At 43.9% G+C, this 144,179-nt stretch overlaps 2 protein-coding genes across 4 annotated transcripts; one reads left to right on the top strand and one right to left on the bottom strand.

Moving 5' to 3' along the window:
- Nucleotides 1-17,805: 17,805 nt before the first annotated feature.
- On the bottom strand, nucleotides 17,806-33,913 carry tmem129 (transmembrane protein 129, E3 ubiquitin protein ligase). Of its 2 annotated transcripts, none has more exons than XM_078223082.1 (4): nucleotides 33,627-33,867; nucleotides 32,115-32,586; nucleotides 31,587-31,746; nucleotides 17,806-21,313 (listed from the first exon to the last, which is right to left on the bottom strand). In XM_078223082.1, exons 1-4 carry the CDS (start codon nucleotides 33,829-33,831, stop codon nucleotides 21,155-21,157), a joined length of 996 nt encoding a protein of 331 aa, XP_078079208.1. In that variant the 5' UTR covers nucleotides 33,832-33,867; the 3' UTR covers nucleotides 17,806-21,154. The 2 variants fall into 2 exon arrangements, with proteins under 2 accessions (XP_078079208.1, XP_078079199.1); XM_078223073.1 differs by lacking the exon at nucleotides 17,806-21,313 and adding an exon at nucleotides 23,332-26,018 and having other exon boundaries at nucleotides 33,627-33,913.
- Nucleotides 33,914-55,416: 21,503 nt separating this feature from the next.
- On the top strand, nucleotides 55,417-125,286 carry LOC144500325 (transforming acidic coiled-coil-containing protein 3-like). 2 transcript variants are annotated; one of them, XM_078223060.1, is made up of 17 exons: nucleotides 55,417-55,499; nucleotides 62,920-63,088; nucleotides 63,912-64,060; nucleotides 66,025-66,086; nucleotides 71,874-73,068; nucleotides 88,834-88,888; nucleotides 90,743-90,953; nucleotides 92,097-92,155; nucleotides 92,935-93,053; nucleotides 93,506-93,563; nucleotides 94,749-94,901; nucleotides 114,327-114,403; nucleotides 114,509-114,552; nucleotides 114,736-114,896; nucleotides 118,206-118,312; nucleotides 120,097-120,217; nucleotides 123,798-125,286. In XM_078223060.1, exons 2-17 carry the CDS (start codon nucleotides 62,921-62,923, stop codon nucleotides 123,861-123,863), a joined length of 2,805 nt encoding a protein of 934 aa, XP_078079186.1. In that variant the 5' UTR covers nucleotides 55,417-55,499; nucleotide 62,920; the 3' UTR covers nucleotides 123,864-125,286. The 2 variants fall into 2 exon arrangements, with proteins under 2 accessions (XP_078079186.1, XP_078079176.1); XM_078223050.1 differs by having other exon boundaries at nucleotides 55,422-55,467.
- Nucleotides 125,287-144,179: the final 18,893 nt, after the last annotated feature.

Below are 144,179 nucleotides of genomic sequence, written 5' to 3'. Positions count from 1 at the left end.
GGGATGGTGCAGGAGGGAGGGATTCAGATACCTGGACAATTGGGGCTCATTCTGGGGTAGGTGGGACCTCTACAAACGGGATGGTCTACACGGGGCGGCACGGTAGCACAGTGGTTAGCACTGCTGCTTCACAGCTCCAGGGACCTGGGTTCGATTCCCGGCTTGGGTCACTGTCTGTGTGGAGTTTGCACATTCTCCTCGTGTCTGCGTGGGTTTCCTCCGGGTGCTCCGGTTTCCTCCCACAGTCCAAAGATGTGCGGGTTAGGTTGATTGGCCAGGTTAAAAATTGCCCCTTATAGAGTCCTGAGATGCGTAGGTTAGAGGGTTAGCGGGTAAATATGTGGGGGTAGGGCCTGGGTGGAATTGTGGTCGGTGCAGACTCGATGGGCCGAATGGCCTCCTTCTGCACTGTAGGGTTTCTATGGTTTCTACCTGAACCAGAGGGGTACCAATATCCTGTGGGGGAAATTTGCTAATGCACTTTGGGAGGGTTTAAACTAATTCAGCAGGGGGATGGGAACCTGAATTGTAGCTCCAGTGTACAGGAGGGTGAGAGTAGTGAGGTCATGGATAAGGTTTCAAGGTCACAGGAGTGTACCAGCAGGCAGGAAGGTGGTTTGAAGTGTGTCTACTTCAACGCCAGAAGCATCCGGAATACGGTGGTGAACTTGCAGCATGTGTTGGTATCTGGGACTTCGATGTTGTGGCCATTTCGGAGACATGGATAGAGCAGGGACAGGAATGGTTGTTGCAGGTTCCGGGGTTTAGATGTTTCAGTAAGATCAGGGAAGGTGGTAAAAGAGGGGGAGGTGTGGCATTGTTAGTCAAGGACAGTATTACGGTGGAAGAAAGGACGTTTGATGAGGACTTGTCTACTGAGGTTGTATGGGCTGAGGTTAGAAACAGGAAAGGAGAGGTCACCCTGTTGGGAGTTTTCTATAGGCCTCCGAAAAGTTCCAGAGATGTAGAGGAAAGGATTGCAAAGATGATTCTGGATAGGAGTGAAAGTAACAGGGTAGTTGTTATGGGGGACTTTAACTTTGCAAATATTGACTGGAAAAGCTATAGTTCGAGTACTTTAGAGGGGTCAGTTTTTGTCCAATGTGTGCAGGAGAGTTTCCTGACACAGTATGTAGAAAGGCCAACAAGAGGCGAGGCCACGTTGGATTTGATACTGGGTAATGAACCAGGCCAGGTGTTAGATTTGGAGGTAGGTGAGCACTTTGGTGATAGTGACCACAATTCGGTTACGTTTACTTTAGCGATGGAAAGGGATAGGTATATACTGAAGGGCAAGAGTTATAGCTGGGGGAAAGGAAATTATGATGCGATTAGGTGTGATTTAGGATGCATAAGTTGGGAAAGGAAACTGCAGGGGATGGGCACAATTGAAATGTGGAGCTTGTTCAAGGAAGAGCTACTGCGTGTCCTTGGTAAGTATGTACCTGTCAGGCAGGGAGGAAGTGGTCGAGCGAGGGAACCGTGGTTTACAAAAGACGTTGAATCTCTTGTGAAGAGGAAGAAGGAGACTTATGTAAAGATGAGACGTGAAGGCTCAGTTAGGGCGCTTGAGAGTTACTAGTTAGCCAGGAAGGACCTAAAGAGAGAGTTAAGAGGAGCCAGGAGGGGACATGAGAAGTCTTTGGCAGGTAGGATCAAGGAAAACCCTAAAGCTTTCTATAGGTATGTCAGGAATAAAAGAATGACTAGGGTAAGATTAGGGCCAGTCAAGGACAGTAGTGGGAAGTTGTGCATGGAGCCTGAAGAGATAGGAGAGGCGCTAAATGAATATTTTTCGTCAGTATTCACGCAGAAAAAAGGCAATGTTAGAACATAGAACATAACAGCGCAGTACAGGCCCTTCGGCCCTTGATGTTGCGCCGACCAGTGAAACCAATCTAAAGCCCCTCTAATCTACACTATTCCAATATCATCCATATGTTTACCCAATCACCATTTGAATGCTCTTAACGTTGACGAGTCCACTACTGCTGCAGGCAGGGCATTCCACGCCCTTACTACTCTCTGAGTAAAGAACCTACCTTTAACATCTGTCCTATATCTCTCACCCTTCAATTTAAAGCTATGTCCCCTCGTGTTAGCCATCACCATCCGAGGAAAAAGGCTCTCACTATCCACCCTATCTAATCCTCTGATCATCTTGTATGCCTCTATTAAGTCACCTCTTAACCTTCTTCTCTCTGACGAAAACAACCTCAAGCCCCTCAGCCTTTCCTCATACGATTTTCCCACCATACCAGGCAACATCCTAGTAAATCTCCTCTGCACCCTTTCCAACACTTCCACATCTTTCCTATAATACGGCGACCAGACCTGTACGCAATACTCCAAATGCGGCCGCACCAGAGTTTTGTACAGTTGCAGCATGACCTCCTGGCTCCGAAACTCAATCCCTCTACCAATAAAAGCTAACACACCGTATGCCTTCTTAACAACCCTATCAACCTGGGTGCCAACTTTCAGGGACCTATGCACATGGACACCCAGATCCCTCTGTTCATCCACACTACCAAGTATCTTACCATAAGCCCAGTACTCTGTATCCCTGTTACTCCTTCCAAAGTGAATCACCTCACACTTTTCCGCATTAAACTCCATTTGCCACCTCTCAGCCCAGCTCTGCAGCTTATCTATAAGACCATAAGACCATAAGACATAGGAGCGGAAGTAAGGCCATTCGGCCCATCGAGTCCACTCCACCATTCAATCATGGTTGATTTCAACTCCATTTACCCGCTCTCTCCCCATAGCCCTTAATTCCTCGAGAAATCAAGAATTTATCAATTTCTGTCTTGAAGACGCTCAACGTCTCGGCCTCCACAGCCCTCTGTGGCAATGAATTCCACAGACCCACCACTCTCTGGCTGAAGAAATTTCTCCTCATCTCTGTTCTAAAGTGACTCCCTTTTATTCTAAGGCTGTGCCCCCGCGTCCTAGTCTCCCCTGTTAATGGAAACAACTTCCCTACGTCCATCCTATCTAAGCCGTTCATTATCTTGTAAGTTTCTATCAGATCTCCCCTCAACCTCCTAAACTCCAATGAATATAATCCCACGATCCTCAGACGTTCATCGTATGTCAGGCCTACCATTCCTGGGATCATCCGTGTGAATCTCCGCTGGACCCGCTCCAGTGCCAGTATGTCCTTCCTGAGGTGTGGGGCCCAAAATTGCTCACAGTACTCCAAATGGGGCCTAACCAGTGCTTTATAAAGCCTCAGAAGTACATCCCTGCTTTTGTATTCCAAGCCTCTTGAGATCTATGTCCCTCTGTAACCTGCCACTTCCCTCCGCACTGTCTACAACTCCACCGACTTTAGTGTCTACCGCAAATTTACTAATCCATCCTTCTATGCCCTCATTTAGGTCATTTATAAAAATGACAAACAGCACTGGCCCCAAAACAGATCCTTGTGGTACACCACCCTCTGTTTTCTTACAGCTAGCCAATTCAGCGGTTTGGATCAGGAATTGGCTAGCTGTAAGAAGACAGAGGGTGGAGGTTGATGGGAAATGTTCATCCTGGAGTTCAGTTACTAGTGGTGTACCGCAAGGATCTGTTTTGGGGTGACTGCTGTTTGTCATTTTTATAAATGACCTGGATGAGGGCATAGAAGGATGGGTTAGTAAATTTGCGGATGACACTAAAGTCGGTGGAGTTGTGGACAGTGCGGAAGGTTGTTGCAGGTTACAGAGGGACATAGATAAGCTGCAGTGCTGGGCTGAGAGGTGGCAAATGGAGTTCAATGCGGAAAAGTGTGAGGTGATTCACTTTGGAAGGAGTAACAGGATTACAGAGTACTGGGCTAATGGTAAGATACTTGGTAGTGTGGATGAACAGAGAGATCTCGGTGTCCATGTGCATAGATCCCTGAAAGTTGGCACCCAGGTTGATAGGGTTGTTAAGAAGGCGTATGGAGTGCTAGCTTTTATTGGTAGAGGGATTGAGTTTCGGAGCCAGGAGGTCATGTTGCAGTTGTACAAAACTCTGGTGCGGCCGCACTTGGAGTATTGTGTACAGTTCTGGTCACCGCATTATAGGAAGGATGTGGAAGTGTTGGAAAGGGTGCAGAGGAGATTTACTAGGATGTTGCCTGGTATGGTGGGAAGGTCTTATGAGGAAAGGCTGAGGGACTTGAGGTTGTTTTTGTTAGAGAGAAGAAGGTTAAGAGGTGACTTAATAGAGGCATACAAGATGATCAGAGGATTAGATAGGGTGGATAGTGAGAGCCTTTTTCCTCGGATGGTGATAGCTAGCACGAGGGGACATAGCTTTAAATTGAGGGGTGATAGATATAGGACAGATGTCAGAGGTAGGTTCTTCACTCAGAGAGTAGTAAGGGCGTGGAATGCCCTGCCTGCAGCAGTAGTGGACTCGCCAACATTAAGGGCATTTAAATGGTCATTGGATAAACATATGGATGATATTGGAATAGTGTAGGTTAGATGGGCTTTAGATTGGTTTCACTGGTCGGCGCAGCATCGAGGGCTGAAGAACCTGTACTGCGCTGTAATGTTCTATGTTCTATGCAGAGCTCAGGTAGCAGTCAGACTAGTTTGCACCAAGGCATCATCATAATGGTACTTAGTGAGTTGTCATCACCCTCCTGCCTGCCAAAAAACTCGCTAACACTGAGCACCCAGGCCCACCACTCTGGTGTGACAATGTTGTAGGAGATGGAAGGACATTGGGGGAGGGGTGATGGAACCCACAGACACAAGCCCCTAGCGACTGAACCACCTGATGATCAGGGCCTCGCTTGCCTCATTTGAGCTGCCAGCCCTCCAGTGCCTGGGTGGTGTTCCTTGGCGTGCTCTTCCTCTTCCTCCTCCCACTGGTCATCCTCTCCAGCGATGCCCGGCTGGTCAGCCTCCATGTCCTCCTCCTCCTCCTCTTCCAATCAGTCACCTCTCTGCAGAGTTAGATTGTGCAAGGCACAGCATCTGACCACTATGCAGAAAGAAATCACAGGGCTGTATTGGAGGGTCCCTCCAATACAGACTTGATTAGCTGTAAGTATTCGCATTCCAACCATTATTCTGTAAATTGAGTTTGTGTCTTTATGTGCCCTGTTTGTGAACAGAATTCCCACTCACCTGAGGAAGGGGCTTAAGGCTCCGAAAGCTTGTGTGGCTTTTGCTACCAAATAAACCTGTTGGACTTTAACCTGGTGTTGTTAGACTTCTTATTGGAGGGACCCGCCAGAGTCCACGCACCGGAATCTCATTTTATGAGCCCAATGCACCTCTCCACTATCGCGCAGGTGGCTACATGAGCCTCATTATAGTGGGTCTCTGCCTCAGACACAAGCCTCCGTGCAGGCGTCATCAGCCATGTCCGAAGCGGGTAACATATGTCACCCACGAGCCACCCCCGCAGCCTGGGCTCCTCCTCAAATGCCTCCGGGATGTCAGAGCTCCTGACAATGAAGTTGTCGTGCACGGTCCCTGGATGTCTTGCGTAGATGTGCATAATATACATATTATGTCACACACCAGTTGCGCATTCAGGGAGTGGAACCCCTTTCTGTTGATGAATCTTCATGGATTCTGTAGGGGGGCCTTGAGGGCAAAATGTGTGCAGTCGATGGCTCCCTGTACATTAAGTATCCCTGCAATGGCTGCGAACCCTGCAGCCTGGGCTTCCTGATGGGCCTAGTCCAGGTTAAATTTGATGTACTGCCCAGTCCGGGCATACAGGGCTTCTGTGACCTGCTTGACACAGGTGTGCACACCTGACTGGGAAATGCCACAAACATCTCCGCTGGGGGTCTGGAAGGACCAGTCGCATAAAAGTTCAGAGCGGCCATCAATTTGACAGCCATCGAGAGTGGATGCCCCCCTCCCCTCCCACCCCTAGGTGTCAGGTCCTGCAACAGGTTGCACAGGTGTTGCACTGTCTCCTTTCGGAGGCAGAGATGTTGGCGGCACATGGTGTCCGACATCTGTTCAAATGACACTCGTGCACAGAACTGCCGGGGTCTCTGGTCCCTCCTTCTCCTGTGCACCCCTCCCCCCCCCCCCCCCCTGCCCCTGGGTGAATGGTGGCCACCGCCTGCCTCTGGTGGTTGTCTCCCTCTACTCCTGCAAGTGGTAAGGACTGGGCCTCCTGTGCCTGCCATTTTTCCTCCTACTCCTCCTCCTCCTCAGCTCCAGCAGCAACCAAAAGAACAGCGATCAATTGGTTGCATCGCAAAAGCCATCTCATCAATCTGAAGGTTTGAGGGGGTAGGGGGGGTGGGTGGGGAGGGGCAGGTGTTGGTGATGGAGAGGAACATATGTAAAGGTTAAGGAATGCTGCTTGCCCCTAGCCCATCAACAGTCACTGTCCATACTGCCCAATTCCCCCAGTCACATACTCCCCAAAATCAGAGCCACGCCCCAATTCCCCCAGCCGCATGCTCCCCACAATCACAGCCCCCCCCCAATTCCCCAGCCACATGCGCCCCAAAATCACAGCTCCTTAAAAAGTTGAGAGACTGCAGCAGGACAATTTGCAAGGGCTTTGTGCACATCCTTCAGCTGGAAGAGCACTGAGTGCATTAGGACCCAGCAGCATCCACAAGACCCGTGATCAGTGCTGAGACCTGGGTCCGTGCAGCAAATCGGACATCAGAAACCCTGTTGAGCAACAGCCCCCCACCCCCCACACACTCGCAGAGCCCCCACTGACCCGAGAAAGAAAATGGCCACAACGAAAGGACACCTGTAAGCAGCAGGGAGCTGTCGAATTCTATACACTTACCTCCTCACTAACCCTCACTGATGGAGAGCCCGAATCGGACTTTTATGGAGCATGTCTGTTTCGTGTTGATTCTGGATGGGCGAACGCGGTGATAAAGGGAGAAGTGCCGGTAAAGTTGGGCGTGCAGCCAATTAAGTCAATTGAAATGCATGCAAATGCATTTGAATGGCCATCGCGGCCGTTTCAGGCGCACTCCTGATCGCATCCATTTTTGGGCCTTGGTAAAGGGGGAACGGGTGCGGAGGCAGGCTTGGATCGCGCTACTCGCCTCACGCCCAACTTTACCAAGTTTTCGCACCCAAAAACAGGCGCAACTTGATAGTAAAATCGGGCTCATAGAATAGAACCATAGCATCCCTACAGTGCAGAAGCAGGCCATTCGGCCCACTGAGTCTGCACCGACTCTCCGACAGAGCATCCCATCCAGACCTGATCTCCATATTTAACCCACTAATCCTCCACTACACATCTTGGGACACCAAGGGGCAATTTAGCATAGCCAATCCACCTAACCTGTACATCTTTGGACCATGGGAGGAAACCGGAGCACCCAGAGGAAACCCACGCAGACATGGGGAGAATGTGCAAATTCCACAGTCATCCAAGGCCAGAGTTGAACCCAGGTCCCTAGCGCTGTCAGGCAGCAGCGCTAACCACTGTGGCACCGTGCCACCCCTCTTGTTGCATTTAGTGTCAGCCTTTGCTCAAGGGTAGCAATTTCCTTTGAGTCTGAATATTGTGCATTCAAATTCAGTTCAGAGACTTCAGGACATAATCTATATCAGTACTGTTATCCCTCTTTGTCTTTCTTAGCCATCACATTCCAGCCCTTCACTTCTCCACTGGTATCCAACTGTAAAGCACTGCTGTTCCACCCCCCTCCACCTATAGGAACACATCCAGGCATCTCCAGCAACCTTCTCTTCTCTCTGAGGCCCCAAAGGATGATAATCTTCCTTTTATCATCTACAGGATGCCTCTGAATATCATACACAGTACAGGATCAGCTTTCACATAAATGCTGATGGCACTCAATTCGACCTCATTAATATCATTGACTCCATCACCACCTTCGACGAGCTTAGATTGCTCGTCTAACATCAGTTCATAATCAACCACAAACATCCTCCAGCTCAAAGCAAATGCCCCCGTGCTACTTTGAATGAGACTGAAGAACAGTGAGTGGGTGGGGATGTGAGAATGAATGGGTGGGGTGTGGGTGTGAGGGATGGGGGTGTGGGAGTGAGTGAGTGACTGGGGTATGGGTGGAAGTGAGTGGGTGGGGGTGTGGGAGCGAGTGGGTGGGGTATGGATGGGAGCGAGCGGGTGGGATATGGGTGGGAGTGAGCGGGTGGGATATGGTTGGGAGTGAGTGACTGGGATTTGGTTGGGAGTGAGTGGGGTATGAGTGGGAGTGGGTGGGTGGGGATGTGGGTGGGTGTGGTATGGGTGGGAGTGAGTGGGTGAGTAGGGTATGGGTGGGAGTGAATGGGGGGTATGGGTGGGAGTGAATGGGGGGGTATGGGTGGGAATGAGTGAGTGGGTGGGGTGTGGGTGGGAGTGAGTGGGTGGGATATGGGTGGGAGTGAGTGGGTGGGGTATGAGTGGAGTGTGAGTGGGAGTGAGTGGGTGAGGTATGGCTGGAAGTGAGTGGGTGGGTGGGGTATGGGTGGGAGTGGGTGGGTGGGGTATGGGTGGGAGTGGGTGGGTGGGGTATGGATGGGAGTGAGTGGGTGGGTGGGGTACGGGTGGGAGTGAGTGGGTGGCTGGGGTATGGGTGGGAGTGAGTGAGTGGGTGTGATGTGAGTGGGAGTGAGTGAGTGGGTGGGGGTATGGGTGGGAGTGAATGGGTGGGGTATGGGTGGGAGTGAGTGAGTGGGTGGGGGTATGGGTGGGAGTGAATGGGTGGGGTATGGGTGGGAGTGAGTGAGTGGGTGGGGGTGTGGATGGGAGTGAGTGAGTAGGTGTGATGTGAGTGGGAGTGAGTGAGTGGGTGGGGGTATGGGTGGGAGTGAATGGGTGGGGTATGGGTGGGAGTGAGTGAGTGGGTGGGGGTGTGGATGGGAGTGAGTGAGTGGGTGGGGTATGGGTGGGAGTGAGCGGGTGGGGGTGGGAGTGAGTGAGAGTGAGTGAGTGAGTTGGGGTGTGGGTGGGAGTGAGTGGGTGGGATATACAAGGGAGTGAGTTGGGGTGTGGGTGGGAGTGAGTGAGTGAGTGGGAGTATGGGTGGGAGTGAGTGGGTGGGGTATGGGTGGGAGTGAGTGAGTGGGTGGGGGTGTGGGTGAGAGTGAGTGGGTGGGGGTGTGGATGGGAGTGAGTGAGTGGGTGGGGGTGTGGATGGAAGTGAGTGAGTGGGTGGTAGTATGGGTGGGAGTGAGTGAGTGGGTGGGGGTGTGGATGGGAGTGAGTGAGTGGGTGGGGTATGGCTGGGAGTGTGTGAGTGGGGGTATGGGTGGGAGTGAGTGGGTGGGATGTGGGTGGGAGTGAGTGAGTTGGGGTGTGGGTGGGAGTGAGTGAGTTGGGGTGTGGGTGGGAGTGAGTGAGTTGGGGTGTGGGTGGGAGTGAGTGAGTGGGTGGGAGTATGGGTGAGAATGGGTGAGTGGGTGGGGGTGTGGATGGGAGTGAGTGAGTGGGTGGGGGTGTGGATGGAAGTGAGTGAGTGACTGGGGTTTGGTTGGGAGTGAGTGGGGTATGAGTGGGAGTGGGTGGGTGGGGTATGGGTCGGAGTAAGTGAGTGGGTGGAATGTGGGTGGTAGTGGGTGAGTGACTGGGGTTTGGTTGGGAGTGAGTGGGGTATGAGTGGGAGGGGTATGGGTCGGAGTAAGTGAGTGGGTGGAATGCGGGTGGGAGTGGGTGAGTCGGGGTCTGGGTGGGAGTGAGTCTGTCTTACATGCCGTTTTCTCACTCACATTCACCACTGCACACCAGCACACACACAATAATGCACCCACATTCGCTGACCCTCCAATATTCTGGTAACTTTTATTGTTTACTCTTTTATAACTCAACAATTTATCGTTACAATATTGTGTTATGTTGATTCAGAAATTTTCTTTCCTTAAAATCCCAACTTTCTCTGAAATTAAGTTTATTGTTTTGCCAAGCCTTAACTTTCTGAAATTTGCCCATCGGCCCTTGAGTGAGAGAAATATGCAAATGTGACCCCTTGTATGACAAAGTTCAACAAATGTGCTGTGGGTGGTAGTGGTTGTGGGTTTGGAAGGAGCTGCCTTGGTGAGTTGCTGCAGTGCAGCTTGCAGATGGTATAAAGATTTAAAGATTATTTATTGGTGTCACAAGTAGGCTAACATACACTGCTGCCTCTGTTCATCAGTGGTGGGGGGAGTGAATGTGGAAGAAGTGCCAATCAACCAGACTGCTAATTTTGTTGCTTTTGAATGAAAGTGAAAAACATTGGTTAAATGAATTGTACAGGCACATTCTGAAGGACTTACTATGCCTTCTTCAGGTATCCTGCTGTGTTTTGAAACCTCACAACACCAGGTTAAAGTCCAACCAACAGGTTTATTTGGTAGCACGAGCTTTCGGTAGCTTGCCTGTTGAACTTTAACCTGGTGTTGTGAGACTACTTACTGTGCTTACCCCAATCCAACGCCGGCAATTCCACATTGTGTTTTGAAAGTAAGTTCCACCCTTGAGTATTCTTGTAAAGGCTTGTCTGTAGATCCCAGAAAATTGAACTTCAGATTTATCCTATTTATGGCAGCGGTAGTAGGGCCCATTGGCTCCAATGTAATTGTGCACACACTGTGTGGTTACAGAACAATCAGCTGATCTCTTTGAATAGCAGAGAGGGCTCAACGGGCCGAATGGCTTACTTCCGTTACTATCTCGCTAATTTACTGATAGCAGCATTTTATTTCCACGCTTCCGTATTTTACCAAATTGCTATTGTGAGATTCGAACTCTTTTGTTGTGTTAGTTCAAGGTTTTTTGGATTACTGGTCTAGTGACATGAATACTACAATACCTTATCCCTGAACAGGCAGTTTTAATACTTAGTTATTAATATGGTTTGGATCTTAATAGCATTGCTCTTGTAAAAAAGCAGTCTAAATGGGTAAATCCAGGTAATTACATCTGCTTGTAAATGTCTGAAATCAAAGGGAATTACGGTTACCTGTAAATTTATGGATCCAGGTGAGAAGAATTCATCATGTAATGACAGTTTTCTTTTGCAGGGTTGTAATGGTTCCACATTCTAGGTAGGTGCCTAAGGCAATAGTTATGAACCTTGATTCTTTTACTTACTGGCAGAAATTACACCCATTCTAGAGTCTCCTTTGATTGTATTAAGCTCCCCACTCTACTTTAGTTAAGAGTGTGTGAGGACTGCTGCAGATCCTATCAGTTTAGTAAATGCTGCCTTTTGTCCTGTGTGACATTTTAGAGCAAAATTACTGGAAACCTCATAGCCTTCAGTTGTGTAGCCACACTAAGAAAAACCTAATTGTGGTTGGATGAATCATAACTGCAAGGCAGAACCAAACATAATGCGTTTCTTCAACATTTACCACATAGCCAAAAGTTTGAGAAGTGATAACTGACCCTAAGATCAAGCGTCATATCAAGCCCAAGATGGGGTGCGGTACCTTATCTTGTTAGCTTGGATCTTGTTCGTCTCCCTAGTGGGGACCATGAATTGGATTCAATTGGAATTTTAATTTGTTTTTTGGAGCAAACAAGGAATGGATTCAGATCCACTCTGAGCATTGGCTTTGTAACTTTAAGAATGGAGTAAAAAATCAAAATTCCAATAACCCTATCCTCTTTACGAGGCTAAATTATTCTGTATGCTTCTCTATTAAAATACATTGATGTCACGTTGTAAGGCTTGTTTTAATGTAACTAAAGGGATGGACAGTATGGCACAATGTCTGATAATATTTCCAAATTTAAATGGAACAAAGAAGGTATTGTAACTCAAAAGCAAATTACTGCGAATGCTGGAATCTGCAACAAAAAGAGAAAATGCTGGAAAATCTCAGCAGGTCTGACAGCATCTGTGGGGAGAGAATGGAGCCAACGTTTTGGGGCCAGGATGATCCTTCGTCAGAGCTAAAAGCAAAGAGAATCAGCAGAGATTTATACTATGAGGGTGGGGTGGTGAGGGGGTGGGGGAGGGGGGGGGGCAAAGGGAATTGGACAAAGGGAATGTAAATGAGGATACAGAAGGCTGAGAAGGTGCTAGAAGTATCCATTAGGTAATCTCTGGACCTGGAAAAATTTATCAATTTTGCTTTTAATTTCCACTGCTCTATCGCCTTCACATGGTTCATCTCTGACACTTCTCTTCCCTTTCTTGACCTCTCTGTCTCCATTTCTGGTGATAAACTATCCGCCAGTATCCATTACAAGCATACTGACTCCCACAACTACCTTGACTACAGCTCTTCACACCCCACTCCCATTCTCTCAGTTCCTTTGCCTCCGCAGCATTTGTTCTGATGATGCCACTTTCCAAAATAGCGCTGCCAATACGTCTTCCTTCTTCCTCAATCGTGGTTTCCCACCCACTGTGGTTGATGGGGCTCTCAACTGCGTCCAACCCGTTCCCCGGGCCACTGCTCACCCCCACCCCTCCCTCCCAGAACCAGGATAGGGTCCTCCTAGTCCTCACTTTTCACCCCACCAGCCTTCGCATTCAAAGGATCATCCTCTGCTATTTCCACCAACTCCAGCATGATGCCACTACTCAACACATCTTCCCTTCCATCAGTATTGTACAGGGACTGTTCCCTCCGGGACACCCTGGTCCACTCCTCCATCATACCCAACACCTCACCCGCTGCCCACGGCACCTTCCCATGCAATTGCAGAAGGTGCAACACCTGCCCCTTTACCTCCTCCCTGCTCACTGTCCCGGGTCCTAAACACCCTTTTCCGGTGAAGCAGCCCTTTGCATGTAACTCCTTCAATCTGTCCTATTGCATTCACTGCTCCCAATGTGGTCTACTCTACATTGGAGAGACCAAACACAGACTGGTTGATTGCTTTGCCGAACACCTTCGGTCCACCCGCAAGCAGGACCTAGACATTCCTGTCGCTTGCCACTTCAACACACCACCCTGCTGTCCTGTCCACATATCCGTCTTTGGCCTTTTGCAATGTTCTAGCGAACCCCAACGCAAACTGTAGGAACAGTACCTCATCTTCTGATTGGGCACTTTACAGCCTTCTGGATTGAACATTGAGTTCAACAACTTCAGAGCATGGACTCTCCCCTCCACCTTCACCCCATTTATATTTATTTTATTTCATTTTGCTTCATCTCATTCATCCGCTTTATCGTCATTCTCATTTCCATTTTTCCACTTCTCCATTCCAGCTCTCCTTCTTACCACCTCTTCAGGGCAAGTGCCATAATCCCCAGTCCCTTAACCATCTGTACATCTGTATCTCTGTTCTGCCATTCACACATTTTGATCACTTAATGGACACTTTTAGCCTCCCCCCCTCCACCCCCCTCACAGTATAAATCTCCACTGATTCTCTTTTTGCTCTCAGCTCTGACGAAGGGTCATCCAGACTCGAAATGTTGGCTCTATTCTCTCCCCACAGATACTGTCAAACCTGCTGAGATTTTCCAGCATTTCCTGTGAAGTTATTGTAACTTGCTTGTTTTAGTCTAATCCTGTCAATTATTCTGCTGAAGGGTTAAAACATTTAAGCAATATGGAATTTGTTCAGACACTCCTTGTTCTACTATGTTTTTATATCTCCAGGATTTACAATTTTCCCTTTAATACCACCTGTAATAGTCTCCACAAACACCAGTGATTTAAATAAGTATAAAGTGAGAAACCACAATGCATGCTTTATAACACATTTCAGCGACAGTTCATTCAATTTCTAATCAACGCAGACAGGAGACAAAGGGGGTGGGGGGGAGGGGTGTTGCTTCGTGTTGCGGTTGTACAGTAGAAATATCAGTAGACTAGTAGTTCAGAGGCCCACCCTGGGACATAGGTTCAAATCTCACCATGGCAGCTGGTAGAATCTGAATTCAATTCGTAAAATCTGGAATATGAAGCCAGTCATTGTGATCGTGACACTATATTCATTGTTGTAAAAATCCATCTGGCTCACTAGTGTCCTTTAGAGAAGGAAAGCTGCCATTGGTCTGGTCTGGTCTGTCCTACATGCGACTCCAGATCTACATGTGACTCCTGACTGAAATAACTCCTGAGAGGCGGGTGTGCCTTCAACAAACTTAGATTTATTTACATAGTCAGCAACACTCCTGTGGTGGACCTCAGTTGTGCCTTTGTCCTATATGGACCACCGTTGTGTGTGTTTGTCATACCTGGACACATCCCCTTCCAGTTTGGTTCCTCCCCTCGGCACCTAGTATAAAGGTGGCTGTCTCCTCCCCCTTGTTCAGTCCAGGTCGGTTATTTGTTGGGATCTGCTCCTGATTCTGTTGTGAATAAAAGCCTACACTTGTATTGGCACACCGGTAGTCTTTCACCTTATTGATAGCGCATCAACTCCAAAACATGCTTCCTTATACACAGTGTAAACCAAGAGTGCCAGTAATCCTGACACTCCACGTTATTTACACAGGCAGGGCACCCTGATTGGCCGACCCATTATTGCTTTAAACAGAGAGCTCATATTCTAAAGATCCACCTCATGGGCCTTGTTAAAATCATTAAACAGACCCACAGCAACATGGCTGACTTTTAACTGCTGTCTGAAATGGCCCAGCAAGCCACTCTGTTCAAGGGCAATTAGAGATGGGCAACAATGCTGGCGCTGCCAGCGACACCCACATCTTATGAAATAATAGAGATCTAATTGTAATTTCAACCCCACATTCCTGCCTAAGTCTGATAACTTTTAACTCCGTGTTAATCAAGAATCTGTCTAGCTCGGCCTTACAAATATTCAAAGACTCTGCTTTCACTGCCTATGGAGGAAGAGAGTTCTAAGGATTCACGACTCTCAGGGAGGAAAGGTTTCTCCTCATCTCTGGTTAACTGAGTGAACCATTAGTTTTAAAAAGTGACACCTACTTTTAGATTATCTGACAAGACAAAAAATTCTCTCCACATCCACTTTGTCAATATCCCTCAGGATCTTAAAGGTTTCAATTAAGTCACCTCTGATTCTTCTACATAAAAACTAAGAGCAGGAGTAGGCAATTCAGCCCCTCGAGACTGATCCGTCATTCAATATGATCATGGCTGATCTCGTCTTGGCCTCATCATCACTTTCCTGCCCGTTCTCCATAACCCTTCAGATCCATTACTAATTAAAAATCTATCTTTCTCCTTCTTAAATTTACTTGTGTCCCAGCATCCACAGATTCATGACTCTTTGAGAGAAGTAGTTTCTCCTCATTTCTGTTTTAAATCTGCTACCCCTTATTCCAAAACGATGACACTTTGTTCTAACTTGCCCCACAAGAGGAACCATTCGCTCCCCGTCTACTTTGTCTATACCTTCATCCAGGTCATTTATGTAAATTGTAAATGTTGAAGCCCCAGCACCGCTCCCTGTGGCACACCACTCGTCACATCCTGCCAAGTAGAAAAAGACCCATTAATGCCAACTTTGTTTCCTATTAGCTAACCAATCTTCAATCCATGCCAATATGCTACCACATACCATAAGCTTTTAGTTTATGCAGTAACCTATGATGTGACACCTTATCAAATGCCTTCTGGAAATCTAAATCCAGTACATCCTCCAGTTCTCCTTTATTCACATCACTATTGCCTCCTTCAAAGGATTCTAATAAGCATGATTTCCCTTTCACAAAACCATATTGCCTCTGCTTGATTGCTTTGACTCTCAAGTTCCCTGCTGTAACATATTTAATAATGGCTTCTAACATTTTCCCTCTGACAGATGTTAGGCTAACTGGCCTATAGTTTCCTGTTTCTATCTCCCTCCCTTTTTGAAATCATAGAAACCCAACAATACAGAAAGAGGCCATTCGGCCCATCTGGTCTGCACCGACCACAATCCCACCTAGGCCCTACCCCCATATCCCTACATATTTACCCACTAATCCCACTAACCTATGCATCTCAGGACACTAAGGGCAATTTTTAGCATGGCCAATCAACCTAACCCGCACATCTTTGGACTGTGGGAGGAAACCGGAGCACCCGGAGGAAACCCATGCAGACACGAGGAGAATGTGCAAACTCCACACAGACAGTGACCCAAGCCGAGAATCGAACCCAGGTCCCTGGAGCTGTGAAGCAGCAGTGCTAACCACTGTGCTAAAGGAGTTACACTTAAGGGAGTTGCACTTGCTACCTTCCCTGAATCGAGGAAATTCGGGAAAGTTAAAACCAATACATCTCATTGGTCACTTCTTTCAAGACCTTTGGGTGAGATCCATCTGGCGCAGAGGATCAGTTAGTGCGCTGTTCCAACAATTGGCACAATACCACTTCCCTGGTGATTGTAATTTTCCTGAATTCCTCCCTCTGTTCCATTTCCTGATTTACGGCTATTTCTGAAATATTATTTGTGTCCTTTACAGTGAAGGTTGATGCAAAATACTTGTTTAATTCATCTGCCATTGCCCACTACCAATTCCTCAGATGCACTTTCTGTAGGACCATTACTAACTTTGTTAACTCTTTTCTTATTTAAATATCTACAGAATCTCTTATTGTCCACCTTTATATTACCAGCTAGCTCTCTCGTGTACTATAGTTTTTCCCTCTTTATCAATCTGATATGAGTTGAACTTACCGGTGTCCCCTGCAATCTCTCTGGTGCCCCCTCAGCAAATCAACCATAGAGGGTGATGGCTGCCTGAACACCCACCCCAATAAGCCCCTTGCAGGTGAGGCCACCAGGTTCATGTCTCTATCATGTAGTTGTAAATGGCACTGCTGTTACTTCAAACTAGCGTCCGCTGAATATTCAGTGAAGGGTAAAGTCCTGGAGTGAGTGCTCACTGATGTATTAAAATGAGGTTGCTGGGCTCCCGCGGTGTTTATTACTCTGCTGGTGAAGAGGGTTGAAAATCAGAAATCGTGATCTTGCCAGTGAGACTTGCATTTTCCAATTCTCTGTGGATTTTGCGCCAATCCTATGCATGGCCAGCATGGGCTAAAAATTGCCCTCATTGTTAGCGGGGTAAACTAAAATGCAGGGGTTGTGGGGGGGGCTGGCACAGTCTCAGGAAAGGTGGGGTTGAAGTGGGTTGTTTACAAACCTGTTATTCTTGACTGCTGGTAATGGGTTAGAGTCATAGAGGTTTACAGCATGGAAACAGGCCCTTTGGCCCAACTTGTCCATGCCGCCCTTTCTTTTTTAAAACCCCTAAACTAATCCCAATTGCCCGCATTTGGCCCATATCCCTCTTTACCCATCGTACCCACGAAACTATCTAAATGCTTTTTAAAAGATGAAATTGTACTCGCCTCTACTACTACCTCTGGCAACTTGTTTCAGACACTCACCAGCCTCTGTGTGAAACAATTGCCCCTCTGGACACTTTTGTATCTCTCCCCTCTCACCTTAAACCTATGCCCTCTAGTTTTAGACTCCCCTACCTTTGGGAAAAGATATTGACTATCTACCTTGTCTATGCCCCTCATTATTTTATAGACCTCTATAAGGTCACCCCTCAGCCTCCTATGCTCCAGAGAAAAAAGTCCCAGTCTATTCAGCCTCTCCTTATAACTCAATCCATCAAGTCCCAGTAGCATCCTAGTAAATCTTTTCTGCACTCTTTCTAGTTTAATAATATCCTTTCTATAATAGGGTGACCAGAATTGCACACAGTATTCCAAGTATGGCCTTACCAATGTCTTGTACAACTTCGACAAGACATCCCAACTCCTGTATTCAATGTTCTGACCAATGAAACCAAGCATGCCGAATGCCTTCTTCACCATTCTGTCCACCTGTGACTCCACTTTCAAGGAGCGATGAACATGTACCCCTAGATCTCTTTGTTCTGTAACTCTCCCCAGCGCCCTACCATTAACTGAGTAAGTCCTGCCCTGGTTCAATCTACCAAAATGCAATATTTCACCTGTACTTCACCTGCATCATTTTAATGTTTTTAATTAGTCTGGTCATTCTTTGAGGAAACAAATTACTACTACAAATCTATCAGTGAAGAAAATTACCAGAATATGTTTGGTAACTACCTATCTACTTTCCATTACCACCAAGTAAGTGCTAAGACAGTGACTTCAAAGAATGGAAGATATCTTTTGTACTTCTAAATGCGTCAAAATGTGTGTGTTTGTGTGCATATGTATGGGCGTATGTATATTTTGCTCTCCCCACTCCTCTGTGGTCACCCTTGATAGTGCATTTGGAAAGTACTGTGAAACTACCATGACTAGTTCACTGCACGTAATCTTCTGCGACTATAAGTCTCTGTGCACTCAAGACTATTAGATTAAACTGACAAAATGAACATGTACAAAATGTACATGACTGAATTATGCAAAGAGCAAATGTTGGAGACTTGATCTTGGCAAACAAAGCAAAATACAGCAGAGATTGAGGAACTGAAACAAAATTTTAAAAAAGCTGGGAACACTCACCTGGGCAGGCAGCATCAGCTGAGCGCGGTGAAACGTTTCCAGCACTTCTTGCTTTTAGTGATGATTTGGGTTGGCACAAATGTCACTTTTTTTTAGTAAACCATTGGTTCCAATCATGTAGCTGCATTATCTTCACGTACAACATAGAACATTGTATCGCTGTGCTACTTCACAGAGATAAGGCTCCTGCATGGGAACAGCTGCTGACCCGAGTAGGCTTGTGTCAACAGGCAGGCACCAGGACAGTTTATCCTCCACCACTGTGGATCTCTAATCATAAATCAGCTTGGTTTTATTTATTAGTCACAAGTGGGCTTACATTAACACTGTAATGAAGTTACTGTGAAAATCTCGTGGTCGCCACACTCTGGCGCCTGTTGGGGCCAATCCACCTAACCAGCACGTCTTTCAGGCTGTGGGAGGAAACCGGAGCACCCGGAGGAAACCCACGCAGGCACGGGGAGAACGTGCAGACTCCGCACAGACAGTGACCCAAGCCGGGAATCGAACCCGGGTCCCTGGAGCTGTGAGGCAGCAGTGCTAACCACTGTGCTACCGTGCCGCCCATAGTCAATAGTTGTTGAAGCTTTTGGAGCCAGATCTGTCTGCCTTGTAAACTAAGAATAAATATGTGACTTGGGAAAATGGAAAGAGAGATGTAGAGAAATATAATGAGAAGTTCAATGATCATACTCAAGAGTATGCCACACAACAGTACCATTTGTTGGTACCCATTATAATATTGATCACTCAAGAATTGTATTCAGTTTTAAAAGGCACAGGGATGGAGCATTGAGTTAACACGGAGATTTGCAGAGCATGATGCCATGATGCGACAGTGTGGAGGATCTGTAGGTGAACAATTGATCTTTAATATCAAAAGAGAAAATGCTGGAAAATCTCAGCAGCTCTGGCAGCACCTGTAAGGAGAGAAAAGAGCTGATGTTTTGAGTCCAGATAACTCTATGTAAAAGCTAAAAGGCATAGAAAGTGGGAGATCAAGGGTCGTCTGGACTCAAAACGTCAGCTCTTTTCTCTCCTTACAGATGCTGCCAGACCTGCTGAGATTTGCCACCATTTTCTCTTTTGGTTTCAGATTCCAGCATCCACAGTAATTTGCTTTTATTAAATTGATCTTTAATCCTTCAGCTATATTACAATGGTAACCAATTTACACTAGTGCCTCGGTTCACCCATGCCCACTAAGCACATATAGTCTCTTACTCTGCTTCACCCACCCACTACAACTAGGTATATCCCCAGACTAGAGAGCTGTGGTTGAGGGAGCCTGCTGCCTTCCACACCTTGCTGCCTGAGATTACCTTGGCAGGCAACCCTGATGGGACTGGACCTTGAGGGCCAGGGCCTACTTTTGGGCTGCATGGGTATTGCAGTGCTGCCCGCCTTTGGGGCCCTGTTCTTCTCCAAGGGTTAAAGGAGCAGCTGGAGTGAGATCCAGAAGCCCCGCTGTCCTCTGGTGCTGACACTGAACCATAGAACTCATGCCCTCAACTACAGAGGTCATGAGCTGAGCCATGGTGTGGACATCCTCATCATTGGACTGCAGCTCCTGCACAAAGGTCTCCATTGTGGATGCCACCCTCACAGTGTTGCGCTCATTGTGTACGAGTAAAATCACCATCTCATTGAATTGAAGGTAATGGGACTCCTCCAGACAGCAGTCCGAGGAGGGATGCTGTCATCCCTTGCTGATGTTCACGACTCTGCCATTGCAGTTCCAGCAGCTTTGGGATGACCGGACTCAGGGGCATGTCGTCGGCCAGGGGCTCAGCAGAGCCCTGGGCTCTGGCATCTCTCCAAATGCCAGATCCTTGGGACATCCCAGTGTCCGCCTGCTGTGGATCTTGCATTGTGAAGTGCTCACCAATAAGTGATTCAGAAGCTGCCGACTTAGTGATTCCACTGAGGTGTGAGTATCTGCACTGGTTGGAGCTGCAGGTGACAACCTTGATGCCTTGAAAAGTTCCTGACTCCATAGCAGGCCTCAGCTAAGATTCACAAATTGACTTACCTGCCATAGCGCTCTCAACTTTCAGGAACCTAACCTGCTTAATGAAAATATGATGCCAAGGAAAATGGCATTTGCAGCAGGCATTTAAATGGCGACCCATTGCCACTTGACCTGAACATACAAACATTTGAATTAGGAGCAGTCATAGGGGTGTGGATCACAACCTGCATGTTTCCTGCTTTGGGGAAAATTTTACCCATTGGGAATATAAGAAGTTTAAAATTACAGCATGTACAACTCCAGTTTGGTCAGCTTGACCCAGGCTCACTCAGCATCAGGAGGGGACAATTGATACGACCAGTCCCTAGCAGCGCCCCAGATTCATTACCTTCCATTCCCTCTCTGGAAATTATCTGGGAACAAGCTCCAATCTGTTAAATTCCGGATGGGATATCCCCAAATTGTTATGCCCCAGAGGAGGGGGGGGAACTGGATTCCTTTCTTTATTAGACGCAACAAGATTACTTCAAAAGGATCCCTTCTGTTGTGGATACCTTTTCAGTCTAAATGTATTTATGTCTTAAAAGGAGCCAATTTAACCAGGCTTTCTTGAATTAAAGAGAGAGTTTTTTAACTACTAAACGCGAGAAAAATAATAAACACATGCACATACATTCAAACAGATTAGAAATGGGAAGCCAGCCCAAAAAGAATGTACGAATCAGTCTTTGACTCGTCCATCAGTAGATGATTCCAGTAGCGCTGACTTCGGCAGTTGAATAGTTGGCTTTGCGATTCCAGCATCCTGCAGTTTAGCTGAGAAGATGTCCTTCTTCCTTTTCAGCTGTGGCTTTGCTGACTTTCAGCAATGAGAGAGAGAGAGACGATTATTTTTACCTGCCAGAGTGGGGGTGACTGCTGCTGTCTTCCCTTGCTTTTCTGTACCACACTCGACACACCCAGCACTAGTCCACACACCAGGTTTTGCAGTTGGCTTTTTATTCCATATCCATGCATAATCCTGGGAGGGGAAAACCCACAATACAGGTCAGGTGCATAATTTACAGGATATAATTCCTGCTGAGATAATAATCCACTTCCATCACTGCCACCAGAGATTGGCAGTTCACATTTGTATGACTTCTTCCTTTGAAATGTCTCCCTGAGAAAGGATGTGATATTCTATTGTCTCTTAGGTTTTGGTATAATCCACACCGGAGTAGCTCAGATAGTGATCAAATTTACATTCTCAAAATTTACATCTTCAGCTACCTTTGGCTTGTACATCTATTTTTTTTTAAACTCATAAATTCACTATGTAGGTACATAGTTCCTACATGGGTTTTGCCCCATCATCATGACACAATAGCCCTAAGTCTGCAAGTATGAACTGGCCAGGTTTACCTTTTAAAAAGTTAAAATGAAAGACTTTGATATATTTGTTGGGATTAGTCATAAATACAAACATTAGGATGTGGAACTGGACTATGCCTTTTAGCTCCTTGAGTCTGTTCCACCATTCAAAGACATTATGCCTGATTCATGAACTAATCCTATATAGAACATAGAAAAGCTACAGCACAAACAGGCCCTTCGGCCCACAAGTTGCGCCGAACATGTCCCTACCGACTAGGCTTACCTATAACCCTCTAACCCTATATACCTGACTTTGTTCCATATCCTTTATTACTTTTGTCTTACAAAAATCTATTAATTTCAGTTTTAAAATGAATGTTTGAGCTGGCATAAATTGCCATTTGAGTTCGATCTTTCTATCACGAGGATAGAAGTAGTATTTCCAGAAAGGTCTGCTCTAATTTTTAAACCCCTGAACTAGCTGAAACAGTTTCTCCCAATCAAAACTGCCTGTTTCCCTGAACATCCCTAAACGTATGCGATTATGGGCCTGGGTGGGATTGTGGTAGGTGCAGACTCGATGGGCCGAATGGCCTCCTTCTGCATTGTATGATACTATTGCTAGAACGCTGTCAGGGCCTTTGCAGTATTGAGTTAGTAATTGGCCACAACTATTCAGGTCTGGATGGGGCAGGACAGCAGAGCTCAGATCTGATCCATTGGTTGTGGGATCAATTATCATTGTCTCTCGCATGCTACTTTCACTATGTTGTAGCTTCACTAGGTTGAACCTCATTTTTAGATGTGCTGGCCTCTTTTTAGGTACAATTCTGCTGCTGATGATGGCCAGTGTCTCACACATGCCCAGTTTTGAGTTGGTAGATCTGTCTGAAAGCTATCCCATTTAGCACAGTGGTGGGTATCATCAATGTGAAGACAGGATTTTGTCTCCATAAGGACTATGCAGTGGTCACTCCTACTGATACTGTCATGGGCATGAGAGATAAATATTGGCCAGGACAACAGGGATAGCTCCCCTGTTCTTCTTTGAAATCATACTTTGAGATCTTTCCTAACCCCAAGCAGACAGAGGGAGTCTTGGATAAGGTCTCAGCTGAAAGATAGCGGTCAGAGTTCTGAGTCTGATCACGTCCCATTGCAAGTGAGGGGGGAAAATTTGGCGCTTCGCCAAATCTCTGTTCACTGCAGTGGGACCAGAGAATCACACCAGTGTGAATGACTGGAAAATTCCAACCAGCACTGTACTGCACTTCAATATCAGCCTTGATTTTTCTGCTTAATCCCTGGAATGGGACTTAAACCCAGGACCTAATGATACAGAAGCAAGAATGCTATACACTGAGAAACAGTTTACACCATTCAGTAATAATGTCTGAAGGTATTCAAACATTAAAACTTTAAGCTGTCCACGACATCCGAAAAACCCAGGTCCAATGATAATTTGAATTCGCTGATCAGGAATGTGTAAACTACCCTTCGGTTTATCAATGACAAATTGAATTGAATGCAAACATCAACACATTGGTAGAATTCAAAGATGCCTGTACTTCAAAAACTTGCTTATCAGAGCCACCTGGTGGCAAACCTAAATGTAAATGATGACATTGTGGTTGCTGAATATTTTTTAAATGGCCAGAAATCATTTTGGGTGCAGTCAGTCTGCATGGTATGAATCTCCAGGATAGAATACTTTATTATACATCAATAAATACTATTACAGAAAAAAAACACAGCTTAGAGCTTCAAAATAATTCAATTTTTAAAGTTACCTTCAAAAAGGCAAGGACTATTTTTACTTTCTCCAAATGTTGTTTCCTCCTGAAACACAGATGCTGTTCTAAAGGTGTTTGCAGTCTTCTGCATATCTTTCAGGTGCAAGCACAACAAATGTTGGACCAAAGAGGAAGGGAGCGTGTCAATCAGTGTATTCATAGCTTGGCTCATAGATCATCCTTGTTCAAGAGTCACTGCATTATGACCATCTTTTCTCTTTCTTCTCCCCCACCCTCCCTCCTTCCCAATTCCAAGGATTCTGAGCCAATTTTAACACTGCCACCTTAAATGAGATAACATAAATGAGGAATGAAGAGTCAATTTAAGCTATTGGAGAAAACTACAAAAGGATCATTAACTTTCCAAATTAGGGTTTGGTTTAATTTTAAAAAGGAGCATGTGCTGCTTAAAATAGTCAAATGGAATTGGTGATATGGGCTTTACGGCAGAATATTTTAATACCACACTTTTGCTACATTTGAGGAACATGGAAACATGAAAAGGGCATTTAACCACCTGAGCCTGTTCTATCAGTGAGATCACGGTGCGCTACAGCACAACTCCACCTACCCACCTTCACCAAATTTCACTTTATTGATGAAAAAGAAAAAAACAAACAATTTCACATTTAAAATTAACGCAGGATTTAAGAGCAGGATAGGCCAATTGGCCCTTTGAAACTGCTCTGCAACTCAACATCAACGTTGACCTGATGTGGTCTTAACTCCACTTTCCTGTGTGCCCCCATCACCTTTGGCTCCCTTGTCTATCAAAACTCTGCCCTGAAAAAATGGTCTTATATCTAAACTGTGTCCCCTAGTTTGTCTCCCCCAACAAGTGGAAACATCCTCCCAATATATATCCTATCAAATCCTCTTAGTGTTGTGTAGTTTTCAATAAGATCATCTTTCTTCTAAACGCCCCCGAATACAGGCCCAACCTGTTCAACCGTTCTTAAATATGCCCTGCATGCCAGGAATGAATCGAGTGACACTTCTCTATCTAGCACCAATTGTTATTTGTGGAAAGAGTTTCCAACTGTTGTCATCCTTTGAAACACTTCCTATTTTCACTCCTGAAAGGCCTGGCTAACTTTTAAACCATATCCCTAATCTGAGATTCCGCTTTGTGCGGAACAGGACAATGTGATATCTTTCTTCAGAATTAATCCAAAAGAGTTTGCACTGTACCACTTCTGGCCTCTTTTTCTTTAAAAAGTTTATTAGTGTCACATTAGGCTTACATTAACACCTCAATGAAGCTCCTGTGAAAATTCCCTAGTCGCCACACTCTGGCACCTGTTCGAGTACACCAAGGGAGAATTTAGTGTACTCCTAACCAGCACGTCTTTCAGGCTCATTCAAGATCCACATTATGTATAACCTTTATTGTTAAACGCAAAGACCACTTCCCCCTCATTGCTGGAGGAAAGGCACTTGGAGCAACGTTGTGGAAGCATCAGACAGACTGCAGCAGCTAAAAAAGGACTGCCATCATCACCACCTCCTTTTGAGGATGAGAAATTCAGCCCTGCCAATAACACAAAACAAACATGCAACTGAAGAAAGTTTTGATTCCGTGTCATGCAACTAGTAACACCAGCAGCACTTTGCAGTGAAATGGAAAAATCACACCCTGGAAACCAGCAGGCTGCAGAAAAAGTTCATAAAGGAGAATGTTAGCACATTAGAAAGGGTCTACTGAATTGAAGAGAATTGAAACCTTGTCTTCAGTGTGGATGAACCATCATCCAAAACTATAATGGACAGTTTTTGCAATGATCATATAGAAAAGATTACTCGCAGTTGGTAGATATAAAAAATATTGAGAATCCACATCTGCAGTATAAAGCCAAAAGAGAGTTGAGGAATATAAAAAATATAACTCTGAATTTTAGAAGTGCTTCAAACTAATCAATGCAGTTGGTGAATCAAGAGTCAACGCATAGAAATCTAGAAGTACAAGCACTGTAGTGATCGGAAGATTTGAGTTCCAGGCAGTTCTGATTCTTTGTTTCTGTTGCAAAAGTCATTCGTGATTAACCTGCTCATTAGATGGAGCAATGCCAAGTCAACAGGTTCCAAGTTGTGGCGAATACGAGGGAATCAGACTTCTCATTACGTCCTCATTGGAAATGGCACAAGAATTAAAGAAAAGGATAATTAGTGAAAACTGCATGAGGTGGCCTGAAGACATTTTATTAAGTTTCCAGAAGGAAAATTAGCTGGGACGACAGTAAGAACATGCAAGAGGCCATCATGACGTTTTGCTGGTAGTTGAACAGCTTGGATCTTTTGGCAAAGGTTAATTCCCATTTCCGATTCCCTTTAGCATACAATAGAGATGTCAAGAATGCAGAACTTTGACCGACAGGTAGGGCAGGGCACTCTATTGGATAGCCACGTTTCTGGATGTTGCTGATCTTGGCGGCTGGCGAACCACTTCCCCATACAGGTCAAGCACCACATGGGGCGACAGTAACACTGCTGACATTCGCCCTCATTTGGCTCCTGACAGATTTTGATGAGTTTGATGTTGGCGGCTGTCTGCATGCAGCCAATACATGGCTCAAGTTCCTGTTTCAAAGGAACAGTGAACAATTAGAAATTGTCAGTCAATATCTCAACAGCACGAGGATTTAATGAGATCGCTCACTTATTTGCAACATTAAAGTTTGAATACAAGATGATCTATTTGTGATTTTGCCTTTTCAATAAAAAAAAAGCAATTCCCGCACCACGTTTTAATTAGGAACTAGTGTAATTTTGGCAAGTTCGTGCTGCATCCACTTAAGGTCAATCACTGCCATGTACAATATCATCTCAATTTGTATTCTACCCTTTGGCTAATACAATTTAACATCTCATTTCTCTTTTAACGAGGGAAAAAAAAGACTTGCACACATATAGCACCTTTTATGACCTCAAGACGTTCAAAGCGCTTTACAGCCAATTAACTACTTTGAAGTGGTCACTGTGGAATATAGAAAACACTGCCGTGAATGTATTTACAGCAAAGTCTCTCAGCAGTGTGATAATGGTCAGCTAAACTATTAGGTGTTGGTTGAAGAGCAATAGGAGCAAGGCCATTTCAAATGGTTTCACGTGGCTAAAGAAATGGTGCGGGAAAGAGGGGTTCCATTTCATGGGGCATTGGCATCAGTATTGGAACAGGAGGGATCTGTAGAGTTGGGACAGTCTTCACCTGAACCGATCTGGGACCAGTGTTCTAGCGAAAAGGATAAATAGCGTGGTCACAAGGACCTTAAACTAGCAAGTTTTGGGGGGGGGGGGGGGGGGGGGGGGTGGGGGAGAGAGTAAAACTACGGGACATGTAACAGTTAACAGAAAGCAAGGTTAGCATGTGGGGAGAAGGTTCCAACTACATCAAAGATCAGGAAAAAAGTTAAAAGGAAGGAGAACTCAGGAGACGTTATTAATGGAAGTGTTAGAATTCAAAAAGAAGGTACGAAAACTAGCATAAGGGCACTTTATCTGAATGCTCAGCATTCAAAACAAGATAAATGAGTTGACGGCACAAATCATTGCGAATAAGAATGATTTGGTGGCCATTACAGAGACATGGTTGCAGGATAGTCATGACTGGGAGTTAAATATCCAGGGGTATCAGACTGTTCGGAGGGACAGACAGGAAGGTAAGGGAGGTGGCGTAGCTCTGATATTTAAGGATGACATCAGGGTGGTAGTGAGAGATGATATAGGTTCTATGGAAAAAAAGGTTGGGTGGAAATTAGAAATAGAAGAAAAGAATCACTGATAGGCGTAGTCTATATGCCACCAAATAATAACATCACAGTGGGGCGAGAAATAAACAAAGAAATAACTGATGCATGTAAAACTGGTATTGCAATCATCATGGGGGATTTTAATCTACATGTCGATTGGTCAAACCAAGTCGGTCAAGACAGCCTTTAGGGAGGAGTTCATAGAATGTATCCACGATAACTTCATTGAACAGTATGTAATGAAACCCACGAGGGAGCAAGCTATCCTAGATCTGGTCCTGTGTAATGAGACAGGAATAATTAATGATCTTACAGTTGGGATCCTCTCAGAAAATGCAATCACAATATGGTTGAATTTAAAATACAGATGGAGCGTGAGAAGGTAAAATCTAATACCAGTGTCTTGTGGTTAAACAAAGGAGAATACAATGGGATGAGGGAGGAGTTGGCTAAGGTAGACTGGGAGCAAAAACTTTATGTTGGGACAATTGAGGAACAGTGGAGGACTTTCAAAGCGATTTTTCACAGTGCTCAGCAAAAGTATATACCAGTGATAAGGAAGGACTGTAGAAAAAGAGATAATCAGCCATGGATATCTAAGGAAATAAAGGAGGGTTTCAAATTGAAAGAAAATGCATACAAAGTGGCAAAGATTAGTGGGAACCTCGAGGATTGGGAAATCTTTAAAGGTCAACAGAAAGCCATGAGAAAACTATAAAGAAAAGAAAGATGGATTATGAGTAAACTAGCTCAGAATATAAAAACAGATAGCAAAAGTTTCTACAAATATAAAAGACGAAAAAGAGTGGCTAAAGTAAACATTGGTCCTTCAGAGGATGAGAAGGGGGATGTAATAACTGGAAATGAGGAAATGGCTGAGGTATTGAACAGGTGTTTTGTGTCGGTCTTCACAGTGCAAGATACAAATAACATGCCAAAAATTGATGACAGGTGAGGACCTAGAAACTATTATCACGAAAGACGTAGTGTTGGGCAAGCTAATGGACTAAAGGTAGACAAGTCTCCTGGTCCTGATGGAATGCATCCCAGGGTACTAAAAGAGATGGTGGGAGAAATAGCAAATGCACTAGTGGTAATTTACCAAAATTCGCTGGACTCTGGGATGGTTCCTGCAGATTGGAAAACAGCAAATGTGATGCCACTGTTTAAAAAAGGAGGTAGATAAAAGGCAAGTAACGATAGGCCGGTTAGCTTAACTTCTGCAGTAGTGGCGTTGTGCATCAAACTCACCTTTATTTTGCCAGCAAGCTTTAGCTCATTAATGCAGAGCATTATTTCAAGTTCAATTGCTGCTGCAGGACAAAATGACTTGCACACAAATTAGGTAAAGGAAAGTTCAGCATCAAAAGCAGGGAATGCTGCTCAAAGTGGGTTTAATATCTTTAACAGGTGGAGACAAACTTGGGAATCATTTAAGAGGCAGTTGTAAGCTGCAATGAAGGAAGGGGTTCAGGACGTAAACTGCAGATTCCCTTTGCAGGATTATTGACAAATAACTTCCTTCACTTGCCTTACCTTTAAGCCTCCTTATTTGCTGTTTCAGTTTTCAGTATTGTTTATAAACTCAAGATCTTGCTTTGGATATGCTCATCCAAGCCAGTACATGCATTGCAGCTCACAAAGAACTGCAATGAGGGCTAGTTATTGCCTCTCCTGCAAGCACAAGATTCTTGCCATCCATCTATTACATTCCCCTGCTTGATCACTGTCTCAGGTTGATTCCCAGCATCATACGAGACTCCAAGCTGGGCATTTTTTTTTCTGATTCCACATCCTGTACATCACAAAGACTGGAGGAAGGTTATAAATTTCCAACTCCTTAACTTATGGCTCTGCAAAGGGAAATTAATAGGCTTAGAAAAAGAGGGGGGTGACATTAGCACCCGTGCATTAGAGTGAAGAGCACATGCTAGTCAAATGCTCTAGCTCAGGGAGCTGAGATCAGCAGAACTTTCCAGCAGGTTGTTTACTTGTTAGAAGAACAGAATCTCCAGCTCGGAGGAGGTAACAGCCATGCTTCTGGGTGAAGATTTAATAATAAAGCTATGTAAGCAAGGCCCGGAATTTTAAACAATGTTCTGTGTATAAGCGGTTTGTATGTGCGATTTGGTGGACAGAGCTGTATTAGAACACTCGCCCTGTGAGAACTGTTTTAGAGAACTGTATTAGAGAATGCTGCTCCAGAAGTTTCTCTGGGGTAGTTCCCTCCATGCTTGAATCATGAGTAAATGATCGTAATGTGTCCTTGGGTCTCTTGTGGTTAGTTCGAAGACGACCATAAAAAAATCACGCTCATTTCTGCTTCAAAATAATTTAGACAGCAAAACTTTCACAAATAGTCCAACCTGCATTTCCCTTGTCACCTATGGCAGCATCACCACATGAAATATTTTTGACGCAAGTGCAATCTCCCTCGGCCTTATCAGTAAAAAAAAAAGCATTGAGCAGATGCTGGTGGAAAGGAAGATTAAAAAGTACACATTTTACTGAGGTTTAACTCAGCAAATATGAATGTAAGAACTAGGAGCAGGAGTACGCTATTTGGCCCCTCGAGCCTGCTCCACCATTCAATAAGATCACGGCTGATCTTTTTGTGGACTCAGCTCACTTACCCGCCTGCTCACCATAACCCTTAATTCCTTTACTGTTCAAAAATCTATCCTTGCCTTAAAAACATTCAATGAGATAGCCTCAACTGCTTCACTGGGCAGGGAATTCCACAGATTCACAACCCTTTGTGTGAAGAAGTTCCTCCTCAACTCAGTCCTAAATCTGCTTCCCTTTATTTTGAGGCTGTGCCCCTAGTTCTAGTTTCAACCGCCATAAAATTTTCCCTTCATAATTTTATATGTTTCTATAAGATCCCCCCTCATTCTTCTGAATTCCAATGAGTATAGCCCCAGTCTACTCAGTCTCCTCTCAACTCCGGAATCAACCTAGTGAACTCCTCTGCGCCCCCTCCAGTGCCTTTCTCAAAGGAGCCCAAAACTGTACACAGTACTCCAGGTGTGGCCTCACCAGCATCTTACACAGCTGCAACATAACCTCCATTTTTAAACTCCAGCCCTCTAGCAATAAAGGACAACATTCCATTTGCATTCTTAATTACCTTCTACACCTGCAAACCAATTTTTTGCGATTCATGCACAGCAGCATACTGCAATATTTTACCATTTAGTCCATTTTGCTGTTATTCCTGCCAAAATGGATGACCTCACATTTACCAACATTGTACTCCATCTGCCAAACCCTTGCCCACTCACTTAAACTACCGATATCCCTCTGCAGACTTTGAGTCTAATACATAAGGTTATAAGGTGATCCATGCGCAACCACTCCCCTTCTACAGTTTTTTTTATTCAGAATTATATTCATATTGATGGTTTTCACTTCTTTTGTCTGGTGCAAAAAGCAGATTTTGTTTCAATTTATTCATATTAATGTAGAACAACAAGTTTCCTTTTTCCAGCTGCTAACCCAAATAATCTTTAATTTTATCAAGAAACGCGATCAGTTAATCAGGAATTGGGCAGCCATTAGAAGGGGAGACTGGAAAGCCACAATGTGTGGATGAACAGCCTGATCTATAGAACAAACTGCAGATGCTGAAGGGAGGTGTGCTTGGGCTGCCATCTCTCCCAACTGGAAATGGGGATCAGGGTCTACAAAATAATCATTGATAGGCAATGGAGGAGAAATTATGGAAAACACCTTTATTTTCACGAATTCAGGTTCAAATAATATTAACGTGCATTATGTAGCACCTTCCAAGTGTTAAAACTTCTCAAACTACTTCACAAAAGTGTTAACAAAGTTTGACACTAACCACACAAGGATATATCTGTACAGGCAGGTGACCAAAAGCTTGGTCATACAGGTAGGTTTTAAGGAGGGGAAAAGTAGCGAGGGAGTCCCAGAGTTCAAGGCTGATGGCATAGCCATCAATAGCAGAGAAGAAAATCAGTGATAGTGAAAAGGTCAGAACTGGAGAAGCATAGATATCTCGGAGTTGTAGGATGCAGTCAGGTTACAGAGATAGAGGTGGTGAAATTAGGACATGTAGTGATTTGAAAACAAGGGTGAGAATTTTAAAGTCAAGGCATTGATGGACCTGGAACCAATATAGGTCAGTAAGCACAGGGTTGATGGGACTTGGCGAGCTAGGACAAGGGCAGCAGTGTTTTGGATGAACTTGCATTTATGGACGGTGCATTGTTAAATAGTGCAATAATAATGGACTGATCCACAGATTCAGAGGATACACTTCATATCTCATTTTCAAACAAAAGGATATGGGGCCAGCCTTAACTTTGCATGGCTGTGTTGTCACACAACAGTTTTATAGGTAAAAAGAAAGCTTGATTTTGACTACATGTACCTGATTACCAGATAGATTATATCGTTGGTTCAATTCCACCTGGATCTTGAACGTGTCAAGAAACATGTCACTTAGAGACTGATGGATGACGACATTATGGGCATTTCGAACTGTTGTGTGGAGTTTCTCACGTAGCTCACCATACTCAGTCGAATTCAGCCTACAAATAAACACAAAGACATGACGGGCTTTACTTATTTAATTTCTGAGGATTTCTTAGCACTGCTGCCTCACAGTGCCAGGGACTCGGGTTCGATTCCAGTTTGGGTCACTGTCTGTGCGGAGTCTGCACGTTCTCCCCGTGTCTGCATGGGTTTCCTCTGGGTGCTCCAGTTTCCTCCCACAGTCCAAAAGACGTGCTGGTTAGGTGCATTGGCCATGCTAAATTCTCCCTCAGTGTACCTGAACAGGCGCCAGAGTGTGGCGACTAGGGGATTTTCACAGTTACTTCATTGCACTGTTATTGTAAGCCTACTTGTGACTAATAAACAAATTGAATCCAGCTGTAGATTGGACTCCATTACCCACCTAATGTCGAATGGCTTGACGTTCGGATTGATGCTGCACACTCGGATTGTGAGAAACTGTACAGGAGTATTCAAATCAGGACACAGTTCATGCTGCCTTGATTCAGTCAATGTAAGATGAATATCCTGTTGCTGTGCTATATGAACATTATATGTAGTCACCTTCATCACCCAGGTATCCGTGACAATAACTCGGCCTCCTGGCGCTCCAGAAGCAAATTTATCAATCCTTCGGAACTCAGTATTAACTGAAGATGCCACAGCTCTCCAACCAGACTGTGGAAGGGCATAGTGCGCGAGGGTTCTGGATATTGGATGGTTGCCCCACTTATTTAAGGACCAGTACAACACCACAAGGCTAGCAACAGCAGGAATGAGCACAGCAGTCACTAAGTAAATCAACCAACCCTCGCTTACTAGGAAGTAGAACTGCTTTTCACCAGAGGATGCAACACACATTCCGACATAATAACCTGCAATAAACAACAGTTGAGGTGAGTAACATATATGAAAACACTAATACAGGAAAGGGTCACTTAATACCCACTCAGACTTTCATCAAGATACTAAATGTTTTTACCTTACTACTCCCTTATTTTCACCCTTCCCTTTCTTCCTAACATAATCCTTACATCCGCATAACATCTTCCAAGATCAGGGTATTGAATTTGATGATCAGCCATGATCATAATGAATGGTGGAGTGGGCTTGAAGGGCCAAATGGCCTACTCCTACTTATATTTTCTACATTTGTTTCTATGTTTATGAAAAACCTCAGTCGAAGTAAGAAAGCTAAGGATCATAAGGCTGACTGTACTGTCAGAAGTGGGATGCATGGAAAGATCTGAAACTGCTGAACTTTGTAAGGAGGGAAATCAGAGGAAAGGCTAAAGGTAATGTAAATATATAAACCATATGTAGGCATATATAAAAGCAAATAAGATGCAATTCAGGACAAATGCTAGGAACGATTGAGTCACACAAAGAGTTAGGACAAAACAAACTGGAATGCTTTGGATGTTGTGCTAGCTGCTCGCCTTATGATACTGTATACACAGAAGGTACTGTGTTCAAATCCATCACTAACTCAGGCGAGGAGGAACCAAGTTGACACATCCACATACACACCTCACCTGGCTCACAGGTTTTAGTACCGATATGAAGAAGCTTTAATCAGCAAACTTCACGTTTAGTTCCATTTCATTTAAATTTGGAAACTCATTCAGTGAAAGCAGTTGTGTAACTAAACACCAAACTCCCAGAAAGTCCATGTCTAATGCACTGTTTGGCGGGGGGGGGGGGGGGGGTGAAGAGTTCAGATATTGTCTGCACTTTAAAGTTGACATTGACACCACCTCCCTACAGTTAAAAACACAAGTGCTTAGCCTCAAAGCGATATCCAGTTTCCAAATCCACCCGTTCCCTCCCCCCACGGCCCGGCCCGGCTAACTGCGCTCCCTGCCGGGCCCGGCCAACCCCGATCCCCCTCCCCAGCCCCAGCCAGCCCGCTGACCTAGCGGCAGGAGCGAGTGCACGGTGACAGTGGCCGCCGTCCTGCGAATGTGGTAATGGACGAAGGCCAGATCCTCGCTGCCCAGCTGCGCGGCCAGCAGGTCCTGCACCGTCACCCCGGCCGAGCGGAACTCGGTCGGAGTGAAGACGAAGCAGAAAGACAGCACTATATAGAAGAGGCTGAAAGCAGCCTCCGGGCTGTCCATCTTCAAGCAGGCCCGGCGGTTCCCCTGGAGACCCGGATATCCGGCCCAGACCCCGCCCCCATCCCCGATCCAGACCCCGCCCCCATCCCCGATCCAGACCCCGCCCCCATCCCCGATCCAGACCCCGCCCCCATCCACGTGTCCAAACCCCGCCCCCTTCCCCGGCCCAAACCCCGCCCCCTTCCCCGGCCCAAACCCCGCCCCCTTCCCCGGCCCAAACCCCGCCTCATCACCGATCCAGACCCCGCCCCCTTCCCCGGTCCAGACCCCGCCCCCTTCCCCGATCCAGACCCCTCCCCCATTCCCAGCCCAAACCCCGCCCCATCCCCGTGTCCAGACCCCGCCCCCATCCCCGGTCCAGACCCCGCCCTGTTCCCCGGCCCAGACCACGCCCCCGGCATAGGCCCCGCCCTATCAGGTGAGCAGAGGTGGTCAGTTGGTGAATGGGGTGATGCTGTGGACACAGTAAGAGTTTTAACAACACCAGGTTAAAGTACAACAGGTTTATTTAGTAGCAAACGCCATAACCTGCTACCAAATAAACCTGTTGGACTTTAACCTGGTGTTGTTAAAACTCTTACTGTGTTCACCCCAGTCCAACACCGGCATCTCCAAATCATGATACTGTGGAACATTCCAGGCTGAGGGAGAGTCAGTTCACTATCGGAGATGTCCTTTGGAACATTGTCTTGGGAACGTTGTGTCAGGACGGCAATTTTGAATAAAGTATGTGGGAGATTAGGTTAATCCATTTATATGTATTAGGAATAATAGACTCCCTGCGGTACAGGAGGAGTGATGTGGATTTGCCAGCGTTGGACTGGGGTAAACACAGTAAGAAGTCTCACAACACCAGGTTAAAGTCCAACAGGTTTATTTGGTAGCAAATACCATAAGCTTTCGGAGCTCTGCTCCTTCGTCAAATGGAGTGGAAATGTGCTCTCAAACAGTGCACAGAATCACAGAAATCAAGTTACAGAATACTGATTAGAATGCGAATCCCTACAGCCAACCAGGTCTTAAAGACACAGACAATGTGGTGGAGGGAGCATTAAACACAGGTTAAAGAGATGTGTATTGTCTCCAGACAGAACAGCTGGTGAGATTCTGCAAATCCAGGAGGCAAGCTGTGGGGGTTACTGATAATGTGACATAAATCCAACATCCCGGTTTAGGCCGTCCTCATGTGTGCGGAACTTGGCTATCAGTTTCTGCTCATTTTCCAGAGAACCTTTTGAATTTTATTGTATATGTGCATGGATGAAAGAAGCCAACTCCATCTTGCTAGTCCAATCTCTCAACAGTATTCACAACAGCATTCACTACTTTGGCACAAAACTTGCCATAAAAAAACAAATTAAAACAAATAGCACAAATAGATTCAACAGAAAACTGGGAATATTTCTTGAGAGAGGGAGCAGTGTTTTTGGTCAACTGATTTATGCGTTCTTACAATTTCCCAGAGTTCTTGGACAAACGATGTAATTGTCTAAACCCCTATTTTTAATTAAAGCCTCTTTGAAGGATGTATTGTCAGTTGTTTGTGATTTTCTTTGGATTTTGCTGCTGGAGCTTTAGAACTCAAAAAGAAGCATGAAATTAGGCCAGTTTTAATTTGGAAGTAAACCAATTTCTGTTGAACCTAACAAAGTGAGGAATGTTTTCTGTCACATTCATAAGATCACAACTTGCTCAATTTCCAGACAACAAAATCTCTGTTGGAGCAAACATTCTTTCAATTGTTACCATCCCCAGAGAGACTGATACCTTTTAGAGATTCATTTCGTAAATTACCAACTGAAGCACAAGATTTTATATTAAAAGGCTTTTACTGCAACAAACTAAAATTAACATAGATCAGACATTACTTAACAGGCAAATAATACACCAAATTAAAGAAAAAATACTTCTGCATTAACTAATTACATGATACAGATACATCTTACAACCCTTTCGCTGTACACCTAATTTCTGGCACAGGTATGAAGAGAGATTGAATAGTTTAGGCATATACTCTCAGGGAATTTAGAAGAATAAGGGGAGATCAAATTGAGGTATTCAAGATGATAAAAGATACGGATAAAGTAGACGTGGAGCAGGTGCTTTCTCTGGTGGGGCATTCTAGGACGAGAGGTTATAGTCTTAGGTTAAGGGGTAGCAAATTTAAAACAGAGTTGAGGAGAAACCACTTCTCCCAAAGGGTTGTGAATCTGTGGAATTCGCTATCCCAAAGTGCGGTGAATGAACAAAGAAAATTACAGCACAGGAACCTCCAAGCCTGCACCGACCGTGCTGCCCGACTGAACTAAAAACCCCTACCCTTCTGGGGACCATATCCCTCTATTCCCATCCTACTCATGTATTTGTCCAGACGCCCCTTAAAAGTCACTATCGTATTTGCTTCCACTACCTCCCCCGGCAGTGAGTTCCAGGCACTCACCACCCTCTGTGTAAAAAAAACTTGCCTTGTACATCTCTTTAAACCTTGCCCCTCGCACCTTAAACCTATGCCCTCTAGTAATTGACTCTTCCACGCTGGGAAAAAGCTTCTATCCACTCTGTCCACGCTGCTCATAATCTTGTAGACTTCTATCAAGTCGCCCCTCAACCTCTGTCGTTCCAGTGAGAACAAACCAAGTTTCTCCAACCTCTCCTCATAGCTGATGCCCTCCATACCTGGCAACATCCTGCCAAATTTTTCTGTACCCTCTCCAAAGTCTTCACATCCTTGCTGGGACAGTGAGTAAATTTAAGAAGGAGTTAAACAGATTTTTAATTGGTAATGGGTTGAAGGGTTATGGGGAGAAAGCAGGAAAATGGGGATGAGGAGCATATCAGCCATGATGGAATGGTGGAGTGGCCTCAATGGGCCGAATGGCCTAATTCTGCTCCTATATCTTATAAACTTGTGAGTATTACAACAAGTCCAATGTTACTCCCAGTTATCCAGCAGATTTATTTATTTAACCTTTATTTAGCCAGGTGAGTCAATTGAGAACTAATTATCATTTACAATAACGACCTGGCAGATATATCCTCTTGTGTACTAACAAATTTTTCTTTCCCCAGTGTCCTTTCAATGGGTGAAAATGCAGCACAACCATATATTTACCCCTTACTGTTAAGCAAATATTACAGCCACCTTCTCCAAGAGAGAACCTAAATATATTCCTTTGAAATTCAGTGGTATCACCATTACTGAATCCTCCAGCATCCTCCTCCATCCCTCTGAACCCTCTGTGTTCCTCCAATTCTGGCCCCTTGTGCATCCTGGCTTTTTACTCTATCATTACTGGCCATACCTTTGGCTCTCAAGGCCCTAAGCCTTTCCTAAACCTCTCTGCCTTTTGACCTCTCCTTAGAATCACTCATTAAAACCAAACTCTTTGGTTAAGCTTTTGATTACTTGTCTCTTAGGATTCTTATAAACACAGTTAAACAATTTCCATGATTTATGGACAAGTGTGTTGTCCAAATGCAAGTTTGTGCTGGTTAGGTACATTGGCTATGCTACAATTCTCCCTCAGTGTACCAGAACAGGCGCCAGAGTGTGGAGACTAGGGGATTTTCACAGTAACGTCTTTGCAGTTATTTTGATTTGATTTATTATTGTCATTTTAGTATACAGTGAAAAGTATAGTTTTTTATGCTATACAGACAAAACATGCTGTACATAGAGAAGGCGTGGAGAGGGTGCAGAATGTAGTGTTAGAGTCATAGCTAGGGTGTAAAGATCAACTTAATGCAAGGTAAGTCCATTCAAAAGTCTGATGACAGTAGGGAAGAAGCTGAGCTTGAGTCGATTGGTACGTGACCTCAGACTTTTGTATCTTTTTCCTGATGAAAGAAGGTGGGAGAGAGAATGTCCGGAGTGCGTGGGGTCCTTGATTATGCTGACTGCTTTTCTGAGGCAGTGGGAAGTGTAGACGGAGTCAACGGATGGGAGGCTGGTTTGTGTGATTGACTGGGCTTCGTTCACAACCCTTTGTAGTATTTTGTAGTCTTGGACAGAGCAGGAGCCATACCAAGCTGTGATACAATCAGAAAGAATGCTTTCTATGGTGCATCTATAAAAGACGGTGAGGGCCGCAGCAGACATGCCAAATTTCCTTAGCCTCCTGAGAAAGTTGAGGCGACGGTGGGCTTTCTTAGCTATAGGACAAGTTGTTGATGAGCTGGACACCTAGAAACTTGACATTCTCAACCATTTCCACTTCATTTCCAATGATGTGTACAGGGGCACGTTCTCCACTACACTTCCTTAAATCAATGACTATCTCCTTCATTTTGCTGACATTGAGAGAGAGATTGTCGTCACACCAGCTCACCAGATTTTCTATCTCATTCCTGTACTCTATCTCATCATTGTTTGAGATCCGACCGACCACTGTGATGTCATCAGCAAACCTGAAAATCGAGTTGGAGAGGAATTTGGCCGCACAGTCATAGGTGTATAAGGAGTACAGTAGGGGGCTGAGGATACAATCTTGTGGGGTACTGGTGTTGAGGATAATTGTGGATGAGGTGTTGTTGCCTATCCTTCCTGATTGCGGTCTGTGGGTTAAGAAGTCTAGGATCCAGTCACAGAGGGCGGAGCCCAGCCTGAGGCCACCGCATTTGGAGATGAGTTTTATAGGAATAATGACGTTGAAGGCTGAGCTGTAGTCAATAAATAGGAGTCTGACGTAAATTAACGTTTCGAATCCCGTCGTCTTCAGAGCTCAAGTTGATCAAACTTGGACTCTCACCAACTTTTACAGATGCACCATAGAAAAAATTCTTTCTGGTTGTATCACAGCTTGGTCTGGCTCCTGCTCTGCCCAATATCGCAAGGAACTACAATGTCGCGAATGCAGCCCAATCCATCACGCAAACCAGCCTCCCATCCATTGACTCTGTCTACACTTCCTGCTGCCTTGCCAAAGCAGCCAGCATAATTAAGGACCCCACGCACCCCGGACACTCTCTCTTCCACCTTCTTCTGTTGGGAAAAAGATACAAAAGTCTGAGGTCACGTACCAACTGACTCAAGAACAACTTCTTCCCTGCTGCTGTCAGACTTTTGAATGGACTTAGCTGTCATTAAGATGATCTTTCTCTACACCCTAGCTATGACTGTAACACTACATTCTGCACTCTCTCGTTTCCTTCTCTATGAATGGTATGTTTTGCCTGTATAGCGTGCAAGAAACAATACTTTTTACTATGTTAATACATGTGACAATAATAAATCAAATCAAATCAAAAATCTCTGTAGGTCTTGTCCGTCCAACTATACTGAGTTCCGACTTTAGAAGGCCGTTTCCTGATGTCTGGTGTACCCTTTCTTTGTGATGCTCCGAATGTATCTTGAACCCTGTTTCTTCTCACCCAACCTCCAGACTTGGTATAGTGCCTGTTTGGACGGTTTAACTGTTAAGCAATTATTATTGGAAAAGTAACAGGACGACCCAGACTTCAGTGATTTCAGATCTACTTTTTCAACAGTTTCCTAACATGACCTATTAACAGTCTTTCCCCCTGCCAGGACATTCAAACATGTTGCACAATACAGACCTTATACTGCTTGTCAATGGCTAAAAAGAAGAAAAATACAGCAAAAACACTATTGCACACTATTATAGAACATAGAACAGTACAGCACAGAACAGGCCCTTCGGCCCACGATGTTGTGCCGAGATTTATCTGAAACCAAGATCAAGCTATCCCACTCCGTATCATCCTGGTGTGCTCCATGTGCCTATCCAATAACCGCTTAAATGTTCCTGAAGTGTCTGACTCCACTATCACTGCAGGCAGTCCATTCCACACCCCAACCACTCTCTGCGTAAAGAACCTACCTCTGATATCCTTCCTATATCTCCCACCATGAACCCTATAGTTATGCCCCCTTGTAATAGCTCCATCCACCCGAGGAAATAGTCTTTGAACGTTCACTCTATCTATCCCCTTCCTCATTTTATAAACCTCTATTAAGTCTCCCCTCAGCCTCCTCCGCTCCAGAGAGAACAGCCCTAGCTCCCTGAACCTTTCCTCATAAGACCTACCCTCCAAACCAGGCAGCATCCTGGTAAATCTCCTCTGTACTCTTTCCAGTGCTTCCACATCCTTCTTATAGTGAGGTGACCAGAACTGCACACAATATTCCAAATGTGGTCTCACCAAGGTCCTGTACAGTTGCAGCATAACCCCACGGCTCTTAAACTCCAACCCCCTGTTAATAAAAGCTAACACACTATAGGCCTTCTTCACCGCTCTATCCACTTGAGTGGCAACCTTTAGAGATCTGTGGATATGAACCCCAAGATCTCTCTGTTCCTCCACAGTCTTCAGAACCCTACCTTTGACCCTGTAATCCACATTTAAATTAGTCCTACCAAAATCAATCACCTCACATTTATCAGGGTTAAACTCCATTTGCCATTTTTCAGCTCGGCTTTGCATCCTATCTATGTCTCTTTGCAACCTACAACAGCCCTCCACCTCATCCACTACTCCACCAATCTTGGTGTCATCAGCAAATTTACTGATCCACCCTTCAGCCCCCTCCTCTAAGTCATTAATAAAAATCACAAAGAGCAGAGGACCAAGCACTGATCCCTGTGGCACTCCGCTAGCAACCTGCCTCCAGTCCGAAAATTATGTAAATATTTCCTCCTCTAAAGGGCCTTAATAAAGCAGGTGGGTTTTTAACAAGTCTGGTGCTTTTACGATCACCGGTTCCAGAATTTTAACCTAGTTTAATTAATTGAATTTAAATTCTCCAACTGCCTGATGGGATTTGAACTCTTGTCCCAGATCTTTAATCTGGGCCTCCGAGTTACAAATCCTGTGACATAGAAGAGGCTTCTGTACTCTAAATAGCAAAGTTCAATATTATGTAATGTTCAATATCGCACTTATTCTATGGGTCCAAAATGTCTTTTATTTTTAACATGAATCCAAATAAGTGAGGAAAGTGTTGTGCTGTAGATCCTTACCCACTGGGAATTGGGTTGCGACCCAAGAAAATTTTTTTACAATAATGCAGCAAAGGCTACTTGCATTGCACAAGGAGTAGGTGGGAGTTTCATTTCATCATTGGGCAAAATCTGAGTTCAAAGCTCCAAGGTTTTGTTTTGCTGCCAACCCAAGGTGTAAGTATTCCAAATACGTGCTAACTGCATTCTGCTTTCAGCCCATGGGAAACAGTAGCTGTCTTCATCAACAATGAACAACAATAAGTATATGTTAATTTTTATTGTATCATTTAAGGTTTATTCTCATCTTTTCCACAAACACACACAGAAAGCGTAAGATCTACTGAAAACTAGTTACTGATCGACCAGTCAACTGCAATTGATGTCTTGGACATCTCTGACTAGACAGTCTCTAATAGTTAAGTGATACTGCTTGTGTATTTTGCTCTGGCCAAAACCCAATACTCGCACCTGACGTGGGATGTAGCCAACATGTCTGCTTTAGATTCTACTTTTGTTATGGCCAATAACTGATGTTAACATGAATTCAAATTCCGATAATCACATTGAAATGCGATTAACTATCTTTCTCGGGCAAATTCTAACACACTTCTAATATCTCTATGTGGCTTGGTGCCAGATTTTGTCTGATAAGATTCGTGAAGAACCTTAAGACATTTTACCATATTAAAGATGCTCCATAAAAGCACCTTTTGGATTTATATGGATCAATCTGTAACAAAAGGGATGTATGCAAAGCCACTAAAAGGCCAAATACATAATTTAGGAGGAATGTATTTAAGTGAATGAGAATCTCGCTGCCGCATTGACTGGTTATAGCAGATAATATTGCTGCATTGGAGGAGAGTGTCATGCCCAATATGGCATGTCATATTTTGAACTTTCAGACAATGCTTTAAATATTTGGAGATAAATGAGCGGTTAAAATGGCTGCCACAAATCATGTGACTTTTGGCTACAGACAGTAGCAAGTCACAGTCGAAATCCTAATTAAATATGGACATCCACAGCCGTCCAGGGAATTCACAGTCAGGATGAGCCAACACAACTGCCTCTCTACATCTCACACTGGACAAAGGAAAAGATCGAAACTCATTTTGACTCATACTTACTCAAACTCATACGTACTGTTGTTCATTTTTGATGAAGACAGCTGCTGTTTCCCATGGGCTGAAAGCAGAATGCAGGTGGACGTGAATGGCCACTATCAACCTCCCATTGTCTGATTATGTTTTTTTGCGTACAAACTGGAGTGGTTGGACCTCAGAAATGCGAACCCACAACATAGGGTGTGGAATCAACATGGATACCCCACCATATTTGGAAAAGACCTTGTTTGTGAAAAGCCACATGGAGGCAGGCGTTTTCTTCTTGTCTGTTTAAAAGGTCAGCAGCAGCTGTGTAGAGGCAGTTCCACCAAAGCCAGCAGAAGCAAGAGTTCAAGTAGGGGCCGGAAAGAAGCTGCGAATCATCAGGCACAGATAGAAGTCTCACTATACCAGGTTAAAGTCCAACAGGTTTATTTGGTAGCACAAGCCACTAGCTTTCGAAGCGCTGCCCCTTCATCAGGTGAGTGGGAGTTCTATTCACAACCAGGGCATATAAAGACACAAACTCAATTTATAAAATAATGATTGGAATGAGAGTCTTTACAGGTAATCAAGTCTTAAAGGTACAGACAATGTGAGTGGGGAGAGCGTTAAGCACAGGTTAAAGAGATGTGTATTGTCTCCAGCCAGGACAGTTAGTGAGATTTTGCAAGCCCAGGCAAGTCGTAGGGGTTACAGAAAGTGTGACATGAACCCAATATCCCGGTTGAGGCCGTCCTCATGTGTGGAACTTGGCTTTCAGTCTCTGCTCAGTGACTCTGCGTTGACGTGTGTCGTGAAGGCCGCCTTGGAGAATGCTTACCCGCAGATCAGAGGCCGAATGCCCAGGCAGCTAGAATACGCAACCTGTTCCAGTTTTAAGTTCACCTGAGATCCAATCTCCTAGCTATTGACCACAAGAAACCTCACAATCTGCTGTGAACCCTTCACTTTACAAAACCCCCTCACATGAACTTTAAATATCGGATCCATTTGAAAGACCACAGGCTTACCACATAGGAGACCAGTGATCAGACACAGAACTATAATCTGTAAAAATGTATGGCCTTTATCTGTATCCAGTTTTTGGGTGGGTGTGTGTGTGTATGTGTGAAAGAGTATGTGTCACATTGCATTCAATTCAGGATAAGTGCGAGAGAATAAATAACCTTTATTGTTTATAACTCACAAAAACTGGCTGTTCAATCATTTAATTGGAAAACATACTCCAAGGGAAAGAAAACACACACCTCTTTTTGTACAAAACATACTGATTACAGGCAATAAGAGAACATATAGATCTGTCTGTGAGGAGGCTTGCACAGTTAGGATATTGCAAATCTTTAGAAACACTGTTCTGAAGGCACATTTTAAAAAATTGTACTGAGTTTAAAGACTGTTCTCAAAATAGATCCAGGCTACCAGTTAGAAGTGTGGATTTCAATCACCTTTATTTTACTTCACGAGGAAACTAGGATTCATTCCATTGAAAATTCAATAAGTGTTCCAAAAGAGTAAACACAAAGTTACTGACTTGGTTTCTCCCCAGTCGAGAGCTCAAGTTTCTAGGTGTCCATATCACCAACAAGCTGTCCTGGTCCCTTCACGCCATAGTTAAGAAAGCCCACCAATGCCTCTACTTTCTCAGGAGGCTAAGGAAATTTGATTTGATTTATTATTGTCACATGTATTAACATACAGTGAAAAGTACTGTTTCTTGCGCGCTATACAGACAAAACATACCATTCATAGAGAAGGAAATGAGAAAGTGCAGAATGTATTATTAGTCATAGCTAGCGAGCAGAGAAAGATCAACTTAATGCAAGGTAAGTCCATTCAAAAGTCTGACAGCAGCAGGGAAGAAGCTGTTCTTGAGTCAGTTGGTACATGACCTCAGAATTTGTATCTTTTTCCCGAAGGAAGAAGGTGGAAGAGAGAATGTCCAGGGTGCGTGGGGTCCTTAATTATGCTGGCTGCTTTGCCGAGGCAGCGGGAAGTGTAGACAGAGTCAATGGATGGAAGGCTGGTTTGCGTGATGGATTGGGCTACATTCACAACCTTTTGTCGTTTCTTGCGGTCTTGGGCAGAGCAGGAGCCATACCAATCTGTGATACAACCAGAAAGAATGCGTTCTATGGTGCATCTATAAAGGTTGGTGAGAGTCGTAGCTGACGTGCCAAATTTCCTTAGTCTTCTGAGAAAGTAGAAGCGTTAGAACATAGAACAGTACAGCACAGAACAGGCCCTTCGGCCCACGATGTTGTGCCGAGCTTTATCTGAAACCAAGATCAAGCTATCCCACTCCCTATCATCCTGGTGTGCTCCATGTGCCTATCCAATAACCGCTTAAATGTTCCTAAAGTGTCTGACTCCACTATCACTGCAGGCAGTCCATTCCACACCCCAACCACTCTCTGCGTAAAGAACCTACCTCTGATATCCTTCCTATATCTCCCACCATGAACCCTATAGTTATGCCCCCTTGTAATAGCTCCATCCACCCGTGGAAATAGTCTTTGAACGTTCACTCTATCTATCCCCTTCATCATTTTATAAACGTCTATTAAGTCTCCCCTCAGCCTCCTCCGCTCCAGAGAGAACAGCCCTAGCTCCCTCAACCTTTCCTCATAAGACCTACCCTCCAAACCAGGCAGCATCCTGGTAAATCTCCTCTGCACTCTTTCCAGCGCTTCCACATCCTTCCTATAGTGAGGTGACCAGAACTGCACACAATATTCCAAATGTGGTCTCACCAAGGTCCTGTACAGTTGCAGCATAACCCCACAGCTCTTAAACTCCAACCCCCTGTTAATAAAAGCTAACACACTATAGGCCTTCTTCACAGCTCTATCCACTTGAGTGGCAACCTTTAGAGATCTGTGGATATGGACCCCAAGATCTCTCTGTTCCTCCACAGTCTTCAGAACACTACCTTTGACCCTGTAATCCACATTTAAATTAGTCCTACCAAAATCAATCACCTCACATTTATCAGGGTTAAACTCCATTTGCCATTTTTCAGCCCAGCTTTGCATCCTATCTATGTCTCTTTGCAGCCTACAACAGCCCTCCACCTCATCCACTACTCCACCAATCTTGGTGTCATCAGCAAATTTACTGATCCACCCTTCAGCCCCCTCCTCTAAGTCATTAATAAAAATCACAAAGAGCAGAGGACCAAGCACTGATCCCTGCGGCACTCCGCTAGCAACCTGCCTCCAATCCGAAAATTTTCCATCGACCACCACCCTTTGTCTTCGATCAGACAGCCAGTTACCTATCCAATCGGCCAAGTTTCCCTCTATCCCACACCTCCTCAGTTTCATCATAAGCCGACCATGGGGGACCTTATCAAACGCCTTACTAAAATCCATGTATATGACATCAACTGCCCTACCTTCATCAACACACTTAGTTACCTCCTCAAAAAATTCTATCAAATTTGTGAGGCACGACTTGCCCTTCACGAATCCGTGCTGACTATCCCGGATTAATCCGCATCTTTCTAAATGGTCATAAATCCCATCCCTAAGGACCTTTTCCATCAATTTACCAACCACCGAAGTAAGACTAACCGGTCTATAATTACCAGGGTCATTTCTATTCCCTTTCTTAAACAGAGGAACAACATTCGCCATTCTCCAGTCTTCTGGCACCATCCCCGTGGACAGCGAGGACCCAAAGATCAAAGCCAAAGGCTCTGCAATCTCATCCCTTGCCTCCCACAGAATCCTAGGATACATTTCATCAGGCCCAGGGGACTTATCGACCTTCAGTTTATTCAAAACTGCCAGGGCATCCTCCCTCCGAACATCTATTTCCTCCAGCCTATTAGCCTGTAACACCTTCTCTTCCTCAAAAACATGGCCCCTCTCCTTGGTGAACACTGAAGAAAAGTATTCATTCATCACCTCGCCTATCTCTACTGACTCCATACACAAGTTCCCACTACTGTCCTTGACCGGCCCTAACCTCACCCTGGTCATTCTTTTATTCCTCACATAAGAGTAAAAAGCCTTGGGGTTTTCCTTGATCCGACCCGCCAAGGACTTCTCGTGTCCCCTCCTAGCTCTCCTAAGCCCCTTTTTCAGCTCATTCCTTGCTAACTTGTAACCCTCAATCGAGCCATCTGAACCTTGTTTCCTCATCCCTACATAAGCTTCCCTCTTCCTTTTCACAAGACATTCCACCTCTTTTGTGAACCATGGTTCCCTCACTCGGCCATTTCCTCCCTGCCTGACAGGGACATACCTATCAAGGGCATCCAGTATTTGTTCCTTGGAAAAGTTCCACTTTTCATTAGTTCCTTTCTCTGACAGTTTCTGTTCCCAACTTATGCCCCCTAATTCTTGCCTAATCGCATCATAATTACCTCTCCCCCAATTGTAAACCTTGCCCTGCCGTACGGCCCTATCCCTCTCCATTGCAATAACAAAAGACACTGAATTGTGGTCACTGTCTCCAAAGTGCTCTCCCACAACCAAACCTAACACTTGGCCCGGTTCATTTCCCAGTACCAAATCCAATGTGGCCTCACCTCTTGTCGGCCTATCCACATATTGTGTCAGGAAACCCTCCTGCACACACTGCACAAAAACTGCCCCATCCGAACTATTTGACCTACAAAGGCTCCAATCAATATTTGGAAAGTTAAAGTCCCCCATGACAACTACGTTGATAGGCTTTCCTAACTATAGTTATGTGGGAGTCTTTTAAGGAACAGTTGCTATGGCTGCAGGATAGGCATGTGCCTGTAAAAAAGGATAGGAAGGGTAGGATTCGAGAACCGTGGATAACCAGGGAAATTGAGGGATTGGTCAAAAAGAAAAGAGTGGCGTACGTTAGGTCCAGGCAGCTAAAAACGGAGGGAGCTCTGGAGGAATACAAAGAAAGTAGTTAAGAACTCAAACGAGGAATTAGAAGGGCAAAAAGGGGTCACGAAATGTCCTTGGCAGACAGGATTAAGGAGAATCCCAAGGCATTTTATTCATACGTTAGGAACAAAAGGGTTGTCAGGGAAAAAAAATCGGACCTCTCAGGGACAAAAGTGGGGAATTATGCTTAGAGCCCAAAGAAGTAGGGGAGATCCTAAATGAATACTTTGCGTCGGTATTCACAAAGGAGAGAGATGTGTTGACTGGGAGTGTCTCGGAGGGGAGTGTTGACCCGTTAGAGAAAATTACCATTACAAGGGAGGAAGTGTTAGGTATTTTAGGGAATATAACGACTGACAAATCCCCAGGGCCTGATGGAATCTATCCAAGGCTGCTCAGGGAGACAAGAGATGAAATTGCTGGGCCTCTGACGCAAATCTTTGTCTCGTCACTGGACACAGGTGAGGTCCCAGAGGATTGGAGGATAGCTCATGTGGTCCTGTTATTTAAGAAGGGTAGGGAGGATAACCCGGGAAATTATAGGCCGGTGAGCTTGATGTCCGTGGTAGGGAAGTTGTTGGAGAGGATTCTTAGAGATAGGATGTATGCGCATTTAGAAAGGAATAAACTCATTAACGATAGTCAGCATGGTTTTGTGAGAGGGAAGTCATGCCTCACTAACCTGGAGGAGTTTTTTGAAGAAGTGACTAGAATGGTTGACAAGGGAAGGGCTGTGGATGTCGTCTATATGGACTTTAGTAAAGCGTTTGACAAAGTCCCTCATGGTAGGTTGGTGTAAAAGGTTGGATCTCATGGGATAAAGGGGGAGGTGGCTAGATGGGTGGAGAACTGGCTTGGTCACAGAAGACAGAGGGTGGTAGTGGAAGAGTCTTTTTCCGGCTGGATGCCTGTGACTAGTGGTGTTCCGCAGGGCTCTGTATTGGGACCTCTGCTGTTTGTGATTTATATAAACGATCTGGAAGAAGGTGTAACTGGGGTGATCAGTAAGTTTGCGGACGACACGAAAATGGCTGGACTTGCAGATAGTGAGGAACATTGTCAGAGGCTACAGAAGGATATAGATAGGCTGGAAATTTGGGCAAAGAAATGGCAGATGGAGTTCAATCCAGATAAATGCGAAGTGATGCATTTTGGTAGAACTAACGTAGGGGGGAGCTATACGATAAATGGCAGAACCATAAAGGGTGTAGATACACAGAGGGACCTTGGTGTGCAAGTCCACAGATCCTTAAAGGTGATGTCACAGGTGGAGAAGGTAGTGAATAAGGCATATGGCATGCTTGCCTTTATAGGACGGGGCATAGAGTATAAGAGTTGGGGTCTGATGTTGCAGATGTATAGAACGTTGGTTCGGCCGCATTTGGAATACTGCGCCCAGTTCTGGTCACCACACTACCAGAAGGATGTGGAGGCTTTGGAGAGAGTGCAGAGGAGGTTTACCAGGATGTTGCCTGGTATGGAAGGGCTTAGTTATGAGAAGAGATTGGGTAAACTGGGGTTGTTGTCACTGGAAAGACGGAGGATGAGGGTGACCTAATACAGGTATATAAAATTTTGAAAGACATAGATAGGGTGAACGGTGGGAAGCTTTTTCCCAGGTGTGTGGTGACGTTCACGAGGGGTCATAGGTTCAAGGTGAGGGGGGGGAGGTTTAACACAGATATCAGAAGGACGTATTTTACACAGAGGGTGGTGAGGGCCTGGAATGCGCTGCTGGGCAAGGTGGTGGAGGCAGACACACTGGGAATGTTTAAGACTTATCTAGATAGCCACATGAACGGAGTGGGAATGGAGGGATACAAAAGAATGGCCTAGTTTGGACCAGGGAGCGGCATGGGCTTGGAGGGCCGAAGGGCCTGTTCCTGTGCTGTATTGTTCTTTGTTGTTCCTCTTTATAGTGTCAGCATGGGGGACCAGGACAGGTTGTTGGTGATCAGGACACCTAAAAGCTTGAAGCTCTCGACCCTTTCTACTTCGTCCCCTTTGCTGTAGACAGGGGCATGTTCTCCTTTATGCTTCCTGAAGTTGATGACAATCTCCTTCATTTTGTTGACATTGAGGGAGAGATAATTATTGCCGCACCAGTTCACCAGATTCTCTATCTCATTCCTGCACTCGGTCTCGTCATTGTTTGAGATCCGACCCACTACGGTGGTGTCGTAAGCAAACTTGAAAATCGAATTGGAGGGGAATTTGGCCTCACAGTCATAGGTGTATAAGGAGTATATCATAGAAATCATAGTGCAGAAAGAGGCCATTTGGCCCATCGAGTCTGCACCGACCACAATCCCAGCCAGGCCCTAACCCCATATCCCTACATATTTACCCACTAATCCCTCTAACCTAAGCATCTCAGGACACTAAGGGGCAATTTTAGCATGGCCAATCAACCTAACCCGCACATCTTTGAGCTGTGGGAGGAAACCGGAGCACCCGGAGGAAACCCACGCAGACACGAGGAGAATGTGCAAACTCCGCACAGACAGTGACCCAAGCCGTTAATCGAACCCAGGTCTCTGGAGCTGTGAAGCAGCAGTGCTAACCACTGTGCTACCGTGCCGCCCTAACCACTGTGCTTCTGTGCCGCTCCTGCCGTATAGTAGGGGGCTGAGAACACAGCCTTGTTGGGCACCGGTGTTGAGGATGATCATGGAGCAGGTATTGTTGCCTATCCTTATTTGGCATGTCCGCTACGACTCTCACCACCTTTTACAGATGCACCATAGAAAACATTCTTTCTGGTTGTATCACAGCTTGGTATGGTTCCTGCTCTGTCCAAGACCACAAGAAACTACAAAAAGGTCATGAACGAAGCCCATTCCATCACGCAAACCAGCCTCCCATTCATTGACTGTCTACACTTCCCGCTGCCTTGGAAAAGCAGCCAGTATAATCAAGGACCCCTCGTACCCGAGACATTCTCTCTTCCACCTTCTTCCTTAGGAAAAAGATACAAAACTCTGAGGTCACGTCCCAACCAACTCAAGAACAGCTTCTTTCCTGCTGCCATCAGACTTGAATGGACCTATCTCATATTAAGTTGATCTTTCTCTACACCCTAGCTATGACTGTAACACTACATCCTGCTTCATCTCCTTCTCTATGTATGGTATGCTTTGTCTGTAGAGCGCAGAAGAAACAATACTTTTCACTGTATACTAATCCACTGTCCCCACACTGTCTGTGTGGAGTTTGCTCATTCTCCTTGAGTCTGCGTGAGTTTCCTCCCACAGTCCAAAGATGTGTAAGTTAGGTTGATTGGCCATGGTAAATTGCCCCTCAGTGTCAGAGGATTAGCAGGGTAAAAATGTGGGGCTACGGGGTTAGGGTCTGTGTGGGATTGTGGTCGGTGCAGACTCGATGGGCCGAATGGCCTCCTTCTGCACTGTAGGGATTCTATGATGTGACAATAATAAATCAAATCAAAATCCCCAAGTACAAATAGACTAACTAAAAGCCACTGTAAAGTTGAACAACTGTTTTGATCACTACAAGAGGCAAGGAGACTTTGGATAACTGTAATGGAATTACCACTTGCCTAATATGGAAAGGGACTCAAAAGTTGTACAGGTCACATGATAATTGCCTTACCTGCAAAAGCATTTAAAAGGCAGGAGAAGGACAGATCCACAGAGAACAATCCTGAAGAGCTTCAACCCAGAGCGAGAATGGTATCTAGAAAAAGCCACAGCTTCTGCTTCAAGGTAACTAGGCAGAAAGAGCCATGCCTGCAGAATCAGAAGAAAGGAACTTCTCCACCCTGATTCTATCGACTAAGCTCACCTGTTAAAGCCACGGTGGCAATTTGACAGTAGATGCCATTGCAGCTGCAGAGACAATCCTACAACTTCAAAACCTTCACTTCAAACAACACAGCATCCCAGCTTAAAAAATATCAGACCTACACCAAATATGGACGGGAATCATTTTTATTTAACTATCTCTCTTTTTAAACTCTTTTCCTTTAGTATTGAATTCCAGAATTTTCATTTTTGTTGTGCCAATTGTGTCAGGAATAAATCTTTGGACTTGACAAGAAGTTTAACCCCAGATCAATCCAACACAGGATTGGTCGTAATCATTTCACATATCCCAAATTTTAATTAACCCTTGCGAATTAAACCTCTCTCATTCTCACATATGTGAATTTATGTTTGGATTAAAATTCCACATATTTAACAAAATATCCTGGAATCATACCTCTGGCCAGGAAACATGGCTCCATGTTCATAACTTTTGAAAAGAAAAAGCTTTATTAATTACACTGTTTGACTTAAATCACTTTGACAGAAAATCGCAAAGCTTGAAGCATTCAACCTACAAATATCATCCATACACCAGCAGAGAAACATAACGTGCTTTAAAACAATAGCCAAATGAACTCTAAGCGTTCTTTTGGTTCTGTTTTTAAACTTCCAAATGCCTGCAATTAAAGTCTCAAGATAAAGTTAATTCCCCAGAAAGATAAGCCTTAACAAATATATAGAAATCATAGAAACCCTACAGTGCAGAAGGAGGCCATTCGGCCCATCGAGTCTGCACCGACCACAATCCCACCCAGGCCCTACCCCCACATATTTACCCACTAATCCCTCTAACCTACGCATCCCAGGACTCTAAGGGGCAATTTTTAACCTGGCCAATCAACCTAACCCGCACATCTTTGGACTGTGGGAGGAAACCGGAGCACCCGGAGGAAACCCACGCAGAAACTCCACACAGACAGTGACCCAAGCCGGGAATCGAACCTGGGACCCTGGAGCTGTGAAGCAGCAATGCTAACCACTGTGCTACCGTGCCGCCCTAATATAGCCCAATGCAATTAGAAAACAAATCTACGAACATCCACATAAAACAAACCAAATACAGAGGTTCTGACAGCTTGTAAATGAAATGTCAATTAATCCTCAGCATTCTCTTGCAGCTATAACTCCTTAAAACAGCAGAGCACTACAAGCTCCCAATCAGTTGATTAAAACAAGAAACAAGATCCTTCATTTTCTTTTATTATAACGTAACTTTTTTTTCCCATTTAAGCCACTTTCTAATGCCTGATTTTATAGGCAACAGCTATTCTTTGTTAATTTAAAATCTCAAATGCATTCTCACCCAAAGACATTATTACCACCTGCAAATTCTTTGTTCTTTAGCTGGGGGTGATGTGACATCATGATAAAATTCTCACACCTATTCCAAATTCCTCAAGCCTACACTTAAAATTTCCACATTTAACTGGTTCCCATAAATCTGCAAATATAAACTAACAGACACTTCATTCAATTTGATAAGGGTAAGCCACATCATCTGGTGACCACACAGGTGAATGATGCAGGACTCCTGGAGGATGAACTGAACTAAGCTGTACCCAGGCAGAGGTGAAGGAAGCGAGACTCCTGGAGGATGGGCTGGGCTGTACCCAGGGCAGAGGTGGAGGACGGGCTGGGCTGTACCCAGGGCAGAGGTGGGGGATGAGCTGAGCTGTACATAGGGTAGGGGGTAGGCAGTGGAAGATAGGCTGGGCTTTACACAGGATAGGGGGGTAGGCGGTGGGGGAAGGGGGTAGGTGGTGGGGGAAGGGGGTAGGTGGTGGGGGAAGGGGGTAGGCGGTGGGGGAAGGGGGTAGGCAGTGGGGGAAGGGGGTAGGTGGTGGGGGAAAGGGGTGGAATGGACTGTACACTGGATGGGGGTAGAGGATGGTAAGAAGTTTAACAACACCAGGTTAAAGTCCAACAGGTTTATTTGGTAGCAAAAGCCACACAAGCTTTCGAGGCTCTGAACCCCTTCTTCAGGTGAGTGGGAATTCTGTTCACAAACAGAACTTATAAGACACAGACTCAATTTACATGAATAATGGTTGGAATGCGAATACTTACAACTAATCCAGTCTTTAAGAAACAAAACAATGGGAGTGGAGAGAGCATCAAGACAGGCTAAAAAGATGTGTATTGTCTCCAGACAAGACAGCCAGTGAAACTCTGCAGGTCCACGCAACTGTGGGAGTTACAAATAGTGTGACATAAATTCTGATTCTAGGATCGCATGATAAAGACTCAGGAGGAAAAAAGCAGAAATATTTATGTGAAATAGTGTGACATAAACCCAATATCCCGGTTGAGGCCGTCCTTGTGTGTGCGGAACCTGGCTATCAGTTTCTGCTCCGCGACTCTGCGCTGTCGTGTGTCGCGAAGGCCGCCTTGGAGAACGCTTACCCGAATATCAGAGGCCGAATGCCCGTGACCGCTGAAGTGCTCCCCAACAGGAAGAGAACAGTCTTGCCTGGTGATTGTCGAGCGGTGTTCATTCATCCGTTGTCGCAGCGTCTGCATAGTTTCCCCAATGTACCATGCCTCGGGACATCCTTTCTTGCAGCGTATCAGGTAGACAACGTTGGCCGAGTTGCAAGAGTATGTACCGTGTACCTGGTGGATGGTGTTCTCACGTGAGATGATGGCATCTGTGTCGATGATCCGGCACGTCTTGCAGAGGTTGCTGTGGCAGGGTTGTGTGGTGTCTTGGTCACTGTTCTCCTGAAGGCTGGGTAGTTTGCTGCGGACAATGGTCTGTTTGAGGTTGTGCGGTTGTTTGAAGGCAAGAAGTGGGGGTGTGGGGATGGCCTTGGCGAGATGTTCGTCTTCATCAATGACATGTTGAAGGCTCCGGAGGAGATGCCGTAGCTTCTCCGCTCCGGGGAAGTACTGGACAACGAAGGGTACTCTGTCCACTGTGTCCCGTGTTTGTCTTCTGAGGAGGTCGGTGCGGTTTTTCGCTGTGGCGCGTTGGAACTGTTGATCAATGAGTCTAGCGCCATATCCTGTTCTTATGAGGGCATCTTTCAGCGTCTGGAGGTGTCTGTTGCGATCCTCCTCATCCGAGCAGATCCTGTGTATACGGAGGGCTTGTCCGTAGGGGATGGCTTCTTTAACGTGTTTAGGGTGGAAGCTGGAGAAGTGGAGCATCGTGAGGTTATCCGTGGGCTTGCGGTACAGTGAGGTGCTGAGGTGACCGTCCTTAATGGAGATGCGCGTGTCCAAGAATGCAACCGATTCCGGAGAGTAGTCTATGGTGAGCCTGATGGTGGGATGGAACTTGTTGATGTCATCATATAGTTGTTTCAGTGATTGTTCACCATGAGTCCAAAGGAAGAAAATGTCATCGATGTATCTAGTGTATAGCACCGGTTGAAGGTCCCGTGCGGTGAAGAAGTCTTGTTCGAACCTGTGCATGAAGATGTTGGCATATTGAGGTGCAAATTTGGTCCCCATGGCTGTTCCGTGTGTCTGGATGAAGAACTGGTTGTTGAAGGTGAAGATATTGTGGTCCAGGATGAAGCGGATGAGATGTTCTCTTCCTGTTGGGGAGCACTTCAGCGGTCACGGGCATTCGGCCTCTGATATTCGGGTAAGCGTTCTCCAAGGCGGCCTTCGCGACACACGACAGCGCAGAGTCGCGGAGCAGAAACTGATAGCCAGGTTCCGCACACACAAGGACGGCCTCAACCGGGATATTGGGTTTATGTCACACTATTTCACATAAATATTTCTGCTTTTTTCCTCCTGAGTCTTTATCATGCGATCCTAGAATCAGAATTTATGTCACACTATTTGTAACTCCCACAGTTGCGTGGACCTGCAGAGTTTCACTGGCTGTCTTGTCTGGAGACAATACACATCTTTTTAGCCTGTCTTGATGCTCTCTCCACTCCCATTGTTTTGTTTCTTAAAGACTGGATTAGTTGTAAGTATTCGCATTCCAACCATTATTCATGTAAATTGAGTCTGTGTCTTATAAGTTCTGTTTGTGAACAGAATTCCCACTCACCTGAAGAAGGGGTTCAGAGCCTCGAAAGCTTGTGTGGCTTTTGCTACCAAATAAACCTGTTGGACTTTAACCTGGTGTTGTTAAACTTCTTACTGTGTTTACCCCAGTCCAACGCCGGCATCTCCACATCACGGTAGAGGATGGGACAGGCTGTACATAGGGGAGTGTAGGCGGTGGGGGGACAGGCTGTACATAGGGGAGTGTAGGCGGTGGGGGGACAGCCTGGGTTGTACGCAGGGTGGGGGGAGGCGATGGGGGACAGCTTGGGCTGTACACAGTGTGAGGGTAGAGGATGGGACAGCCTGGGCTGCACACAGGGTGAGGGTAGAGGATGGGACAGGCTGGGCTGTACACAGGGTGGGGGTAGAGGATGGGACAGGCTGGGCTGTACACAGGGTGAGGGTGGAGAATGGGACAGGCTGGGCTGTACACAAGGTGAGGGTGGAGGATGGGACAGGCTGGGCTGTACACAGGGTGGGGGTAGAGGATGGGACAGGTTGGGCTGCACACAGGGTGAGGGTGGAGGATGGGACAGGCTGGGCTGTACACAGTGTGAGGGTAGAGGATGGGACAGCCTGGGCTGCACACAGGGTGAGGGTGGAGGATGGGACAAGTTGGGCTGTACACATAAGGGGCAGCCCCTCCCGCACTGAACAGCTGCAGGCGGAATTAAGCCGCGCACGCGCAGTGGCGAGGTTCTCAGCATCCCGAGCGGTGTGGCTGCTGATTGGTCAGTTTGAAAGCAGTGTGACCTTTCACCCACAGGAACCGCCGCTCTGGATTGGAGGCGGCAAATAACGGTCAGATTTTAAACTTAGCGCGTGAAGGAAAGGCCGGGAGCGGAGAGGAGGAGAGGTAAGACCCGAGGGAGTGGGAGCGGGAGAGAGGTAAGGTAAGACCAGAGGGAGTGGGGGGTGAGGGAAGACCAGAGGGAGTGGGGGGTGAGGGAAGACCAGAGGGAGTGGGGGGTGAGGGAAGACCAGAGGGAGTGGGGGGTGAGGGAAGACCAGAGGGAGTGGGGGGTGAGGGAAGACCAGAGGGAGTGGGGGGTGAGGGAAGACCAGAGGGAGTGGGGGGTGAGGGAAGACCAGAGGGAGTGGGGGGTGAGGGAAGACCAGAGGGAGTGGGGGGTGAGGGAAGACCAGAGGGAGTGGGGGGTGAGGGAAGACCAGAGGGAGTGGGGGGTGAGGGAAGACCAGAGGGAGTGGGGGGTGAGGGAAGACCAGAGGGAGTGGGGGGTGAGGGAAGACCAGAGGGAGTGGGGGGTGAGGGAAGACCAGAGGGAGTGGGGGGTGAGGGAAGACCAGAGGGAGTGGGGGGTGAGGGAAGACCAGAGGGAGTGGGGGGTGAGGGAAGACCAGAGGGAGTGGGGGGTGAAGCAGTGGGTAAGAGGGGGAGGCAGTAAGTGCTGCCGAGCCGGGCGCCTCATTTACCGGGTTAGCTCCCGCGGCTCGGTGTCCAGCATTTCTCCCTGTGTATAGTCCCGGTTTCCCGCACTCGCCCACTCTGCTGTTTTCCGCTTATGGACAATACCGGCGTCCCCGGCTCTGTTTAAAGGCGCTATGGAAATGCCCCTTGTGTCAGGGTGGGAGAGGCAGCTCCTTACCTCCTCCGGCCATATGGATCCTGGAAGAAGGGGCCAGCTTAGCCGGGCTGTGTCACCCACCTCTCTAACACACTCAGCAAAGTTTTTATTTTTGTTGTTGGTTCAATATTCCTCCTTTCGTTCTCACTACTTGTGTGTGTCCAAGGTGCTATATTTAATAAGATCCAGCTTTGTCCCTAGACTGATCCCAGCTTCTCAGACAGTGGCCTTAAAACCCGAGGTTTTTGGAGTCTCAAGGCTGAGGCCATCGCAGTTTTATCATCTCAAGAGATGTGGTCATTGCTGCATTTACTGCATAACCCGGTCATGAGATTACAGATTTTGGCATAGAGATCATGTGCTAATAGACCAGTGCCTCTGTTAAGGTTACGATGGTTTTCTTCCATTTAAAGCTATTGCTCCCCTCAAGTAACCAGACAAAGTAACAGTGGTTCAAGATGAATTTTACTATAGCTTTGGACTCTGTGAAATCATTCGGAGTGAAAAATTTAGAAATATGTAAGCAATTAAAATCTCAGATTCCAAGTAATTAGTGTGTTGGTTCCATTCCTGCTGTCACAGGGCCTCTGCTGTTATTCCTTGGCACATTGGTTGTGGTCATACAGGCCGTTGTGATGGGAGGTGAGCAACAAGTGGATTGGTATGGTTCTTGTTTAGCAGCACGCTTTGGTTGACATAAACATTATCCAGGAGCTTTTTTTGTTGTAATCTCCCTCATGTGAGGGGCAGGATGTTATTCAGGACTGGAAGCCAGGCGGAGTTGAGTTGTTCACTGAGTACCTGAGATGATGTGCATGTGTTGTGTTGAGCTGGGTATCTAAGACTGGTGTGTGTTAGAAACATAGAAAAACTACAGCACAAACAGGCCCTTCGGCCCACAAGTTGTGCCGAACACATCCCTACCTTCTAGACCTACCTAGAAGTTGAGTTGTCATACTGGAGCACAGTATGCAGTCAAGTAGGGTGGCACGGTAGCACAGTGGTTAGCACTGCTGCTTCACAGCTCCAGGGACCTGGGTTCGATTCCCGGCTTGGGTCACCGTCTGTGTGGAGTCTGCACATTCTCCTCGTGTCTGTGTGGGTTTCCTCCAGGTGCTCCGGTTTCCTCCCACAATCCAAAGATGTGCGGGTTAGGTTGATTGGCCATGCTAAAATTGCCCCTTAGTGTCCTGGGATGTGTAGATTAGTGGGTAAAATATGTAGGGATATGGGGGTAGGGCCTGGGTGGGATTGTGGTCGGTGCAGACTCGATGGGCCGAATGGCCTTTCTGTACAGTAGGGTTTCTATGATTTCTATGAAGTAGACAATGGTAAGAGCCATGGTACTTAAGATTTGATCATCTGTACCCAGTGAAGAGCCGACCAGTTTACTGAGGAGGTTGTTTCATGTTTTGATCTTTGCTGCTGTCTTACAAAAAGCATCTGAGCACGTCAATTCGGTCAAGGCTAACGCCAAGATAAATGGTTGTTTGTGGTTCAGTCTCTTGCCATTCAAGAAGATGTTGAGTTCCCTCTTGGTGTTGGCATTGTGGAGGTGAATCAGTACTGACGACAATCCCACCCAGGCCCTATCCCCATAACCCCATGTATTTAGCCTGCTAATCCCTGTGACACTAATGGGCAATTTGGCATGGTCAATTGACCTAACCTGCACATCTTTGGTGTATACTTCAGATTGTTTAGTTGCTGCTGGGCTGAAGGTGCCATGGGTGGCACAGTGGTTAGCACTGCTGCCTCAGAGCACCAGGGACTTGGGTTTGATTCCCAGCTTGGGTAACTGCACGTTCTCCCCATATCTGCATGGGTTTCCTCCGGGTGCTCTGGTTTCCTCCCACCGTCTGAAAGACGTGCTGGTTAGGTGCATTGGCCATGCTAAATTCTCCCCGTGTACCCGGGCAGGTGCCGGAGTCTTGCCACCATGGGATTTTCACAGTAACTTCACTGTAGTGTTAATATAAGCCTATTTGTGACACTAATAAATTGTCTTGCAGTAGTTGGTCAGCTTTGCAACAACGTTGTTTAGTGTTGCCTCTAATTTAGAAAATCTCTGAGATTGAGAGGTAGCACAGATATCGTCAGCATAAATGAACTTCTGAGACAGGGTTGGAGGCAGATTGTTGATCTTAAAGATTGAATGAAAAGATTTGAGACTAGACAAATCACTGGGGAAGCCCATTGGATTGTTTCCGTCAGGCACTTGTGTCATCACCCATGTACACCCTGAACTATCTATCTTGAAGTAATAGTTCGATGGCACCAGTAACCCACAGAGATCGGACTCCTGAGGTTTTGAGAAGGAGACCGGTGTGCCAGACCGTGTCATATGCTGCAGTGACATCAAGAAAGAGAGCCCCTGTTTTGAGGTTATTTTCAATGCAGTTTAGGGGAAGGACTTAGTCGCATATGCTTCACCTTTGCCAAAAACCAGCTTGTTCAGATTTTCTTCACCCTCTGGCTTTATCTGCAGTGAGTTGAGACACTCTTAAGACCCTGCAGCACAGAGAGCAGCGATATTAGTTGATAGCTTGAAGGTCTTTGCCTAGTTTTAGGGGGCTGATGGCTTTGGACATGTGCCAGGTTTAGGCAGTCTTCCTTTGCAGATTGCCTTTGAGGAATTGAACCAGCCAGCAGCAGGCACGTGGGCTAAGGTGTTTGAGGAAGTCTGGAAGAATATTGTCATAGCTGGCAGTGATTCCAAGCTTGGTTTTATGTAGTATGTTATCCAGCTCCATTGCAGTGAAGGGTTCAGGATGTGATCTGAGATTGTACTGTCTTTGAAAGGCTCTCTATTCAGTCTTTCTTTGTTTTTGCTTCACTTCTTTCTCCAGTGTCTTTTGCATACGGAGAAGATGGGTTGCTTGTTGGTATTTACAGATGGTCAGTTTTGTGTAATGGTTGCTGGGCTGCTTCAAGGTAGCGTAGGAGCCTTCAGCATTTTTGGGTGGAATGAGTGAAATAAAAGTTTTGTCTCTTACCATCTAGCTCAGAGTCCAAGGACTCCAGATTCGGTCTTTCCAATCCAAGCAGAAGCTCCTACCCACACTTCTGCACAATGAACCACAGTAACTTGCTACCTGTAGCTATTCTTCCAGATCTTGAAAGACTAAGCTTGTCTGAGAGCTTTCAGGGATGTCTTTGAAACCCTTTCCCACTCAGCCAAACTCCATGGCACTGTAATCACACGGGCCTTGTATCCAGGTAGAAATGCTGATTAGGTATTCTTCAAGTCCGAACAACATTCTACTGTGGAATGAAATGGACAGTTGCCAACACTGTATACAATTTGACATTCTCAACTTAGTGCTGGGACTTTGGAGAATTACAATCTATCCACAGGTGGTGTTGTCTCCCAAGTGTAAATGTCAGAGATCCTGGGTACCAGCAACTTTAGGCACTCTTAGTCGACTTAAGTACAAATTGTGCTACACGCCCTGCATAATCCAATATGAGGCCTTTAATGACTTGTGCACAAGAGAACCACTGTGCAGCTGTCCTGCAAGTGGTTTTGACGTTGCAGAGAAACAACTTGGTAGTTATAGTCAATTACAGCAAATCAGAAACTAGCAATTTTTCTAATCCTTCATTTGCATACATATTTGCCAATTAATCCTGGCTCTTTGCCCTTTCTCATTCGATGAAAAACTGACCTGCTAATCCTTCATTTGCATAGCATATCTCCATATCTTACCTTTGGTATTTGTTTGGATTTGGAAAAATCTGGTCTTGCTCACCCTCTGGTGAAGGTCGAAAAGCAGAATGTGATGGGGCTTAAGCAAGTAAAGGTTAGCCTTTCATGCTGAAATAGCAGACACTGACTTCTTTGAAGGTCTACAGGCTGATGAGTATTTTCAATAGCTGTTACAGGGAAGGCATGAAACTTTAATCTGTGCATTTTAACTTCCACATAAACACCTTGCACCATCTTCCCAGTCAAATAATCTGAGCCCTTTTTAATTTCTAACAATCAAAACCACCCAGGCTTGCTGTCACACAACCTTCCAATCGGGTTGCATGACCTTCATTTAACTTTAAAGTCCCTAAACACAACAGTCTTCTAAACCCTTCAATTGTAATTGCATAAAAACTCTCAATCTAATTTGTTCTGAAACTCTGGTTTACAGGGTCTTTAACTTTCCCAATGGTCTAAACACTAACGTGAATAAAACAATTAATTTAATAATAACCAGTAATAACATTCAAAAGGTAATTAGATTGTTATTTGAACAGGAAGAACGTGCAGGGTTATGGGGAGAAGGTGGGGGAACAGCACAAGGTGAATGGCTCACTCAGAGCTGGTGCAGACAATGATTTGAATTGAGGAAGTGACAAGATAGATTGAAGGAAAGGCAGTGGATGTTGTGCTTTAGTAAGGTACATGAATGGAAGGCGAGCAGAGAGATAGAAACTGGATGGGCAATAAGTAGTGGGTCTAAGGATTATGCATTGGCGCCAGCTTGGTGAGCCGAAGGGCTTGTTCCTCCTAGTTCGCTGCTCTTCAACTACAGAACCAGTAGTCTTTAGCCAAGCTGTTCCAGTGTGACTATAACTCTGCTTTCTTTCTGACAAATGTGAAAAATTGCTGCTCTTAAAGTGGGATGAATTCAATCTGGTCACTTGCTACCCATTAGTCATCAGTGAAATGGAATGTGCGATTGACAATACAATCAAGTGGCACCTGCTCTGTTTGAGTTCTGTGAGCGTTGCCTTGCTCCAGACCTCATTGTAGCCTTGATCCAACATGGGCAAAAGAGCTGAATTCTAGAAGCGAGGCAAGAGTGACTTCCACTTGACATCAAGATAGCATTTGGTAGCATGGCATGGATCCATGGGAAACTGCACTGGTTGGAGTCAGATCTAGCTCAAAGGAAGATGTTTGTGGTTGTTGGAAGTCAATCATCACAGCCTGGGATGTCATTGCAGGACTTCTCAGTCATGTACAAGGCACACCCATTTTCAGTTGCTTCATCAAAACCTTCCCTCCAAGGCCAGAAATGGGGGTTCTGTTCCATTTACACTTCATTTGGTGGTGAACTGGTCTCCCCATATGCAGCAAGATCTAGGCATTTGGGCTTCACTTCCTAACTTTGCCTGCCACTTAAATGGTACAAGTGGTTCTCTCCGACATGAATGTTGGGCAGACAACAGCATTACCATTGCTGAATCTCTCCATTGGCCAGAAACTTAACTGGATCAGCTACAGATACTCAAGTCAGACTGGGTATTCTACAGTGAGCAATGACTCCTGAAGCCTTTCCACCACATCATTTGCAGCTCCAATAAGAAGCTTGACACCTGCTGACCAAAGCAACCCACTTGATTTGTGGGTTGATGGTCTCTGTTCTACTGGCATGATGTGACTGCATTCTGTGCCATTTACATACTGCAGCAAAGACTTCAACAGCACCTCAAACCATAACCTCCAGTGCTTTTTCGAATAATGAGTGCATTGAATACTGCTGCAAGTCACAATGATGCTGATCTGGAAGTAATTGCTTTTCCTTCATCTCTGGGTCAAAATCTGAAGACCCTACCTAACAGAACCATGTGAATGGTTCCAGGGATGAGGAACTTCAGTTAAGTTTATCTTTTAGTTACAAGTAGGCTTACGTTAACACTGCAATAAAGTTGCTGTGAAAATCCCCAAGTCTCCACACTCTGGCGCCTGTTTGGATGCACTGAGGGAAAATTTAACATGGCCAATGCACCAGTCTTTCGGACTGTGGGAGAAAACCAGAGCACCTGGAAGAATCCCATGCAGACAGTGACCCAAGCTGGGAATTGAACCTGGGTCCCTGGCACTGAGGTAGCAGTGCTACCCACTGCCATGTGAATAGTTCCAGGGATGGGGGACTTCAGTTAAGAGGCTAGATGAAGAAGCTTGGGTTTTGCACTTTTGAAACAAGTTGAGGGGGACATTTGATGTCGCTCAAAATCCTGAGGGGGGCTAGTTGGGGTGGGGAGGAGAATCAAGCAGACACCATTTAAGGTGACTAGCAACCGAAAATGACGAGGTAAGACTTGAACCACAGCTGGGTTTGATTTGAACTTTTTGTATATAAGTGTACTACAAAAAGTGGTGGAGATGGACTCTACTCTGAATTTTGAAAGGAAGTAGATAAAGTAATTGAATAGAAGAAAATGGAGATCCATGGGGCAATGGGATGAACTGGATTACTCTTGCATAAAGTCAGCACAGGTTGAGTTACTACTTTCAAGCAATCCTGATTTGTCTGGATGTTTTAGTACCACCTTTTTGTAGTTTTTTTACATTGTATCATGTTGGCTGTGCTTTCAATAATCCATGTAATTACCAGCTCTGTCAACTTGTATCCACTGTTTCTCATCCTCCAACCCCTGTAAAAATAATTGAAAAATCTTGTGCTTTGTTGGGCTGAGCCAGCATTTATTTCCCAAATGATGACAGATTTCCTTCTCTTCCAGTTGGGTTTTTATGACAATCGACAATGGTTTCAAGGTCATCGTTAGACTTTGAATTCTAGGTTTTTATTGGTTTAAATTTCACCATCTGACATGGTGGGATTTGAACCTGGACCCCCAGAGCATTACCCTAGGTTTCTGGATTACTAGTCCAGTGACAAAGCCATGATGCCACTGCCTTCTGTTCAATAAAAGCTGGGATTTTTAATCTCGTATTTTTTCCCCTCAAGTAATCCGATTTTTTTTTTTTCTCCTGAAACCAGCATGAGTTTGTATTTGAATGAAAACACTACTTTCGACCTTATAAGTTTGAACATAATGGATGAACAATGTGACCCACTAATACCAATGGAAACTACAGGAAGGCCATCAATTCTTCGCATGTCGCAGAAGGAAAACTTCCCTCCTAAGGCGTCAATGAAATTATCAAAGGTAGACCATCAGCATTTTTCCAATTAGGTTCTTGATCGATTTATTGGATGCATAATAGAATGATTTGCACAGGAGGAGGCCATTTAGCCCATGTTTGTATTGACTTTTTGTAATAGCAACTCGGTTAGTCCAATTCCCCTGACCCACCCTTATTGCCCTGCTGTCAGGTGCTGATCCAGTTTTGTTTTCAAGAGCCTGATTTGTATCTGCCATGCACTTGCCTAGTCCATTTCAGGTCCATTCAACTCTCACAGCTGACTTATTTTGGTACAGTAATACTTTCTGAATTTAATGCTACATCTTTTTAAGACTGAAATCTTTTCCTTTTTTTTATCTGGCTTAATCTTTGAACCCATACAGTCAAAATATTTGATAGCGGCATCACTGTTTAATGTGGACTTCTGTATTAGCATAATGGCATACGCCAAAAGTTTCATGAGAAAATCCTGAAAATAGGACCCCTCCTCTCAAATTATGATTGCAATAATTTGCTTTAATGATACTGGACTTCCAATTTGAATTGGAATCTCATTGATGCTTTGGGAGAATTCTACATTTTATAAAAATGAAGGGGATGAACTGTGCATACTCAGTCCCTGAATAAAGCTTCAGACTTTTGTGTTAATTTCCTGTTATTGATATCCTGTGCAGTTAGTGGTGAAAGGACATTAAGCCCAATCTTTGATGTTTTCCTGAGTGCTGTTGCCTTTTCTCCTCCAGCATATTAGCTTTTATTTGTAATGTGTTGACTACTGTTGTATCCTGCAATACTATTGGTATAATCCAACTTCATAAAGTTTTGTGATGGTTTTTTTTGTATTAGGTGTCTTTTCAGACTCCTGTAAGAGATCCTGTTACACGCAAAGTACTTGGCTCACACTTGACTAATAAATTGGATGCATATGAGGCTGGAAGAAATGATGTGAGGAGCACTGGGAGTCCAGGAAATACTGATGGGACTGAAGAAAAAGGGTAGGTATATATTGAGTACTGTTTTAAGGACACCCCCCCCCTGTCCTGAACATGCTCAATATTTCATGTCTTCCAAAGCTATCTGGGTAGGAAATTCCAAAGATTCACCACCCTTGAGTGAAAAAAATTCCTCCTTGCCTCAGTCTCAACTGGCCTACCCCTTATTCTGAAATTGTCTCCATGGTTCTAGACTCACCAATCGGGGAAACGTCCCATCTACAGATACCATGTCATGCCCTGCAAGTCTCCATGAGATCCACTCATATTTTTAAAAACTCTGGAGAATACTTGCCAAGCTTCCTCAATCTCCTCATCCAACCCCAGAAGCATTCTGGTGAAGCTCTGTTGCCCTCCCTCTCTGGTAAGTATGTCCTTTTAAATAAGGAGACTAAAACTGTATACAATACTCCCCATGGTTGGTCTTACCAATGCCCTATACAATTGCAGCAAGACATCTTTACCTCTTGTACTGAATCCCATTTGCCACCTTATTAATTGTTGCACCTACATGCTAGCTTTTATTGACTCGTGAATGACGACAAGCAGGACCCTTTGGCCTTCAACACTTCCCAACCTCTTAGCATAATATTGTCCTTTTCCTACCAGAAGTGGACAACTTCGCACTTATGGCAGATGGCTTATAATGTGAATGTTTGTGCCCATTCACTTAGAATCCCTACAGTACAGAAAGGCCATTTGGCCCATCGAGCCTGCATCAGCAACCGATCCACATACTTGCCCTGCTAATTCCTCCTGACACTAAGGGGTGATTTTAGCATGGCCAATTAACCTAACCTGCACTGGAGCACCTGGAGGAAACCCACGCAACACAGAATGTGCAAACCTCACATGGTCACCCAAGTCCCTGGTGCTGTGACCACGCCTGGAAAGTTTGCACATGGCCTCCTTGCATTCCTACCTAGCTTTGGTCATCAACAAATTTGGATATTACAATTGATCCCCACATATATTAACTTAGATTGTGAACAGCTGTGGCCTTAAAACTGATCCTTGTGGTACCTCAATAGTAACGGCCTGCCATCCTGAGAATGAACTGTTTATTCTGATCTTTTTGTTTCAACCAATTCTGAATTTATACTATGTATATTTCCCCCAGTCCCATGGACTCTCTATTTTGTACCTCCTGTGTGGACCTTCTATTAAAAGCCTTCTGAAAATCCAAATACATCACATCCACCAGTTCTCTTTTTTTATGCTACAAGTAACCATCCTCAAAAAAAAGCTCAGGTTGTCAAACCTACTTTCCCATTCACAAACAATGTTGAATGTGCCCAATTTTGCCATTACTCTCTCAGCGTCCATATAACCATGTTCTTTGTGATAAATTCTAACATTTTCACCTATGATGTCAAACTAACATGTCTAGTTCAGTTTTCTCTCCTTTCCTTCTTTTAATAGTGCCGTTACATTTGCTACTTTCCAGTTTGCAGGAGCTTTTCCAGATATAGAATTTTTGAAATTGGTGGCTATCTCTAAATCGCTACCTCCAGCATTCTGGGATTAAGTTTAAAGCTTATTTACTAGTGTCACAAGTAGGCTTACATTAACACTGCAATGAAGTTATTGTGAAAATCCCCTGGTCGCCACACTCTGGTGCCTGTCCAGGTACATTGAGGGAGAATTTAGCATAGCCAATGCACCTACCCAGCACTACTTTCGGACTGTGGGGGGAAACCAGAGCACCTGGAGGAAACCCATGTGGACACGGGGAGAATGTGCAGTCTCCACAGTGACCCAAGCCAGAAATTGAAACCAGGTCCCTGATGCTGTGAGGCAGCAGTGTTAACCATTGTGCCACCATGCTGTCCCAGTGTAACTCATCAGGTTTAGGGAGATTGTCAACCTTCAAATCATCTAACTTTTCAAGTACTAACTCTTAAGAATTTCAGTTTGAAGTATAGCAAGAATAAACAAACACTAAACTTTTTTTATCCCAAATGCAGGCATGAAGATTCTGGAGGTACTTCTGACCTTCTCTGTTCTAATCTACAACCAGAAAAAACAGGTAAATGTGCCCAAACTTGCATAATGACATTTCAAAATTGATGGGCATCTTAAATTTATTTGTGAAATTGATAAAGCAATGTTGTCTGCAGAGGAATTCCTATTAGATTTGGCAAAGGAAATATCATACATTGACTAATTTTAAGAGCTTTATTTTCATTACATCGCCTTAAGATCTCTTATTGAATATTTATTATGAAATCTGGTGCACAGGAACAATAAACAGTTGTCTTGTGATTTCCAAAACTATAAAAATTAGAATTATTATAGCTGGAGGTATTTCAGCCCATCATATCTGTGCTGGCTCTCTGCTAATTGCATAGTTCTACACTTTTGCTCGACAAAATTTCTTCTCCAATTCCTTTTTCTTGGTTTTTGTTTGCTAGCTACAATTGAATCGACTTCTGCTGCACTCTTGGGCACTGCATTCCAAACCTTGGCTCTTGCTGTTAAGTGTTTGTTCACTCCCATCGTCAGTGTGGTTATAGAGTCAGAGGTTTACAGCATGGAAACAGGTCTTTTGGCCCAACTTGTCCGTGCTGCCCAGTTTTTACCATTTTAATTATTTCCAATTGCCCACATTTGGCCCATATCCCTCTCTACCCATCTTGCCCACGTAACTTTTTAAATGCTTTTTAAAAGATAAAATTGTACCCGTCTCTACTACTACTGGCAGCTTGTTCCAGACACTCACCACCCTCTATGGGGGGAAAAAAATGCCCCTCTGGATCCTTTTTTATTGCCCCTCTCACCTTAAACCTATGCCCTCTACTTTTAAACTCCCCTACGTTTGGTAAAAGATATTGACTATCTATGCTCCTTATTATTTTATAGACCTCTAAGATCACCCATAAGTTTCCTATATTCGAGGGGAAAAAAGTTCCTGTCTATCCAGCCTCTCCTTATAACTCGAACCATTAAATCCCGAGAGCATCCTAGTAAATCTTTTCTGCACTCGTTCTAGTTTAATAATATCCTTCCTATAATAGGGCGACCAGAACTGTGCACAATGTCTTGTACAACTTCAACAAGACATCCCATCTCCTGTATTCAATGTTCTGACCAATGAAACCAAGCATGCCAAATGCTGCCTTCACCACCCTGTCCACCTGTGACTCCACTTTTTCAAGGAGCCTGTACCCCCAGATCTTGCTCTCCCCACAATGCCCTTCCATTAACTGAGCACGTCTCTACCCTGGATCCCATGACATTTATGCAACAACCTAGTCAAAGACCTTGTACACGTGGACTTTAGCAATGTCGATTGCACTGCTCTCATCTACCTTCTTTACCCCTTCAAAAAACAATCAAATTCATGAGACATGATTTTCCACTCTAAAAGCCATACTGACTGTCCCTAATCAGTCGTTGCCCCTCCAAATGCCTGTAGATCCTGTCTCTCAGAATACTTTCTAACAACTTGCCCCCTACAGACTTTAGGCTCTCAGCCTGTAGTTCCTAGGCTTTTCCTTGCAACCCTCCTTAAACAAAGGCACATTTGCCACCCTCCAATCTTCGGGCACCTTGCCTGTGGCTGTCAATGATTCAAATGTCTTTGCTAGGGGACCTCCAATTTCCTTCCTAGCCTCCCACAACGTCCTGGCACACCTTTCTTCAGGTCCTGGGGATTTATTTACCTTGATGCTCCTTAAGACTTCCAGGACCTCTTTCTCTGTAGTATGCACACTCCTCAAGACATCACTATTTATTTCCCCAAGTTCCCTAACATCCATGCCCTTCTCAACAGTAAACACCGATGAGAAATATTCATTTAGGATCTCGCCCATCTCTTATGAACCTGCACGTAGATGACCTTATTGATCCTCAAGAAGGCCTACTCTCTCCCTTATTACTCTTTTGCCCTTTATGTATTTGTAGAAGCTCTTTGGATTCTCCTTTGCCTTATGTCAAAGCAATCTTGTGTCTGCTTTTTGGCCTCATGTTTTTCTCTCACCTCTACTCTGACACCCTCTATACTCTTCAAGGGATCCACTTGATTCCAGCTGCCTCAGCATGTCATATGCCTCCTTTTTGACTGACATTTTCGCTTAACTTGTCCTCTTGTTTACTAACTCTTTTACCAGTGGGAACAGTTTCTCTGCCTAAACCTGTCATGAATTAGAACGTCAACTAAAACTTCTTGAACAATCAATGCTTCTTCAGTCTATAAACATAACTGAAGTTCCTTGTCCCTAAACGCGTTCTCCACTCTCTCAACTTCACCATCTAAAAGTACAACGCCAAGAGTTGGACACACTATTGCAGTTGATGCCAAACCAGTGTTTAATATAGGTTTTCATAGTTTCTGGCTGCTTTAACCTCTAACCCTCTGCTTTCTATTTCATCTGCCATGTGCATACTCCCATATTATTGCCAGAACTTGAAAATTGCAGCTATGAGGAAAGATTGGATAGGATAGGTTTGTTTTCTTCAGAACAGAGGGAGGTTGAAGGGACTAGATAAAGTAAGCAATGGGCTGAATTGCCTCTGCTGTAACTTTTCTACAGTTCTAACCTGTATCCTTCTCCACAGGTCACAATACTTCCTAATTTAAACTTGAGTTCACTGGCCCCTGGGGAATGCCCTCTAACCTGAAAAATACTGTTTCCTTTTGCTTGCTAAGTTCATGAACATGGTACCACTGTTGCTTTTAATCCATGGGCTTCCACTTTGCTGATGAGTAATCAACACCAAATCCAATGCCTTTTGAAATCCATTCACATCACATTAATCCTCTTGTTACTTCTGAACACAATTTGTCCTCCAGTTTAATTCCATACTTTTCCAAGTGAAAATTTTGTCCCAGGTTTATTGTTTCTGAAATCTTTTCCACTACCCAAGTTTAAAGTGGCCCATAGTTTCTGGTTTATACTTGGTTCACTAATATTCTTTTGTGGAAGCAAATCTGCTGGTCTGGTCCACATGTGACTCCGAACTTGCAGCAATGTTGTTGACTCTCAATTGCCTTGTGAAATGGGTGAGCAAGCCACTCTAAACTACTGCAAAATGGAATTAAACTAGATGACTGAGGTACTGGAAGTAACTGCAAAATCAGCCTTGTTGACCATACACACTCCTCTTAAATGACATAGCTGCTAGACTTGTTAAGGGAGGCAATGGCGTAGTGGTGTTATCACCAGATGGCCTAGTGTGTTATCGCTAGACTATTAATCCAGAAACTCGGCTCATGTTCTGGGGACCCGGGTTCAAATCCAGCCATGGCAGATGGTGGGATTTGAATTCAGTAAAAAGTATCTGGAATTAAGAATTTACTGATGACCATGAAACCATTGTCGATTGTTGGAAAAACCCATCTGGTTCACTAATGTCCTTTTTTTAGGGAAGGAAATCTGTCCTTGCCTGATCTGGCTGACATGTGACTCCAGAGCCACAGCAATGGTTGACTCTCAACAACCCTCTGGCAACTAGGAATGGGCAATAAATGCTGGCCAGCCGGCAATGCTGACATCCCACGAATGAATATTTTAAAAAAAATAGCAGGTGGTGAATGAGAGAAAATCTTTCTTCCTCAACATAGCTATCACAGATGCATCTGTCCATGACAGTATTGGTAAGGGTCACCATTGCAGTCCTTATAAGACTTGATCTCTAGCATCACACGATCCTCTGTCATGTGTGGTGTTACCACCGCGCTAACTGGATAAATTTTGATCAGAACTAGAACTGGGCATCCATGAGGTACAATGACCTATCAGCAGCAAAATTGTATACAGCCACGATCTGTATCCACATGGTACAGCACATCCCCTGCCCTAGCATCGCAACCAAATTGGGGGATCAACCCCCTAGTTCAATGAAGAGTACATGCTAGGAGCAGCACCTGGGATACCTAAAAATGAGATTGCCAGCACCAGTCGTCAGCCCAATTTGATTGGGTGCAGTCACACCTGGCACAAAGCAAGATAGTTGTTGGAGGTTATAGAATCCTGACGATGCAGAAGGAGGCCATTCGGCCCTTTGACAATCCCCTGATACCAAGGGGCAATGTAGCATGACCAATCAACCTAACCACATCTTTGGACTGTGGGAGGAAACCGGAGCACCTGGAGGAAACCATCCGGGTGCCTGGCGCTGAGACAGCAGTGCTAACTACTGTGTTGCTGTCAGTCATCTCGGCCCCAGGACACCATACAGGAATTCCTCAACGTAGTGTCCTAGACCCAGCTATCTTCCAACTGCTTCATCAATGGCCGTCCCTTTATCAGAAGGGCAGAAGTCATGCTGATTGGCCATTCATAACTCCTCCAGATACTGAAGCAATCTTTTCAATAAGTGCCTGGCTTATGTTAGCCAGAAATGACCATTTCTGGGAATTCCGCCATCTTCCCATGACATTCAATGGTATTACTATTATTGAAGCCCCCACTGTTAACATCCTGGGAGTTGCCATTGAACAGGACCAGTGTAAATGTGGCTACAAGAGCAGCTCAGAGGCTGAAATCCTGTGGCGAGTAGCTCCTGACTCAAAGTTTGTCTGACATCTACAAGGCGAAAGGAGTGTGGTAGAATGCTTATCTGGATGCGTGCAACTCTAATAACACAAGAAACTGCACCATCCAGGACAAAGCAGCCTACTTGATTGTCACACCCTCTGCCACAAATGCACAGTGGCAGCAGTGTTTACTATCTGCCAGATGCATTGCAGCAATTCGCCAAAGCACCTTCCAAACCCATGACTTCTACCACCTAGAAGGGCAAGGGTGGCAGATGCATGGGAGTGCCACCATGTTGCCATCCAAGCCCCATACCCTCCTGACTTAGTGAAGGAGTGGTAATATGGTTTTGTCATTGGTCAATCCTGGAACTCCTCCCAAATGGCACTGTGCATGTACTTGCATGGCAGTTATTACGTTTCCAGAAAGTGGCTCACTGCTGCCAAAGAAAGTTGGAATGGGCAGTATAAATACTGGCCTAGCCAGCAACCATGCCCCATAATATTGCAGTTCTCCAGTCCAACCAAAGCGGATTGGATCATTATGGCCAGTTCCTGTACAATTTCCACCCTTGCTGCTTTCTGCATCCTTGGATATATCCTATCCAATTCTCTTGACTTATTTTAACTTGTAGCTAGTATCTAGTACCTACGCCTGTCAAATTATAACTCATTTTTGTTTCAAATACTTTGGTAATACCTTCTTCCTGGGTAAAGATATTTGCAAAGTACTTGTTTAGCACCTGCCTCAATCCCCATCTTGGTCTCTTGTCAGTTATCCCCCTTCTCTGATCTTTTTTATTTTTGGTGGTTTATATGCCTATCAAAGACTTGGATTCCATGTCAGTTGTCAGTGTCCTTTTGTCCCTTTTTTATTTCTCTTTTTCATCTCCTCTGAAATCTGTTTTTACCCTGATTTATCAACCTGAAATCCGACATAAGCCCCTTTTCAGCTTCATCTTGCACTCTATTTCATTTATCAATTTGGGGGCCTAGCTTGGTTTTTTCCCCCAATTTCTTTTCTATGTAGGAATGTACTTTTTACAATACCTGAACCATCTCTTTAAAAGCATCCTATTGTTCTATTACATTCCTGCTTGTCAATCTGTTTCTAATTTACTTGACATGAACCTTATTTGAATTGTACTATTTTAAAAAAAAAAAAACCCACCTTGACTGGTTTCAAATTTTTGTATTGGGCATTTAGCAAAAAAAAAAATCAAGATTTGGAATAAACAGACATTTTAACATATTAAGTTGCAGACATTTTTCTGAACAATTTAAATGTAGCACAATGATGGCTGACCTTTGGAATTGTCATTTTGCTATTGTCAGAGGCCAACCAAACTGCTGCCAATGAACATGGTCTTGAGGCTGAGGAACATATTTCGTACAGAGGAACCTATACACTGGATTTTGATGTGCTTGATGCATTTAACCCTTTTCAGGGTGCGTCCAAGGTCTTAAACTCCCCAGCAAAGAAATTGACTGACACTGAACTTGACTGTCTGGAACAATCTACTAAAATTTCCTCAGATGACCAAACACTGCATAAGCAAACTACGAATCTGTCAAAAATCGCTGCCTCCAACAGCCATCCAGACTGTGGTATAAATGTATCAACAGATGTCCCTTCACCACCGGTGGAAAGTCAAAGCAATGTTGAACAGAATTGTAAGGTGATCATATCACCATCATCCAACTATGGGGAAGAAGATCTTGAGAAGATGGATCCCAGCCCAAGCCAGACAAAAGTGCAAATTTCACCACTTCCCCCAAAAGACTATCTTGATATCGCTTTTGACTTTATTGACCCGTGCCAAACAGGAGAGCCAAAGCTTCCAATTGCACTACCTGGGCACAATCAATCGTCTGAAAACACAAAAGACGTTGACCTCGTACAACCTGTGAGGTTGGAGATTGAATTCAATGATAGTTGTGATAAAGGTGAGAAGCCCCCACCAAAAAAGTTGGGGAAGAGACCTGGAGGTCAGTTGCAGCTTAAGAAGCCAGGTGTGACTACAAAGAAGACTACGTGTGGCAAATCAGAAAAACAGACTAAGGAAGCTGTAAAGCAGAATGAGGGAGCTAATTCTGATGATGCTTTAGTCCCAAAGATGGAGTACAACATTGAGTGGGACAAACTGGATGACCTCAATTTTAATCCCTTTGGTGGAGGTTCTAAAATTGGTAATTCTCCCAGCTCCGCTAAACTACCAGCAACCAATTCTGATAGACTGTGTACATCAAATCCAGTAGAAAATGTTGAGCCCATTGAAAAGGAAATGGGTGAGGTGCAGAAGCCAGGTGAAGATTTTAAAATTGATAATTCTCCCAGTTCTGAAGAATTGGTTCTTGGCAATTCAGATCGACAGTGTTCAGATCCAATAGAAAGTGCGAAGCCTATTGAAAAAACAGAGGTACAGAAGCCAGCAAAAGAAACAGAAGAAGTACAGAAGCCAACAAGCTTTGCTCAGACAATCAACAGCAATGCAGTTTCTACTACAGCTGCCAAGCAGCCTTCCAAAAAGTGAGTAGATCAATCTAAATATGCAGAAATTTAAATATAAATTTCCTAAGTGTTTTCTCCTCTTGGTGCCCAGTTCCCACAATTCAAACTAGCAGTGAACATTGAATCCTGGAAAAATAATCTGCAAACTCTTGGATTGTGGGTCAGATCCCTTAAGTACATTCTTAAAAACTGCAGGATTATTAAGCTTGCTTTGTTTCTGCCTTGCACTAACTTGGAATGTGTTAGTATTACATTTTTCAGGGGATATGGCGACTACTGACCATGTCAACATCTTTTTACCTTTAAAGGTAGTGGTGAATTGCTGTAAGATACTCCAATCCAGGTGTTGATACACCACAATTTTTTTTTCCTGTAGCAGTTTGATACAACCAAGTTGCCTTGCTGTTTCAGGAGGCAGTACGTGTCATGAGATCATAAAGACATGGGAGTAGGCTATTTAGCCCCAGGATCATTGAATAAGATCAAGGCTGATCTGATTATTGCCTTAACTCAACTTTCCTGCTGATTTCCCCCATAGACCCAGCTTCCAGTACAGCATTTCAAACAATGAATAGGAGAAAATCCTCATCTCTCATGTGATAGACTTTTTTAAAAATTGTGTTCCTTCCCCCATGAGGGGCAATGTCTACACTGCCATGTCTCCTCCATTTTAAATGTTTCCAAAGGATTACCTTATTCTTTCCTGATGCCAAAAAGTTCTGATTTTCGAGAAGAAATTAGATATGGGGCTCAAGGGATATGGGGAGGGACGGGGGATCGGGATATTGAATTTGATGATCAGCCATTTTCAAAGTGAATGGTGGAACAGACTCTAGGCCAAATGGCCTACTCCTTTAGTTTCTATGTTTGAGTATAGACCCCACCTGCTTAACCTTTCTTTGTAGATAATTCCTTCATCCCTGGCATCAGCCTAGTGAGTTTTAACAACAGGTTAAAGTCCAACAGGTTTATTTGGTAGCAAATGCCATTAGCTTTCGGAGCGCTGCTCCTTCGTCAGATGGAGTGGATATCTGCTCTCAAACAGGGCATACAGAGACGCAAAATCAAGTTACAGAATACTGATTAGAATGTGAATCTCTACAGCCAACCAGGTCTTAAAGATGCAGACAATGTGAGCGGAGGGAGCATTGGTTGGCTGTAGAGATTCGCATTCTAATCAGTATTCTGTAACTTGATTTTGTGTCTCTGTATGCCCTGTTTGAGAGCAGATATCCACTACATCTGACAAAGGAGCAGCACTCCGAAAGCTAATGGCATTTGCTACCAAATAAACCTGTTGGACTTTAACCTGGTGGTGTTAAAACTCTTACTGTGTTTATCCCAGTCCAACGCCAGCATCTTCACATCAGCCTAGGGAACATTCTTTTAACTGATTTCAATGCGAGTAAATCTGCCAATAAGGAGACCAACAATATTCTAGTGCTCCATGTACAATCTCCAATTCCTTCTACAGTTGTAGCAAGACTTCCCTATCTTTGTATTCCATTCCCCTTGCAATAAATACCACCATTCCAATTGCTGTACCTGCATAATAACTTATGATTCGTGCACAAGGACACCTAGATTCTTGTGTACTGCAACATTCTACAGTCTCTTCCTATTTAAATAATTTGCCTTTGCTACTAAAGTGGGCAACTTCCTATTTCCAAACACTATACTCCATCTGCTGTTTTGCCACTGGGTTAAAATAACCTGTTCCCTGGTTCACTCCAGAGCATATTGTTCTTGGCAACAATTTTCATTATACTCTTCAGATGGCCTTTGCCTGATCTATGTGAACACAAGAAATAGAAGCCGGAGTAGGCTACCAGGCTCTTCAAGCCTGCCTCACTACTCAATACAATCATGGCTGATCTATGCTGGCCTCAACTCCTTTTCTGTGCCATTTCCCCATCGCCCTCTATTCCTTGACTTATCAAATATTTATCCACCTCCACTTTAATACATCTGATGATCCAGCCTCCACCACTCTTTGGGACAGAATTCCAGAGATTCACCACCCTCCAAGAAGAAATTTCTATGTACTTCATAATGACCAGCCTTTTATCTGGTAGCTATGTCCCCTTGTTTGAAACTCTCCCAATAGTGAAAACATCTCGCCATCTACTGCCTGACAAAGGGTCATCTGGACTCAAAACATCAGCTCTTTTCTCTCTTTACAGATGCTGCCAGACGTGCTGAGATTTTCCAGCAACTTCTCTTCTGGTTTCACCATCTACTTTGTCACCCCTTGGTCTTCTGAACTCCAAGAAATACAGGCTCAGACTATTTAGTCTTTCTTGATGGGACAACCCCCTCATCCCAGGAATTAGCCTGGTGAATCGCCTTTGGACTGCCTCCAATGTTACTATATTCTTTTATGCAAGGGGACAAATTGTACACCGTACTCTCGCTGAAACCTCACCAACACCTTTTACAATTGCAACAAAACCTCCCTATTTTTAAACTCCAACCCCTTTGCATTAAAGGCCAAAATGCCATTTGCTGCCTTAATTATTTGTTGGACCTGCCTGCTAGCTTTTTATGATTCATGCACAAGAACACCTAGATTCCTCTACTTTGCTCACCTGCAGTCTCTCTCCATTTAGATAATCTGACTTTGATTTCTCCTACCAAAGTGCTTGACCTCGTACTTCCCCAAATTAAACTCCATTTACCAGGTTTTTGCTATCTCTATCCTGTTGCAGAATCTCGCTATCCTTGTCACTACATGCCCTTCCACCTATCTTTGTTATTGGCAAAATTGGAAACCTTGTGTTCTGTTCCTAAGTGAACAATTGTGGCCTGAGAACTGATCCCTGTGTTACTCCGTTAGTTGCATCTTTTCATTCTGGAAAGGATCCATTTTGTGATGGCCAGTTTTCAATTCATGTTAACACACTTCCTCCTCCTTCCACTTCTATGAGCTTTCCTCTTATGCAGCACCTTGTCAAATGCCTTTTGGGAATCCAAGTGCACTACGTCTACCAGTTCCCCTCTATGTACTTGCCCTGTTATTTTCTCAAACAGTTCACCATTGAACCTTGTATACCTCAATCAGGTCACCCCTGTCTTCTCTGCTCCAATGAAAACCACTGAAGCTTATGCAACTTCTCTTCAAACTTAAATGTTCCATCCCAGACAGCATCGTGGTGAATCTCCTCTGCACTCTCTCCAGTGCAATCACATCCTTCCGATAAGGTGGCAACCAGAACTGCACACAGTACGCCAGCTGTGGCCTCGTCAAAGTTCTATACAACTGCAACATGACTTCCCTGCTTTTGTAATCTATGCCTCGATTTTAATAAAGGCAAATGTTCCATATGCCTTTTACACCACCCTACTAATGTGCCTTTCTGCTTTCAGAGATCTGTGGACAAACATGCCAAGGTCCCTTTGTTCCACAGAACTTTTCAGGGTTCAATTTAATCTGCCACTTACCTGCACATTTGACCATTCCATCTATATTTTGTAACTCAAGACACACCACCTCACTGTTAGCCATCCGTCCAATCTTTGTCATCCACAAACTTACTAACCCTACCCCCCACATAGTGATCAATGTCATTTATATAAATGACAAATAATAGGGGGCCCAACACAGATCCCTGTGGTACGCCGCTGGCTTCCAGTCACTCAAGCGGCCTTCTGTCATCACCCTCTGGCTCCTACAACTGAGCCAATTTTGAATCCACTTTATCAAATTACCCTGTAAACCATGTGAATTTACCTTCTTTACAAGTCTCCCATGTGGAACCTTGTCAAGGGCTTTGCTGAAATCCATATAAACTACCTCTACTGCACTACCCTCGTCACCTCCCTCTGACGAAGCCATGCTGACTAACCCTGATCAAGCTTTGCCTCTAAGTGGAGATAGATGCTGTCCTTCAGAAATTTCTCTAATAGTTTCCCTACCACTGATGTGCGACTCATTGGTCTGTAGTTCCCTGGTTTACCTCTACAACCCTTCTTAAATAGCAGAACCACATTAGCTGTTCTCCAGTCATCTGGCACCTCCCCTGTGGCTAGAGAGGAATTGAAAATTTGGGTCAGAGCCCCTGAAATCTCCTCCCTTGCCTCCCACAGCAGTCTAGGGCACATTCATCTGGACCTGGAGCTTTATCTGCTAACGCCTCCAATACCTTGTTCTTCCCTATGTCAATTTGCTCAAGAACCTCAGTCTCTCTCCCTGAATTCCAGACCATTGTCCTAATTTTCTTGGATGAAATATTCATTCAACACTCTGCCAGTGTCCTCTGGCTCCACCCACAAATTGCTTCCTTTGTCCCTAATGGACCCTACTCTTTCCCTGGTTATCCTCTCGTAGAATATCTTGGGATTTTCCCTACTTTTACCAGCCAGAGTTTTCTCGTATCCTCTCTTTGCTTTCCTAATTGCTTTCTTTAAGATCCACCCTGCACTTTCTATACCTCACTAATGCCTCCACTGATTTACTCCCCTTGCACTTTTTTAAAAAGCCTTGCTTTTCCTTCTCATTGTCACTGGATCACTAGTCACTGGACTAGTAATCCAGACACGCAGGGTAATGTGCTGGGGACCTGGGTTCGAATCCCACCACAGCAGATGGTGAAATTTGAATTCAATAAAAATCTGGAAATAGAAGTACAATGATGTCCATGAAACCATTGTCGATTGTTGGAAAGACCCGTCTGATTCACTAATGTCCTTTTATGGAAGGAAATCTGTCATCCTTACCCAGTCTGACCTATATGTGACTCCAGATCGACAGCAATGTGGTTGACTCCCAAATGTCCTCTGGGACAATAAATGCTGGCCCAGCCAGTGATGGCCACATCAAAGAACAATACAGCACAGGAACAGGCCCTTTGGCCCTCCAAGCCTGCACTGATCATGTGTTCCTAACTAGACCATCCGTTTGTATCCCTCTATTCCCAGTCTGTTCATGTGGCTATCTAGATAAGTCTTAAATGATCCTGGCGTGTCTGCCTCAACCACCTTGCTTGGTAGTGCATTCCAGGCCCCCACCACCCTCTGTGTAAAATATGTCCTCTGCATATCTGTATTGAACCTTGCCCCCCTTACCTTGAACTTGTGACCCCTTGTGTTTGTCATTTCTGACCTGGGAAAAAGCTTCCAACTGTTCACCCTATCTATGCCCTTCATAATTTTATACACCTCTATTAGGTCGCCCCTCAACCACCTCCTTTCCAGGGAGAACACCCCTAGTTTACTCAATCTCTCCTCATAGCTAATACCCTCCATACCAGGCAACATCCTGGTAAACCTTTTCTGCACTCTCTCCCAAGCCTCCGCATCCTTCTGGTAGTGTGGTGACCAGAACTGGACGCAGTATTTCAAATATGGCCTAACCAGCGTTCTATACAGCTGCAACATCACATGCCAACTTTTATATTCTATGCCCTGTCCAATAAAGGCAAGCATGCCACGTGCCTTCGTCACCACCCTCTCCACCTGTGTTGCCACCTTTAAGGATCTGTGGGCTTGTACACCCAGGTCCCTCTGTGTGTCTATACTCCTGATGGTTCTGCCATTTATTGTGTAGCTCCCCCTTGCATTCGATCTACCAAAATGCATCACTTCGCATTTATCTGGATTAAATTCCATCTGCCATTTCTCCGCCCAATGTTCCAGCCTATCTATACCTTGCTGTATTCTCCTTTTGCACCAGGTTGCCATGAGGGACCTTGTCAAATGCTTTACTAAAATCCATGTAGATGACATCCACGGCCCTTCCCTCATCAATAGTTTTTGTCACCTCAAAAAAAACTCAACCAAATTTGTGAGGCATGACCTCCCTCGTACAAAACTATGTTGTCTATTGCTAATGAGACTCTCTTCAGTTCTAAATGTGTATAGATCATATCTCAAGAATCTTCGCCAACAATTTCCCTACCATGGATGTCAAGCTCACTGGCCTATAATTACCCGGGTTAACTACCCTTCTTAAATAACGGGACCACATTTGCTATCATCCAATTCTCTGGGACCTCACCTGTGTCCAATGAAGAAACAAAGATTTCTGTTAGAGACCCAGCAATTTAATCTCTTCTCTCAGTAATCTAGGACAGATGCCATCTGGCCCTGGGGATTTGTCTACCTTAATGTTTCCTAAAACACCTAGCACTTCCTCCCTTGTAATTGCGATTTGTTCTAATGGGTCTACACATCCCTCTGAGACACTACCAATCAACGTGTCCCTCTCCTTGTGAATACTGATGCAAAGTATTCATTTAGGATCTCGCCTACTTCCTTTGGTTCCAAGCATAATTCCCCTCCTTTGGCCCTGAGAGGTCCGATTCTTTCCCTAACAACCCTCTTGTTCCTCACGTATGTATAAAATGCCTTGGGATTCTCCTTAATCCTGCCTGCCAAGGACATTTCGTGACTCCTTTTTGCCCTTCTAACTCCCTGTTTGTGTTCTTTTCTACTTTCTCTGTATTCCTCCGGTGCTCCAGCTGTTTTTAGCTGCCTGGACCTTATGTATGCCTCTTTTTTTGTTTCTTTTTGATTAGACCCACAATTTCTCTGGTTATCCACGGCTCTCGAATCTTGCCTTTCCTGTCCTTCCTTTTTACAGGCACGTGCCTGTCCTGCACTCCTATCAGCTGCTCCTTAAAAGACTCTCACATGCCAGATGTGGATTTACCCTCGAACAGCCTCTCTCAATCAACAGCCACCAAATCCGGCTGTAGTTAGCCTTCCCCCAATTCAGCACCTTACCCATAGGACAACACTCATCCTTTTCCATGATTATCCGAAAGTTTACAGAATTGTGGTCACTGTTCGCCACATGTTTCCCCCACTGAAACTTTGATGACCTGACTGGGCTCATTCCCCAGTACTAGGTCCAGTATAGCCCCCTCTCTAGTTGGATTCCAAAGAACCTTCCTGACACATTTTACAAATTCCTCCCCGTCCGGACCCTAAGGGATTTCCAGTCTGAGGGAAATTAAAGTCTCCCACTACAACAACCCAATTTTTTCTGCACCTGTCCAGAATCTCCTTGCATATCCGTTCCTCAACTTCCCATGGGCTGTTGGGAGGCCTGTAGTATACCCCCAGCATAGTGACTGCGCCCTTCCTATTTCTGAGCTCTACCCACAGTGTCGCGTTAGATGATCCTTCCAAATTGTCCACCCTCTGTATTGCTGTAATATGCTCCCTAACCAGTATTGCTACTCCCCCCACCTCTTCTAGCCCCACTCTGTCTCACCCAAAACACTTATACCCCGGAATATTCAGCTGCCAGTCCTGTCCTTTTTAACCAAGTCTCTGTCACTGCAACCACATCCAAGTTCCGCGCATGCATTAAGGCTCTAAGCTCATTGCCCATTACGCTCCTTGCATTGAAGCAGATGCACTCCAGACTTCCAGGCCCACTGAGTTCATCCTCCCCCAGATTGCTCTTCCTCTTAGGTAGCATTGTCTTGGCCCCATGCTCGTCCCCAGTCTCTACGCTTGCTGACCTATTGTTCTGATCCCCACCCCCCTGCCACATTAGTTTAAACCCACCCGAACCACACTAGCAAACCTCCCAGCCAGGATATTGGCACCCCTCCAGTTCAGGTGTAACCCGTCCTTCTTGTACAGGTCCCATCCTCCCTGGAAGACTTCCCAGTGATCCACGAATCTGAAACCCTCCCTCCTGCACCAGTTCTTTAGCCACACGTTCAGCTGCACAATCTCCCTGTTTCTAGCCTCACTAGCACGTGGCATAGGGAGTAAATCCAGAGATTGCTACCCTAGAAGTCCTGCTTTTTAGCCTTCTACCTAACTCCCTAAATTGCTGTTGCAGGACCTCCCCTGCTCTTTCTGCCTATGTCATTTGTACCAATGTGGACAATGACATCTGTCTGATTACCCTCCCTTTTTAGGATGCTTTCTACCCGCTCAGAGGCATCCAGGACCCTGGCACCAGGGAGGCAGACTACCATCCTGGAGTCTCGTTCGTGCCCACAGAACTGCCTGTCTGTGCCTCTTTTGAGTCCCCCACTACTATTGCTCTCCTGTTCTCCTCCTTTCCCTTCTGAGCCACAGAGCCCGACTCCGTGCCAGAGACACCCCCCCACCCCCCAACAGTATCCAAAACAGTATACTTATTTTGGAGGGGAACAACCACAGGGGATCCCTGTACTGACTGCTTCCTCCCATCCCCTCTCCTGACTGTGGTACCATGATCCCATGAACAAATTTTTAATAAAAATTGTCTCCTAAATATTTCTGGTCATCCATGGTTCTCTGGGCTTGTTGTTCTTGTCTATCACCCTAAAGGGAACATGCTGGGCTTGGCCCCTTCCATTTCCTTTTTGAATGCCTCTCCCACTGCCCTTCTGTAGATTTTCCCAGTCGACCGTGGCCAGTTCCTGTCTTATTTTACTAAAATACGCTCTCCCCAATCCAAAACGGTTTTTGCAGGTTATCTCTTTCCTTGTATCACCAAATGAAGATTTTTTAAAAAATTGTCCCACAGGGCCTAGAAACCACTCCCAGCAGCAATATTTCCTATCTCCACCCAAACTGATTCTGCATTTTGATCTTCGTGACCAAGATAATGTCACACCACTGTACTGAACTTGCCCTTTATTATTACCCCTTTTTTTTGGAAGGATGGTGAGAAATGTTTCATACCCTTGAATATTCATGCCCAAGCCATGGTCACCTAACCATTCAAGAAATGGGTGCAATCTAATGCTCATCGTCAATCACACTGGACCTGGAGTCATGTGGATAAGGCTGGATAAGGTTGACTAATTTCCTCCTTGAGAAATGTCAGTGAACTAGATGGATTTTTATTACCGAGGCTATCTGCAGTATTTTATTCCAGATTTATTAATTTGATTTTGAATTACCCCAGCTGTCATGGTGACATTTAAACTATTGTTTCTGAAGCATTTGGCTGGATCTCTGGACCACTAGTCCATTAATGTTACCACCGTTACTGTGCCCCTAGCCATTTGATAAAGTGCTAGATGTGTAGAAGGTTTCTCTAAGTCAGTGAACCTACTTTTAACTAACATTCGTCTCGATGCATGTTTTGTAAATGAGTGCCTAATCCTAAACTGTATTGTCCTTCTGCTCCATTTGGAATTCTTTGTGGAGGGTTTGTGGACTAGGATAAAAATCAAAATAAAGTTCTGATCTTGTAACCTGTGATAGGAAAGGAGACTAACATGCAGCTTTAGATGTGTTTTAACATGGTGATCTGAATAGCAGACCTAGTTTTCTAATTTTGTCTTGCCTGTATGTTTATTTAACCACTCTTGGGCCTTGTCCATATGGGTAGCAATTGATGCCTGTTTAGCAACCCAATCTATTTTGTGGAACTTTGTTTCTTGGGAGCTGACAAAGATGAAGGAGGGCTACACTTCTAGTAACATTTGAGTAACCTGTCAGAACAATTTGACGAAATTACTGTGCCTTCCTGGTCATTGGAACAAACCATAGAGCTACCTACCTGACAACCCAGAGCACTTTCAACACAAGACTGCAAAAAAGTCCAAGTGCTTACTACCGACTATTCCAGAGAAAGGGGGTGGAATGTTGATCTTGCCCCAAATAAAAAGACCATAAGACAGAGGAGCAGAATTAGGCCACTCGGCCCATCGCATCTGCTCTGTCATTCATTCAGGCTGGTATTTTTCTCATCCCCCATTCTCCTGCCTTTCCCCATAACCCCTGATCCCCTTATTAATCAAGAACCTATCTATCTCTGCCTTAAAGACACTCAATGACCTCGCCTCCACAGCCTTCTGCGGCAAAGAGTTCTACTGATTCACCACTCTCTGGCTGAAGAAATTCCTCCATCTTTATTTTAAAGGATCATCCCTTTAGCCTGAGGTTGTGCCCTCTGGTTCTAGCTTTTCCTACTAGTGGAAACATCCTCTCCACATCCGCCCTATCCAGGCCTCGCAGAATCCTGTAAGTTTCATTAAGTTCTCTTTAATACTCCAAATGGGGTCTGACCAGAGCCTTATACAGCCTCAGAGATATATCCCTGCTCTTGTATTCTAGCCCCCTCGACATGAGCGCTCGCATTGCATTTGCCTTCCTAACTGCTGACTGAACCTGCACGTTAACCTTAAGAGAATCTTGAACAATGACTCCCAAGTCCCTTTGTGTTTCTGATTTCCTGAGCATTTTCCCATTTAGAAAATGGTGTATTCCTCCTTCCAAAGTACATAACCTCACACTTTTCCACATTGTATTCCATCTGCCACTTCTTTGCCCCCTCTCCTACTCTGTCCAAGACTGTCTGTCTGTAGCCACCCCCCCCCCCCCCCCCAAACCCCCATTTCCTCAATACTACCTACCCCCCTACATCTTTATATTATCTGCAAACTTGGCAACAGTGCCTTCAGTTCCTTCCTCCAAATTGTTAATGTATATTGTGAAAAGTTGTGGTCCCAGCATTGACCCCTGAGGCACACCACTAGTTACTGGCTGCCATCCTGAGAAAGACCCCTTTATCCCCACTCTCTGCCTTCTACCAGTCAGCCAATCCTCTATCCATGCCAGGATCTTACCCGTAACACCATGGGCACTTATTTATGAAAAAGCATTAGCCAACAGGATTAAGGAAAATCCCAAGGCTTTTTATACATACATAAAAAGTGAGAGGGTTGGCCCACTCAAGGACAAGGGAGGGAATCTATGCGTGGAGCCGAAGGAAATGGACAAGGTATTAAATGTGTACTTTGTCAGTATTCACTGAAGAGAAGGACTTGGTGGATGATGAGTCTGGGAAAGGATGTGTAGATAGTTTGAGTCGTGTTGAGATCAAAAAGGAGGAGGTATTGGGGTTCTTGAGAAACATTAAGGTGGACAAGTCCCCAGGACCTGATGGGATATACCCCAGAATACTGAGAGAGGCAAGGGAGGAAATTGCTGGGGCCTTGAGAGAAATCTTTGTATCCTCACTGGTTACAGGGGAGGTCTCAGAGGGTTGGAGAATAGCCAGTGGTGTTCCTTTGTTTAAGAAGGGTAGCACAAATAATCCAGGTAATTACAGGCCGGTGAGCCTTACATCAGTGGTAGGGAAATTATTGGAGAGGATTCTTCGAGACAGGATTTATTCCCACATGGAAATGAGTGGACGTAGGTATTGAGGCAACATGGTTTTGTGAAGGGGAGGTCGTGTCTCACGAACTTGATCAAGTTTTTCGAGGAAGTGATGAAGATTGAGGGTAGATCAGTGGATGTTGTCTACATGGACTTCAGTAAGGCCTTTGACAAGGTCCCTCATGGCAGACTGATGCAGAAGGTGAAGTCGCATGGGATCAAAGGTGAGCTGGCAAGATGGATACAAAACTGGCTTGGGCAAAGAAGACAGAAGGTAGCAGTAGAAGGGTGCGTTTCTGTATGGAAGGCTGTGACGAGTGTTGTTCCTCGGGGATCAGTGCTGGTTGTAACTGGTTTGATTAGTAAGCTTGCGGACGACACAAAGGTTGGTGGGATTTGTGGATAGCGATGAGGACCATCAGAGGATACAGCAGGATATAGATCGGTGGAGACTTGGCTGGAGAGATGGCAGATGGAGTTTAATCCGGACAAATGTGAGGTAATGCATTTTGGGAGGTTTAATACAAATGGGAAATATACACTAAATGGCAAAACCCTTAAGAATATTGATAGGCAAAGGGATCTGGGTGTACAGGTACACAGGTCACTGAAAGTGGCAGTGCAGGTGGAGAAGGTAGTCAAGAAGGCATATGGCCTGCTTGCCTTCATCGGCCAGGGCATTGAGCTTAAAAATTGGCAAGTCGTGTTGTAGCTTTATAGAACCTTAGTTAGGCCGCACTTGGAATATAGTGTTCAATTCTGGTCACCACACTACCAGGTGACTGTAGCGGTCATCACGAAGGAGAAAGTTCTGGGGAAACTGAAAGGTCTGAAGGTGGATAAATCACTTGGATTGGATGGACTACACCCCAGGGTTCTAAAAGAGATAGCTTTGGAGAGGGTACAGAAAAGATGTACCAGGATGTTGCCTGGTATGGAGGGCATTAGCAATGAGGAGAGGTTGGAGAAACTTGGTTTGTTCTCACTGGAGCGATGGAGGTTGAGGGGCGACCTGATAGAAGTCTACAAGATTGAGAGGCATGGACAGAGTGGATAGTCAGAAGCTTTCCCAGGGTGGAAGAGTCAATTACTAGGGGGCATAGGTTTAAGGTGCGAGGGGCAAGGTTTAAAGGAAATGTACGAGGCAGACTTTGTACACACAGGGTGGTGGGTGCCTGGAACTCGTTGCTGGGGAAGGAAGTGGAAGCGGATATGGTAGTTACTTTTAAGGGGTGTCTTGAAAAATACATGGATGGGAATAAAGGGATATAGTCCCTGGAAGGGTTGGGAGTTTTAGTTCGGGTCGGGCAGCATGGTCGGTGCAGGCTTGGAGGGCCGAAGGGCCTGTTCCTGTGCTGTAATTTTCTTTGTTCTTAACCGTCTCCTATGCGGCACCATGTCAAAGGCCTTCTGGAAATCTAAACAAATCATGTCCACTGGCTCTCCTTTATCTAACTTACTTGTTACCACCTCATAACTCTAACAGATTTGTCAGACATGATCTTCCCTTGACAACGCTGTGCTGACTCGGTCCTACTTTATCATGCACTTCCAAGTGCTCTGCGATCTCCTCTTTAATAATGGACACTCAAATCTTGCCAATGGCTGAAGTCGGGCTAACCAGCCTATAATTTCCCATCTGCTGCCTCCCTCCCTCCCTTAAACAGCAGTGTTAAATTAGCTGCTTTCCAATCCTCTGGTACCCTCCCTGCCTCCTGTGATTCCTGAAAGATCACCACCAATGCCTCCACAATTTCCTCAGCTATCTCTTTTAGAACCCTGGGGTGTAGTCCATTCGGTCCAAGTGATTTATCCACCTTCAGACCTTTCAGTTTCCCCAGACCTTTCTCCTTAGTGATGACCACTACAGTCACCTGTGCCCCCTGACACTCCTGGAACTCTGGCATCCCACTGGTGTCTTCCACCGTGAAGACTGATGCAAAGTAACTACTCAGTTCTTCTGCCATTGCTTTGTTTCCTATTATTACTTCTCCAACCTCATTTTCCAGTGGTCCAATGGCTATTTTTGTGTCTCTCCTTTTTATATATTGGGGAAAACACTTCCTGTCTTTTATTACTCTCACCTTACACTCATATTTCATCATCTCCCCCCTTATTGATTTTTTTTTTTAGCTGTCCTCTGCTTGCTTTTAAAGGCTTCACACTTTTGCTTTTATGCTGTCTTTGATATGCCTCGTCCTCCCCTTAGCATGTTTCCTCCTTGGGATGAATTTCTGTTGTGCTTCCCAAATAACCCCAAAACTCCTGCCATTGCTGTTCCACAGTCTTCCCTGCTAGGTTCCCTTTCCAATCAACTCTAGCCAGCTCCTCCCTCATGTCTTTGTAATTACCTTTATTTAATTGTAATACTGTTGCATTTGATTCCAGCTTCTCCCTCAAACTGCAGGGTAAATTCTATCATTGTGGTGCTGCTCCCTAAGGGTTCCTTCACCTTAAGTTCCCTAATCAAGTCTGCCTCATTACACATCACCAAATCCAGAATTGCCTGCTCCCTAGTAGGATCTGTCACCAGCTACTCCAAAAAATCATCTCCGACATTCCACGAATTCCCTTTCTTGGGATCCACTATCCACCTGTATATTAAAGTCCCCCATGATTATTGTAATATTGCCTTTTTTATCTCCTGATTTATTTTCTGCCCCACATTCTGACTACTGCTAGGGGGCCTGTACATAACTCCCATCAGGGTCTTTTTACCTGTGCGATTCCTCAACTCTACCTACAGAGATACTATGCCTTCTGATCTTATATCACTACTTGCTATCGATTTAACTTCATTCTTTACTAACAATGCAACTCCGCTCCCTTTGCCCATCTACCTGTCCTTCCGATAGGACACACATCCTTGGATATTTAGATCCCAGTCCTGATCCCCTTGCAGCCACGTCTGTGATGCCCACAACATCGTACCGGCCAATTTCAATGTGCGCAACAAGCTCATTTACCTTGTTCTGTATACTATGTGCATTTAGGTACAACATCCTCCGTCTTGCGTTGACCACCTCCCTTCTCATACTTGTCGCCCTTTCTTGCTTTGCCTAAAGTTAGATTCCTGCCACCTTCTATACTCTGTTCTATTACGTGGTCTGGAAACTTTACTAACCTCTCCTGAGCCCTCAGCTCCATTACCTGCACTTCTACTCCTTTAACTTTGATCTTTCTAATTCCCCGTACAACTGAACCTTTCCCCCTCCCCCACTAGTTTAAAGCCCTATCTACAGCCCTAATTGTATGATTCGCCAGGACTCTGGTCCCAGCACAATTCAGATGAAAACTGTCCTATTGGAATTCCCCAATACTGGTGCCCATGTCCCATGAATTCAAACCCATTCCTCCCACACCAATCTTTGAGCCACGCATTTACCTCCTTAATCTTATTGACCCTGTGCCAATTAGCTCGTGGCTCGGGTCCGGAGATTATTACCTTTTGGTTCTGCTTTCTAATTTCGCTCCTAGCTGTTCATACTCCCTTAGCAGAACCTTTGTTCCTGTTCTACCTATGTCATTGGTACCTACATAGACCACGACAACTGGGTCTTTACCCTCCCACTCCAAGTTCCTCTGCAGCCCAGATGAGATATCCTGACCCGAGCACCAGGCAGGCAACACAACCTTTCGGATTCTCGATCCTGCTCAAAAAAGTGTTAATGCCCCTAACTATACTATCCCCAATTATGGCTCCCTGTACCACGATGCCAAGGTCAGTTTGCTCATTCTCCCTGCAGTTACCCGTCCCCACGGAGCAAGAATTTTGAACTTGTTGGACAAGTTCAGGGACTGAAGCTCCTGCAATTCTACCTCCTGGATCCCTCTACCTGTCTCACTCGCAGCCACACCCTCCTGCCCCTATCCACTGGCTGAATTCGGTGTTTAATCTAAGTCTCCTGGAACACTGTGTCCAGATATCTCTCCTCCACTCTGATGTGTTGCAGCATCCGCAGCATAATCAATATGCATTTAAGAATTAGGAGAAAGTGTAAAGAAACTTTTGGTTTTAGTTCTTTTATGGGATGTTGGTGTCACTGGCAAATTCTGCCTTTTTTGTCCATTGTTAATTACCTTCAATTGCTTGCCAGGCCATTTCAGAGGGCAGTTAAGAGTAATTAAGATTAACACTATACCACTGCCGTCCCCATTTGACCTGTAATATGATTTTAAGAATGTATTTTTTTAATGTTCTTTGGTAGAATTTGGGTTTCAGCCTAAACACAATGCACTCCTAGTTAAAGCTATGGGGAAAATAATCAATAATCCTGACTAAGATGGTCTATATTTAGAATTGCAACTGACATCAAAAAGTAATATGTTCCACCTTAATCTCCCATGTTTTGCACTATCTTTTTCTTGCTATTAGTTTGCAAATGTTAGCATTTTTGCCTCTTTTTGGAAAGGACAGTATTTCCAGGAAGTCCAATAAATTTTTTCTGTCCCAAGGTTGAGCCATCACCATGCAAACTGTCCATGAGTCCCAAATAAATTGGTGGTTGTGGCCAAGCATGGTGAGATTACCGGGAGGGGGGAGAAAATAGATTTCCTGTGCTTCTGGTTAGATTTCCCCCTTGTGTTGTGGATATAACTGTTAAGACCCCATTCTCTTTCGCATCCTGAAAATAGAAATCTCTAGCTTTTGAGCTTTGTTTCCCTTTCCTTTTCAAACTGACTGTGTTGCTTTGACTCTAAACCTATTCTCCACATTCGCAGGAACACTTGTAAAGTTAAACCCATGATGGAAGTCTCAGCAACTCCTTTAACGCAGGTGGGTTAAAAATAATTTCTAAATTTCCTTCACTCTGGTGTGCCATCTTTTGCATCTTCAAGAATTGAAGTGGGGCCTCAACTAGTCACAATCTACATTCATGACTGGATTAAGGGACCGACTGTATTGTAGCCAAATTTGCTAACAATACAAAGGTAAAAGAGCAAGTTGAGGATACAAAATCTGCAAAGGGATATAGGCCAAGAGGGCAAAGATTTGGCCAATGATGTGTAATGTGGGAAAATGCGAGGTCCCTCTTAAGACTGAAAAGCAGAATATTTTTTAAATGAAGAAACTGCTGAGTACAGAGGGATCTGGTATTCTATGTGAATTATGAAATTATTGTACAGGAATGAATTAGACAAATGGCCTGCTGATATTTAATACAAGGGACAGAGTAGAGAATTCTGATACAACAGTAAAAGGCACTGATCATGTACCTGAAATACTATATACAGTTCTGGTCTCAGTGAGGAGGGATATAATCTCATTGGAAGCAGTTCAGGGGAGGTTCATTTGGCTAATTTCTAGGATGAAGAGCAGGCTGTATCTGTACCCTGGAGCTTGAATTGTACTCGTTGGAGTTAAATGAGAGTTTGTTTTTTTTTGTTTTAATTATTTATGGGATATGGGCATTGCTGACTAGGCCAACATTTATTGCCCATCTATAGTTGTCCTTCAGAAGGTGATGAGCTGCTTTCTTGAACAGCTGTAGTCCTGGAGGGGTAGGTACACCTGTAGTGCTATTGGGGAAGAAATTCTAGAGCTTTGACCCAGCAACGTTGAAGAAACAGCAATATATTTCCAAGCCTGGATGATGAGTGACATGGAGAGGAACCTCGCAGGTGGTGGTGTTCCCAGGTGACTGCTACTCTAGATGGTAGTATTGTGGGTTTGGAAGGTGATGCCTAAAGAACTTTGGAGAGTTCCTGCAGTGCATCTTATAGATGACATACATGGCTGCCACTGTTCAACGGTGGTGGAAGAATTGAATGTTTGAAAGGGGTATTAATCAAGTCCTGGATAATGTCAAGTTGCTTTGTGTTGTTAGAGTTACACTCATCCAGTCAAATGGAGAATGTTCCATCACAAAGCCACGAGGTGATGGTTGGATCCTCCCTTGTTGGAGGTGGTCATTGCCTGGCGCTTGTATCATGTAAATGTTACTTGCCATTTGTCAGCCCAAGCTTGGATATTGTCCAGATCTTGCTGCATTTAGACATGAGCCACTTCAGTATCTGAGGAGTTGCAAATGATGCTGAACATTGTGTTCTGCAAACATCCACACTTCTGACCTCGTGATGAAGGAAGGTCATTGATCAAGAAGCTGAAGATGGTTGGACCTAGGACACTATGCTGAGGAACTCCTGCAATGATGTCCTGATGACCTGAAACCACCACAACCATCTTCCTTTGTGCCTAGTAAATCTCCAACCAGCAGAGAGTTTTCCTCCTCATTCCCATTGACTCCAGTTTGCTAGGGCTCCTTGATGCCACACTGTCAGATGTTACCTTGGTGTCGAGGGCAGCCACACTCACCTCCCCTCTGGAGTTCAGCTTTTTTTGTCCACATTTGAACCAAGGCCGTAATGAGGTCAGGAGCTGAGTGACCATGGCGGAACCCAAACTGAGCATCTGCGAGCAGGTTTTTATTGAAACAGGCTTGATGGGCTGGTTACTCGATCATGTGATGAGTCCATTCTGATCAAACTATTTAAACCGGCCTCTTGGTTATTGAATTTTAAAATTTGTCAGGTGAGACTGTAGAAATGAGCAGTACCATACATGTTGGGTTACACACATGAATATAGCTGCCAGTTATGATTTTACAGAAGCTTTTGTTCACTTTTTTAGGATCGTATACTTTCACCTGATTCACCTGATGCGGAGTCCAGGCTGGCATATGGTTTAGAAAGGTTAATTGCTGATGCCAGAGTACCATCAACATTGAGTGATGCAGAAACACTGGACGTTATTGACTTTGGCTACTCTGAGCCAGGATCCTCTGCATTCCGTAATGGTATTGTTGAAGATGAAGATGAAGAATTCAGAGCTGCTGACCAAAGTAAGATTGGTTTTACTTGGCTTTTCCTTAACTTCTATTTTGTTGATTTAAATCTTACACTTTTGATGTCTGCTGCTTGTTTAATTCTGTTTCATTGCAACAATTGGGCTCTTGGATCTGTAATCCAGGTGATGTCCAGTTTTCTTTCTAGCTTGTCACACCAATAGAGTTCCAATCAGTCCCAAGTTGGCACATGGGAGTTGGTGAAACATGCTTCCAATCTGAGAGGTATGATGAACACACAAAATGTTATGGTTCCCATAAAGACTAATAATAAACAAGAAATTTGAATTCCCAGTGACTGACTTTTGCACAGAAAGGTTTCCAAATTTTAAGGCTTGTAACAAATTTTTTAAAAGTTAATACCTTCAGGAATGAAGGAGGGTGGGGAGAATTTTGGTTAGGGCAATCTGCTTGTAAAATTGGATGTCAAAATGGCTTCTTGCATTCTTCCACAATCTTGAGTGAATCTCAAATGTAGGCAGCACGGTGGTTAGCATTGCTGCTTCACAGCACCAGGGACCCGGGTTCGATTCCCGCCTTGGGTCACTGTCTGTATAGAGTTTGCATGTTCACCCCATGTCTGCATGGGTTTCTTCCCACATTCTGAAAGACGTGCTGGTTAGGTGCATTGACCTGATTGTGGCGACTAGGGGAATTTCACAGTAACTTCATTGCAGTTTTAATGCAAGCCTTACTTGTGACCAATAAATAAACTTTACTTAACTTTAAATTTGTGAAATTAGTGATGCATCAACATTGTTGTGCACATGCTAATTCTTTAAGAATTTTAGGCTGAGGAATCGGACATCAGTATCTCTTTCAGAAAACATGAACCAGTTTCTCATTGATATCACGAGCACAAGGCAAACATTTAGTGTCCATATCTTGTCCTGATGGATGATGGTGGGCAGCCTTTGAGAATCCTTTTAGTTGCAGTTTGTCTGACCGGTTTGGCCTCTTTTTTTAAACTGGTAACTGAGCCAGTCACACTGGAGTTGCACACCTAAAACAGACGAGGCAAGAATAGCAATATAAGCTTTTATGACCGCTCCACTTTTACTAATGCCACAGATATTTAAACTGAATTCAATTCTCACGTTGGAGATTGAATTTGTTGTAATTTTATCTATTTTGTTACAGTTCCAGCATTTAATCAACCAATAGAAATTGATTACCTGGAACAGTTTGGCCATTCTTTAGTAAGTATAAAGACTGACCTAGTTTTGAGTGTGCTCTTGAGATATCACGACTTGGTTTTGTTTTTGTCAGTTGTATATGTTGAAATCATAAATGCGAAGAGTCATATTTACCTGAGCTGTAAGTCAGCATAATTCAACCTAAGTGAATGCATGATAGTACAATATGTCTCTGGTTTAAAGCTGCTTGTTTTTAAAAATTGCATGTGTTGCATTCTTGCTGTCATTCAGGTGACTTAAAGCAGCCGACTTGTAAGTTTTCACTTTTCGGTAATTAGTTATAACAGTTTGTGTGGCTAGACAAATGAAGTTGGATATGGATGTGTGAAATTAGATTGCTTGTGCACATTGTTTCAATCAACCTTGGTGTTGCCGCTGACCTAGACGAGTCTTGAAATATCCTAGGGTGTTTTCAGTATACTAATTATGCAAATTATAAACTGGAAATTTAAGATCACTTCCTCCCTTGTTTTCCCTTTCTCTCCCCACCCCCCCCAAAAAACTGTACCATCACAACCAGTCAAAATATTGGTAACTGGTTAACTGTTCATTTTGGTCTTTAGTTTGGTAAACGAGTGGCACACCACTTTGGAACTCCAGTGTATGTAGGATTGTCATGGGTGCATTTCTGGTGCAGTTGCCTTCACTTGATCTTTTCTTGCCATGTTTGCATACTTTGTCCCTCCAGTGGTGAGCGGACAAAAATTACTTTCTTGTTTAAGAGTAAACATCATGTTTTTAAAAAAACACCAAATTGAATATAATCTCTTTTTAAATTTCAGTTCCATGCTTCTGCTTTGAGAAAGCAATCTCTCTACCTGAAGTTTGATCCTCTTTTGAGAGAGAGTCCTGTAAGACATGTGGAGACTAATTCTGGTTTGACTAACCAAGCAACTGCTGGGTAAATCTCTTGTTTAGTTTCCTTTATTGCTTCGGTGTAGCATAGCTTTCTTGAAAGGAATAATTACTTTCAACTGCACGATCAATGGATGCATGTTTTGTGGTCAAATACTTGGCAACTGATGTTTCATGGTTGTTGCCTCATCTATGATTTAAAAATATTGTTTACTACATTTCCCTGTGGGTTTTTCTGGCTTGCAGGGCAGGCACCATAAATGTTTAGAAATAATCCGAGGCCTGGTGTAGAAGAGTATGAGAATCAATGTTGTACTAACAGACTACACCTTGCGCTTAATTATGAGGTCACTGCTGCCTTGCCACTTGGCACCCTGATTTGATAGCTGATGTACCTGATATGAATTTGGATATTGGAGGTAGGAATGATGGTTAAATTTGGGAAGACATCTAAACTTGGAAATGTAACTGAAAGCACTTTTTTGTCTGCACTTCTAGCATTCTGAATGTTGAAACCAGACCTACTCAGCATGCTGAGCGATCTGAAGAAATGGTTGTAAGTTGCTTCATTATCTGAGTTAATGCATATACTTTTTTTTATCTTGCTGAGGGCAGGTGCAGCTTTTAGTTTATCCTTGTCTAAAAGGTATCCCCTTTTTTGACCGTGCAGCAGTCACTCCTTGAATTGTGCACTGAAACTTTTTGCCTTCGACTGAAATTTAGTCTATAGTTCCCTCTCTTTTGAGGCATGCATGCTGACTTGGTTCATCCCATTTTTCCCATAGAATTTATTCCATATCAAGAAACTACTTTCTAGTGTTTTTCTTTTATTCATTCATGGGACATGCTGGCTAGCCAGCATTTATTGCCCATCCCTAGTTGCCTTTGTTCAGAGGACAGTTGAGAGCCAACCACATTGCTGTGAATCTGGAGTCACATGTAGGCCAGACCAGGTAAGTATGGCAAATTTCCTTCCCTAAGGGACATTAGTGAACCAAATAGGTTTTTCCAAAAAATGGTTTTATGGTCATCAGTAGATTCTTAATTCCAATTTTTCTTTTTTTGAATTCAAATTCCACCATCTGCCTTGGTGGAATTCGAACCCGGGTTCCCAGAACATTAACTGAGTTTCTGGATTAATAGTCTAGCAATAATGCCACTCGGCCAGCGCCTCCCCATTGTTTGTTCATGAGCTGTTCCTCAGGCCAAATTGTTTGACCAGGATTATAGTACTATCTAAACCAATAGTTTTCAATTGAAAGGAGACAGTGACATAATGTCACTGCATTGCTAGTCCAGAGGCCCAGGCTGTGCTCTGGGGGTGTGGATTCAATCCCATCATGCAAGCAACAACTATAGCAATTAGTTCACTAATGTCCTTGAGGGAAGAAAACTTGTCATTCTTACCTGATGTACATGTGACTTGACCACAGCAATGTGGTTGACTCTGAACTGTTGTGTGAAATGGCCTGGTAAGTCACTCAGTTCAGGGGCAATTGAGGTGGGCAACAAATGCCCCTGCAAGTGATTTCTACATCCCATGCAAAAATTGCATTATTTTCCCATTTCCACAATATAAATGAGCAATTTAAGGTTAATTCAGCCATGCTGTGGTAGAAGTGGGAGTGATTAGATATTTCTCCTGTTAAGTGTTAAATTTGAACCTAATTTTTTACAAATTGTAAAAACAAAATTGGTCCTGAAAGTTGTGCAATTTCTTACTGCAAGTCTTTCTGTTTAGGATATTGCAACCTTGATCACTGACCTGCAACCCATTATCAATCCAGCAGCTGATTTTGCATCTGTTTCCATTCCTACTGAAGATGCTATTATTGAAGTGCTAAAATACAGCCAGAAGGACATGGATGCTGCAATTTTGGCTGTAAAGGAAGAGGCAAGTATCAACTACTTTATCAGAGTCCCCTGTTTCCAAGGTTCTTTGTATCTTCGTCTAAAAGAAACTCATTGCTCTTTGAAAGCATGGAATATGATGAGAGATGCATTTTGGAGAATCAAATTTGGGTGTGAATTATATTGTAAATGGCAGAACCCTTGGGACCATTAACATACAGAGGGATCTGGGCACGTAGGTCCACAATTCCCTAAAAGTGGCAACACAGGTGGCCAAGGTGATTAAGAAGGCATATGGCATGCTTGCCTTCATCAGCCAGGTACAAGAGTTGGGAAATCATGTTGCAGCTATATAAAACCTTGGTTAGGCCACATTTGGAGTATTACGTGCAGTTCTGGTCACCACACTACCAAAAGGGTGTGGAAGCTTTGGAGAGAGTGCAAAGAAGGTTCACCAGGATGCTGCCTGATCTGGAGGGTGTTGACTATGGAGAAAGGTTAAATAAACTAGGATTGTTTTCACTGGAAAGGCTGAGGGGAGACCTGATGGAGATCTACAGAGTTATGAGAGGCATAGACAGGGTGGATAGTCAGAGGCTTTTTCCCAGGGTGGAAGTGTCAATTACAAGGGGGCACAGGTTGAAGGTGCGAGGGAGAAAGTTTAAGGGAGATGTGCGGGGGAGGTTTTTCATGGAGAGTGGTGGGTGCCTGGAACTCATTGCCAGAGGAGGTGATAGAAGCAGGCACATTAGCAACATTTAAGAGGTATCTGGATGGGTACATGAATAGGGGGATATGGTAGTGAGGGTAGAAGGTTAAGTTTATTTAGGGCATCATGATTGGCACAGGCTTGGAGGGCCAAGGGGCCTGTTCCTGTGCTGTACTTTTCTTTATTCTTTGTCGATGCTGAAGATTTTTGTCTTGTACTCATCAGGACAAATGGAGGAAAACCAAATTTTAAACACCACAATTTATACTGCAGGAGAAAAGAGGTGCTGATTGGTTAGCAGGTCAACTCCGGCCGAGGCATTGCCATGAAGCAAGGCTTGACTGAATTTATTTTGTTTGCAGAGAACTGCTCACGCATGTGAATATATATTGTCTCTAGCAAGTGTAAATGAACCATGCTACAAGTTCAACTGACTTGTTAAATTGGTTGATTATGTAGCTTCTCTTCGGTGTTCTGACATCTGGCTAGAACAGTCCAGAAGGAAGCATGCTCACTGAGCTCTTCAACTGTGGAACAAGAGTACTAACAAAGAAGCAGGAAGTGGATGATCCCTGGGTGGGAAACAGATACCCTCACCATCTCCCTTCAAGGAAAGTCATTTCCACAGAATCTGGCTGGACATTTGCTCAATGCCATCCAGGCTAAGCTGATGCAGTGTTTGTTCATAGTCCTTCTGCAGCTATTCCAGAACTGTCTCTGCATCCTCTGGGACCAGGGCTTTTTGAGGATCTCCTACACCAGTTGCTTGGTCTGTGGTGTGCTGTTTGGCCTCCAGGTTCAACTTTACATTGTCCCTGGTCAGTCTGTGCTCATCTGACAGTGCCCTTCCCCTTGTTGCTGCACCACTGGGATGTTCACCTTTTCAGCAATGATGATCTTCACCACTGCTGCTATCATTTCATTCCTGGGCATCTCCAGCTGGTACTTTCACAGGATTATTAAAGTGTGCCTAGTCATATACTTGCATCCAACAAGTCACGTGCTGTTTTTTAATTACTTGACTTGGGAGGTCACAGTCCCTATTGCTTGCTCTGTGGCGGCACCTCAGCCAATCATCTTCCTTTTTCTCCTGTCGTATAGATTGTTGTGATTACTTAATAGAAACATAAAAAAACTAGAGCACAAAACAGGCCCTTCGGCCCCACAAGTTGTGCCGAACATATCCCTACCTTTTTAGGCCTACCTATAACCCTCCATCCTATTAAGTCCCATATACACATCCAGGAGTCTCTTAAAAGACCCTATTGAGTTTGCCTCCACCACCACTGACGGCAGCCGATTCCACTCGCCCACCACCCTCTGTGTGAAAAACATCCCCCTAACATTTCCCCTTTACCTACCCCCCAGCACCTTAAACCTGTGTCCTCTCGTAACAGCAATTTCCACCCTGGGAAAAAGCCTCAGAATCCACCTGATCTCTGCCTCTCAACATCTTATATACCTCTATTAGGTCTCCTCTCATCCTACGTCTCTCCAAGGAGAAAAGACCAAGCTCCCTCAGCCTATCCTCATAAGGCATGCCACTCAATCCAGGCAACATCCTTGTAAATCTCCTCTGCACCCTTTCAATCTTTTCCACATCCTTTCTATAGTGAGGTGACCAGAACTGAGCACAGTACTCCAAGTGGGGTCTGATGAGGGTCTTGTATAGCTGCATCATTATCCCCGGACTCCTAAACTCAATCCCTCGATTGATAAAGGCCAGCACACCATATGCCTTCTTAACCACCTCCTCCACCTGCGGGGCCGATTTTAGAGTCCTGTGGACCCGGACCCCAAGGTCCTTCTGATCCTCTACCGTACTAAGAGTCTTTCCCTTTATATTGTACTCCTTCATCCCATTTGACCTGCCAAAATGGACACTACGCATTTATCTGGGTTGAAGTCCATCTGCCACTTCTCTGCCCAGTCTTGCATCCTATCTATGTCCCTCTGTAACTTCTTGACATCCCTCCAGACTATCCACAAACCCCACCAACCTTCATGTTGTCGGCAAACTTACCAACCCATCCCTCCACTTCGTCATCCAGGTCATTTATGAAAATGACAAACAGCAAGGGTCCCAGAACAGATCCCTGGGGCACACCACTGGTGACTGACCTCCAATTAGAAAAAGACCCATCTATACCCACTCTCTGCCTCCTTTGGGCAAGCCAGTTCTGGATCCACAGGGCAGCAGCCCCTTGGATCCCATGCCCTCTCACTTTTTCCAGAAGCCTTGCATGGGGGACCTTATCGAACGCCTTGCTAATATCCATATAAACAACATCTACCGCTTTCCCTTCGTCAATGTGTTTAGTCACATTTTCGAAGAACTCCTCCAGGCTTGTAAGGCATGATCTGCCTTTGACAAAGCCGTGCTGAGTATTCTTGAGCATACTAAACCTCTCTAAATGCTCATAAATCTTGTCCCTCAGGATCTTCTCCATCAGCTTACCAACCACTGAGGTTAGACTCACCGGTCGGTAATTTCCTGGGCTATCCCTATTCCCCTTTTTGAAAATAGGAACCACATCCGCAATCCTCCAATCCTCCGGCACCTCTCCCATCTCCATCGATGACGCAAAGATCATCACCAGAGGCTCTGCAATCTCTTCCCTCGTCTCCCACAGTAACCTGGGGTACATCCCATCCGGACCCGGCGACTTATCTATCTTGATGCCATTCAAAGATTCCAGCACAACCTCTTTGTTAAAGTTTACATACTCAATCTTTTCAGTCCACCGCAAGCCCGCAGTACATCCACCCAGGTCCTTCTCCTCTGTGAAAACCGAGGCAAAATATTCATTAAGCAGCTCTGCCATTTCTACTGGTTCCGTACAGATTTTCCCGCCTTCTCTTATCGGCCCTGTTCCTTCACGTCTCATCCTTTTACTCTTCACATATTTATAGAAAGCCTCAGGGTTTTCCTTAATCCTCCCTGCCAAGGCCTTCTCGCGACCCCTTCTGGCTCTCCTAATTTCCTCCTTTAGTCCCTTCCTACAAGCCGTATACTCATCTAGATCTCTATCTTCGCCAAGCTCTCTGAACCTTTTGTATGCTTTCCTTTCCTTCTCGACCTAGGTCCCGCACAGCTTTTGTGCACCACGGTTCCTTTAACCTACCAACTCCTCCCTGCCGGGGAGGTAGTGGAAGCGGATACGGTAGTGACTTTTAAGGGGCATCTGGACAAATTCATGAATCCCAGGTGCCGGGATTCAGATGTTTCAGGAAGGACAGGGAGGGAGGCAAGAGAGGGAGTGGAACTCTAGACAGACATTCCTTGAAAAACTGCCACCTCTCTTCAGTACATTTCCCTGAGAATACCCCCTTTCAATTTACTACTCTATGCTGCCTTATGTCTTCATATTTCCCCATACTCCATATAAACGCTTTCCTAGCTTGCCTGATCCTCTCTTTTTCCCATGCAAGCATAAAGGAGCTAGAGATATGATCGCTATCCCCAAGATGTTCTCCCACTGAGAGATCTGACACCTGTCCAGGTTCATTGGTCAGTATCAGATCAAGTACAGCCTTTCCTCTTGTAGGCTTGTCCACATGCTGTGTCAGGAAACCCTCCTGAACACACCTAACAAACTCTTCCCCATCCAATTCCCTTACCCTAGGGATATTCCAATCTATGTTTGGGGAAATTAAAGTCTCCCATTACAACTCTGCTATTATTGCAACTCTCCAGGATCTGTTTCCCTATCTGCTCCTCCACCTCCCTGTTACTATTGGGCGGCCTAAAGAAAACTCCCAGCAAAGTGATCGACCCCTTCCCACTCCAAACTTCTACCCACAGAGACTCTGTAGACAATCCCTCCACAGCATACACCTTCTCTACAGCTGTGACATTATCCCTGATCAGCAGTGCCACTCCACCCCCTCTCTTGCCTCTGGTGTGGGAAAACTCCACTAGTAGTCAGACTTCGAGATTCAGAAAATACGATTTATTAAACAGAGCTCCGGGAGATAAGGCACAAGTTCGTAGAATACCTTTTCTCACTAGAATGTCGGGAGCGGTCCATTTTTATACCCTTTACACAATGGGTAAGCCGGTGATTCGAACATTATCACATCGTTTAAGCAGGTACAAACAGATATAGACATTTAACATAGTATTGTTCTTATGAATGGGTACATTTCCTCATGTCTGTATCTATCAATGGTTAGTTTCGGCTCATTCAGGTGTTAATTGGTTTCCTCGCATTCATATTTTCCCGCCTTCCCCAAGGCTAATCTATCCTCTTTGTTTCGGGTTTTCCTTATCTTAAAAGATGTCTTGACCCTTGGCTTGGCTTCCTGAGGTGTTTGTTTGCTATGAGTCACTGTCTGTGATTTGGAAATGGCTTGTCTGTTAGGTTTTGATTTAAAGTGATTTCTGATCAGTGGGAGCCGGTGTCTGCTTTTTGGCTTCTTTCCCAGTTAACTCTTTATGTGCCAAGCAGCCATTTTAAAGTGTGCTCTCCTTGTATTTTTCCCTTTACACCACCCTCCCTGTCCTTCCTGAAACATCTGAATCCCGGCACCTGGGATTCATGAATTTGTCCAGATGCCCCTTAAAAGTCATGACCGTATCTGCTTCCACTACCTCCCCCAGCAACAAGTTCCAGGCACCCACCACCCCTGTGTAAAAAATCTGCCTCGTACATCTCCTTTAAACCTTGCCCCTCGCACCTTAAACCTGTGCTCCCAAGTAATTGACTCTTCCACCCTGGGAAAAAGCTTCTGACTATCCACTCTGTCCATGCCTCTCAATCTTGTAGACTTCTTTCAGGTCTCCCCTCAACCTCCGTCGTTCCAGTGAGAACAAACCACATTTCTCCAACCTCTCCTCATAGCTGGTATGCCCTCCATACCAGGCAACATCCTGGTAAACCTTTTCTGCACCCTCTAAAGCCTCCATTCTTCTGGTTGTGTGGCGACCAGAATTGAACACTATATTCCAACTGTGGTCTAACTAAGTGTGGTGAACCACTGTAACTACATGTGTATGCCTGGACACACTCGTGCTGCACCTGGCCCGAGACCCCTCCCTTTCCACCAGAGCGAGGTATAAAGGTGATGGTTCCTCCTCACCTCAGTCTGGGCCAAGTCAGCTACAAGGGTGTGTTCCTGTTCTTTGTGAATAAAAGCCTGTTAATTTCACTCACTCACTGGAGTCCTCGTATCGTGATAGTGCATCACTAAGGTTCTATGAAGATGCAACATGACTTGCCAATTTTTAAACTCAATGCCCCGGCCGATGAAGGCAAGCATGCCTTGACTACGTTGTCCACCCGCATTGCCACTTTCAGTAACCTGTGTACCTGTACACCCAGATCCCTTTGCCTATCAATACTATTAAGGGTTCTGTTTACTGTATATTTCCTATCTGCATTAGATCTTCCAAAATGCATTACTTCACATTTGTCCGGATTAAACTCCATCTGCCATCTCTCCGCCCAAGTCTCCAACTGATCTATATCATAGAAATCATAGAAACCCTACAGTGCAGAAGGAGGCCATTCGGCCCATCGAGTCTGCACCGACCACAATCCCACCCAGGCCCTATCCCACATATTTTGCTCACTAATCCCTCTAACCTATGCATCTCAGGACTCTAAGGGGCAATTTTTAACCTGGCCAATCAACCTAACCCGCACATCTTTGGACTGTGGGAGGAAACCAGAGCACCCGGAGGAAACCCACGCAGACACGAGGAGAATGTGCAAACTCCACACAGACAGTGACCTGAGCCGGGAACCGAACCCGGGACCCTGGAGCTGTGAAGCAGCAGTGCTAACCACTGTGCTACCGTGCTGCCCCGTATCCTTCCGTATCCTCTGATGGTCCTCATCGCTCTCCGCAAATCCACCAACCTTTGTGTCATCCGCATACTTACTAATTAAACCAGTTACATTTTCCTCCAAATCATTTATAGAGATTACAAACAGCAAAGGTCCCAGCACTGATCCCTGAGAAACGCCACTTGTCACAGCCCTCCATTCAGAAAGGCACCCTTCCACTGCTACCCTCTGTCTTCTTTGACCAAGCCTGTTTTGTATCCACCTTGCCAGCTCACCTCTGATCCCATGCGACTTCACCTTCTGCACCAGTCTGCCATGAGGGACTTTGTCAAAGGCCTTACTGAAGTCCATGTGGACAGCATCCATTGCCCTACCCTCATCAATCACCTTTGTCACTTCCTCAAAACTCGTTCAAGTTAGTGAGACGTGACCTCCCCTTCACAAAACTATGTTGTCTCTCACTAATACGTCCACTTATTTCCAAGTGGGAATAAATCCTGTCTTGAAGAATGCTCTCCAATAATTTCCCTGCCACTGATGTGAGGCTCACTGGCCTGTAATTACCTGGATTATTCTTGCTACCCTTCTTGATCAAAGGAACAACATTGGCTATTCTTCAATCCTCTGGGACCTCCCCTGTAGCCAGTGAGCATGCAAAGATTTCTCTCAAGGTCCCAGCAATTTCCTCCCTTGCCTCTCTCAGTATTCTGGGGTATATCCCATCAGGCCCTGGGGACTTGTCTACCTTAATGTTTCTCAAGAACCCCAATACCACCTCCTTTTTGATCTCAACATGGCTCAAACTATCTACACATCCTTTCCCAGACTCATCATCCACCAAGTCCTTCTCTTTGGTGAATACTGATGCAAAGTACTCATTTAATACCTTGCCTATTTCCTCTGGCTCCACTCATAGATTCCCTCCCTTGTCCTTGAGTGGGCCAACCCTCTCCCTGGCTACCCTCTTGCTCTTTACATATGTATAAAAAGCCTTGGAATTTTCCTTAATCTTGCTGGCCAATGCTTTTTTGTGACCCCTTTTAGCCCTTCTTACTCTTTGCTTCAGCTTCTTTCTACTTTCCTTATATTCCACATTTGCTTCATGTGTTCCCAGCCTCCTGGCTTTGACGAATGCTTCCTCCTTCTCTTTGATAAGGCTCACAATATCTCTCGTTATCCAAGGTTCCCAAAACTTACCATACTTGTCCTTCATCCTTCCAGGAATGTGCCGGTCCTGAATCCCTATCAACTTACACTTGAAAGCCTCCCACACGCCAGATGTTGATTTGCCCTCAAACATCTGCCCCCAATCTACATTCTTTTGTTCCTGCCTAATATTGTTGTCATTAGCCATCCCCCAATTTAGCACCTTAACTTGAGGACTACACTTATCTTTGTCCATCAGTACCTTAAAGCTTACTGAATTGCGGTCACTATTCCCGAACTGCTCTCCTACTAAAACATCGACCACCTGGCCGGGCTCATTCCCCAGTACCAGGTCTAGTATGGCCCCTTCCCTCGTTGGACTACCTACATACTGTTTCAAGAAGCCCTCCTGGATGCTCCTTACAAACTCTGCCCCATCCACGCCCCTAGTACTAAATGAGTCCCAGTCAATATCGGGAAGTTAAAATCTCCCACCACAACAACCCTGTTACTTTTACATCTTGCTAAAATCTGCCTACATATCTGTTCCTCTATCTCCCGCTGGTTGTTGGGTGGCCTATAGTAAAACCCCAACATTGTGACTACACCCTTCCTATTCCTGAGCTCTACCCATATTGCCTCGCTGTATGAGCCCTCCGAGGTGTCCTCCCGGAGTACAGCTGTGATATTCTCTTTAACCAGTAGTGCAACTCCCCAGCCCTTTTACATCTCCCTCTATCCCACCTGAAACATCTGTATCCTGGAATGTTAAGCTGCCAATCCTGTCCTTCCCTTAACCAGGTCTCTGTAATGGCAACAACATCATTGTTCTAGTACTAATATGTTTCAATGCAATCACTTCTCATTCTTCTAAGTTCCAATCAGTAGAGTCTCAACCTGTTTAACCTTTCAAACAAAGAGAACAAAACTCGGGAACAGGCCTTTAGGCCCACCGAGCCTGCACCGCCTTTCTAAACTAAAGATCCTTTACCTCTACACAGTCCGTATCACTATTTCCTGCCTCTTAATTTATCTGTATGATACCTCTTAAAGATTGCTAGTATCTGCTTTTACCATCTCCTCTGGTAGTGCATTCCAGGTACTTGCCATCTTCTGTGTAAAAAAAACTTGCTTCTCACATCTCCTTTAAACTTGCCCCTTTTACCATAAACCTCTGTCCCTTAGAAATTGACATTTCTACCCTGAGTAAAAAGATTCCAACTATCCATTCTATCCAGGCGCCTCATAATTTTGCAGCTTCTATCAGGTTGCCTCTCAGCCTCCGATGTTCAAATAAAAAAAAGTTTGTCCAATCTCTCTTCATAGCTAATACCTTCCAAAGTAGGAAATATTCTGGTAAACCTTTTCTGTATCCTCTCCAAAACCTCCACATCCTTCTGGTGGTGTGTACAGAATATTCCAAATGTGGCCTAATTAAGTTCTACACATCTGCAACATGACTTGTCAATTTCTATACTCTATGCCCTGACCGATGAAGATAAGCATGCCATATGTGCTCTTGACCTCCTTATCCAGTTGTTTTGCCACTTTCAGGGAACTGTGGACCTATATGCCTAGAGCCCTTTGTATGTTAATGCTTCTAAGCGTTCGACCATTTACTGTGTATTTTCCTTCTGTATAAGACCTTCCAAAGTGCATCCTTGCACTTGTGCAGATTAAATTCCATCTGCAATTTCTCTGGCAAGTCTCCAGCCTATCTATATCCTGCTGTATCCTCTGCCAATCCTCCTCACTATCCGCAACTACCCCAGTCTTTGCGTCATCCACAAATTTACTAATCAGATCACTTACATTCTCCACCAAATCATTTGTATATATATATATATCACAAACAACAGAAGCCCCAGCACTGATGGGGAAGTTGTGGCATAGTGATATTGTCACTGACTAATAATCCAGTGACCCAGGGTAATGCTCTGGGGATCTGGGTTCAAATCCCACCACAGCAGATGGTGAAATTTGAATTCAATAAAAATCTGGAATTCAAAGTCTCATGATGATCATAAAACCATTGTCAATTGTCATAAACACCCATCATGATTCACTAGAAAATCTGCCATCCTTACCAAGTCTGGCATACATGTGACTCCAGACCCACTCTCTTTGACTCTTAAGTGTCCTCAAGATGGACAATAAATGCTTGCCCAGTCAGCAACACCCACCTCCCATGAACAAATAAAAACAACCGATCCCTATGGAACACCACTGGTCATAGATTCCCAGTCAGAAAAACACCCTTCCACTGCTGCTCTGTATCTTCTATGACCAGGCCAGTTCTGTATCCATTTTACCAGCTCACCGTGGATCCCATGTGACTTCACCTTCTGCATCAGCCTGCCTTGAGGGGCCTTGTTAAAGGCCTTGCTAAACTCCATGGAATCCGAACAGTTGGCAAGTAAGTGTAGACTGGGGATGAGCATGGGACGAAGGCCAAGCTAACTAAGAAAGAGCAGGCTGGAGGAGGTCAAACTCAGTGGGCCTGGAGTGCATCTGCTTCAATGCAAGGAGTATAATAGATAAAACAGATTAACTTAGAGCCTTAATTCATGCACAAAACTTGGATGTGGTTGTGGTAACGGAGACTTTGTTTAAAAAATGGGACAGGACTGGCAGCTAAATATTCCGGGATGTAAGTGCTTTAGGCAAGACGGAGGAGAAGGTAAAAGAGGTGGGGGAGTTGCAATACTGGTTAGGGAACATATTATAGCTGTACAGAGGAAAGACATCATATAATAAGACACTGGGTAGAGCTCAAACAGGAAGGGGGCAGTCATTATGATGGGGGTGTATTACAGGCCTCCCAACAGCCCACGGGAAGTTGAAGAATGGATATGTAAGCAGATTCTGCTCAGATATAGAAATAATAGGGTTGTTGTAGTGGGAGATGTTAATTTTCCTCATATTGACTGGAAATCCCATAGAGCTGGGGGTCCGGATGGTGAGGAATTTAAGTGTTTCCAGGAAGGTTTTTTGGAACAATATGTGGATAGTCCGACTGGACCTAGTACCAGGGAATGAGCCTGGCCAGGTGATCAAACTTGCAGTGGGGCAACATGTGGTGAACAGTGACCACAATTCCATAAGCTTTCGGATGCTCATGGGAAAGGAAGAGTGTTGTCCTTGGGTTAAGTGCTAAATTGGGAGAAGGCTAACTACAAACGGATTAAAAAGGATTTGGCGGCTGTTTGGGAGAGGCTGTTGAGGGCAAATCCACATTTGGCATGTGGGAGTCTTTTAACGAGCAGTTGGTCGGAGTGCAGGACAGGCATATGCCTGTGTAAAGGAAGGACAGGAAAGGTAGGATTCGGGAACCGTGGAGGACCAGGGAAATTACGAATCTAGTCAAAAAGAAAAAGGATGCATACATGAGGTGTAGGCAACTAAAAACAGATGAAGCACTTGAAGAATACAGGGTAAGTAGAAAGGAGATCAAACAGTGAGTTAGGAGGGTAAAAAGGGTCACACAATGTCCTTGGCAGATAGGATTAAGGAGAATTCCAAGGCATTTTATACATATATTAGGAAAAAGAGGGTAGCTAGAGAAAGAGTTGGTCCGCTCTCGGATAAAGGAGGGAAATTATGCATAGAACTAAAGGAAGTGGGTGAAATCCTTAATGAATACTTTGCATCGGTATTCACAAAGGAGAGAGACATGTTGATTGGTAGTGTCTCAGAGATATGTACACACTTTAGAGCAAGTCACCATTACAAGGGAGAAAGTATTAAAAAGCATTAACATAGACAAAATCCCAGGGCCAGATGGCATACATCCCAGATGGAGACAAGAGATGAAATTGCTGGGCCTCTAACAGAAATCTTTGTTTCCTTGTTGGCCACCGGTGAGGATTGGAGGATAGCCAATGTTGTCCCGTTATTTAGGAAGGGTAGTAAGGATAACTGGATAATTATAGACCAGTGAGCTTGACGTCAGTGATAGTGAAATTGTTGGAGAAGATTCTTGGAGATAGAATCTATACCACATTTGGAACTAAATGGTCTTCTAGTGACAGGCAGTATGGTTCTATATGAGGGAGGTCATGTCTCATGAATCTAATTGAGTTTTTTGAGGAGGTGACAAAAGTGATTGTCAAGGGAAAGGCCATGGATGTTGTCTACATGGACTTTGGTAAAGCATTTGACAAGATCCCTCATGGCAGGCTTGTGCAAAAGATTGAAGCACATGGGATCAGGTGTGAATTAGTTAGATGGGTTCAGAACTGGCTTGGCCATAGTAGACAGGTGGTAGCAGTGGAAGGGTATTTTTCTGAATGGTGGTCTGTAACTAGTGGTGTTCCACAGGGATCAGTGCTGGGACCTCTGCTGCTTGTAATATGTACAAATGACTTGGAAGAAAACGTAGCTGGTCTGATTAGCAAGTTTGCAGATGATACCAGGATTGCCGGAGTTACGGGTAGTGATGAAGATTGCCAGAGAGTACAGCAGGATGTAGATAGGCTGGAAAAATTGGGTGGAGAAATGGCAGATGGAATTTAATCTGAACAAATGCGAGGTAATGCATTTTGGTAGATCCAATTCAGGTGGGAGCTATAAAATAAATGGCAGAACCATCAGGAGCACAGACACAGATTGGAGTGTGCAGGTCCACAGGCAGCACAGGTGGAAAAGATGGTGAAGAAAGCATATGGCATGCTTGCCTCCATTGGTTAGGGCATCGAGTATAAACGTTGGCAAATTATGTTACAGTTGTATGAAACGTTGGTTAGGCCACATTGGAATACTGTGTCCAATTCTGGACACCACACTACCAGAAGGATGAGGCGGCTTTGGGGAGAGTACAGACAACATTTACCAGGATGTTGCCTGGTATGGAGAGTATTAACTATGAGAAGAGATTGAATAAACTGGGATTGTTCTCCCTGGAAAGACAAAGGCTGAGGGGTGACCTGATAGAAGTTTATAAAATTATGAGGGGTATAGATAGGGTGAACAGTTGGAAGATTTTTCCCAGGGCAGAAATGAAAATTACAAGGGGGCACAAGTTCAAGGTAAGGGGGAAAAGTTCAGTAGAGGTGTGCGGGGGAAGTTTTTTTAACAGTGGTGGGGTCCTGGAATGTACTGCCAAGTGAGGTGGTTGAGGCAGATATGTCAGCGACATTTAAGATTTGTCTGGATAGATATATGAACAGATGGGGAATAGAGAGATACAAGCAGTTGGACTAGTTAGGACAATGTGATCAGTGTAGGCTTGGAGGGCCAAAGGGCCTGTTCCTGTGCTGTACTGTTCTTTGTTGTTCTTTGTTCTCCTTTTGTGAATATTAATGCAACGTATTCATTAAGTACCTCAGCCACTTTCTCCGGCCCCACATTCGATAATCCCTCCATACCAGGGATCATCCACATGAACTTCTTTGAACAGCTTCCAATGAAATAATATCTTTCCTTGAATAAGAGCCCAAAACTGCTCACAGTACTCCAGATGTGGTCTCACCAATACCTCGTACAGTTGCAGCAAGATTTCCCTACTCTTATACTCAAACTCCTTGAAATAAGGGCCAACATTTCATTAGAAGAATGAGGGGATCTCACAAAAACATATAAAATCCTGATGGGACGGGACAGACAAGATGTGGGAAGAATGCTCCCGATGTTGGGAAAGTCCAGAACCAGTGTTCACAGTCTAAGAATAAAGGGTAAGCCATTCAGGACTGAGATGAAGAACTTCTTCACTCAGAGTTGTGAACCCATGGAATTCTCTACCACAAAGCTGTTGGGGCCAGTTCATGAGATATGTTCACGAGGGAGCTGAACCTGGCCCTTGTGGCTAAAGGGATCAAGAGGTATGTAGAGAGAGCAAGAGTGGGATACTGAGAGTGCATGATCAGCCATGATCATATTGAATAGTGGTGCAGGCCTGAAGGGCCAAATGGCCTACTCCTGCACGTATTTTCTATGCTTCTATGTTTCTATTAGCCTTCCTGATTACCTGCTGCATCAAAATGCTAACTTTGTGTTTTGTGCACAAGTACCCCCAAGTCCTTTTGTTTTGCAGCTTTCTGCAGTTTTTTTTCCATTGTTCTCCCTTCCAAAATGAACAACTTCACATGTTCCCACATTATAGACCATTTGCCATTTTTTTGCCTTACATACTTAACCTATCAACTGACTGTTTGTTTGTATCTCTCTCATGACTTCTGTGAGTTGGCCTTGATAGATTGGGGAGAGTTACTTAAAGGAATGACAGTGGATAGACATTGGAAAACCATTCAAGGAATGCATGAGGGAACTGCAGCAACTGTTTATTCCTGTCTGGCATAAAGGCAAAATGGGTAAGAGGGCCAATCCATGGCTTACAAAGGAAATTAGAAAGAGTATCCAATCCAAAGAAGAAGCATACAGATTGGGCAAGAAAAACAATAGGTCTGAGGAGCAGTTTAGAATTCAACAAAGAAGGGCCAACGGATTGATTAAGAAGGGAAAATGTACAGTACAAAAGTAAGCTTGCAGGGAACATAAAGACTGACACTAAGAGTTTCTATAGAAAGGTGAAGTGAAAGAGGTTGGTGAAGACAAATGTAGGTCCCCTACAGCCAGAAACAGGGGAATGTACAATAGGGGACAAAGAAATGGCTGAGCAACTGAATACAAACTTTGGTTCTATCTTCACAAAAGAGGACACAAATCAAATACCAGAAATGTTGGAGAATGCAAGATTTAATGAGGGAAGAACTGAGGGAGATCAATATGAGTAGAGAAATGATCCTGGGAAAATTGGTGGGATTGAAGGTGGATAAATCCCCAGGGCCTGATAATCTAGATCCCAGACTACTTAAGGAAGTGGCTCTAGAAATAGTGGATGCATTGGTCATTGATCATCTTCCAGGATTCCATAGACTCTGGAACAGTCCCTGCAGATTGGAGGGTAGCGAATTTCACTCCAATATTCAAAAAGGGAGGTGGAGAGAAAACAGGGAATTATAGACCAATAAGCTTAACATCAGTAGTGGAGAAAATTCTCAAATCCATTATCAAGGACTTTATAGCAGAGCATTTAGAAAGCAGTGGCAGGATCAGACAGTCAGCATGGTTTATGAAGAGGAAATCATGCTTGATAAATCTGTTGGAATGCTTTGAAGATGTAACTGGTAGAGTTGACAAGGGGGAACCAGTAGATGTGGTATATTTGGACTTTCAGAACGCATTTGACAAAGTCCCGCACAAGAGATTATCATGCAAGATTAAAGCGCATGAGATTAGGGGAAGTGTATTGAGATGGATAGAAAGCTGGTTAGCAGAGAGGAAGCAAAGAGTAGGAATTAATGGGTGCTTTTCAAATTGGTAGGCAGTAACTAGTGTGGTGTCACAGGGATCGGTGCTGGGACCCCAACTATTCACAATATATATTAATGATTTAGATGAGGGAATGAAATGTAGCATCTCAAAGTTTGCAGATGACACCAGGTTGGGTGGGAGGGTGAACTGTGACGAGGATGCAGAAATCCTTCAGAATGATCTGGACAGGTTGGGTGAGTGGGCTAATCAATGGTAGATGCAGTATAATTTGGATAGGTGAGGTTATTCACTTTGGAAGCAAAAACAAAAGGCAGATTACTACCTGAATGGCTGTAAATTGGGAGAGGGGAGTGTGCAGCGGGACCTGGGTGTCCTTGTGCACCAGTCTCTGAAGGTAAGCATGCAGGTGCAGCAGGTGGCAAATGGCATGTTTGCCTTCATTGCGAGAGGTTTTGAGTACAGGAGTAGGGATGTGTTGTTGCAATAATACAGGGTCTTAGTGAGGCCACACCTAGAGTATTGTGTGCAGTTTTGGTCTCCTTTCCTGAGGAAGGATGTTCTTGCTCTCGGGAGTGCAGTGAAGGATTACCAGGCTGATTCTAGGGATGGTGGGACTGATGTATGAGGAGAGATTGGCTATGTTAGGATTGTTTCCGTTGGAGTTCAGATGAATGAGGGGGGAATCTCATAGAGACTTAGAAAATTCCAACAGGATTAAACAGGGTAGATGCAGGGAGGATGTTCCCGATGCGGGGGGAGTTCAGGAGTCACAGGCTGAGGATTCAGGGTAGACCAAGACATTTCTTCACCCAAAGAGTGGTGAGCCTGTGGAATTCAGTTGATGCCAAAATATTGAATTCATTCAAGAGGCGGCTGGATTTAGCACTTGGGGCGAACGGGATCAAAGGTTATGAGGAGAAAGCAGGATTAGGCTATTGAGTTGGATGATCAGCCATGATCCTAATGAATGGTGGAGCAGGCTCAAAGGGCCAAATGGCCTCCTTCTACTCCTATCTTCTATGTTTTTATGACTTGCCTTTCCACCTATTTTTGTGTGATCTGAAAATTTGGTTAGAGTAAATTTGCTTCCTTCCTCCAAGTCATTAATATATATTGGAAACCATTGCATTCCCAACATTGATCCCTGTGGAATGCTGGTTACAGGCTGCCAACGTGAAAAAGAACCCCTTATCCCCACTCCCTCTTTCCTGCCCATTAGCCAACTCTCTATCCATGAAAACATGTTATCTTCAACACCATGAGCTCTTCTCTTATGACTCAACATTTTATGAGGTACCTTGGTTGAACGCCAGCTCAAAGTTGAAATACAACACGTCTACTGGTTTCCCTCTTTCCACTCTGGTTGAAACTTCCTTAAACTCCAATAAATTAGTCAGATACAATTTCCCTTTCATGAAGCCATGCTGACTCTGCTTGATTAGATTATGATTTTTCAAATGTGCCATTATTACCTCCTTCCATACAGAGTGCAAACTGAGACTAAAAGCAGGAGCCTATGAAACACTCAAATAACAGCACCATTAAATCATATGATCAACTCTTAAAACAACCATGCAACCATTAAAATATATAACATCCCTCTCCCTTTACTTCTGTGGTCATCATGCTATGATATACATTGGATCAATAAAACTCCAGACACAGTACTATGCACCATTAATCATGATACAGTCAATAAGAGTCAATCAGGAGAACTTCTGTTCCTCTTTGGTTGTATACGACATTCTGGAACTTAGCTGTCCTTGCTCCTAGAATTATGATTTGGACTCTCAGTAGATACTACTTCTCTTGGAACTAATTCTGCGTCATTCTCACATGATATAGTAAGAAACGCACAATCATCAGGCAAATCAAATTCAACAAAATCTTCCATAGTGATATTCACAACACAAAGGACTGAAGAAGTTGGTATTTCAGGAGATGATTTGGAGAAATCATTTTGAGATGACAAAAGTCAGTGGCAGGATCAGACAGAGTCAGCATGGTTTATGAAGGGGAAATCATGCTTGATAAATCTGTTGGAATGCTTTGAAGATGTAACTGGTAGAGTTGACAAGGGGGAACCAGTAGATGTGGAGGAATATGGAGCAAACCATTATCAACTTAAAATGAACACATTATCTGATGTCAATTGCGATTAGTGGAACGTGAAGGGTTTCCTAATATTACTCCTGAAAGGAGTGCCTCTAATTTTTAGATTATGCACCCTAGCTCTATACTCAACTAGAAAATAATAGGGCAATTTCCCTCTCCATCTCCAGCCATCCCTAATCTACTGAGTGTCCAAATCATAATATCATTCACTTTAATATTTGCCATTCTTGCATTATGTCCTGGGTGCTAAACAAAAAGCTTCAGCAACGAGAGAACTTGAACAATTTGGGAGTTCACTGTTTAGACTAGACAATACCAGCTTCACAATTAGAAAAATTGCATTCGTGACCCATGGAGTACATGACCTACCCCTTTATACAACTATATTAGCCACAGCAAAGGATTTGCTTGTTAACTTGACTATTGCAGCAACAAATCTGCATTCGAGTTTATTCCAACCATCAAAACTCTATGTAGCAGGAAAGCTTCCTGACATCTGCATGATGCCCCATCCCTAACCTATTTGGTTCGAATGGTCTGTCCACATGCACAATATAATCCATTTGTATCATTTTAAATACTTGAGCTTGCACTTGGGTAGACCCAGATTTTCTAGTCCAGTACCTTAATTTTACGCAATCGCACCTTTTAAAAAAATATTCTATCTCTAGATCCTGGAGATTGGTTGTTATTACACTAGTATCTGAATGCAGATCCCCCCACAGCACTTCTGAATTTAAATTTAATTAAATCTGAAACAAGTGGGCATGTTTCTTGGAAATTAACAACTTGTCTAATTCACTGTTCTTTTGGGAAGGAAACCTGCCATCCTCACCTGTTTGGTTTGTCTGACTTCAAATCCACAGCAGTGTAGTTGACTCAAATGACCTACCAAGCACTTTAAAGCCTCAATTGTAATCCATCCGGAATTCAAGAAGGGACCTCTGTCTTGAGTACAATAGTGGATAGGGAATAATGCGAACCTTGCTAGCATTTCCCACCACCAAACCTATGGATGAATAAAATTTTTTGCTTTTACAATATCTCTACACTGCAATCTTTGTATATAGTTTTTTAAAATTTGATCTTTCATGGGATGTTGGTCACTAAAACCAGTATTTGTTGCCCATCCCTAATTTCCCTTTCAAGTGGCTTGCTAGCCCATTTCATAGGGTGTTTGAGTCATTGCTGTTATTGACTGGTCATTCTTTTAATGACAACTAGAGTGAAGACACTGGCGAGCAGTTCATCAGTGTTGGCCTTGTGGTATTATTTAATGGTCCTTTTTATTGCCCTCTAGTCTGACCTTATTTTAAAGTTACTAACTGGTAATCTATAGTCTTTTGACAAGCACTCTGGCTATCTTGTTTACCATCACCCTATTCATGCTGGCCTAAATAGACATTCTCAAATTTATTTTTGGCTTTAAAATTTCTCCATAACCTTGTATTATCTTTGCAATCTCCTCCAGCCTTTCGCCTCAGCCCCCTAAAGTACCCCTTTGTCATTCTCTCTTTCTGCCCTATTTCTTCAAAACTTTTGAACCAGTTTTACTTTCTTTGCCTTTTTTAGAAGTGGGCGTAGGAAATTTTGTCCTGTTTTAATGGTTAATATATACAAGCCATTTCTTAACATCTATATCTAAGGCACAGTGGCTGACAATATTAAAATCAACGTGAGAAAATCTCAAACCTATGTATGGTTAAACCCACAGCTTCCTGACCTAGATATTGGGCCAAGTGAACCAGGGTGAAAATTATATTTGCCTATTCTAATATCAAGTAATTATTCTGTCTGTCCTATATTATGGAGTTAAAGATGCCTAATGTTGCCTTGTAGCTAAGGTGGTTGTTGGAATTCAAAAGTTGAGGAGTGATAACCTAACTGCAGACGTCATTAGGGATGACTGTAGATGGAGAGGGAAATTGCCCTATTATTTTCTAGTTGAGTCTAGAACTAGGGTGCATAATCTAAAAATTCGAGGCACTCCTTTCAGGAGTAATATTAGGAAACCCTTCACATTCCACTAATCGCAATTGACGTCAGATAATGTGTTCATTTTAAATTGATAATGGTTTGCTCCATATTCCTCCAGCCTATTGACTAAGTTGAGCATATGAAGTTTGGTTGCAGAGCAACCATGATCTCACTGAATAGTGAAGCAGTCTTGATGGGTCATGTTTCTACCTCATTCAGATTGCACTTGAAGTACCTTTTCAACCTCTCCAATACTCTTGCTCAAATTCACATCAGAGGAACAAATGTAATCCTTTGGAGATTTGTACATCTGTGCTCATGACTGGATGGTGTTGTATTTGGGATGCTTTCACCTTTCAGTTGCTGTAGCAGGTTGAAAGTTTTTGGATTTGTTCATGTGCTTTATAAATTTGTTTTCTGCCATTTTGGATCCACTTAATAAATACATTTTTCATAGGTTTCTTGTCAGGAAGCCATAACTTTGGAATGGAAACAGAAGTATGAGGAAAGCCTGGCACAGTGTGCAGAAATGAAGTAAGAAATTTTCTCATTTATGAAATGTTTGCCTGTAATTTTAGACATTGGAAACACATTTAAGCAATATTTTGAGGGCTAACAATTTTGTACATTATCTCCTAGAAAAATTGTTAATGAATATTCTGAAGTGACCTTTCAAATGATGGGTGAGTTCTAATGTTTTAGACACTTCCAGATTCTGCTTAGATTCCTCTTTTTTTCAGTTCCAATCTTTGTCAAAATTAACTTGCAAATTTACGATGCTGCTACTTTTGGAAAGCTGTTTGTGTATAAATGGTTGATCTAAATAGCCTAGAATTAGCATTTTCATAAATTCTCTTTGAATTTAGAGGAATCTGGCAAGAAGAGTGAATTGGCCAAGGCAGAGCTGGAGAAAGCAACAGAAGAAAAGCAGCAAGCCTTAAAGGAGCTAAACTCAATTGAAAAATCATTTTCTGAGGTGTTTAAACGATTTGAAAAACAGAAGGAAACAATTGAGGGTTATAAAAAGGCAAGTCTATTTCAAATAATTTAATGCCTTTATGCTGCCACATCCATTATCAAAGAAAAGTACAGCACAGGAAACAAGCCCTTTGGCCCACCAAGCCTGTGCCGGCACATGATGTCTTTCTATACTAAATACCTTTTTGCCTCTGCAGTCCATATCCCTCTATTCCCTGCCTATTCATGTATCTGTCAATGTTAATAGGATTGCAAAGATCTTGGGCAGCAAATTAAGCCAATCTTAAATTGAAAATTGGTTGAATTTACATGAGGGATTAAAGTTCCTAGAATGTGTTCAGGAGGATTTTCTACAGCTTATTTCCAGTCCCAGTCCAATCAAAAAGGCACTGCTTGATCTAGTTCTTGGGAATGAGATGGCTCCAATGTTAATGGGGAACATTTTAAGGGACAGTGAATTAAATTGGCTGTGGACAAGCAGCAATCCAGAAAAAAAAACCGATAGAAAGCCATCTTCAGTTGGGCACAAATGGATCTGGCCCAGATAAATTGGATGCAAAGATTAGCAGGCAAAACTTGGGCTGACTTCCAGCATAAGTGAGGTATATCCCTACATAGGGGAAAGGTAGGGCAAACTGATTCAGAGTTCCCTGAATGACTGAGATTAAGATTAAGCAGGAAATGTAATCTTTTTGACACATCAGGTGAATAATGCATCATAAAATCAAGCTGAATATAGAAGGTTGATGGGAATTGAAATAGTTTAAGGGGAGAGATACAAAAGGGTCCAGAGGGGCAATTTTTTCATGCAGAGGGTGATGAGTGCCTGGAACAAGCTGCCAGCGGCAGTAGTAGAGGCGGCTACAATTTTGTCTTTTAAAAAGCGTTTATACAGTTACATGGGTATAGAGGGATATGGGCCAAATGCAGGAAATTGGGATTAGTTTAGGGGTTTTAAAAAGAGGGTGGCATGGACAAGGTGGGCCAAAGGGCCTGTTTCCATGCTGTAAACCTCTGACTCTGAGACAGGCACCTCCCACAAGTGTCAGTCTTCAATGTAAATAGAAAATGCTGGATAAACTCAGCAGGTCTAGCAACATCTGTGGAGAGAAACAATTGACGTTTTGGATATAAATGATTCTTCAGAATAATGCAAGGTAGACATGTACGGAATTGTATAGTTGGAAAGGAGATGGGGCAGAATAGAAGACCAGGGACGTCACCTCACTTTAAAAAAAAAAAATCTTCATGGACTGAATATTGGTGGCAATATTAGGCCATCACCAAGTATCCTTGAAGGTGGAGTATGCCACCTTGAACTGATGTAGATAGAACCAGTACTGTTGGGAATGGAATTTCAGGATTTTGAACCCAGTGACAAAAAAGAATAGCAAGAAGTCAGGATGGTCTGGTGTGGGGCTGGGGTGACTTGCAGGTAAGAGAGCGAGACGTGGAACACCAAGTGGTGCATTTGGAAGTTGCTATAAAAGGAGGCTTGGCAGCTTAGTGCATCTTGTGGCTAATATACAGAAGGAAGGCATTTGGCCCACTGTGTCTGCGCCGCATCCCCAAACAAGTATTGTGATGTAGCGCCATTACCATGCCTTTTCCCTGTACCTCTGCACATTGTTTCTATTCAAATAATCTTGTGGAGGGACTGAATGTTTCAGGTACTCTGATAAATGTGAGGTGATTCATTTTGGTAGGACTAATTTAAATGTGGATTACAGGGTCAAAGGTAGGGTTCTGAAGACTGGAGGAACAGAGAGATCTTGGGGTCCATATCCACAGATCTCTAAAGGTTGCCACTCAAGTGGATAGAGCTGTGAAGAAGGCCTATAGTGTGTTAGCTTTTATTAACAGGGGGTTGGAGTTTAAGAGCCGTGGGGTTATGCTGCAACTGTACAGGACCTTGGTGAGACCACATTTGGAATATTGTGTGCAGTTCTGGTCACCTCACTATAAGGAGGATGTGGGAGCGCTGGAAAGAGTGCAGAGGAGATTTACCAGGATGCTACCTGGTTTGGAGGGTAGGTCTTATGAGGAAAGGTTGAGGGAGCTGGGGCTGTTCTCTTTGGAGTGGAGGAGGCTGAGAGGAGACTTAATAGAGGTTTCTAAAATGATGAAGGGGATAGATAGAGTGAACGTTCAAAGACTATTTCCTCGGGTGGATGGAGCTATGACAAGGGGACATAACTATAGGGTTCATGGTGGGAGATATAGGAAGGATATCAGAGGTAGGTTCTTTACGCAGAGAGTGGTTGGGGTGTGGAATGGACTGCCTGCAGTGATAGTGGAGTCAGACACTTTAGGAACATTTAAGCGGTTATTGGATAGGCACATGGAGCACACCAGGATAGTTGGACCAAGGAGCGGCACAGGCTTGGAGGGCCGAAGGGCCTGTTTCCTGTGCTGTACTGTTCTTTGTTCTTTGATGATAGGGAGTGGGATAGCTTGATCTTGGTTTCAGATAAAGCTCAGCACAACATCGTGGGCTGAAGGGCCTGTTCTGTGCTGTACTGTTCTATGTTCTATGTAGTTGATGGGGTACAAATCAAGAGTGCAGCTTTAGTCCAGGATACTGTTATGCTAGTTGTGTTAGAGCTATACTCATCTAGGCTAGCAGGCCATATTCAATTGCAGTCCTGTTTGTGCCTAGTCGATGTATAGGCATCGAGTCATGAAGTGTTTATTGCCACAAATTCTGTCTTGCCTGTTTTTGTGGCCACAGTAATTGTGCTGGTCCAGTTGTTTTGAGTCAATGGTAATCCCCAGGATGATTTGGTGGGAATTCAGCTATGGTATTGATTGTTGGGAGTGGTCATTGCCTACACTTGAGATACAAATCTTCCTTGTTGCATCAGTCCAAGCCCGAATGTTGTCTCTGTACTGCGTGGCATGCTTCAGTTTGAGAAGTTGCAAATGGGACTGAACACAGCAATCATCAGTGAAAATCCCCCTCTTCTGACCTTGTGATGGAGGGGAGGGTATTATAGTAGCTGAAGCTAAGACCTTATCAAAACGTCATCCTGAAGAACTCTGCAGAGATGTTCTGGCATTGAGATGATTGACATCCAATAACCACATGTTCATAATACTCCTAACTGTGGCCTAACTAGTATCATGAATGTCAGTCATAAATCGCTTTTCAGTGCCCCATAAATAAAAACCCAGAATTCCATTGCTGTCTTTTTCCAACTGCAATCACGTTTTCTAGCTACCACCTTTTTTTTCAATCAGTTTTTTTTTTGTGACTGTGCCCAAATGTGTAGGAATTACACATGGTATCACTAATAGGTGGGTCAAATGATTAATTGCAATTAATGATACAAAAATCACACTTCATTACTTTGTTCAGAATGAAGAGTCCCTGAAGAAATGTGCTCAGGATTATCTTGCAAGGATTCAAAAGGACGAGCAAAGGTATCGGGCTCTGAAAGTTCATGCTGAAGAAAAATTGAATCAGTGAGTATTTTGGTGGTTTTATTGACTTGACATTTTATTGAGCAAGTCATTTTTGGTCCACAGTTAACAATCTGCTATTAAATGTCCACTAAGAAGAAAATTGAGAATGAATTGGGTACCACAGTAGGTTACATCTGCCACTTCAGGAGATGCTTTTAATCTGTTCTTAACCGACATTTGAGAAACATTATCCCTCTTTCTTCACACGTGCATGCATGCACACGCACGCACCCCCAATCACACTCAGCAAACCTTGATGACTGGTGGAAAACCTGAGCGTCTCCCACTGCAAAACATTCCATAATCTGCCAGTATAGCTTGAGCTTTATTCTGTCTGAAATGGAAGGTGTGCAATTTTCCCACCATTCCTATCAATACCTTAAACAGCAAATAAAACTGCATTGCTGTTGATAATTGCCCTCTGCAATGACATAGCAAGTCACAAACTAATACAAGAATTCCCTTGCCTAACTGCACTGGATATATCTTTGCCACATGGACTGTAACAGTTCATAAGGTAGCTCAGACACCAAACACACGAACGCATAGAAGATAGGAGCCTGCTCTGTCATTCAATATGATCATGGCTGATCCTCTAACAATACCACACTCCCACGCTCTCTGTACTCCTTGATACCTTTAGTGCCTAGAAATCCATTTCCTTGAATATATTCATTGATGTGGCCTCTACATCCTTCTGTGGTAGAGAATTCCACAGGTTCACCACCTCTGAAGAAGTTTCTGCTCATCTCAGGATGGGAGTAGGCCATTTAGGACTGACTGACCTTCCAGCAACCCACCCAGAGGAAACAACGTTCCTACATCTAGTCTATCCAGCCTTGTCAGAATCTCATACACTTCAATGACATACCCTCTTGATTCATTTAAATTCTAGTGAATACCATAGTTTCGATGCAGAAAGAGACCATTCAGCCCATCGTGTCTGCCAGCCAAAAAAGAAATTAGCTGCTCATTTTAATCCCATTTTCCAGCACTTGGTCTGTAGCCTGACTTTTCAATAATTTGTTCATGGGATGTGAATGTTGCTGGGTGGACCAGCATTTATTGGTCATCCCTGAGACAACCACATTGCTGTGGATCTGGAATCGGAGGCCAGACCAAGCAAGGATGACAGACTTTGTTCCTTAAAGAACATTAGTGAACCTGATGGGTTTTTACAACAATTGACTATGGTTTCATGTTAGACTTTTAATTCCAGATTTTTGTTGAATTCAAATTTTACTGTCTGCCGTGGTGTGATTCAAGCCCAAGTCCATTACTATGGGTCCCTGGATTACTACCCCCCAAATACTTTTATAAAAGGAATTGAGCATTTTGGCTTCAATCACCAACTTGGACAGTGAATCTCAGAAACCCACCACACTCTCTGGGTGAACAAGCTTGTGTCTCCTCTAATCCTTCTACCAATCGCCTTAAATCTATGCCCCTGGTAATTAACCCCTCAGCTAGGGGAAACGAATGTCCCCAGTGAAAATGTGGGGTCTTGATGGGTTAGTGAAATCGAAACATTTTCTCAGAAGTGGAAGGTGAACTTGCTCCATTTCCCTTGGTTTTGGATACTGTCAATTGATCTCAATAGATTTTTTTTATTGAGGGATATGGATCAAGGTGAGTAATTGGCTATGATCTAATGAAATAGCTAGCAAACTCTAGTTCCTAGTAATACAGGCTTACTGCTGTAATGTGGATACTGATCTGTAAGGCTTGTAACATTGGAGTTTTGTAATGACGTTTGTTAATGTTGATATCTGTGACCTCTTAAGAGCAAATGAAGAGATAGCGCAAGTACGTAACAAATACAAGGCAGAGATTGCTGCTCTCCAGGCTCATCTACGCAAGGAGCAAATGAAAGCCAATTCCTTGGAAAGGAGTCTGGAAGAAAAGGCAAGTTGATTATTATTGTGATAGTGTGCTATTGCTTTTTTTTTAGTTTAAGGGGGCTGTTTTAAAGTTCAGTTCTGGAGGAAATGCAGCTCAGATACATTTATTTGTCCCATTTTAGTAGTGCAAAGTGTGATCATACTTATTTTAGCTATGTAGTGTTACTTAGACCGCTAATGGACTTTGACAAAAGGTCTCCTGGGGTTTTGGATTAAAGGAATAGAAGATGGGTTTAGGTATGCAGGGTCATGTGGTGATGTGAGTTAATGGGAGGAGCTACATTTGTAGCAGAGGGAAGGATCGTTTTTTAATTCTGGCTGTGGTTTAGTTTAAAGACAAGTCCGCAAGCTACTCTCCTCAAAATCTCCCCTTTATGGCAAGTGTGTTTATGGTTGCTAACTATTTAAAATGGTTTTTAAATCTGAGAAGAATGTTACTTTTTGGAGCTCAAACAGTGGTTGTTTTCATGTTTAAATATTGTTCAAATGGGTAATAATTAAGCTGCTGCTTTTGTTGTAGTTAAACTTATCAAATTTTCTTTTGCTATAAAAGATGTCCCTAATTTGTCGCAGGAATTACTCCTAGAGTGAAGCATCCTATCCTCACGTTTATGCCAAAATAGAAAACTTTTGGTCTAGTCTGACTTCCTAATGTAATTTAGGATTCTGGTCCAGGGCCCTAACAATACAGACTGTTTCATTCCATTTGTAGATGTACCTCTTCAGATACTTGGGGAAATATTTCCGGCATGAAACTCGTTTTAAGAGTCTCTTTCTTTCTTTCCCCCCCACCCCCCTAATGAAATGACAATAGGAGGAGCCATTTTGTAACTTTCTCAAGGTAGCACCTACACTTTCTGCTTCCTCTTTAAAGTTTAATTATTAGTGTCATAAGTAGGCTTACATAAACACTGCAATGAAGTTACTGTGAAAATCGGTATTTGGATATTTTTGTACTGGCAGAGTGCTGTTGCTAATCTATTCTCTTGGTTTGGCTTTAGGCTATAGTCCAAGTTGTGATTTTTCTTTTCTCTACAGTTTACTGCCTTGTGGTTAGAGTTTCTTTGCTCTCCCTATCCCTGCCCCATTTACATAATTTTGGCCACAAACTACTTCTGATGAAAATCTTTCTTGCAGTCTGATTAACATGCAAAGGATGAATAACTTTTTGGACCCAAGTCTGGTTCAGTAATGTGAACATTTTCATATGGATTTTAAAATGCATCAAATTCTCATCGAGTACTCTAGATCCTCTTCTGCCACAAGGTGACAGCCACTAAGGTTCCAGATCACACCACGGAAATGGGCATTATTATCAATAATTAATCTTTACCTATCAGTCTCTTGGACAACTTGAGCAAATGTCCTTTGGCAATTCATATAAACAGGGTCCATATATCAGGCAGATTAATCCAGTTTCTGTAGAAGTGTTCATTGTAATTTTGTTATCTGGTAGAAATGTCCAACATTGTAATTTTATCTGTCATATCAGTTTTCGGGACAGAAATCTAAGTTCAAAGGTGCAAGCTGGAAAGTTTTTGCTGCAGTGTAATGGTTAGCCCTTGCAAGAAGGGTCATTCTTCTGTTTAGCCCCATAATATAAAATTAGGTTCAGTTGACAATTTGTGAATAGTCAAAAACAAAAAGATCATGTTATCTGCAGCCCACTGTGAAAACTTTCAACCTGTAGTTATGATTTGAAGACTTTCCAGGTGAGATTTGATTTATTGTCACGTTAGAATACAGTGAAAAGTATTGTTTCTCGTGTGCTTTACAAACAAAGCATACCATACACGGAGAAGGAAAGGAGAGAGTGCAGAATATAATGTTAGTCATAGCCAGGGTGTAGAGAAAGATCAACTTAATGCAAGATAGGTCCAGTCAAAATCTGACAGCAGCAGAGAAGAAGCTGTTCTTGAGTCAGTTGGTACGTGTCCTCAGACTTTTGTATCTTTTTCCCAACGGAAGAAGGTGGAAGAGTGTGTCCGGGGTGTGTGGGGTCCTTAATTATGCTGGCTGCTTTTCCGAGGCAGCGGGAAGTGTAGATAGTCAATGGATGGAAGGCTGGTTTGAAAGACAGGGTCATGAATGAAGCCCATTGTAATTCTTGAGGTCTTGGACAGAGCAGGAGCCATACCAAGCTTGTGATGCAACCAAAAAGAATGCTTTCTATGATGCATCTGCAGATGTTGGTGAGAGTTGTAGCGGACATGTCAAATTTCCTTCATCTCCTGAGAAAATAGAGGTGTTGGTGGGCTTTCTTAACTATAGCATCGGCATGGAGGGACCAGGGCAGGTGGTTGATCTGTATTTGTGTATATTTCTAAAGGCTTAAGTTTGCATCAGTAAGGTGTTGTGTAACACCCAGGTGATTCCTGGAGCTGCGGCTATCACTTAATGTCTTTTGGGGGGAGTAAACACTGGGAAAATACAATTTTTCATAGAATCCCTCCAGTGCAGAAGGAGGCCATTCATCCCATCAAGTCTGCACCGACCACAATCCCACCCAGGCCCTATCCCCATAACGCCACATATTTACCCTGCTAATCTGCCTGTAGGGTCAATTTAGCAAGGCCAACCAATCTAACCCGCACATCTTTGGATTGTGGGAGGAAACCCACACAAACACAGGGCGAATGTGCATACTCCACACAGACAGTGACCAAAGGCTGGAATTGAACTCCAGTCCCTGGCTCTGAGACAGCAGTGCTGACCACTGTGTCACCATGTCACCCCTCTGATGAAATGCTGAACTCGTGCTCCTGATAATAGGCCAAAATGCTGATGCTTTTGTGGTAAAGGGAGCAAATTGATGTGATTAGCACTGATGCTCTGATAGCCTGCTAAGAAATTGAAATAGATCTTGGGGAAAGATCCAAATTATGTAGCTGGTTTTAGTATTGCTGTCATGGTAAATGTTATTGAAATAGTAACCCAGAAGCCTGGATTAATTCTGATTCCATTGTAACACACAATTTGGACTTCTTACTAAATTTCAGTATCAGTAACTATAGGATTATTTTGTAAAGACGATAGTTCACTTTTTAAGGAAATGACCCTGTTGCCCTTGCATTCAGTCTTCTATCAGTGGAGCTGATAACTAACTGCCTACTAAAGATTTCTAATGAGCTGTTCAGCAGTTGATAGCTACCATCATAACAACCAGAATGCTAAGCTTGCACATCTTGAATGTGCAATTTGTAGAGAGAAATCTTAATCTAAGTTGGGCATTTATGGGGAAACTATTTCTGTTAATCTGTATAATTTTTATAATTGAAAGATGAGTGATAATTAGATGTAAATTGAGGAATTTCTTCTTGCAAGGTAATGAATTTGGAATTCTTTACTGCAGAGGCTGGGTTGCTAAGTATGTTTGAGCTGAACTAAGAATGAAAGATGGGGATAAGACCGGAAAGTGTTGAGGATGATATCAGTCTGATCTCACTGAAATGGCAGAGCAGACTCTGAGCCAAATGGCCTAGTTCTGCTATATCTTATGAAGAAATTTGTACTCTTAAGGGTGGTGGGGAACTAATCTGCCATTTTGCAATATACTAAACTTTAATTTTGTCTCTTTTTTGCAGACTAAAGAAAATGTGGAACTATCAAAAATCTGTGATGAGCTAATTTCCAAGATGGAAAAGATCTGATTTTTTTTTCTCTTCAGACTTGTAAAAACTAACGTCCTGTCCTTTGAACTCACTTTCTGCTTTTTTATGTATAACTTGAATATATTATGTTTCTAGAGCTAAATAAAGTTGAATATTAGAAATACACCATGTGTGCAGAATTTTATGGTAACATTTGTGATATCCTGATCAAGTCCCAAATTTAACCTCCCTCATTAATGTTGGCAATTAAGTAGCTTTAAAATTTCCCCCTTTAAACCACTGTTAAATTTTTGAGTAGTTAGAAAACACCTGGAGTATTAAGTGATCTGAATATTTAGAATCTTGTAACATTTGTGATTAGATATTTAACTAGATGCAATGCTCATTTGAACTCCCTTGCAATAAAGCCTATGCTGGGAAGGCTTTATTTGTTCCAATTTAGCAGTACAATCGTGTGGCAATGCAGAACTTGGAATATTGCTGAAAAGAACAAAGCTGGTGATCAGGACAAATGCAAGTGTGCCAAATTTCAAATAATCACAATGATTTGATTTAACTAGCCATTTATTGGGGCAATCGCTTATATATCTGGCACCACACTAGCACTGAGATTCATACAATATTGTGTGGAAGGTGAAATGTTTTGGACTGGCAGCATCCTATTAGTGAAAATAACACTTGTTGCCCCTGCATGCATTTGTTGCTTTTTGGGGGTAATTTGAGGTTATAACTCGCTACTTTTCAGGTCTGAAAGTGACTTTTGGCCCATTTTTATGCAATACATGGTAAACAATGATCCAGATAGCTTTGTGCTCTATTCTTGCATTCAACATGCAAGGTGAGCAAATGGCTACGGCTGCTACATATGTTGGAATTCTTGTAACTCCACATGCTGGGGCCCTAGCCATTTATTCATCTTAGTACTATAACTACTTTGACATCAGAAATCCCAACAATTGGCTGATCAAATCAAATGTGTTCTTGTAGCTGTTTGCAATAAGTGTACACAACGTAACCAACCTGTGCTTGCAAAACCTGAATCAAAACATTTGGCCAATGATTGTGATTAGACAGCATTTGTTGAACAACCCTGAGTGGTAATTAATAACCAATCTCTTAACATGGTTCATTTTCATTTGCTCGAAGTGACAAATTCGTACACACGGACCTACTCTTTGCCAGCAAAAGTAGTATGTTCAAACCTTGCCTTTAATTACCCAGAAGCAAGGGGAGTCTATAGTTTCCTGTTGCTTTCTTCATGACAACACCTCAGCCAATCAATTGGCACCCTTTTCTCCTGTAATATAAATTGCTGTGATTGTTTGAAATGTGGCATTCTTTTTTTACTGAGTGAAAAGCTTCAGCAATATTGATCACTGATTTAACATTTCTTTTATTGCTTTAGCTATTGGATTTTTTGTATGTATATTTCTTTGAATAAAAAGTTTAAGATCTCAAATGTACTTCTGTTCACTCTTCTAATCTTTGTAATATTTTGGGTTTGCATTGAATTTATAGACTTTGATTAGACTAACTTAATCTTTAATCTTCCCTCCATTTGCTCCCTGATTCATATCTGGGGTATTTTCTGTATCTCCAATCCACATTGGTAATATTGTCAATGGAGTAAGATAATACAATTTATAATATAACTAGAATTACATTAAAGGCAATACATTTGTTGCATTTCCAATTCTCAAAACCCCAAAAGAGTCTCAGCTAAGCAATAGTGAGTACAGGAAGGCAATTCTATCTAATATCTCATTAGCCCCACACTCTTGCAAGGACCTACAAATTAACTTTTTGAAAAAGTTGTTGGACATGTTTTCATCCTTTCTCAGCAGTGACTTCTGATCTTGACTTTTTTCTTTTACTGGTTTCTGACTCATTTCCCAGTTATCTGGCATTTCTTTTTGTTTACTGACCCCTGCAGCTGCAAACAAGAATTATGAAAACCTTTTCAAGATTATTTTTGCCACCTCCCTAATTTCTACTGACACTAGTCTCCACCAGGGTAAGAGTAGAACAGCTAGCTCTTGAGACTCTGCTGTCCCTCAATGCAATCATGGCTAATTTCCAAACTAACTTCACATACCTCCTTTTGCCCAAGTCAAGCTTTTGGTTGACCAATGGATCTTAAATTAAAGACAGGAAATTTGGCATATCAGCTATGACTGTCCAACTTTTACAGATGCACCATAGAAACCATTCTTTCTGGTTGTATCACAAGCTTGGTATGGCTCCTGCTCTGCTCAAGACCACAAGAAACTACAAAAGGTTGTGAATGTAGCCTAACCATCATCCATTGTCTCTGTCTACACTTCCTGCTGCCTCAGCAAAGCAACCAGCATAATTAAGGACCCCAGACATTCTCTCTTCCACCTTCTTCCATTGGGGAAAAAGATACAAAAGTCTGAGGTCATGTACCAACCGACTCGAGAGCAGCTTCTCTGCTGTTGTTAGATTTTTGAATGGACCTACCTTGCATTATCTTTCTCTGTACCCTAGCTATGTTTGTAACACTACGTTCTGCACTCTCTCATTTCCTTCTCTATGAATGGTCTGCTTTTAATAGAACATAGAAAAATACAGCACAAACAGGCCCTTCAGCCCACAAGTTGTGCCAGTCAACCTCGGCTTATATATAGGCTTACCTATAACCCTCATCCTATTAAGTCCCATATACTCATCCAGAAGTCTCTTAAAAGACCCTATCGAGTTTGCCTCCACCACCACTGACAGCAGCCGATTCCACTCACCCACCACCCGCTGAGTGAAAAACTTACCCCTGACATCTCCTCTGTACCTACTCCCCAGCACTGTAAACCTGTGTCCTCTCGTAGCAGTCGTTTCAACCCTGGGGAAAAAGCCTCCGAGAATCCACCCGATCTATACCTCTCAACATCTTGTACACCTCTATCAGGTCACCTCTCATCCTTCGTCTCTCCAAGGAGAAAAGACTGAGCTCCCTCGCAAGGGACCAAGCACACAAGAAACAATACTTCTCACTATATTAATACTTGTGACAAATCTGATCAGTCGCTATTTGTAGAAGAGTTCTAACCGCAAGTGTTTCCTAATACCATTGAGTTAAGTCCATTTCTCCTCCCCCCCCCCCCCCCCCCCCCCCCCCCCCCCCCCAACCCCCATCTCTCTCCCAGGCATCACGAAAATCTGTCTTATTTCCCATAAAGACCCATGATGATGTAGTGCCCAGGACTATGCTCATAACTCTAAGTGGTATAGAAACATAGAAAAACTACAGCACAAAACAGGCCCTTCGGCCCCACAAGTTGTGCCGAACATATCCCTACCTTTTAGGCCTACCTATAACCCTCCATCCTATTAAGTCCCATGTACTCATCCAGGAGTCTCTTAAAAGACCCTATTGAGTTTGTCCCCACCACCACTGACGGCAGCTGATTCCACTCGCCCACCACCCTCTGTGGAAAAACTTCCCCCAAACATTTCCCCTGTACCTACCCCCCAGCACCTTAAACCTGTGTCCTCTTGTAACAGCCATTTCCACCCTGGGAAAAAGCCTCAGAGTCCACCCGATCTATGCCTCTCAACATCTTATATACCTCTATTAGGTCTCCTCTCATCCTACGTCTCTCCAAGGAGAAAAGACCGAGGTCGAGTTGATCCACGGTTTTTGAGGTGTAGCATAACCAATTGTATTTTAGTCGTCTTGATTTATAAGTCAGTGTTTGTTTAGCTGTTTATTAAAATGTCATTGGCCCAAGTACAGAAAATCTTGCCTGAATCCAAGTTTTAGACTTCCACTGTTTCTAGCTATTCATCATTTAGAAAATATCTTGTGGCCTAGTGAGTGATTGGATTATCTAAAGCAGCTGCCAGAGCGTCAAAGAAAAAATCTGGATAGACCACCTGGCTTTGACCTAGGCACCGGAAATAACAAAAGGTACACTCTGCCCTGTTGACCCTGCAAAGTCTTCCTCATTAGCATTTAGGGGCTCATGCCAAAATTGGAAGAGTTATTCCACATACCAGTTTAGTCTTGTGTAATCATACTTGGGGAATCATACCCTGCAGCTGATGTCCCAGATACTTCCATTATATCTCTGAACTTGTCCTGTCCCATTAAAAAGACACCTAAGGTGGCAATACAGTTGGGAGGAATTGCGTATGGGAGTCCTCAACATAGATTCTGAATCCCATGGCATCAGGTCAAACATGGGAAAAGAAATTTCCTACTGATTACCAGCTATCATCCGCCCTCAGCCGATGATTTAGTACTCCATGTTTAACACCACTTGAAAGAAACAGAGGGTCGCAAGGGCACAATGTACTCTGGTTAATCTAACCCTAACCCATAGTGGTGCTACAAAGTTACAGATGGCAGTGGGCCTGTCTGCCCTTGCACCCTGGAGATCAGTGGCAGAAATTGGTTTATAGGTTCTGCGCTTGTTCCTGGAAAGCTGGGTGTGCTTTCTGTGCTGCCATGCACATGTTAAGTTTAACAACACCAGGTTAAAGTCCAACAGGTTTATTTGGTAGCAAAAGCCACAAGCTTTCAGAGCCTTAAGCCCCTTCTTCAGGTGAGTGGGAATTCTGTTCACAAACAGGGCATATAAAGACACAAACTCAATTTACAGAATAATGGTTGGAGTGCGAATACTTAGATCTAATCAAATCTTTAAGATACAAACAATGTGAGTGGAGAGAGCATTAAGACAGGTTAAAGAGATGTGTATTGTCTCCAGACAGGACAGTGAGTGAGACTCTGCAGGTCCAGGCAAGCTGTGGGGATTACAGATAGTGTGATATGAACCCAATATCCCGGTTGAGGCCGTCCTCATGTGTGTGGAACTTGGCTATCAGTTTCTGCTCAGCGACTCTGCACCGTCGTGTGTCGTGAAGGCCGCCTTGGAGAACACTTACCCGAATATCAAAGGCCGAATGCCCGTGACCGCTGAAGTGCTCCCCAACAGGAAGAGAACAGTCTTGCCTGGTGATTGTTGAGCGGTATTCATTCATCCGTTGTGGCAGCGTCTGCATAGTTTCCCCAATGTACCATGCCTTGGATCCACGCTATGCACATGGGCAGAGGGCTGCACCTGGAGCCACTCTTCCACCTCCCCCATACCTGCCTGCTGACTCTCACCCTCTCCCTCCCTCCTCCAAGCAACACTCTCACCAACCCCCACCTTTCTCCCGCATTGCCTCCCTTCTTAACCCTCCATTCCTACAACAGCAACTCAATCCACAATTGCCAAAAGTAATTTTGTAGCACCATTACTGACTGAGCTCACTAGTGTACATACTTGCCAGTCTAGGCCTGCGGCATGTGGTAAGGAACCAACCAGAGGGGAAAAACTTACTTGACCTTTCCTCACCAATCTGCCTGTTACAGATGAATGTGTACATGGCAGTACTGGTAGGAATCCTTATGGATATGAAGTTTCATCATCACATTGAGGCTATCATCCAATTTGTTGGGTGCAATACCAGTGTGCTAAATGGGATAGATTCAGAACATCTAGCAGCAAAATACTGGGCATTCATGACGCATTGTGGACTATCTGCAGAACTATATTTAGCCACAAACTGTAACCAATTCTTCACCCTATCATTAACATTAAGCTAGGAAATCAACCCTAGCTTATTGAAGAGTAGAGGAACAGTACCAGGCGTACCAAAAGAATTGGTACCAACGTGGTGAAGACACAACGCTTGACTATATGCATGCTAAAGAGCAGAAGCAGCATGTTATATTTGGAGCCAAGAGATTCCATAACCAACAAATCCGATCAAAACTCTGTAGTCTGACCACATTCAATTATGAATGGTGGTGGACAATTAAACAACTAACTGGAGGAGGAGGTTACATAGAACATAGAACATAGAACAGTACAGCACAGAACAGGCCCTTCGGCCCACGATGTTGTGCCGAGCTTTATCTGAAACCAAGATCAAGCTATCCCACTCCCTATCATCCTGGTGTGCTCCATGTGCCTATCCAATAACCGCTTAAATGTTCCTAAAGTGTCTGACTCCACTATCACTGCAGGCAGTCCATTCCACACCCCAACCATTCTCTGCGTAAAGAACCTACCTCTGATATCCTTCCTATATCTCCCACCATGAACCCTATAGTTATGCCCCCTTGTAATAGCTCCATCCACCCGAGGAAATAGTCTTTGAACGTTCACTCTATCTATCCCCTTCATCATTTTATACACCTCTATTAAGTCTCCCCTCAGCCTCCTCCGCTCCAGAGAGAACAGCCCTAGCTCCCTCAACCTTTCCTCATATGACCTACCCTCCAAACCAGGCAGCATCCTGGTAAATCTCCTCTGCACTCTTTCCAGCGCTTCCACATCCTTCTTATAGTGAGGTGACCAGAACTGCACACAATATTCCAAATGTGGTCTCACCAAAAATATCCTCATCCCCAGTGATGGCAGAGCCCAGTACCTCAGTCCCCAGTGATGGCAGAGCCCAGTGCCTCAGTCCCAAAATGCCAACCAATGTTTCTCATGCTGCATAAATCGTTGTTACATACAAAGAAACATACATAGGAAATAGGAACAGGAGGAGGCCATTCAGTCCTTCGAGCCTGCACCACCATTCATGATGATCATGGCTGATCATCAAATTCAATACACTGATCACACCTTTTCATAGAACACAACAGCGCAGTACAGGCCCTTCGGCCCTTGATGTTGCGCCGACCTGTGAAACCAATCTAAAGCCCATCTAACCTACACTATTCCAATATCATCCATATGTTTATCCAATGACCATTTAAATGCCCTTATATCCCCCCATATCCCTTGATCCCTTTAGCCCCAAGAGCTATATCTAATTTCTTCTTGAAATCAGACAACATTTTGGCCCCAACTATTTTCTGTGGTAGTGAATTCCACACAGTCCAAAGATGTGCGGGTTAGGTTGATTGGCCAGGTTAAAAATTGCCCCTTAGAGTCCTGAGATGCGTAGGTTAGTGGGATTAGCGGGTAAATATATGGGGGTAGGGCCTGGGTGGGATTGTGGTCGGTGCAGACTCGATGGGCCGAATGGCCTCCTTCTGCACTGTAGGGTTTCTATGATTTCTATGACATTCACCATCTTCTGGGTGAAGAAATTTCTCCTAATCTCTGTCCTAAAAGGTTTATTAAGAAGTCTCACAACACCAGGTTAAAGTCTAACAGGTTTATTTGGAATCACGAGCTTTCGGAGTGCTGCTCCTTCATCAGGTGAGTGGTGAGGTAGGTTTCACAAGCATGGCATATATAGACAAAGGCACAATTGCAAGATAATGGTTGGAATGCGAAAAGGTAAAAGGTTTACCCCTTGTCCTCAAACTATGACCTCTAGTTCTGGACTCCCCACCATTGGGAACATTCTTTCTAAATCTATCTTGTCTAATCCAGTTAGAATTCCAGAAGTTTCTATGAGATCCCCTTTCACACTTGTAAACCCCAATGAATATATAACCCTAACTGACTTAGTTTCTCCCCTTGTTGTTCCTTTTGAAATTCTTGCAGCTGTCCTGTTGACTGCAAGATGAAAAGCTTCTACAGGATGCCTCTTTTTTTCCAGCACTACTCTTTCTAGGATGGCATACTGGTTAGCACTGCTGCCTCACAGTGGCAAGAACCCAGGTTCGATTCCCGGCTTGGGTCACTGTCTGTACAAAGTCTGTATGTTTTCTCTGTGTCTGCGTGGGTTTCCTCTGGGTTCTCGAGTTTCCTCCCATAGTGTGAAAGACGTGCTGGTTAGATACATTGGCCATGCTAAATTCTCCCTCAGTGTACCCGAACTGGTGCCGGAATGTGGCAACTAGGGGATTTTCACAGTAACTTCATTACAGTGTTGATGGAAGCCTACTTGTGACAATAATAAATAAACTTAAACTTGTGTAAAACCAAGCGACAATTTAATATCATGAAGGGATTTGATAAAATTGGTAGGGAGAAACAGTATCCACTGGCATGAAAGACAGTAATGAGAGGACACAGATTTAAAATATTTGGCAAAGGTTCCAGCTGAATAATGAGAATTCTTTCAATGCAGCAAGTTAGTTACGACGTGGAATGCACTGGTTGAAAGTGTGGTCGGAGCAGATTCAGCAGTAACTTTCTAAAGGGAATTGGATATATGAAATGGATACTTGAAAATGAGAAACTTGCACTGAGGGGGGTAGTGGGGTTAATTGGATTAATTAATTCTAGGAGCCAGTACAGGCACGATGCATGAATGGTCTCCTCTAGTGCTGTATGATTTTACAAAGTACTGTCTAAAAGTTTTAGTTTTAAAATTTCATTTATTAGTGTCACAAGTCAGCTTACATTAACACTGCAATGAAGGTGCTATGAAAATCCCCTAGTCGCCACACTCCAGCGCCTGTTCGGGTACACAGGAAGAATTTAGCATGTCCGATGCACCTAACCATCATGTCTTTCAGACTGTGGGAGGAAACCGGAGCACCTGGAGGAAACCCATGCAGACACAGGGAGAACATGCAAACTTCACATAGCCACCCAAGGCTGGAATCGAACCCGGGTCCCTGGTGCTGTGAGGCAGCAGTGCTAACCACTGTGCCACTGCTGCCCCTAAAACTGCGACTAATAATAATTCTTGAGAAAGCAAAAATTACCAATTACTCACTAGATGGCACTGCAGGACAGTTTTATTTCCATGTGTTAATAAAGTGTTTTGGAATTTAACATGCTCAGTTGAGAGAAACATCATAAAAACCTGTTGCCACGTGGGTGTTGGATATTACTGCAGCTACCTTGGAATAATGAGACTTAATTGAGGTTTTGCCTTGGATTTTTGTCTGTACATGCTTCCTGTGTCTATAAAACTTCAGGGTCTAATTTTTCTTAGTAGAATAAAACTTAATAAGGGTTCGGTATTTTCTACCCAGTGTTGCATACTGTACCAAAATCCACAGCAAAGGGGGCCAATGTCACCTCTATTCTGCAGTCCCATTTCAAGCCAGTAAAAGACTGTTTTCAAATATAATTTCTGCCAGAAATTAAAATCTTTTTAAACGGCTGACCGAAATGAGATTTTTTTTTCCTGAAGAAAGACTTTCATTCAACCAATCGTTTGAAGATTCCCGAGTGTTGGTTCAGTTAGTTTTTAGAAAAGATGGTGTTTATTAACATATAAAGATTTAAAACAATTGCAAAACTCATGTATGAGGAGGGATTGACTAGGTTCGGATTGTTTTTGCTGGAGTTCAGATGAATGAGGGGGGTGGGGGGGATCTCAAAGAGACTTATAAAATTCTAACAGGACTAGACAGGGTAAATACAGGAAGGATATTCCCGATGGTGGGGGAGTCCAGAACCAGAGGTCACAATCTGAGGATTCGGGGTAAACCATTTAGGACGGAGATGAGGAGACATTTCTTCACCCAAAGAGTGGTGAGTCTGTGGAATTCATTACCACAGGAAGACGTTGATGCCAAAACATTGAATGTATTCAAGAGATGGCTAGATATAGCACTTGGGGCGAATGGGATCAAAGGTTATGGAGAGAAAGCAGGATTAGGCTATTGAGTTGGATGATCAGCCATGATCGTAATGAGTGGCGGAGCAGTGTTGAAGGGCCAAATGGCCTCCTCCTGCTCCTATCTCCTATGTTTCTAAAAATTGAAATTCTGAAGTAAAAGAAAATTTCAAAATATGTAGAAGTCTGGTCAACATCTGTTAAGGGAAAAGTTAGTTTTGAGTGTTTATCATTTATCAGAACAAAAAATGGGAAAACAGACAAATATTAATCAATGTTTTCTTTTTCAGATGCTGGCTGACCTGGGGTCATAGTTGCCAACTCTTCAGGACTGCCCTGGAGACTCCATGGGTGGGATTTCCTCATCCTGCCTGCCACAGGAATCGTAGCGGGCGGCGGGGGTTGGGGGGAGCGGGGGGAGGGCGGACCATGCAAAGGTGCATTGACCTGGGGCTGGATTTTCCGCTCTTGGGGTGAGGGCGGCCAGAAAATCCTGCCCTATGAGTCTGCAACTTGCATCTCCAAAGGCATATGCGACTCAGTAAGGACTCTTGTGTGATTTCTGACTTTGATGAACTAAACCCATTTTGATGGCAATTAAATGGGGAGGCAGTAACACTGGGCTAGTAATCCAGTGACCCAGGGTAATGCCCTGCGAATCTGCATTCGAATCCCACCAGAGTAGATGGTGAAATTTAAATTCAATAGAAATCTGGAATTAAAAGTCTAACGATGACCGTGATTGTCGTGGAAACCCATTTGGTTCGCCAATGTCCTTTAGGGAAGGAAATCTGCCGTCCTTACCTGGTTTAGCCTACATGTGGCTCCAGAGCCACAGCAATGTGATTGACTCTTAACTGCCTCTGAAATGGCCTAGCAAGTCACTCAGTTCAAGGCCAATTATGGGATGGGCAATAAATGCTGTTCAAGCCAGCGGTATCCACATCCCATTAATAAAATCAATACAAAAAAATGGCTTGTCTGTTTATTTCTAAACTTTTGTTAACATTACACTTGTGAGGAAGTATAGCTCTTTTGTTAAAAAAAACCTTTAAAACATTGTTGAAATGTGTCTCTGCCTTGTTTATCATCTCTATTTGCATTTGAGATATTGCATCTGTGACTAAATTTATAAACTGGCTCGCTTGTTATTGACGTTGCCAACCCCTGCCTTGGATATTGCTGTGAGCAAGCCGAGAGGAAAAGAAACATAGGGTCTTATTTTATTTAAACTGGTTTTATGAGTTATAAAAATATGATGGATAGTGTGGGCTGTTTGGCTGGGTAGGATGGTCACAGGTGAGCAGTCATATGAAACCTCTGACCACAGTTGACAATCCTTACCCAATGTGTATTTTCAAACAATAAAATACTAGCAGATCTATTAAAAGAGAACTTTGATCTGTTTTATGGTAGAGGAAAAGGAATAAAGATCAACGGTAGAGGAGAAGCTCAAAATAAATCAATGGGAGGAACTTATTGGATTCAATATAAGAAAATAAAAGGCAAATGAAGAAAGTAATGGGACTTCAGGATAGGTAAATCTCCAGAACCTATTGTTTCCAATAAAGGAAATTAAAAGAAGCAGGCGAGGAAATTTTAGAGGCTTTAGCCTGTCTTTCAAAGCTCCCTTGACTTTTTAAAAAAGTTTATTTATTAGTGTCACAAGTAGGCTTACATTAACACTGCAATGAAGTTACTGTGAAAATCCCACTCTGGCGCCTGTTCGGGTTACACTGAGGGACAATTTAGCATGACCGATGCACCTAACCAGCACATCTTTCAGACTGTGGGAAGAAAAGGGAGCACCCGGAGGAAACCCACGCAGACACAGGGAAAATGTGCAAAATCTGCACAGACTGTGACCCAAGCCAGGAATGGAACCTGAGTCCCTGGCACTGTGAGGCAGCAGTGCTAACCATTGTGTCATCATGCCCTTGGAGATAATGACAGTTTGGAAATTTTATAATTTAAAAAATTCATTTATGGGGCATGTGCGACTCTGGCTGGCCAGCATTTATTGCCCATCCCTAGTTGCCCTTGAATTGCATGGCTTGCTAGGCCATTTCAGAGGGCAGTTGAGAGTCAACCACATTGCTGTAGTTCTGGAGTCACATGTAGGCCAGACCAGGTAAGGAAGGCAGATTTCCTTCGCTAAAGGACAATAATGAACCGGATGGATTACTCCATTGTAGACTGGTTACTTCAGTTTGTGGGGAAACTACCGGAATCTGACATTAGTGATAGCGTGACTTCAGCAAACATGAGCTGATCAGGGAGAGCTAGGATGGCTTTGTTCAGGGTACGGATATGTCTGCATAATTTAACTGGATTTTTTGAAGAAGTCATTAATAAGGTGGCTATGGGAGTATCCCTGGAAGTTATCTGTATGTTAGGCATTTGATAGATTATTTCTTGACTTGGGTTGGAAGCTGGTTCAGAAATGGGAGAGAGGTAGCGATGGGAGAATAGATGAAAATTGGAATGGAGGAAGTGGCTTTGCTCATGGATCTGTTCTGAGGCCTAAGCATTTTACCTTATTTGTTCTCCAAAAGGCTGTGGATGCTGGGCCATTTGAAATGTTCAAGATTGAGTTTGCTAACATTTTTGTTAGATAACAAGGGTTATAACAGAGTTAGACAAGGTAGATTCAGATAGAATGTCCCCGATGGTGGGGGAGTCCAGAACTAGGGGATCATAGTTTTACGACTGCGGTGAGGAGAAATGTTTTCAGCCAGAGAGTGGTAAATATGTGGATTTCACTACCACAGAATGTAGTTGAGGCCAAAACATTGTGTGATTTCAAGAAGAAATTAGATATAGCTCTTGGGGCTAAAGGGATCAAGGGATATGGGGGGAAGGGGGAATCAGGATATTGAATTTGATGATCAGCCATGATCGAAATGAATGGCAGAGCAAGCTCGAAGGGCTAAATGGCCTACTCCTGCTTCTAGTTCCTATGTTTAAGGATTATGGATCAAAGGTGGGTAGCAGGAATGGTGGCCTTAGGAAAAATCTATTGTAAAAGTAGCAAAGTTATGTTAAACAAAAAACAGAAAGTACTGGAAAACCTCAGCAGGTCTGATAGCCTCTGTGGAGTGAGAATAGAGTTTCAAGTCTGGATGATTCTTTGTCAGAGAAGTTATGTTAAACTTATGCAGCACTGTCCTCTTAGAGAGCTGTGCACAGTTCTAGTCTTTTTGGGAAATCATAACAAATATATAGCAGGGTGGCACCAAAACCGAGAGTACAGCTACTGGGAAAGATTGAAAAGGTCGGGGCTTTTATCTTTCAAAAAGAAAAGACTCGGAGGAGCCTTGTTAGAGGCTGTTAAAACTATGAATGGGTTGGGGAGGGTGGAAATGGGGAGAGTGTTTCCACTTTTAGGAAAATCCAAATTATGGGCCATACATGCAAGAGAGTTACTGATAAATCCAATAGGAAAATAAAGAGATATTTGTTTATTCAAAGAGATTGTTGAAAAAGTGGAAGATTAACGGAACCTGTTGGGTTAAAAGAAAATAATTTAATCTCTGGATTCTGACAAACCAAAAACATACCAAGAAAATCCTTGTTAGGAACTATGGTTTACATAAAATGAGCTGGCTGACATGAATCAATTATACCCGACAAACCGGGGAACAAAAGTAAAATGTGCTTTTTAAAAAAAAAAATGATTAATTCGTGGGCCATGGGTGTCACTGGCTGGCCAGCATTTATTGCCCATCCCTAGTTGTCCAAAGGCTGTTGAGAGTCAACAACATTGCTGTGGCTCTGGAGTCACATGTGGGCCAGATCAGGTAAGGACGGCAGATTTCCTTCCCTAAAGGACATTAGTGAACCTGATGGATTTTTCTGACCATTGGCAATGTTTGCATGGTCATCAGTAGATTCTTAATTCCAGACATTTTTTATTGAATTCAAATTCCACTATCTGCTGTGGTGGGATTCAAACCCGGGTCCCCAGAACATTAGCTGAGTTTGTGGATTATAAGTCTAGTGATAACACCACTAGGCCATTGCCTCCCCACTAACACCACATTGCCTGAGGAGGAACAGTAATCACACACAACTTCACTATGCAGACCTATAGCAGTGTGGATGACTCTGAAATTGCCTAGCAAACCACTCAGTTCAGGGGTAATTAGGAATGGGTAATGATGCTGGCCCAGCCAGAGGCACCCACATCCCCTGAACAAATAAAACAAATCAGAGTTGATAGTGAAAAAAACTTGTATAATGAATGATCTGGGAGTCTGGACAGAGGGCAAATTTACCCATTCAAAATATAAATTATTCCTTTGGGTTGCAGAATCAAAGAGGTTTGTTGAAGGTAAAATAATTTGTTTGCATTCCTGTTTAACTTCATCCCAAAGCATGCATGTTGCCATAGAGATACATATTCAGAGTGAAGACCCATTTGGAAGGATCTTTTATTTAATCTATCTGTGTGTGCGCTGACTAGAAGCAGATGATCAGTTGGGTTTTGTGCGGGAAAAGTAACTGGATATTTGCTCTATCTTGCAGCTAGTGGAAGAAATCTACAGTGGTCCTCACAAGCCTTTACGGCAGAAATCAGTCAGCTTGAATAGTTAACTTGGAATGAGTCATGCAGAAGCAAACTGGAAAAAGCAATTTAATTATGTCCAAAGCCGGGACAAGGAGTTGAAGAGTACACGTTGTGAGGTCTTTAAAAAATATTGCAGGATTGCTCAGCCAAAAGCTAATGGAATGATTCCCATGTCATTTGTACAGATGGGAATAGCTGGAGTACAAAGAGAATTAATGTAAATTCCAGAGTGCTGTGGCATGCCTTTTAGGTTGATCACAGAAATGTGAATGAACCCTCAAGATTTTGTACGATAACGGAACCCTCGGGAGGAAGTAAAAAGTAGAACTGAGTTCATAGCATAAGTATTTATCAGGGGGAGACGGTGGAAGGTGGCATATCGCTGGACTAGTAATCCAGAGACCCAGACTAACACTCTGGAGGGCATGAGTTAAAATCCAAACATGGCAGTTCTTGGAATTTAAATTAATTAATAAATCTGGAATAGAAAGCTGTTCTCAGTTAATAATGATGTGCAACTGTCATTGATTGTCAGAAAAACTCCTTTGGTTCACTAATGTCCTTTAGGGCAGGAAATCTGCCACCCTTACCTCGTCTGGCCTACATGTCAGTCCAGAGCCAAAGCAATGTGGCTGACTCTTAGCTGCAATGAAATGGCCACTAGCAAGTCAGTCAGTTCAAGGGTAATTCAGGATGGCCAAGAAATGCTATCCATGCCAGTGACATTTGCATCCCATGAGAAAGCCCCACTGTTAAGTTAGTGACCCTAGCTTTATACAATTTCTCGTTATTTATACAATAATGTTTGTTTTTGTTAAAAAAATGTGAAATCTCAGGGAATAGTTCTGGGTGTTTACATTTCTGCATTAAATGTCAATGATCCCTAACGGGATTGTAACACCCGGCTTCATGGGTTTGTGATTGATGATGTCCTGACACGCTCCTAAAATGTGGTGCCAGCCCCTGTAAAACTCAGACCGGAAGATCAATTGTATGTCTTTGCCATTAGGTTTAAGTTCATATGATTGCTGGATGCGGCAAAGCAAGCTAGAGGCGTTGATGCCTAAAGAAAAGCACTGAAGCTCCTGAGAGGCAGAGATCTGTGAGAGAATGTGCAAACTCTACACAGTCACCCAAAACACAAAATGTTACGGAATTCCGAAGCTTGATGTAACTTTTCCTGTGAACTAAATCCAGCGACCTGAAGTTTTATTAGTCTAAGTTATTTGATTGTGGTTTGTGTGTTCTGGCGTTTGGGCTTGGTGCTGCATAATGGGGAGTTGTGTGTGATTATTGTCCCTCTTCAGGCTCTGCGGTACAGTATGAAGTCTCACAACAACAGGTTAAAGTCCAACAGGTTCATTTGGCATCACTGCTCCTTCATCAGGTTTCTCACCTGATGAAGGAGCAGCGCTCCAAAAGCTCGTGATACCAAATAAACTTGTTGGACTTTAACCTGGTGTTGTGAGACTTCTTACTGTGCCCACCCCAGTCCAACACCGGCATCTCCACATCATGGCACTGCGGTGTTAGCATGTCTTATTTTTATTCCCTGGCTTGTCAGGTATAATGGATTCATGTCAGCCAACCATAGTTCCTAACGAGGATTGGGTTGGTATGATTTTGGTTTGTCAGAATCCAGAGTTTAAATTATTTTCTTTTAACTCAGCAGGTTCAGTTGATCTTGAATTGTGCGAGTGGTTACAGGTGACACTTAGTGTAACAGAGTCAAATCAGCAAAATAAAAACTGAAATGCTTATTTCTTCCTCAAATTATTCCCTCCTTATGAAGAATTCAAACACGTGCTTTTCCAAAAAAGAAATCTATATTTTCATAGAATCGTAGAATCTCTACAGTGCAGAAGAGGTCATTCGGCCCATCAACCGACTCTGCACCGACTCTGACAGAGTATCTTACCCAGGACCTTTGCCCTGCCCTACCATTTGCCGTGGCTCATCCATCTTTGGACACTAAGGGGCAATTTACCAACACCAATCCACCTAACCTGCACATCTTTGGACTGTGGGAGGAAACCGGAGCACCCGAAGGAAACCCACGCAGACACGAGAGAATATGCTAATTCTACTCAGTCACCCAAGACCGGAATCGAACCCTGGAACACTTGGATAACAAAGACACCTATGTCAGACTCCTAATTATTGACTACAGCTCAGCCTTCAACACCATTAGTCCAACAAAACTCATCTCCAAACTCTGGCCTAGGGCTCAGCTTCTCCCTCTGCGACTGGATCCTAGACTTCTTTACCCACAGAGTGTAATCAGTAAGGATAGACAACAACGCCTCCTCCACGATCATCCTCAACAACCGTATCCTTGTCCTCAGTCCCTTCACATTTCCACCAAGTTTTGTGTTGTCAGCAAACTTGGAAACATTACATTTGGTTCTTTCATCTAAATCAGTAATGTATATTGTGAATAGCTGGGACCCAAGCACTGATCCCTGTGGGACCCCACTAGTCACTGCCTGTCACTTCAAAAATCAGTAAGGATAGGCAACAACACCTCTTCCACGATCATCCTCAACACCGGTGTTAGTCTGGGTCTCTGAATTACTAGTCCAGCGATATGCCACCACCCACCATCTCCCCCTGATAAATACTTATGCTATGAACTCAGTTCTACTTTTTACTTCCTCCCGAGGGTTCCGTTATCGTACAAAATCTTGAGGGTTCATTCACATTTCTGTGATCAACCTAAAAGGCATGCCACAGCACTCTGGAATTTACATTAATTCTCTTTGTACTCCAGCTATTCCCATCTGTACAAATGACATGGGAATTATTCCATTAGCTTTTGGCTGAGCAATCCCGCAATATATTTTAAAGACCTCACAATGTGTACTCTTCAACTCCTTGTCCCGGCTTTGGACATAATTAAATTGCTTTTTCCAGTTTGTTACTGCATGACTCATTCCAAGCTAACTATTCAAGCTGATTGATTTCTGACGTAAAGGCTTGTGAGGACCACTGTAGATTTCTTCCACTAGCTGCAAGATAGAGCAAATATCCAGTTACTTTTCCCGCACAAAACCCAACTGATCATCTGCTTCTAGTCAGCGCACACACAGATAAATTAATAAAAGATCCTTCCAAATGAGTCTTCACTCTGAATATGTATCTCTGTGGCAACATGCATGCTTTGGGATGAAGTTAAACAGGAATGCAAACAAATTATTTTACCTTCAACAAACCTCTTTGATTCTGCAACCCAAAGGAATAATTTATATTTTGAATGGATAAATTTGCCCTCTGTCCAGACTCCCAGATCATTCAGTAGTGGAGGACATGCCTCTGTCTACATCAACGGGGATGAAGTAGAAATGGTTGAGAGCTTCAGGTTTCTAGGTATCCAGATCATCAACAACCTGTCCTGGTCCCTCCACGCTGATGCTATAGTTGAGAAAGCCCACCAAAACCTCTACTTTCTCAGGAGGCTAAGGAAATTTCTGCTACGACTCTCACCAACCTTTACAGATGCACCATAGAAAGCATTCTTTCTTGTTGTATCACAGCTTTGAATGGCTCCTGCTCTGTCCAAGACCGTAAAGAAACTACAATAGGTCGTGAATGAAGCCCAGTCCATCACGCAAACCAGCCTCCCATCCATTGACTCTGTCTACACATCCTGCTGCCTTGGAGAAGTAGCCAGCATAATTAAGGACCCTATAGACCCCAGAGATAATCTCTTCCATCTTCTTCCATCAGGAAAAAGATGCAACAGTCTGAGGTCATGTACCAACTGACTCAAGAACATGCTGCCATCCGACTTTTGAATGGACCTACCTCATATTAAGTTGATCTTTCTCTATACCCTAGCTATGACTGTAACACTACATTTTGCACCCTCTCCTTTCCTTCTCTATGAACGGTATGCTTTGTCTGTATAGTGCGCAAGAAACATTACTTTTCAGTGTATACTAATACATGTGACAATAATAAATCAAATCAAATCAAGATACCTGGAGCTGTGAGGCAGCAGTGCTAACTACTGTGCCACCTGTATTATAGTGAAGGGGTTTGAACTGTAACAACAATGGTGCAAAAAAGGCACGTATTGTACAAACTAGGCTACCCATTTTGTATCCTCTGTAAGTTTTTCCTACCTTGCATTAAGTTGATCTTTCTCCACACCCTAGCTATGTCTGTGACACTACATTCTGCACTCTCTCATTTCCTTCTCTATGGACGGTATGTTTTGTCTATATAGCACGCAAGAAACAATACTTTTCACTGTATGTTAATACATGTGACAATAATAAATCAAATCAGATCAAATCAAAGCATTAGGATTAATTAACAATGAGTTAAAAGACCTGATGGAATCATTAGCTCAGGCTATGTGGCTATCTAGATAGCCACATGAACAGAGTGGGAATGGAGGGATACAAAAGAATGGTCTAGTTTGGACCAGGGAGCGGCCGAAAGGCCTGTTCCTGTGCTGTATTGTTCTTTGTTCTTTGTTCTTTGCTGTTGGACATGAATTTGAGTGAAATTTGAAGATTGCCGTCTGAAGAAACTGAGGATAATTGCTGGCGTTATCAAAGGATATTAAAAGCATTTTGCTTTTCCTTGGATAAGTTGTTTTTTGCCACTTACACTCCCAGAGCCTGTGGCACTGCTGGTAAATTCATTCAGCATCTGGGTACCAGGTATAAGATTTGCAGTACACTCCTGTTTTGCTGTAGCTTTTTGTCTTGTACATGTCAGGACAAAAACAAAATGACAAATTTCAAACAATAAAGAACAAAGAACAAAGAACAGTACAGGAAACAGGCCCTTCGGCCCTCCAAGCCTCTGCCACTCCTTGGTCCAACTAGACCAATCGTTTGTATCCCTCCAATCCCAGGCTGCTCATGTGACTATCCAGGTAAGTTCCTGTGCTGTATTGTTCTTTGTTCTTTGTTGTTCTTTGTAAGTCTTAAACGATGTCAGCGTGTCTGCCTCCACCACCCTACTTGGCAGCGCATTCCAGGCTCCCACCACCCTCTGTGTAAAAAACATCCCTCTAAAATCTGAGTCATACTTTGCCCCTCTCACCTTGAGCCCGTGACCCCTCATGATCGTCACTTCTGATCTGGGAAAAAGCTTCCCACCATTCACCCTATCTATCCCCTTCATAATCTTGTACACCTCTATTAGATCTCCCCTCATTCTCCGTCTTTCCAGGGAGAACAAGCCCAGTTTACCCAATCTCTCCTCATAGCTAAGACCCTCCATACCAGGCAACATCCTGGTAAAACTTCTCTGCACTCTCTCTAATGCCTCCATGTCCTTCTGGTAGTGTGGCAACCAGAACTGGACGCAGTACTCCAAATGTGGCCTAACCAGCGTTCTATACAGCTGCATCATCAGACTCCAGCTTTTATACTCTATACCCCGTCCTATAAAGGCAAGCATACCATATGCCTTCTTCACCACCTTCTCCACCTGTGTTGCTACCTTCAAGGATTTGTGGACTTGCACACCTAGGTCCCTCTGCGTTTCTATACTCTTGATGGCTCTGCCATTTATTGTATAACTCCTCCCTACATTATTTCTTCCAAAATGCATCACTTCGCATTTATCTGGATTAAATTCCATCTGCCACCTCTCCGCCCAATTTTCCAGCCTATCTATATCTTGCTGCATTGCCCGACAATGCTCATCGCTATCCGCAAGTCCAGCCATCTTCGTGTCATCCGCAAACTTGCTGATAACACCAGTGACACCGTCTTCCAAATCATTTATATATATCACAAATAGCAGAGGTCCCAGTACAGAGCCCTGCGGAACACCACTGGTCACAGATCTCCAGACGGAAAAAGACCCTTCGACCACTACCCTCTGTCTCCTATGGCCAAGCCAGTTCTCCACCCATCGAGCCACTTCTCCTTGTATCCCATGAGCCTTAACCTTTTCAACCAACCTGCCATGTGGGACTTTGTCAAATGCCTTACTGAAATCCATATAGACGACATCCACGGCCCTGCCTTCGTCAACTGTTTTGGTCACTTCCTCAAAAAACTCCATCAAATTTGTAAGGCACGACCTCCCTCTTACAAAACCATGCTGTCTGTCACTAATGAGATTGTTCCATTCTAAATGCACATACATCCTGTCTCTAAGAATCCTCTCCAACAACTTCCCTACCACGGACGTCAAGCTCACCGGCCTATAATTTCCAGGGTTATCCCTGCTACCCTTCTTAAACAACGGGACCACATTCGCTCTCCTCCAATCCTCAGGGACCTCACCTGTGTCCAAAGAAGTGACAAAGATTTCCGTCAGAGGCCCAG

The sequence above is a fragment of the Mustelus asterias genome, chromosome 1 (genome assembly GCF_964213995.1).
Source record: "Mustelus asterias chromosome 1, sMusAst1.hap1.1, whole genome shotgun sequence".
In the NCBI taxonomy this organism is placed as follows: Eukaryota; Metazoa; Chordata; class Chondrichthyes; order Carcharhiniformes; family Triakidae; genus Mustelus; species Mustelus asterias.
This window is presented reverse-complemented; position numbering and strand designations above follow the sequence as displayed.

Excerpts from the sequence above, each read along its gene's own strand:
- tmem129 (XM_078223073.1), bottom strand. The coding sequence starts at position 33,831 with ATGGACAGCCCGGAGGCTGCTTTCAGCCTCTTCTATATAGTGCTGTCT. Across the intron at positions 32,587-33,626 it reads GCACTCGCTCCTGCCGCTAG|GTTATTATGTCGGAATGTGT; the intron begins GTCAGCGGGCTG and ends TGTTTATTGCAG. Across the intron at positions 26,019-31,586 it reads ATAATCTATCTGGTAATCAG|GAACTTGAGCCATGTATTGG; the intron begins GTACATGTAGTC and ends CCTTTGAAACAG.
- LOC144500325 (XM_078223060.1), top strand. The coding sequence starts at position 62,921 with ATGAGTTTGTATTTGAATGAAAACACTACTTTCGACCTTATAAGTTTG. Across the intron at positions 93,564-94,748 it reads AGCGATCTGAAGAAATGGTT|GATATTGCAACCTTGATCAC; the intron begins GTAAGTTGCTTC and ends CTTTCTGTTTAG. Across the intron at positions 114,404-114,508 it reads GCACAGTGTGCAGAAATGAA|AAAAATTGTTAATGAATATT; the intron begins GTAAGAAATTTT and ends ATTATCTCCTAG.